The following is a 144,179-nucleotide window of genomic DNA, read 5'->3' on the forward strand; positions in this document are numbered from 1 at the left end:
GGAACATCTGGAATATCATGCATTTTTCTGCCTATGGACTACTATGCCTCCAGCATATGACACCACTATTATGGTGTCACAACTTATATTTAAGTCTTTTACCCATCTTGAGTTTATTTTTGTTTATAGTGTAAGTTGGTGATCAAGTTTCTTTTCTTTTTTTTTTGCAAATAGCTGTCCAGATCTCCTAACACCATTTGTTGAAGAGGCTATTTGTACCCCATTGTATGCTCCTACCTTTTGTCAAATATTAGTTGACCACAGAGACATGAGTTTATTTCTAGGCTCTCTCTTCTGTTCCATTGTTCTGTGTGTCTGTTCTATGTGTCTACTACCAGACTGTTTTGATTACAAGTGGCCTTGTAATGTACGTTGATATCATGTATTGTGATCCTTCCTACTTTGTTCTTTCTCAAAATTGCTGGGGCTATTTGGCGTTGTTTATGGTTTCATATAAATTTTTGAACTATTTGTTCTATCTCTGTGAAATATGTCATTGATATTTTAATAGGAATGCTCATTTTAAATAAAAGAATGTTTTCTACATTCCTTAGACTTACCATTGCTTTCTTGGTATAGATGTATTCATTAATCTTGATTATTTGCATCAGTTGATATTCATTATTGTATTACAATGATAGTAAATGGTAAGAAATAAAAAAAGAAAAGGACATGAGGCACAGTGGTGCTAATTAGAAAAACTGCCAGACAGCCATTAAAATCATAGTGAGTTCTCAGATTCTCAGAATTATTGCCATGGGCTTTGAAAAATATCATGATAACAATTATAACTGGACTTGGTCAGAAATTGTATTCTTGTAGGTTTCCTTTGTTAAAGGAAAGATGAATTTCCAAAGAACAAAGTAAAACAGGGATGATATGTGGTGTAAATTCTTTTGTTCTTAAAACTACTTTCAAATGGAATTGTTGGTGTTATCTTCACAAATTTCTTAAAATTTCAGTTTTAAAATTATGCGGTATCTCTGTCAATACTGTTTCTCTAACCAAACACCGTTGGGATTGAGTTGTTAGACATTCTTTAGAAAAAAGGACATTAATTATGTTAAAGCATTCCATGTCTGCCTTTTAAAACCCTTGACTTACCCAGTTCAGTTGTGGGATCAGATTCCAGTTCAGCGATACTTGGTTGCACAAGTAAAATGACTTCCTAAAACATTACTGTGCCTAGGAAAGACTGATAATAACAACCCATGCTTTCCAAAGTGGATGGATGAATGTGAGAATATGGGAAACAGGAAGAGCACTAAAGTTACTGATATTGATCATTTATATTGACGGCTCTAATTTACAACCATCATTTCTTTGGATACTTTAACCTGTTTGGCATAGTTCTTTCTTCCAAAAAATTACAGAAATATTGCCCATGGTTAAACTTAATAGGGTAGCTGGAATACACCAATTCGTATATTTTGCAACTTCATGGTTAATGAAAATTTCTACAGTTTCTTTCCCAACCACTCACTGGTATAAAATTAGGCTTTATTTTTTTTTACAGTTTTTTTAAAGATTTTATTTATTTATCTGTGGAGGGGAAGGGAAGGAGAGAGGGAGAGAAATATCAGTGTATGGTTGCCTCTCGTGTGTCCCCTGCTGGGAACTGGCCTGTAACCCAGGCATGTGCCCAGACTGGGAATCGAACTGCAATCCTTTGGTTTGCAGGCCTGTGCTCAATCCACTGAGCTACACCAGCCAGGGCTTAAAATTAGGCTTTAAGAAAAACAAAGCAAAAACCTGAGGGATCATATTTTGGTAAAAAGAAAACAATAACTGCTGCCTAATTCCCCAGTAGGGTGCCTCTTCTCCACTCCCAAACTCTGTGCTCTCATGAGGCTGCAGTGATCATCCTTGTGCACATCTCTTCATAAATCTCTGAGAGACTGTGGGGTCAGGGGTGGCTATGGTCCTTGTATATGCCACCAACCCCAACAGCCTGGCCATTGCTATGAATCTCTTCAGTCATGGGGCAGGCAGTTTTCCATAGACAATGTGGTAAAAAGTAAGAACAAAGTTTACAGCTCTCCATACTGTCCCTCCACTTCAGTCTCCAGACACGCCTGCCTGCATAACACCGCTGCCTCACTCACTCCTCATACCAATGCATGACAGTCCCCAGTCTCCTCAAGAGGGCTCTTGTTTCTGTGGTTTCTCTAGGATCCACGTAGAGAAAGGAAATCAGGAGCCATTAACAAAAATCAAGTATAATTCTTTGGAAATGGTATTTCTTTCCTTACCATGCCAATTTAGGAAGAAGCTCATAGCACACTCATAAAGTCTTGTTCCATCTGGCTCTTGAGATGGATAAGAACCACTATTATCATTTCTACCTGCCCTATGGAGCCTAAGGTCATAGGTGCTAATCATAGTTGTCGCTTGACATTTAGCATGGCTTAAATTTTGTTTTAAAATTATCAGCTGGATGAAATATTTCTTTAAATATCATGCCATAGTAATTTTATAGTTTATCACTTTTACAACCAGGTAAACTAAAAACTAAAAATTACAATCATTCATGGTTCTCTAGGAAAAACTGATGAACTTGGGGTACTGTCATAGTTTGGGCTGCTAAAAGAAAAACCTTAGACTGAATAACTTAAACAGTAAACATTTATTTCTCAGTCCTGGCAGCCAGAAGTCCAAGATCAGGGTGCCAGCAATGTTGGGTTCTTGGTAAAGGCCTTTGTTGATGTAAAAATTATTCAAACCTGTAGATAATTTTAGGAGTTTATCTGAGCCAAACTGATGGTATTGTTGGGAAGCAAGATCTCAAATGCTCCAGAGAATGACAGGTCTGAAGTTTATCTTCTGCATTTGGAATCAAGGAAGGAACACATGGAAGATTACATGAGAGAGGAAGAAAGCAAAGTACAGGATAGTTAACAAGATTATGTGCCCTTAAGGCCGGTTAGGCCTTCCAGGCCTCTGGAAAAGATGATTATTCCTGGCACACCAAAGGTGTGTTAATCTAGATGCATGAGAACAATGGACCGGGCTCACTTAGAAACCTTTTACTAAAAAAGGTTGGAGATGTGGGGGCCACGACTACCCACCCTGACTTGACCAGTTAGAAATTTATGATCAGATCACCCTGTGAGGTTACTTTGGTCAGATTTATTGTAGCACCCCCTTTTCATCCACACGCCCTACCTGGTTTACAGTCGGCCATCTTCTCATTGTATTCTCTCACGGCTGGGAGAGAAAGGGAGCAAGTTCTCTCCTGCCTGTTATGAGGGAACTAATCTCATTAATGAGGGCTCCAACCTCGTGACCACGCTACATCCCAAAGGCCCTATCACATTGAGGGTTAGGATAGCAACATAGGAATTTGGGAGAGATACAAGTATTCAGTTCATAACAGGCACTCAGGGATATCTAACAAGTATTACAGAACATCTCAAGTTGTTAAGATTTATTTATTGACAGGTATGTCATAAATATATGGATTATGAATATATGCATGTATATACACATTTGCATTATCTATTAAATAATATGTGTGTGCATGTGTGTGTACATGATCGTGTGCATGTGTGCCATACCTATATACATATGTGTGTGCATAATCGTGTGTGCATGTGTGTATTTCTATCTATCCATCTATCTAGTTTGGAAAGTATATTAATCCCCTAGGGCTGCCATAACATTACCATAAACTTGGTAGCTTAAAACAGAGACATTTATTCCCTCATGATTCTTGTGGCCAGAGTTCAAAATCAAGCAATGGGCAGGACCTCAGTCCCTACGGAGACTCTAGGGGAGAAATCTGTTCTGTGCCTTTTCGAGCTTCTGGTTAATAGTTACATCACTCCAATCTCTACCAGTTTTCACATTGCCTTCCCTGTATGTCCGTCTTCTCTTCTGTGTGTCTCTTATAAAGACACTTGTCATTGGATTTAGGGTCTACCCAGATAATCCAGGATAATCTCCTGTCTCAAGATTCTTAATTTATTACATAGCAAAGGCCATTTTTCCAAATAAGGCAATACTTATAGGCTCCAAAAACTAGGGCATGAAAACATCTTTTGGGAGCTACTGTTTGTTTAACCCACTTCAGAAAGCAAGATATTTCACCTTTAGTGATGCTTACCTGGAATTAATGTCTTTGCTGTGTTTTTTTAGCTTCATGTTATTGCCACAATAATATTGTACTACAGTATTATTCCTTTTATCTTGGACAATCAACAATGGGATACTAGAAACACAAAAAGATGTATTATACCAAATTAGGCCTTAATATACCATCCACAAGCGTTTCCAAATTACTTGTTCTTTTTTTATATCACTATGAAGAAGGTGAAGGCACTGTCAAACTACATGAAGAGCAAACACCATGTGGTGGAGTCATGGTTATTTGGCAAACACAGAGGGAAGTCTGGATTCTACACGCACATCTCCACAGGCAGAGTTCAGGCATCCAGGCTGCACAAAAGCAGGCTAACACGAAGGTCCTATGATGTCACACAGCCCACATATTGCCCTCTGTGGGTCTATAAACGTTTTAATTGGACTAAACTGTTGAAGACATCCCTTCCAAGTTTCATTCTGGCCTTACTCCATTTTCCAGTGCCAGGCCTACATAGCAATCTCTTTTCTTCTGAAAATGTGATATGTAACACTTTTACCTGGGATATGTTCAAACAAAGTTTTTTTTTAAATGAAGAGTGGAAAGGAACACTAGCGAGGCCAAACACTTGATGCACAATTTGTTTTGAGGACTTCATAAAACCTTTAAAATATGTTTCCATGTCAATCATTAGATTACAAATGAGACTAACAGTATTGTGTTGACTTTCTTTACTGGTTTCCAAGGTCTTAAATTAGAGTAACAATGATTCTATTGCAAAAAATGTGAGTCTTTCTTTCTCAGGATGAATTTTTACTTAGCCTGTGTGGGGCTATGATCAACAGAATACTTTGTTTCTCATTCATTACTTTCCTGTGGAGAATTCTGTTCCTCGGCCATAATGGGGGACAATTTGAGGATCATTTCAGAACACTGTGACTTTGTAGATCTCAGAGTGACTCTCAGATTTTGAAATGAGGATCTTAGAGGTGAGGGCCTCAGGATAGGATATGCCATTCTTCAATACTTCTTGGGCCCTGGTCAATAATGGACCAAATTTACTCGTTCACAAGTAGTAAGGAGGCATATATAAGTCTGTATGGGTGATAATAGTGACATATTCAATGCATCCATTTTTTAAGAGTTTTTTATTTTGAACAATTGTACCAATATCTAGTTGACTGGTAAAAATAGCACAATTTTACAACTGGGAAATATAGCACAATTCAGATTTTATGCCCCACCATTTTAATAAAATGCCAGTTGTATAACAATGTGCTTACAGTGTTTCTTATTTTCTAACATACATGGCCTGAGCTGGAAGGAGCCCTTCACAGTCTATGCCTGAGAAAATCGTGTTCTTTAATTTGAGTTTTCCTTTTAACAAAGTGCTAGAAATATTTCCATATTTCGCTTGTTCTTCTGCTTTTACCTTTTCCTTAGCTTGAGATGAATACTTGTTTTTTCATTATTAGATTTTGGTTCATGGTATAAATGATAATATTTATGAAGTTTTAAAACAAAAGAAATGTTCATTTTTTAATTTTCCCATACAAAAATTATTGTGGGAAATGGCACTGCATGGATGATACAAAACAAATTATTTTAATATGTTATTATGTATAATTAGATATTGTTTGGGGTATGTAGAAATAGGCACTAGTCAGAAAGAGGAGCAATTAGGCAACTTGAAAAACCATTCATGTCCACCTAAGTCGAAAAGCACTCACTTCATTCATAAGATGAATTTGGAATATCTTTACTAACAGAAAAATGTTAACATATTTTATTTAAAATCTGTAATGCCTAGCCAGTTATTAAATATGATAGAAGGTTTCTCTTAAATGTTGGATTACATTTCAGTTTGCCTTCCAGAAAGCCCAGTCTACATGATGGAGTAAATTGAAAGTTGCTCTGGACAATAGTGATAGTGCAGAGAGCTCAAAGCTGTAATAATAAATACACCTGATTGTTTTCATAGCTATTTTATTCTCTACCATTCAGTTCTCTAGGCTCTTCTTGATGTTGAATTTTTGCTGTTGTTCATATTAATTTTGCGTATTAATGCATAAGATGGTAATCATAAGAAAGATATCTTCTGAACACCATAGATGAACTGGAATTCCTCAATGACAGTTTTCTCTTGATCACTGTTGATGGGTTAAAAAGGAGAAATCACTTGAAAATTAGGTTAGCTGAAAATGTTTAAGTGGAGATTAAAAAAATGGAACATATATTTCTCACCCTTATAATTTAAAATAATTTACCATTTATATTAGGGTGATGTCCCATAAAAACAGAAACCAGGACTGCTTGGATTTTATTTAAGTAATGTTTCAAATATCATGCATATTTCTATGCTTAATAAATTTGAATCACATGTGAACAGTCTATTCTGGCCATCATACAGTCTTCTTAATAACACTTTATTTTTACCCAAACTACAACCAAAAATTAACTTGCTTATAATTTGTCTCAGCTCTATATTTCCTCCATTACCAACTTGCTCATTTCAAGATGCAGAATTCTAGAATCTTATTTTCCATCTCTACCATCTTTTAAGAAAGAGAAAGGAAACCATTTCTGGAATAGCCTAGGTCACCTTAAATGCATTGAATATGTCACTCACATTAACCACATCAATAAAGCACTCACTAGCAGTTTTTACTGATGACCCATAGAGCAGATATATTTCTGCTTTTATGGGCGTCTGAAGTGTGGTAAAGCCATCCCTCTGCAACTGCTGGGACTCTGAGACCCATGCTGTGTAGAGCATGTCACATCTGAATCTGTAAGTTGGTAGTTAAAGATGAAATGAAAATCTGTCCTAGATGATAAATCATTTTATACTGCAAATAATTTTATTAAATGTCTAAAAATTCTAAAAGCCTACGTCTAAAAGTTTTATAACTGATAACAGAGAAATTTATGATTCATTCAAGTCTATTTTATCAGAGAATTTTAGAGAGAAAAGGATTAGTCCCTTACTTCTTAATATGCACTCTAGGTTCCTTTTTAAAAAATAATTTTTATTTTTGATTATAGTTAACAGACAATATTATACAAGGTGAAGCAAAAGTAGGTTTACAGTTGTTGATATGGAAAATAATACAATAATTAATAATAATGCAAGAATGAACTCTGTGTTTTGCATACTCACAACTATAAACCTACTTTTGCCCCACCCTGTATTACAACCTAGTGATTAGACATTTATATGCTTTATGAAATGATCACCCCAGTAAGTCTAGTACCATCTGACACCATATAGGTATCACAGTATTACTGACTGTATTCCCTATGCTGTACCTTACATCCCCATGACTATTTTTCTAACTGGCAATTTGGGCATCTTAATCCCCTCTCTTTTTCCCCTTACCCACTAACCAAGTCCCATCTGGCAACCTTCAAAGTGTTCCCTGTATCTGTGAGTTTGTTTCTTTTTTGTTTGTTCATTTATTTTGTGTTTTAGATTCCACACACTGTATTAGTGAAATCATATGGTTTTTATCTTTCCTTGTCTGACTTATATCATTTAACATAACACTTTCTAGGTCCATTCATGTTGTTACAGATGGCAAGATTTCATTCTGTTCTATGGCTGAGTAATAGTCCATTGTATATATGTACCACCACTTTTTTATCCATTCGCTTGTCCATTGATGGGCGCTTATGTTGCCCATATGTTGGCTATTGTAAATAATGCTGCAGTGAACATAAGGATGCATATATATTTTCAGATCCAGTGTTTTGGATCTCTTTAGACAAATACATAGAAGTGGGATTACTGGGTCTTTGTCTCTTGTTGTAGCTTGTTGATTTCACCTCTGAATGATCTATCTATTGATGGCAATGGATGTTAAAGTCCCCTAATGATATTGTCGATCTCTCCCTTTACATTTGTCAATATTTGCTGTATAGATTTATGTTCTCCTACATTGAGTATAGAAATGTTTACCTCTTTTAAAGATTTTACTACTTTTAGAGTAGAGACTTCCGCCAAGATGGAGGCATAGGTGGAATGCGGTGCTTTCTTACACAACCAAGTTTAGAGACAACAAAATATTAGCAACAGAAAACACAGCCAGAACACAGAAAATTGAACTTTTTAGAAGTCTGATAACAACGAATTCTTCAGCCTGACCAGTAAGAGGGGCGAAACCAGCAGCTGATGGAGCAGGGTTGCACAAGAAAACTCGGTCAGACAGACTCAGGTGCAAGGATCCCAGGCGTGGGGTTGCAAAGGGCGGACCCAGTGAGCGACCCAGTGAGCAACCAGCGACCCAGCGAGGGCACAGGGCGGCGGGTTGACTGTGGTCGCACATTCCTGCGCAGATAGACCAGCGAGGGAATGGGCAGTAAGACGGGACCGAGCAGGCCCCAGCAGTGGGAGGCAACAGAGGGGGCTGCCATTTCCCCGCTCTGACCCCGCTCCCACATACAGCATCACAACCTAGCGACCTGGGCGGCCCTGCCCTGGTGAACAATTAAGGCTCCACTCCTCATACTTAACGGGCTTGAACAGACCAAAAATGGCTCCAGAAGATATCAAAGCCACAGAGCCCATAACTCTAAGTGATGAAGAAATAGCTAAACTTTCAGATGCACAGTTCAAAACACTGGTGATCAGGATGCTCACAGAACTGGTTGACTTCAGTCACAAATTAGAGGAACATATGAAGGTTAAACTAATTGAAATGAAGGGAATTGCACAGGAAACCAATAGTGATGAAAAAGAAACTGGGACTCAAATCAAGGGAGTGAGCCAGAAAGAAGGAAAAATGACCAAACAGAAAAATATGAAGAAACAAGAATTCAAAAAAATGAGGAGAGACTTAGGAACCTTCAGGACATCTTTAAATGCTCCAACATCCAAATTTTAGGGGTACCAGAAGGGGGAAAGGAACAGCCACCAGTGGAAAACTTATTTGAACAAATAATAAAGGAGAATTTCCCCAATCTGGCAAAGGAAATAGACTTCCAGGAAATCCAGGAAGCTCAGTGAGTCCCAAAGAAGTTGGACCCAAGAAGGAACACACCAAGGCACATCATCATTACATTAGCCAAGATTAAAATGAAGGAGAGAATCCTAGAAGCAGCAAGAAATAAGGGGACAGTCACCTACAAAGGAGTTCCCATCAGAATGTCAGCTGATTTCTCAAAAGAGACCTTACAGGCAAGAAGGGGCTGGAAAGAAGTATTCCAAGTCATGAAATCCAAAGACCTACAACCAAGATTACTCTACCAGCAAAACTTTCATTTAGAATGGAAGGACAGATAAAGTGCTTCTCAGATAAGATCAAATTCAAGGAGTTCATCATCACCAAGCCCTTATTATATGAAATGTTAAAGGGACTTACCTAAGAAAAAGAAGATAAAAAAGATGAACAGTGAAAGGACAGCAGACTCACAGTTATTAACAACCACACCTAAAACAAAAGCAAACTAAAAGGACAGCTAGATCAGGAGTGGAAACATAGAAATGAAGATCTCATGGAGGGTTAACAACAAGGGAGTGGGAGGAGGAGAAGGGGGTAGAAGGTACAGAGAATAAGTAGCATAGACAGTAGATAGAAAATAGATGGGGGGGGCAAGAATAGCATGGGAAATATAGAATCTAAAGAACATGAGACACTTGGTCATAAACTAAAGGGGGGGAATGGTGGGGGTGGGGGGGTGCAGGTAGAGGGAATGAAGGGGGGAATAGAACAACTGTAATGGCATAATCAATAAAATAAAAATTAAAAAAAAAGATTTTACTGCTTTTATTTCTAGAGAGAGGGGAAGGAAGGGAGAAAGAGAAAGAAGATGAGAAACACTGATATGCAAGACAAAGATCGATCGGTTGCCTCTCACACACCCCGAAATGGGGACCTGCTCCACCACCCAGGCATGTGCCCTGATGGTGAATCAAATTGGCAATGTTGTGGTTCACAGCCCGATTCTCAATCATCTGAGCCACACCAGCCAGGTCAACAATCATTAGTAAGGGTATGGAGAAATCGGAACTCTCATACATTGATTGTGGGAATGTGAAGTTTGAAATATACTTTGAGAAACAGTCAGGTGTTTCCTCAAAACATTAAAATAAAGTTACCCTATGATCCAGAAATTTTGTTCCTATGTATATACCCAACAGGTGTGGAAACATGTGACCACAAAAAATTTGTATGTGAATGTTTATAGCAGCAGCATCTATAATAGCCAAAAAGTAGAAACAACCTTAATGTTCATTAACTGACAAAATGCAGTTACACATATTATGTAATATTATTCAGCAGTAAAAGAAATGAAGTACTCATGCTTCTTACAACATGAACCTGGAAAACATTATGCCTAGTTAAAGTCAGATGTAAAGGATCACATATTGTACAATTACATTTATATGAAGTGTTGCACTGGTATTCTTTGTTTGGTTTGTTGGTAGGGGGTATTGTGGTCAGAGCTGGAATGCCCCCTCTCAGGAGGGATTTCTCTGACCACCAATCTAAAGCAATTATCCATTCCCTCTCTGAACATCATCAATTTTTTCAAATATTAAATTAATTTATTTTTAGAAAGAGGGGAAGGGAGGGAGAAAGAGAGAGAAATATCAATGTGTGGTTGCCTCTTGCACGCCCCCTACTGGGGACCCAGCCTGCAACCCAGGCATGTGCCCTAATTGAGAATTGAACTGGTGATCCTTTGGTTCACAGGCCAGCAATCAATCCACGGAGCCACACCAGCCAGGGCTGAACATTATCAATGTTAACATTCTGCATAAAACTAATTAAAATTTAACATTTATATGGATGTATGTATTTATATTTTATCATCCTAACCCCGAATATAATTCATACAAGCAAAGACCTGGTTTTGTTATTCATGGCTGCATCTCTACACCAAGAATGGTGCTGGGCACAAAGTTGACCACTTAATAAATAATATGTTGTTTACATAAGATATTTAGCATAAATCTATGGGAGAATCAAAGATAAAAATATTAAACTAACATTGTTAAACTAAACTAACATTAAATGTTAAACTAAACCAACATTTCTTGGATGTCAGTACTTTGAATGCACTATCTTGTTTGATCTTCATTTAAGCCCTGGGTAGTCAATAGTATTGTTTCCACTTTTAGAGAGGTTAACAGTTCACCTCTCAAAATAGTTGAGATTTTAGTCTATACCAGAGCAGGATTACAGCTGATGTTTTTCTTACCACAAGTGCAGTGCTTTTAATAATTAGGCAGTACCATTGCCAGCACACAGGCAAGTGCTGTTGAGTTGTGGGGTGTCAGGGATGCTTCAGGAAGGAGGGATATTAGTTACTGGGTTCTGAATTAGATCTTCTTCAGGTGGTGGGGTTACGTATCAACCACAAACAGGGAGAGAGGAGAGCACAGATCTTACAGAAAACAATGAGTGGTTTACACTGATAGGAGTCCAGAATGAGCTATATTCCCGGAAGAAGTTGAAGAGTGAGGTGATTATCATGATTAATTTGCTCTTTTTTGCATAAGTGATTAGGCCAGGCCTTCATAAAGTTTGTTTCTCTTTTCTGTCCAGATGCTAGCTAACTAAAGATCTTCATCAATGCCTAAAAATAATAATTTGGATGTCTCCTCAGGATTGCTCAATAATTCCATTACAGTTTTTGAGATTAAGAAACATAAATCTACTCATATAAAGTAGTGAAACTTTACAGGTTTTTTAAAAAGGTACATGACATAAACACCAACTTGGCTCCCATAGCTATTAGAAATGGACTGCTAAGTGAAGAGAAAAAATGGGCTAAATAAAGAACTGTTCATTTACTTTCTACTTTAAGAAACAAAATTGTAAGCATGTTTGTGGGAAATCATTCTGCATGACATGGACCCAGCTCCCACTGGGAGATGCACAGGACCCACACCCACGGATAGGTTCTCCCGTGGGGGATCAGGCCTGCTATGTACCTAGGCCGATTTGAGTCTTGCTTTTTGCTAAAAACTCCCTCACCTGGATTTGGGCAAACATTTACTGCAAAATAACTTCCTAAAATCCATGCTAAACCTTCCAGGGACGAGTGTAACCACTTTTGCCCTTTTCATTTCCAAATATCCTTCTTCTGTGATGTAATTACCGGCATCCTCTCCTTTGTTTCCTGTGAAAGGTAACCACCTAAAGCAACCTGTGCATAGTAAATGAGGACCATCATGTAATGTGTGGAGAAACCCAGTAAAGGCCAGTCTCAGCAGAGGTCTCGGCTTTTGCTCCCCTCGAGAGAAAAGCCATACTGTCCCTTTTTCCCCACTGGACTCGGTGGTCCGTGTGAATGTCTCATTTCATCCATAATGACACGGACACTGCGGGCCGGTGTCCGCATCACGTGTCAACACAGCTAAGAGAATTAGAGTGACTGCCTCAGAATTCAAGTGAAGAGAGAAAAATAAAAAACAAAATTCTATGATTTATCATATATTTAAGAGCTGAACCAAATTCTCTTGCTGAGTTTAAGGTTTACACAACATTTTTGACATTTTTATTTTTTTGGTTACAATATGGCCTATATATAAATTAGATTGCAATGGACTTAATTTTTCTTATTAAATGAAAGGTACTATTTCCTTCTATTAAGGCAAGCTACGCCAGTTTTGAAGAGAGATACCGGAGTACATCTACCACTTGTTAACTATGACAAAATTGCATAATATCTTTGATGTATGTATAGGACATTCATACCTAAGAGAAATCATTTTGGGTCTTGCCCATTCTTTCACATCAAAGTCATAGATGAGCTCTTTATACCTCTTTTACTTCAGGTCACTTTCCCCTCTAACCTGGACCACAGCAAGCGCTCTAATATTCAACCACACTCCGTAATTTCCTGCTTCTGTCACTGACATCCTGATACTTTTGCTGAGAGCCCCTAGAGCCCCTATCTTCAGCCATATGGCCTCCTGTCAACATCCTGTTTTTTCAGCCTCCTCTCAGATACCACTGGTTCAAGTAGATCCTTCTGAATGCTTCTACCAATAAGCAGCTATGTGACAGTATTGGATTGGATATGAGCCCTTCTTCATTTGACATCATTAAGAAATACACTACCTTTATAGCTCTTGTAAGATAGGTTTCCAAGACTTTTCCTTTCTTATGGTAGTTTCTCTTTTAAAAGTGTATTTCTATTTTAGATAATACTAGGGATTTGCTCATATGGCTCATATATATTTACATACTAGTTAACTTCCTCATTGTTTGGAATATCCCTGAAGGCAGGAGTAATGATAATAATTATAGAAGCTCATCATTTGCATTTTCTGTGTTATTCAAACATGTCTGTATGATGTAGTAAAATTATCCCTATTATGTAGCACTGTACTTAGATCAAAGTAGATGTTCAAATAATTCTATTTGTTGGAAAATGTATACTTTTTTAAAACATTTTTACTTGTTACTTTAGAGAGAGGGGTAGGGAGGGACAAAAAGAAGAAAAACATTGATGTGAGAGAGAAACATCAATTAGCTGCCCTCTATATGTGTCCCCACAGGGTTGGGGGACCAAACCTGCAACTCAGGAATGTGCCCTGATTGGGAATCAAACCAGTGAACTTCCAGCTTACAGGATGCCCGACCAACTGAGCCACTGGCCTGGGCAGAAAACCTATACTCTTATTGACATATTGGATATCATCTATGTGTTATTTATTAATAGAACATCCTTCATGACCATTCTTTGTTTCTCTAAATGGTACCTAAAGAAGGAGACTCCATTTGCACTTTAACTGAACATCTATTCAGTGCAAGATCATGTTCTTTGTGCTGCATGAAAAGCTTGGAGGACTGACACGGTGGCTTCAAGGATGTGACCATCAAATTGTAAGGATAAGGCAAAAGTACAGTGTAGAATAGACAATAAATAAAAATGGTAATTAGAAGCACACACAACATGTTGTGGGATTCAAAGTAAGATCTCAGATAAGATTAGAAGTTAAAGATTTTATGGAATAGGTGACCTATTAGACACTATGGTGGGAACTATGGTAGATATCCAGAATATCTTCATGGATATCCATTGTTCCCCTTCCTTCTTAGTCCAGAATCCTGAATTTTAGCTGAGCATATTGATAAATGGAATGGCAGACTACATTTCCCAGCTTCCCTAAAGCTAGGTGTAATCATATGACTAATCGCTAGCCAATGAGATATCAGCAGAAATGCTCCTGTGATTAATATGAATGTAGCTTAAAGTAGCTGGCCTGCAGGAAGGAGTCTCTTTTTAGCCTTCTGACTTTTGTCTGTCTTCTGGCCCCACTAAATTTATAGCTGGAGTTCCACAGACCGTCTTGGGTCACAGGTGATTTGAAATTGAAAACCTTGTGCTAGGCTAGCATAGTAGAAGGCTAGGAGTTGGGGTTTGGTGTGGAGGGGAGACAAGGTGACCTTCCTATCTCCTATCTCCAGGTTTATTTTGCATGAGAATAAAATAAACTCCTCATTTATTTTGGCCCCTATTAGCAGGTATGTGCCGGTCTATCCCTCTGAAACAGATCTTAATACTGCTAGCCCTAGAGTTTCACTGAAGGGAGGCAGAGAAGAAAGTCTAGCAAATGAGGTTCCATTTTAATTATATTCTCATTTTTATTATTTCTGTAAAGCTTTTGGTAATATTCCTTGTGGTCCTCTTTCTTTCCACCAACACTCCAGCATCAGGGGAGGTAGTTGGTATGGACTCTTGAGTCAAACTGCATGGTCAGGATCCCAGCTTGGTCTCTCATGAGCTGTGTGACTAAGCAATTTTTTAACCACTCTCAGTTTCCTCATTTACAAAGTATAAACACTGATAAAACCCAGTTCATAGGATTTTCTCGATTATTAATTAGTAAAGCACATAAGAGTGAATGTTGGAGAGAAATGAGCTATCACTTTCCAGAATAACTTGTTGAGTGTCAGTTGAATATTGAACTCTATACATCAGCGTGATAGTATATCATGAAATTTATTTCCCCCACAAAAAGGAAAAACAGACTGGCTCCCAATATCTTCAGATTAAAGATAACTCAGTTTTAGGAAGATCTGAAAATGAATAATGACAATATTAAAAATGTCTAATATTAATGAAATTTGTGCAAATGCCAAATTAAACTATCAGCTTTAAGAAATTTTTTGTAGTATGAAAAAAATGACAAAGCAATTTCTACATAGCTTCTATTGCCTGTTCATCTGTTTATACTGAGAGATACTTCCTCTACTGTCCACATGACAGCCCCCACCTCTTAGAACTATTGGAGGATATTACCAAATCATTAGAAAGTTGTGTTAGTTCTTTAGAAATTAAACACATTTCTTACAGAAATAATGTTATACATGTAGCCTAACTCATGATGTACCTATATAAAGCAGTAATAATACTCCCGACTCCAGCATTGTACTCCCAGCTCTCTCACAGGAAATTCACAGCGGATTCAAACTTAGGGTGTCAGGAACCATGTCACAATGCTGCAACCCTTCCCGATACTCTATCCTCACTCACTGGCGACAATTACTGGGAACCGGTAAAGAGTTTCAGCCATCTGGAGCTTGGGTAAAGGACAATAGGTAGAGAGCAAGGAAGGAGTCCTTGGAGGTCCTTGATTTTTCATCAACTACTAATTACATTTCTTATAAGACCCTGAAAGCAATCCACAAATTTCCAGTTCTGCTACTTTGACATGTCCCTTCTCTCCACAGTTTGTCTCTTCTTCTAGGCCATTACCATGAAAGACTAAAGTTATTCTCTAGTTTCCAGTCCTTTGGAGCAGTGATTTTCAAAAAAAAATTTAAATATTGTATTTATTTATCTTTAGAGGGGAAATGAAGGAGAGAGGGAACGAAATATCAGTGTATGGTCGCCTCTTATGCATCCCCTGCTGGGAACTGGCCTGCAACCCAGGCATGTGCCCTGACTGGGAATCGAACGATCCTCTGGTTCACAGGCCCCGCACACAATCCACTGAGCTACGCCAGCCAGGGCAGTTTTCAAAAATTTTTAAACTGTGACCCACAGTAATAAAAGCACTTTATGTCATAATTAAATAAATACATACATACACTTATATATAACTGAAACAAAAGTTTTATGGAAAAAAACTCATTATGTAATAATTCACATTGATGATTTTTATTTCATTCTCTTAAAAAATGTTACACAGCTCACTAAATTGATTTCACATTTAATGTACCGGTTATATTCTACTGTTTGAAGAACTGCTATTAAAAGGTTTTATTTTTTTAATATTGAATATCCTCATGACATTAAGATAGACAAAGATTCCTTTCTAAATTTATTTATTTATTTATTTTTAGAGAGAGGAGGAGGAAAAAAGAGAAGGAAAGAAACACTGATGTGTGAGAGATATATCAATCAGTTGCCTTTCACACACACCCCCAACTGACAACCCAGGCATGTACTCTGGCTGGGAATCGAACCCATGACCTTTCGGTTCACAGGCTGGCACTCAATCCACTGAGCCACACCAGCTGGGGCTTAAATTTTTTTAATAATTAAAAACAAAAAACAGTTTGGAACTAACAAATAAGAGAAAATTCACAAAATTTCAAGTCCTCTCAAAAATGTCACCATACTGAACATTTGGTTTACTTTGGCTATTTAGGTATTGAAGCTCCTTTCTATATTTGGAAAAATTTTCTACCTCATGATAACTTGGGCAGACAGGATTCAACTCCGACTACACAGTCTCCACTGTCCAAACACCCTCTTTCTCCACCCCATCTATACTCCAGATGAGCACAACTTTTCCAGACCCTTGGCCTGGACCAAGAATTCCTCTGGCAGCATAAATTACTACTGGCTAAAATCACCACAGTGCAACAGTCTGTGTACACTGTTTTGTGCCAAGTGGACCGAGGTGCCAGATGCAGCACCCAACAGCAGTGCCCGCACCCACGTGGTATTTGGAGGTTCAGTGTAGTCTCAGTTGTTGCACCCAGCCTCCTTGGATTCTTGGTTTGCCTGTATCTTGTTCTCCAGCCTTTCAGGCAATTCCCCTTTTGTTTCAATCTATATAGTGCAAACTAGCTTCTCTTGTTTGTAGTCAGTTGCAGTCAAGTTCCCTATGGTTTAATTAAGCATTTGGGGATTTTGTCTCTGCTTTATGAAAAAGAAGACTATCTTGGCAATTTCTTGCAAAAATGCATTAGAATTCCAGTGGAGAGAAGGATGGGGAACTCTGAGAGATGAAAGTTTGATTGGGAGGTGGAGAATATGGCTTGCTCATGAGACAGTAAGTAGAGGAAGAACCTATCTTGGAGTTTTCCCACTTTGCTTTGTCAAGTAAGTTTCTCATTACTTCCCTCTTGCAGTCTAAAAGTCTGGGGTGGGGGTGGGGGTACCGAAACCAAGATTCTGTGGGGAGAGGAGAGAGGCAGTCATCAGCAATGAAAAGGAAGGGAGCTCTAGTTGCAGCATTGGGAAATAAAAAGCAAGCCACTATCATCACTCCCTGAGATAGCCTTTGTTAACAAAAGAACGTCCAACCTAAGAAAAAGTTTTATGATAGCATATTTGAACCAAACTGATGACAACTGCCAGGAAGCAAAATCTCAATAAATTGAGAAATTCTCTGGCGAATGGCATTTTTGCAGTTTGTTTTATACATTAGAATCAAAGGAACAGAAGTAAGGAGGGTTTACATTAAACCCATTCATTGTAGATTAAGTGGGTGGGAGAAAGCAAAGCTATGAGAAATCTCTGAGATTGGATAAAAAGTAAAATGGAGAGATACATACTTCTTTTACATCTTTGGATACAGGATCATTAATAATATTCACAGCACTTAGAGAAAACAAGGTAACCTTGAAGGCTTCTGTGCTCTGGCCTGATGGATGTTCCCTTCAAATGTATGTTATCTTAAATGCAAAAAGACAATATATGGGTTTAGGTAAAGTAAAGATTGATCTTTGTCAAGGAAGCTACAGGTCTAGGACCTGAGTATCCACCATGACTCACTTTTAATCATGAAGCTTTATGTTCAGACCTTCCTTTGTGTTCATTTTTGGTCTCTGAGTTTGCAAGGCCTGCCCTGCAGGCCTCCCCTGACCTTGTCATGTTTAGTGTGTGGCCCCTTTGTTGTTGACACCTTTCACATGCAAAAGACCAGTCCTGGATATAGATAAGTAGAGGACATTAAATTGTACATTTTAAACATGTACTGTTATGATATATTATATTAATTGTATTATTCCTTGATAAAGTTGTTTAAAAGATATTCACAAAACCTCACTTAGTCACATAAAGAACACTTAAATTTGACTAATAATAATTTCTATTATTAGATACTAGAGAGTGAAAGAACATGCATACACATGAGCATACATATAAACTTGAGCTGATTCTGAGTTATTTACCTTGTTGTTGTTGTAGAACAAACTTTCCTCTATGCTCCCATTTCTTCTTACTTGTCTAATAATTAGATAGACGTGAGATGGATTAGCAAGAGAAAATAACCAAACTTAATAGATACGTATGAATGGGAACCACACATACACGAGAGAGTCAGAGATCCCATGTGCAGCAATAGAAAGGGAGCATGAGCATATGAGACATCCTGAGCCAGGGAGGAGGTGAGGTGCCCTGGGGACTTCAAAGTGTCATTGTGGGATGATAAGAAGAGCAGACTTTAGTAAATAGAAGTTTGCCCTGCCCTATAGATAGGTTAAAAGAAGTTCTTTCTGATAATCTCTTATAGAAAAGGCCTCTAATTTAAATTCTTCTAGGTAGTTCAGGAAAGGAGGGGTGAGGTGGAAGATTTTCTTGAGCTAGTGACTAAAGTTAGCTTTCACTTAAAACTGTCAGCATATCTCAGAGGCACATCTTAGGGTGACTCATTCTAGACCCCCACATCAAGAAGTTTAAACAAAAAGAGCCCATATACTACTGTGAATGCCTCAGTAGTACATGTTTCTGTATATGCTGTTGTTTAATCTCTATTTTTCATCCAGTGAGCAAACATGCTTTTTTATTTCAAAACCAAGCCTGCACAGAAGCCAAACGGTTCATGAGAGCACATTAGGTTGTTTACCTAAAAGCTGAAGAGGAGCTGCTGAAGCAAGTGGTATAGTAAATGAGTGGGTTAGCCTTAGCCTGCTGCTTTAAATAAATCATAATTCCTAGCAATAAATATAAAGAAGTAGTTTATATGTTCTAATTATTTTATTATATCTTCTATAACCCTCAAATTCATTTTCAGATAACTAAGAGGCTTTAAGGGAAAAAAATCCTCATTAGGATTTGTCAGTCCCTTTCTCATTCCAGCTCCCTTATGAATCTCCAGTAACTTGTAGGCTTACTCTTCCTTTCTCCTAGGGCAGTGTGAGGAAATATAGCAAACTTTGTGCCTAGTTCAAACTTTGTCGAACTATTTGAAAAGTTTCTGTTTTGCCAAATGAGGTAACTGCCTCCTCCTGAAACCAGAAAAGTTGGTGTTCATGCTGCCTGTCGCTACCAGAACCAGCAAGTAGGGACAAGGATTGATTGTTTGTAGGAGGTTTATTCAGATGCCAGCGATCTGAGAAGATGGTAGGTTATGTGCCCTCAAAAACCATCTTAACATTTAATTTCAAGCCAATATTTTCATAAGGAGAAGAAAGTAGGTAAAGGGTTTGGGGGAAAAGGTTAGTTGGGTAAGAGTCACAGTCAGAGGAGATTTTCCTAGTACTTTGTTATCTGTTGACCAACAATTCTTTGTCTGCATTCCCTCCCTGGAACACAATGGCTCAGATACCATCTCCATTGCTTGTAGGGGCACAAATGTTGAATTCCTTGTCAACCTCCTTTGAGTCATATAAGTCATGCATTCCAGTTTCTGGAATAATGGCTTTCCAAGTGCATTAATCACTTAAGCCTATCAGCTATAGCTAAGGCTCAAATCTTTAACTCTTGAGTTCCCTTATTACTCCTACATCTTCTCTTGCTCTGCCATCTGCACTTGACCCTGTGCTGTTTTATATTTAAAGATGAAATGAAAGGATTCTCAGCCCACATGCAAGAGAACTGTCACTGCTGGAACTGAGGCTTTATAGATTGAAACTTAAATTCCTGGCAGCTCACTGTTGGCCCGCTCATGCAGCTGGGTCTGCACCTTCCTTGCCTCCAGTGACAACAATGCCAAATTGATTGTTTTATACATATTCCAGTATTTGTCTGATGGCCTCTGGAAGGTACAAGGGCAAGCCTGAGGCATTGATACCAATACAATAAGATGAAGAACAAATAAACAAATAAATAAAATCCTTAAAATGTTAAAGAAATTCTCAATAGTTCAGCAAATTAACTATTAACTATTAACTTTTTGTGAATTAACTTTTGGTGAATTTGTCACTCGTGAAGTTGATCTTTGGCACACTGGTGACCTAAGGATCAATCAAGCATGGAAATCAGTGGTGGGTGACCAGCTGCAAAAGTTGAAAGACTGGGATAAGCCAACCTGTCCTCTTCTGGTGGGGAAACACAAGAGTGGTCCCAGCAGCAATACTTCCCTCCCATGTGGCCTGAGAGTCCTTCAAGTATCAGGTAACACTACTCATTCATCTTCTAGTAGGTGATTTTTGCTTAAAAGGGGCAGGCTGGGTCCCTTGATGTTCTGCTGACCAAACAGAGCTGAGAAGTATCCTTGAGGTGGGTGGGTCTAGAACCCTCCAATTCCACCTGATTCTGCAGCTGACCATTGAGGTGATGTGAGTACATGGTTATTATGCCATATAACACAATCTTTTACTCCTGGTAGTAAGGCTGGGGAAGAGAGAGTTGCAACAAGGCAGCATTCTATGGGCTAATAATTGGAGGAAATGGTAGAAGCCAGGGTTCAAAATTTAAAAGAAGGGAAAAGAACCCTCAGACATTTTCCTGGGGTATTAGCTTGGTCCCTGAGCATCAGTCAAGGAACCTGTCTTTTATTGGACAGTCCAAGAAGAATGATTTTGAAGAGGTGAGAGCTACAAGTTTACTTACACTTACCAAGGCTGCCTAGTATGTTGGGCTTGGAGGATCTACACTTTATTGGCTACAGTTTTCCATCTGATTTACCTACCTTGAACCCTTTTTTTTTGTCATGTAGCTTCTCTGAATTTGGACCTGTTATTGGAATAGCCATGATGACAGTGAATGACAGGGATAAAGCTGTTATAGTGAAGAATATGCAGTAATTCAATACCTGAAGGGAACTAGAGTATGCCAATTTTGTCCCAAAGAAATGAGTGCTGCTCTAGGTGATGCAGCACTGCAGGGACACTCAGCTTACAGTGTTCTCTGCATTGGCTGTTGGCATGGGAGTAGGTACTGAATAGAACTATATAAGCACCTGGAATTTTTTTAAAGGGCTCACCAAGAGAATAGGAATTAGAATTCTTTATTCTTATGTCATGTGATCGTGGAAGCCAGAGGACATAAAGACTGAGTGTGGAGATTTGAGAATGATTCATATAAAAGGGTTGAATTGGGCCATCTTGGCTAACAGGAGTGTGAAGACCAATATGCAGGTCCACTGAGGCCAGACTCCAGGGTACTTGGGCATCAGAAGCAGGTACAGAAATCTCTTTGGCTCATCTGGTAGACAGATGTATTCTTTACACTGTGGATGGTTTGTCAGGTGAGCATCACCAGATGACTCCGCAGCCCAGATTCTGTATGTTTAATACTGCTGGTGATCCACTAAACTAAGGCCCAGGTGGAGTGCGAGTAATGAACTTCTCCAGTGAGAAACAACGTAATTAATTAACATTCCCTTTAGAGCAGCAGTCCCCAACTTTTTTGGCACCAGGGACTCATTTCATGGAAGATGATTTTCCCACTATCTGGGGTCGGGGTTGAGGAGAGACAGGAGGTAGAGCTCAGGTGGTAGTGGGAGCTGTGTCCACAGACGGTGGGGAGACAGGTGGGGGACCCCTGCTTTAGAGACTCGTTAAGGATAGTCCTGAGTTGCAGAGAGTACCCCCTTGCTTAGGCTTTGATAGATTATTGATTATGTGGGCAGTCAGATCTAACTGCTTCTTCCCTACTCTAGGTAAGTCCTCTAGCCCACAGTTCTTCCAGCATGTTATTGCTTGAACTTATGTCCCTTCTACCCTGATCTTTAAAGAAGGATATCACATACCATGTTTGTTCTTGTTCTCAGTTTGTTGTACCAGAGCCACAGAATCTGGCATTAATCCTGGAAACCCATAGTTGTGATGGAGTAGCAGGTTTTCTCCATTTGTTTTAGGGCTCTTTTGGTAGCAAAAGGATGTATTTTCAAATCCGTAGTTCTAGTCGTGAAATTTCCACATTGAAAATGGTCCATATTAGGCCTTTTGGAATCTCTCCCTGGGTTCAAAAGCCAATTTCAAAGAGCTGACAAGTTTTTCCTGTTGGCATGTATCAGAAATTCCTTTCCTGTAAACTTTAATTTCCATTTGATACTATATTATGCAGTTCATGTATATCATTAATTAGATGAGCCAAAATTGTACGTGCCTCCTGTAGGAAATCAGAGCACACATTCATGTAATCACTTGGAGAACAATATCTTTTTGAAGTCTGTGGTCTGCATTTTGAGGCCTCTTTGCTCCCATATTTCTCATCTCTGAAAAGATCTGTTAATTTAGTTTAGCTTTTGCTTTAAATGTTTTTCTAATTTACTATATAATACAGGCTAAAATTTAGTACTGCACAATCATAAAACAGATGTAGATTTTGAATTATAATGTATGTAGTTTCATGTAAAATAAAGAAAATATACATTTAATAGGCATGAAACACTTTAATAATAGTGTTAGAACAGAACCATAACCTTTACAAAACATAACACAAATTACTGTGTACATATCTGTGGGAACATTATATGTAGTCCCTTGTATGTTTAATGTGGTGAAAATACTCTTATTAGAGACTTCTTGTGAGAGTATTTCCCAAATACTCTCATACAGGGAAGGTAGGCATGCCAATGAGCCAATGATATGGCTGCTATAGAGGGTAAATTGACAATATCCAGAAATATCACAGTTATAATTACCTTGTAACTCAGCAATTCTGAGTTACAGGATTCCTATTTTTAGGAAGTTATCCTAAAGTTACACTGGCAAGTGTATATGCCATGTACACAAACTCACTAATTGTAATACCATTTGTAATGGTAAAAGATTGAACACAAGCCTGTCAGTAGACCTGAGTTAAGTTATATCATACAATGAAATATGTGCAACCTGTAAAAAATTAGGATCTTTGCATAATGATAGATTGCGATCACTAACTAGGATATATTAGGTGAAAAAAGCAAGGTGCAGATTGGTGTACACAGCAAGTCACATTTCATCACCAATAGTGATGATTAGTGATCAGTAGTGAAGTTACTTGTCTAATGCACAACAAATAGATATTATGTTTATCTTGTGTGATATAATGTACAGTAGGTAATGTACATAAAGTATTCTTACCAAAAATGTTTAGCCTGAGTCTCACCACGTCTTCAGGTCTAACTATTTTATGTGAAATACAGGGGGGAAATGAACATGTTCATGGTGTTAAAGAGCAGAATTCAGCCAAGTAAATTTGAAGATCTCATTGTGTTTATTAAGCAGTTTATGAATGGGGCAGCATCCTAGCTAGCAACTAGAAGGGCACTTGGGTGAACTGTACAAAATGAAAACTTTTTATAGATGGAAAGAATGTGAAACTAAGAAGTTAAAAGTGCAGTATCTCAGGCAAGGACAGCTCCCATTGGGGGAAGGCAGGGAGTCCTATCAGGCAGGTTACTTTACTAGTGTTCATCAGAAAATTCCAGATTGGTTGGCTTAAAATTCCACTCCTGGGAGAGACTGTAACTGCAATTAGGCTAGTGGTTAAATTTTGATTTGGTGAAATAGCTTAACAAAAGTGACTCCATTTTTGCCTGCTGTTTCTTTTTTTTGTATAGTTTTTTATTTTATTGATTATGCCATTACATTTGTTCTATTTCCCCCCTTTCATTCCACTCCACCCTGCACACCCCTCCCCCCCATTCCCCTCCCTTTAGTTCATGAACACGTGTCTCAAGTTCTTTAGATTCTATATTTCCCCTACTGTTCTTACCCTCCCCCTGTCTATTTTCTTCCTACCATCTATGCTACTTATTCTCTGTACCTTCTCCCCCCTTCTCCTCCTCCCACTCCCCTGTTGCTAACCCTCCATGTGATCTTCATTTCTATGGTTCACTCCTGATCTAGCTGTCCTCTTAATTTGCTTTTGTTTTAGGTGTGCTTGTTAATAACTGTGAGTTTGCTGTCTGTTCACTGTTCATCTTTTTTATCTTCTTTTTCTTAGGTAAGTCCCTTTAACATTTCATATAATAAGGGCTTGGTGATGATGAACTCCTTGAATTTGATCTTATCTGAGAAGCACTTTATATGTCCTTCCATTCTAAATGAAAGCTTTGCTGGATAGAGCAATCTTGGTTGTACTAGACTTGGTTTACTTCTTTGGTTTTCATGACTTGGAATACTTCTTTCCAGCCCCTTCTTGCCTGTAACGTCTCTTTTGAGAAATCAGCTGACAGTCTGATGGCAAAGGCAATAGACTTCCAGGAAATCCAGGAAGCTCAGAGAGTCCCAAAGAAGTTGGACCCAAGAAGGAACATACCAAGGCACATCATAATTACACTAGCCAAGATTAAAATGAAGGAGAGAATCCTAGAAGCAGCAAGAGATAAGGGGACAGTTGCCTGCTGTTTCTTTTTTAACAAAGGAGAACTTAGGGGAGCAATCAGACCAGTGCAGAAGGCCTGTGATCTTTAACAAGGAAATGTCTTAGGAAAAAATAAAGAGGTCATAATAAGGATTAGTCTATATTAAAAGGTAACTTAGACTTTAAAATTTGACTTGATTCTGGTTTTTGACTAGCCAACTCCACAAGATATTTTGGGAGGAATTAAATATGGACAAAGTATCAGACGATATTAAAGAATTATTTTTAATTTTGCCAGATGTGATCATGATATGGTAATTAGGTAGGAAAATGTCCTTTTTTCAGATGCGTATGCAAAGATATTTAAGATAAAAATGTCATATTGTCTGTAATTAAAATACTTTAGGAAAAAAATAGTTGAAACCAATTGGCCAGAATGTTAGTTATGAAATCTAGGTGATGAGTGAAGGGTGTCACTTTTATTATTTATAACTTTATGTATGTTTGAAACTTTTCAGTTAATGAAACTAAACAACAAAACTGAAACAAAGAAATACCAATGGTCTTGACTTTCCTAGGGCCCCTGTCCCGCTCCTGAGGACTTGCATGGGGAAAAGCTGAAGCAGCTGCCTTAACTCTGAGAGTGGGAGCCACAGGTTGGTGTTAGCAGAGTTGAGTCAGCCCCAGACCTACCAACACTGGACTATCTGCCCACCAAGAGAGAAATAATTATCATAATGGAGCCATTGGGGAAAAAATTGAAGTGTTGTCCATTTGCATGCTGTATGCGACATACACTCCGAACCTCAGAAGCCCCACTCTCCTCTCTCAAACCTTTGAGACTAAATGTTAGACTTCACAGGACACGCACAAGTAGGGGCCTATGGAATAATTCACTGTGGTATTCGGAATATTGTTAATGCCTAATAAAATTTGCCAGTTTCTTTGATTTATGTCACTGATTATCAGATGACCTATTTCCATACAGGTGGCTTGTAAAATAGAAATGAAGCTGTCCTGAAAACTCAGAGTCAATGGTAAAACTTAACATAAACATCTTTTCCAAATAGTACATTTCACCAACAGTAAGGAAGGGGAACTTTCATAAACAGAAGTATCCGGAGATAAGAAAACTGTCTGTAAAACCATGAATAAAATATAGGTGTAAATGTCTTCTTGTCAGGATCCTGTTTGGCATAAAATTCTGGACATAGTTTGTCATCTGTGGCAAAAAATGATAGTTAAATATTTAATTTGTTTGAGAATTGTTCCTGAGACTATTATTATAGGTTCACTTATTTGGTGCTATAAAATTTTTATATTTCAAGAGCTGTTTGATGTGTATAAGACATGTAGTAATGTTAATGCCTCCCAGCCCTCTAACAGCAGCCTTCATCTTTAATGTTGAGTTTGCTTCATGGGTCCTTGTGAGGAATGATATTCTGGGCAATGATTATTCATTAATACAAACAGATTATAGGAAGAGTAAGCTTCCCATCAAAAACCAAGCTATAATCAGAGACTAAAATAGTGATTAAAACCTGAACACAACTCTGTTCCTGGATGGAATTGGAAAGTAGATGTGTCTTATATTCAGCATCTGACCCTCATGTTTAGAACTACCCACTCCCTCACACATCCACTCCATCCCTGTCCTCTTCCCCAAGCGCCAGCTGCCATCGGGTACTCAGAGCTTCTTGACCCATTGTACATACCTGTCATCATGTTTTGGTAGCAACATAGCATCATTTGGGTCCTTTCTCACCCAAACTTCCTTCTCACCCAAACTTCTCATAATCCAGAATGTTGCTGCCTTAGAGTTTTATCAGAATTCTTCTAGACACTAGTGTGTTTGTACAAAGTCAGAATTCTCAAGTTACAATGGTGAAACCCTGTGAGTGCAAGATGAGTCAGTATCCATCACATGATGTTATTTCCTTAGTCTCACTTTGATCTGTCCAGTAAACAATTCATCATCAGCAGAACTTGGGGTGCGGAGGGGGTTGGGAGTCTGTTAGAAAACTCTAGTCACAAATGGGAAAAAGGTAGATGAGAACATATTTGAATAAAACAATAAAAGAAAAATTATCTTTTTGCATTGTCACAATATTTTCAAATAATATTAAAGAAAAACATAAAATTTCTACATTTTCTAAAGGGAAAACCAAGAAATACTCCATTGTCCCCGATCAAACATAATGTTAACAAATGTCTAGACTATTTGCATGTCTTTACTTCTCTTTACTTTAGTTAAATGATAAATTTTCTCACTTGCAACTAGCTTAGTCTTTCCCCCACTTTGCAATAATTAAAATTAGAATTAATAATTGTATCCGTTTACTCAACTGTCTTTGGCACAATTTGAAAACAAAACAAAATTTCTGGAAAAAATAAAAGGAGTCACATGGATTGATAGGAATGCACAAATCCCAAGATTTTCATTGATTCCTTCTTTCATTGTAAGATTTCAGGCACAAAATTGGTATTGGTCAATATAAACTTTGGCAAAATATGCTTGTAGTTCTCCCAATAAGTCAAATTGTCTCATGCTGTCAAATATATTCTCAACTCACATCAGTAGTTGCTGAAAATTTAGTTCCAAACTTTGAAATGGTGTTAGCAAGTCCATGATAAGAAAAGTAAGTGGAACACAATGTGTTTCTCATGCAGTTAATTTTATTTTTTTTTTTTTTTTTATTTTTTTATTTTTTTTATTTAGTTACTTTTCAAGTACATTTTTTTTTCCCTTCCCCCCCCCCCGCCCGGTCTCCCCCCTCCCTCCCATTCCCCCCCCACCCCCAGTCCTCAAGTCTGTGTCTTTCATACTTGTTCCTCAAAATCCCTCCCCCTTTTTCCCCTCAAGTTCCCTTCCCTCTCCCCTCTGGTCGCTGCCCACTTGTTCTCTATTTCAGCGTCTTTGTTTTTATTCTATTTGCTTATTTGTTTTATTCTTTAGCTTCCTGTCAAAGGTGAGATCATATGGTATTTGTCCTTCAATGCCTGGCCTATTTCACTCAGCATAATGCTTTCCAGTTCCATCCATGTTGTTGCAAAAGGTAGTAGCTCCTTCTTTCTCTCTGCTGCATAAAATTCCATGGTGTATATGTACCACAATTTTTGGATCCATTCATTTACTGATGGGCACCTAGGTTGCTTCCAACTCTTGGCTATTGTAAATTGTGCTGCTATGAACATTGTGGTGCATAGGTTCTTTGAAATTGATGTTTTAGGATTCTTGGGGTATAATCCTAGCAGTGGAATTGCTGGGTCAAAAGGCAGGTCAATTTTTATTTTTCTGAGAAAATTCCATACTGTTTTCCATAATGGTTGTACCAGTCTACAATCCCACCAACAGTGAACTAAGGTCCCCTTTTCCCCCACACCCTCTCCAACATTTGTTGTTTGTTGCTTTGTCTATTATAGCCATCCTGACTGGTGTAAAGTGGTATCTCATTGTGGTTTTAATTTGCATCTCTCTGATAGCTAACGATATTGAGCATCTCTTCATGTGTCTCTGGATGTTCTGTATGTCCTCTTTAGAGAAGTGTCTGTTCAAGTCCTTTTCCCATTTTTTAATTGGGTTCGATGTCTTCCTAGAGTGGAGTCGTGTAAGTTCTTTGTATATTTTGGAGATTAAACCTTTGTCTGAGGTATCATTGGCAAATATGTTTTCCCATACAGTTGGTTGTCTTTTTAATTTAATACTGTTTTCTTTAGCCACGCAGAAGCTTTTTATTTTGATAAGATCCCATTTGTTTATTCTTTCCTTTATATTCCTTGCTCTAGGGCACATATCTGTAAAAATGTTGCTGCGTGGAATATCTGAGATTTTCTTGCCAATGTTCTCCTCTAGGACTTTAATGGTGTCATGGCTTATATTTAAGTCTTTTATCCACCTTGAATTTATTTTGGTGTATGGTGTAAGTTGGTGCTCAAGTTTCATTTTTTTGCACGTAGCTGTCCAGTTCTCCCAACACCATTTGCTGAAGAGGCTATCTTTACTCCATTTTATGTTACTGCCCCCTTTGTCGAATATTAATTGACTGTAGAGGGTTGGGTTGATTTCTGGGCTCTCTGTTCTGTTCCATTGGTCTATGCAGTTAATTTTATTTTATTAAAAGGTTTTATTTATTTACTTTTAGAGACAGGGGAAGGGAAGGAGAAAGAGAGGGGAAGGGAAGGAGAAAGAGAGGGAAAGAAACATCAGTGTGTGAGATATACACCAATCAGTTGCATCTCGCACTCCCCCAACCAGGGACCTGGCTTGCAACCCTGGCATGTGCCCTGACTGGGTATCGAACTAGTGACCTTTCGATTTGCAGGCTGGTGCTCAATCCACGGAGCCACACCAGCCAGGGTGAAGTAATTTTATTTATTTTGAAATATCTTCCTTTATTATAACGATATTCCCTTTCTTCTTCTTTTTAATGTTGAAATACATCCTCCCTTTATGAAACTGGTAACAGTAGATGGTAATTGTTTTCATGTTTGCATAATGTTTCTAATTTAACAAAATTAAAACATGGAAATCTTGTTTCGTTACTCATTTTATTCCAGTAGAGGAGGACAGAGTTTACTTGTATTGGAAAGCCAAAAGTCTGACACCAGCTGTTCCATATTCTGTTCTGTGCTTCATGTCTTCTAGTAGAGGAGTGAATCAGACTGTTGGTGGTGAAAACAGCACCAAGTGTTAGATGGGTAGGGTCAAACCACACCTTGGTTCAGCAACCTTAGTACTTGAGATCTGGTTAGGAAAGAATTCAGAACCAAGACTTAAACGACAGAGAAAGTTTATTTAGAAAGTCACAGAGGCAAAAGTGAGCAGTAGAAGAAATGGATTCATGAATCAAGTAATAAAGGCAAAAGAAGGGTCCTTGGAGCTCAGGAGAGAAGGTAAAGGTAGCACTGAGGGTGGGAGGAAGAAGGGGAAGGGAAAGGGAAAGGCTCCAGCATGCCCCCCAGGAGGGAGAGGCACTGGGTCCTCCATCCTAAGGGCTTTTAAGAATGGGGATTTCAGGGGAAGTCCTGGGGGAGGATATCAACAGAATATGCATCAGTTTCATAGGGGTGTTATTTCAGAGTTTTGGTCTCCACGGATTGGTCAGCACTAGGGGAGGGGGCCATTAGTCAATATAGCTGGTGCTGAGGTCAGCAGGGCTTCATGTGTCTGGTTTTGCTGCTTTTTCTGGGGTTTAGAGCGCAACTGAGGCCCAGGTGTATTTGATGTGGGTCAGAACCTCATTGTCTTGGGACTTAATGCTTAAGGGCTATTCTCTGGCTGCCATGTTCATTCATGGCATATCACTAGTCTACCATGTGATTTACAACTGGGTTCTAGCTGACCTCAGTTTTTCTGTTAAAGAAAAACTAGTCTACCATATGACTAGTGATATGCCAGGGGAGGAAAGGTCAGAGGAGGACCCAAACCCCGGGACCAGCAATATGCCAGAGGGGAACCTTGGCCCTGAGGGTGAGGTCCTTATTTTCCCCATTGCCAGGCCCCCAGGGGCTTTCCACCCTGGTGTCCTTCTGTACCTTGTCCTCTGTCCTTGCTCCGCTCCTGTCTAACTGCCCACCACAGGACTAGAACGGGGAGTAAAAAGGAGAGAATTTCAAATGTGCTTTTCAAGTTATAAACTGCTTTCCTGAGTTGTGAAATATTTGATACCGATACTCTTATTTTAACTAAAAAGATGTTTCTGAATTGAAAAGACCAGAGCTTCCGAGTAAATTTAGAAACTGTTTTCTTCATGTACACAAAAGGATTTTAAGAGCCTGTCTTACTTCTGGACTCTTCTCTGTGACTACAAATAATCATTTTAGATGTCTGTCTTCAGAGCTATTTTTTCTTTAAAAGAAAAACTGAGGTTAGCTAGAACCCAGTTGCAAGACATAGACAGAAAAGCAATTCTTAATCATTTCAGTGGGTACAATTAATTTTATATACTCCTTAAAACCAGAGAGCTGAGGTGGGTGTCTGCAAGGAAAAGAAAATAATTAAATGCCCTTCAAGTTTTTTTTTTATCTTCAGTAAAATTTCATCATTGCATAAGATTTTATTGTTATTCTTTGCAATTACCTCTTCCCTCTCCACTTCCTTCTTTCTCATTTAGAATCCTTAGTTTGAAGTCTGAGAATTTTTTTAATGACCTGTTAAAAATTATTTTTAAGGACAAAGAATAGTCAGTATTTTATACTTTTAAAAAAATATATGGATGTCGATATGGACTTAGGCTCCCACATCAATCAATCATTTTTGGAAATTTTGTGAAAAGCACTGGGCACTCTAAGCATTGAATTGCTATATAAATGTCCATGACAACCTAGTAATTTATGGTTTCAAAAATACTTTTTGTAGAACAAGCCAGTTTTATGGTGTTTAATGCACAAAGAATTCAAGAATCCAAACATTCTTTGACGGCCCAATTCATCTCTCTGCCTCTGTCTCTCTGCAGTTTCGTTTGGCCCCCTCTCCTCTCCAGACTCTAGTTGTAGGTCTCTCAATTCTTTATTGACTTAATTAAACGACCCAATTCCAGCCACCTGGTCCTCTCGGACCCTTTGCCACGTCCTCCAGCTTCCCCGCCAGAGGCCCTTCTGAGTCCTAAGGCAGTATAAGAGCCGAGGGAGGAGCCGGCGAGGGTAGCCCGAGCTGTGCAGCGACAAGCAGTAGGAGCAAGAGCAGGGGGTGGCCCGGAACCAGGAGGCGGGAGGTAGGCGGAGGACAACCCCACCGCAGTTGAAAGGAGAGATCAACCAGCCCCAAGGTCACCGGGAGGGGAGCTGCGGGCTGCGGCCGGGATTGGAGGCTGCTCCTTCCCGTGGGCAGCGGCGGCGGTCACCTGGGAGTAGGTGGCCGGCACCGGGTGCGGGTGCGTCCGAGAGGAGAGCCTGCCGCGCAGCGAGGGCGTCTCTCCGGGCGCCGGGATCCCACGGGCCTCGGGGCCAACGGCGGCAGTGTGGCCCCGAAACCCTCCCCGGATTCTGGCGCCTTAAGGCATTTGAAGGCTGTGGTTTCTCAGCCGTCGCCACCCCAGTTTCTGCTGGTTCCAATTGAGCCTCCAAGTTGCAGCCCCTGGAAGAACTACCCTGACCCTGGACGGACTTTTCCTGAGGCGGTGGTGGGTGGGTCTCCAGTAGGGCCACCGAGGCGAGGAGCCGGGAACTGACCCAACCCACCGGAGGACGTAGCTGGAAAGTGCCGCGGAGGAACCCACCGTCTGGCGAAGGCGCTGTGTCAAGGCCCCTTGAGGCTGCCTGCGTTGATTTCGCCAGAATCCTGCTCTCTCTTCGCAGCCACAAGGTGTCTCAAGTCTTATTCCTGGCATCCTCTCCTATGTTGCAAGCTTCTCTTTGAAAACTCCTAATTCTGTTTCACAGGTTCTCTCCCCCATACCCCAACTCCACCCCCAACGGCCAACTCCACCCCCAAAGGCTGGTATAAACTGCAGGTGCCAGTCCTGAACCCTGAGAACCTGCCTGGAAGAGAGGGACACTCACTCGGCAGGCTGGGACCAGAGGGGCATTCTGGCCCCGTGGCCCCCATGCTCCTGTTATGGATATCAGGTCTAGGGGCCGGAATAGTCTTACTGCACTTCGTGCAGAAACTCCTGTTCCCTTACTTCTGGAACGACTTCTGGTACCTGCTGAAGGTGTTACGCTGTGGAATTCGGCTGCAGCTGTACAGTCGGAAAGGGCAGCTTGTCACTGTCCTGGATAAATTTATGAGCTGCGCCAAGAAGCGGCCCCAGAAACCTTTCATCATCTATGAGGGAGACATCTACACCTATGAGGATGTGGACAAAAGGAGCAGCAAAGTGGCCTATGTTTTCCTGAACCATTCTACGCTGAAAAGGGGGGACACTGTGGCTCTGCTGATGAGCAATGAGCCTGACTTTGTCCACGTGTGGTTCGGTCTGGCCAAGCTGGGCTGTGTGGTGGCCTTCCTCAACTCCAACGTTCGCTCCAACTCCCTACTGCACTGCATCCGCAGCTGTGAGCCTAGGGCCCTCGTGGTGGGCGCAGGTAGAGTATGGGGTGTCCTCTGCCGCAGAATGTCAGCCCTGACCGTTCTCTAACCCCTCCAGTGTTTATGTTGTTGTTGTTGTTTGTTTCTTTGTTTTTGTTTTTCTGTTAGAACAATGCACATCTAATACTTTGGGTATGTGATGAAATTTGCATGCTACAAAATAATTTTACGATTCTATTACTCGTGGTTTAATACCCCCTTCACACTTTGATCACTTACTCTGTTGTAGATTAGTAAATATCAAGACAGTTTCAGAAAGTTATGAAATCTCCGCTTCTAACTGTTTGGAGAAGAGGACAATTGTACTGCTATTTATTATAGCCTCACTGATTGCAATAACACACGGACTTACTTAGAACTCAGTCAGTTCTAGATTTTCTCAGATCTGACAAAATTTATTGATGAGTAAGAAAGTTATCCTGATTTCATTGTGCAATACCACCTGCCTGCCTCTAATAGTAGCACTATCAAAGTTGACTAGATTCTCAAAAGAAACATTTTTCATTGGAAGTGCATGAATTCCGGTCCTCATATCTATTCTTATTTTGCACTGGTTGCAAATTAGGATTTGCCTAGCCAGGTCCAGCACCCACCTCGCAGCCAGTGAGATGTTTCTTGGTAGATTCTAGGCCTCTTTCACGCTCTTCTCTGCCCCCTTCTGTACATGATTATTTCTTTTTCTTCTCTTTTTAGACAAATGGCAAGCACAGTTTTTATTGTTTTGTTTTGTTTTAATGGAATTTATTGGGGTGACATTGGTTAATGAAATTATATAGGTTTCCAGTATACAATTCTATAATACATCATCTGTATATTGTCTTGTACGTTCACCACCCAGTCAGGTCGCCTTCCATCACCAAGGAAATTTCTTTCCTTTCAAAAAAGATTGCCTTCTTTTATATGACTGAGTAGTATTCCATCATGTAAATATACCACACACAGCTTTCTTTTATTCAGTAAGTTTTAACCTTTTCTCTCCCCTTGGAGTTAGGCTTTGGATACACATGTTGAGCCTGAGCTAAGGAGAAAAGTCTTTGGTTTAGTGCCTAATTATTAACAAAGAACCTAGGAAGATGGGTTGCATTACAAAGTATTGTAAACTAGAAGTATGAAAACAATGATACTTATTCTCTGAACTGTAGTAATAAGAAGGATAAATAAGTCACACTATTTTAATAACATGGTGAAACAATGTTTACCATTTGTGCAGGGACAAGTGATAATGGGAATGCAGTGGGGAAAAGTACCACAGTTCATCTTCGGACATACGCTGATGTTATTCCACTTCCCATAGTATTGCTTGTTCTAATCTAGATTGCGGTTCCTAGAGCAAATCTAAACTTTAAATTGTGTTACAAATTGATGAGCCATAAATTCCCTTTAGAAAGGCAAACTAAGAGGGCCACAGTACCCTTGAAAATTTAGTTTCTGGAGCCGAAATGTTAAGGCCAACCGAGAAACAGCCAGTCTCTGGAAGGCCTCTTAACATGAATAGACCTGGTTACTCTCAAACTAGAGTATGCAGACTTTACTGTTGACTGAGTTGTTGCTTAATTAGGACCAATTTGCCGTTTTACTTGTGCCTGCTTTTCCTTTGGTTGCAGTAATGAATTTCATTATTTTCTTGTTTTTGTTTTGAACACTAACAGTCTTTTTACATATAAAAGCCACTTGGGGATGCCAGAGTTTCTTCGTTTTTTAAATCCTCACCTGAGGATATGTTTGTTGATTTGAGGTTGGGCGGGGGGGACATCAGTGTGAGAAAGAAACATGGATTGGTTGCCTCCTGTGTACGCCCCAACTGGAGATCAAACCCACAATGTAGGCATATGCCCTGACTGGTTATCAAAACCACAACCCTCTCAGTTTATAGGATGATGCTCCAACCAGCTGAGCCACCAACCAGGGCAGATGCTGGAGTTTTAAGCCAGAACCATTTAGTTGCTCTGCTTAGTAAGAAGGTAGTTGGAGAAATCAACCTTAAATCTTACTAATAGTTCTTTTTTAGCATACCTCCAAAATATATTAATTATATAGGTTTTTAAAAGATGGGACAATTCTATTTTGATTAATTATTAGATTTTTTCTAAGACACAGCTTAGATAACTTTTCCGTATTTGAAGCTCTTACCCTGGAATACTGTGTTCTTGGCATTTTGAGTCTAATCAGTGAACAATATATACATAGTTTTTAGAATAAATTTCAGAGGTATTAGATTCTCATTGGATATTTCTAATAGAGATGTACAGTTAAATCATTATATCCCCCAGGAAAGTAAGTATATGGAGATGGAAAGACCAGTCAAGTGATTTAGACAGAAATTAATCAGATAGACTTGGGTTTTATTTATGGTCTGCCACGTCTTAGCTGTGTGATAGAAGATAAAATCAGCTAGATACCCTGGGCTCACTTTGCTTGGTTGTAAGATGGTGATAATACCATCCCCTTCACAATGTGATTCTGAAAATTAAATGGCATAGCTTTTGGAAAGTGGCTAGCTGAGTGCCTGGTATGTGTACTGACTAGATCCTCAGCGAATTGAAATAATTCAATTCACTGAATTGAATTATTATTATTATTATTACAGCCTCGGCCAAGGCTTTTGATTGGCATCTCACTAGGATTTTGCTGCTACAACCTTATTTCGTGTTAGCTATAAGAAAAATTAGCAAAATTTTACATTTCAGAAGTATTATAGAACCAATTTCAAAAAGGTTTTACAGACAGACCAGACAATGTCCATGGTGATAGGTGAAGTTTCGGTTGTGGCAGATGTCTAATGATTTCTGTCTCTAGGAGCAAGCCAAAGGAAAAGCTAAGCCACAGGGCAAATGTTATTTTTACTGTCACTTTTCTTAATAAAAATATCAGCAGTTGCCATTTACTCAAGGCCGACTGTGTAAAAGACACTCCCAGTGATTCTGAGAGGCAGATGCAGAGCTCTCCTTGGGAGAGTGAGAAGGAAAGAAAGTCACCTCGGTGACTAAGATGACACAACTCAGGAGGCTGCAGAGCAAAGACTCTGGTCTCGGGTGTAAGACCCTGCTGTGCTGGACAGGCCAGTTGTCTCTGGGGCTGTCGGTCCCCTTAGGACATAACTATGAAAACTGCATGCATTCCAGTTATGCAAACATAGCAAAGTAAAAGTTGCAAATATTAAGACATCAGGTTTTTAATACACAGATAACCAGAAAAAAATGAAAGTGTTTATACCATTAGTATTCCTTTCTCTCATGGTGCTTGCAAAGAAGTTTTATATCTGTGTAATTTGGTGCAGAAGACCTATCAGGTAGTGCCTTAAATTTCCCTGGGCAACTTCAGTGTTTGTTGAAAATTAAATATGCTTAGATTAAACCTATTCCTTTCCCCCAGTGTTTCAGCTCTGATTATTGTTGCCTTCTGTCAAGGTTGTCATCTGCCTCTATAATCTTTTCTCTTTACTGAGAACAAATAGGAAATGTTGCAATGATTGTATGTCATTTGAAAAAGTATATGCAATTACACCCTGGACATATTTATAGCAATAATAATAATCTCTTTAATTCTCAAAGTACTTTATAACTTTCAGTGTTTTCCACATATTGTCTTGTGATCCTCACCACAACCACAGCCCTGTTTTATAGACAAGGAAAGCATAGAGTGGGCACGCAGCCTCCTGTAGCTCATGCCTTTACGAGAGGCAGTGTGGGCATGGAGTCCAGATTTTCTGATGCTAAATCATAAAAGCATATTGGGTGCGTGTTTGTCTTTGTCCTCCTTTCTGCGCCTTTTTATTCCCTCATCTCCATCATCTCCCATCCACTCCTCTTCCTCACCATCCCCCTCATGCCTTTTCTATTCCTTCCCTCTATCCATCTACTGGCTCTCAGCACCTTTCACACCGCAGGTGTGCCGTGATTCACAGTGATGCAATGGGATGATAAACTTTTATAGCCAGTTCACGAATGGATATTCATGTGCCTTTGGGAATAACCTAGAGCTCAGATGCAAATAAGCTCTTTGAGGTGAGGAATTTTGTTTTATTCACTGAAACATTCTCAGAATTTAGCACAGAGGAGATGTTCAATAAATATTCATTGCCCAGATGATTGAATGACCTAACAAAAAACTATGAGGTACATATGGGCATTCAGTAACTTTATTTACTTATAAATTTTGGCTAATAAATTGACCCTCTGCTGTCTATTTGGTAACTGGTTTTGAGAGTAGGTATATCAGTGGAACTTCTTTGTTGTGTTATTGTGTATCAGAGTTGCCAAGTGCTAGACTCATGACACCCCACAGGTGCAGTGTTTTAGACACACTAAGCATCCACAAGCTTTCAGATTCTGTCAGCATACCACATATTAAATCATTGTAATTATAAATGTATAGCTAAAAATCACCTGGTTACCTTGAAGGCTTTAGATTCAATAGTATTTTGCATCTCAACATGTTTAGGAGGGCTTTGGATTTCTGTTCACAAGAAGTAAATATCCTGTGTCTGTTCGATGAACTTAAAATAATGCATGCGGCCTCGCCCTGTCGCTTTTCATGATCTGTTGCATTCAGAACGTGCAGGGAAAATGTTCCAGTTAACAAAGGAGCCATTGTAATTCTCCAAATGACTTTCAACCATAAAGCCATCTGCTTCTTAAAGACCAAAACTAAGAGTTTGAGAAAACATAAAGACCCTTTTGGTTTTATAAAAAGTAATAGGTATTCAGAGAGATAAAATAGTTTATGTGAACTTTTATTATTTTATCCATGTACTAGGAAACCTTGACAAAAATCTATTTTAATTTTCAGGGTATTTCTTTTACTTATATTTAGTAGAATGCCCTTTTCCCCCCCATTTTAGACTCAACTAGGTCAAGAATTGCCTCCATTCCAAAAGAACACAACTGATTTTCATAGAAGTTTAAGCAGCTTCGTGTCAAGAGAGCTTCCCTTGTGCATTTACTTTTCTAACTTTCACTGCTTTGTCATAGAAAAATAAAAACAGTACAGCAGACGCATCATGCCATCGTGGTCGCATTTGAGTAACGATTGTTAACTGGCAATAGATGTGTCGGAAACAACGTCAAATGAAGTGTTCTGCTTCTTGTTTTCTTGTACACTTTTGCCTATTTGTTCCCCAGAAGATGTGAGGACACCTGAAAGGGAAAAGACAAACCCACTTACAAACTTGTGCGCATCCATTCAGGGCAGTTAGTAAAACTGCTTCAGGGAAGAATGTGTAATCACAATTGAAAGACGTGCCTCTGCACACTTCCTAGGCTTATGATGATTGTTAATAAACTAATATTCATAAAATAGCTGACACATTATTTCTGATAAAATGAGTTTCTGGACTGATGTGAAGGATTAGTATCTACATCATGATATGAATTGCTTTAGGACATTGCTTAAGTACTTACACGTCAGTGTTCTTAGAAACCATAGCTCACCCATGCATTCTGTGAACAGCCTATAGAGTTGCTCTGGGTAGGAGGATGGTAGTTATAAGCATGTGGTGAGATCCGTAATTTCCATTTGATTCTACCTTGCAATAATGGAAAGCTAAAGTTGACCATTTGTAGTTGAATATCATATTAGTTCTATTAATGCACAAAAGTTTAAAGTTGAAATGTTTGCCAGTGTATCAAGAGGTTTTTAATACAGTGTGAACAACTCATTGAATTTATAGTCTCAGAAATTTGAATAAGATACATGTAGAGGTAAGAAATTAATTTGTCGAAAAAGTGCTAAAGGATTATAAGGAGAAACCTGTTTTTATGCTTGCGACCCCTCCTGACACAGTGCCTGACAATGCAAGAAACAGTTTGTATTTTCTGGAAGACCCTATTACTTTGAAAAGAGAGATTGAGCTTTCTCCTGCAATGTAGACTTTGTTAAAGGTCATAGAATATTCAGCTGTCTCATCTTCTTATGGTGGTTTACTTTTAACACCTGCACACACGCGATGGATCCCAAGGGCAGAGCTCAGTTCTGTGACCAGGCATCTCTCCATCTCTCACAGTGAGTATGCAAGTCACAGTCAGCCAGAGGATGACCCAAGGAGGCTACATATCCTCCTCTGGGGGCCCTCACCTTGCGGTTCTACCTATTTCGTTGGCAAGACACTTCACCGAAGAGTAAACCTTCATGAAACACAGCCAAGTTTCCTTCAAGTATTTGAACAAATGCTATTTGGGCGGGTGAGGGGGGAGGTTAGGGCTTAATGTTCAGAATTTACTTTCCAAATGACACTGAAACTTTTCTTCTTGTTACAAAAGATTGACAGTGATAAGTAAACAATGATTCTTTATCCCCTATATGATATGTTCAGTTTTTTGTCTCAATTCTTACTATTGTTACCCACATTTCCTTCCACTATTACAGAAATGTTTTGTTAGATAAAATTCTGCTTTAAAATTCTATAAGTCAATTTACTTTTAATGTATGAAGGAAATTAAGTTGTAACTCCTCTGATTCTTAGGAATCTATTCATTTCCCTTTTCCTGTAAAATTTCCCCTTCACTTTGTAAATGTTCACTGTTTCTTTAGACTCTACAATTCCAACAAAGATTTTGGGCCACGATGAATCATATTTTAACTTGATTTATGCTAATTTTGCCAATTTAGACACACATATCATTAAGAACATGTAAAAGTATATGCTGCTAATTTACAATTCCAGATGAGAGATTTGAAATTAAGGTAATGAAATGAGTCGGTTCAGAGACTTGTACTGACTCATGCAAAGTGCCACAGAGAGCAATTAAACAAAATTTACTGCTAAAAGTTAAAAGAGGAAGTCTAGATTATTTGCTTGTCTTGCTTTGTCATTTATTTATAACTTGTTCTTCCCCTAGCATTCCTCATAATATTTTTCACTTCTCCCTCTTACCAAAGCAATCTACATACAGCAGCTGGCTGTGTATGCTCAGTAGAACTATCATAGTTATTTTCTCTGGACTCGGGCAGTTTACTTTATTTGGATTTGTTATAGATATAAAAATTAATGTAAAAAAATCTCAAGTCCCAATCTGCCTGCCACCTACAAAATAAAAACTCTATCATTCTCTGTGTTCCCTTTGTTTTCTTGCAGGTTTTATTTGTGAACCGCCTTGTCCCATTTGACATATTTCTTTTGCTGCCTCTTTGTGATCAGCCTGGATTATAAATTTTGAGGAAGGAAATCATGAGTTTTTCTCCTGTGCCTTGTATTATAGTAGAACTAAACAGTGGCTGACATATAGCTTTTTATTTTTAATTATATTTTATTGATTATGCTATTACAGTTGTCCCAATTGTTCCCCCAGGCCTCCCTCCACCCAGCACCCCACTCCCACAGTCAATCCTCCCACCATTGTTCATGTCCATTGGTCATGTGTGTAAGTTCTCTGCTACTCCATTTCCTGTGCTGTCCTTTACAGCCCCATGGCTGTTCTGTAACTGCCTATTTGTACTTCTTAACCCCTCACCTCCTCACCCATTCCTCCACATCCCTCTCCCATCTGGCAACTGTCAAAACATTCTCTGTATCCATGATTCTGTCTCTGTTCTTGTTTGCTTAGTTTATTTTATAGACTCAGTTGTTGAGAGATGTGTGTGTATTGCCATTTTATTACTCACAAATTTTGATCTTTTTCTTTAAAAAGTCCATTTAACATTTTATATAATAATGGTTTGGTGATGATGGACTCTTTTAGTTTTTCCTTGTCTGGGAAACTCTTTATCTGCCCTTGATTCTAAATGATAGCTTTGCTGTCTAGAGCAATCTTGGCTGTAGGTCCTTGCTTTTCATGGCTTGGAATATTTCTTGCCAATCCCTTCTAGCCTGCAGTTTCTTTAGAGAAGTCAGCTGATAGTCTAATAGGAACTCCCCTGTAGGTAACTAATTTCTTTTCTCTTGCTTGCTTTTAAGATTGTCTCTTTATCTTTAACCCTTGGCATTTTAATTGTGAAGTGTCTTGGAGTGGGCCTCTTTGCATCCATCTTGTTTGGGACTCTTTATGCTGGACTTGCATGTCTATTTCTTTCACCAAATTAGAGAAGTTTTCTTTCATCATTTTTTCAACTAGATGTCCAGTTTCTTGCTGTTTCTTTTCTCCTTCTGGCATCCCTGTCATGTTGGACCTCTTGAAGTTGTCCCAGAAGCTGCTTACACTATCCTCATTTTTTGGATTCTTTTTTTCTTCTTGTTCTGATTAGTTATTTTTCATTTCCTTATGTTCCAAATCATTGATTTGATTTTCAGCTTCACCCATTCTACTGTTGTTTCCCTGTAAATTCTTTATTTCAATTAGTGTATCCTTCCTTTCTGACTGGGTCTTTTTTATTTTGCTGAGGTTGTCGCTAAGCTCCTTGAGCATCCTTATAACCAGTGTTTTGAACTCTGCATCAGAGAGCTTGCTTATCTCCATTTTGTTTAGTTATTTTTCTGGAGTTTTGATCTGTTCTTTCATTTGGGCCATGTTTCTTTGTCTCCTAATTTGGGCAGCCTCCCTGCATTTTTTTTCTATGTATTAGGTAGACCTGCTGTGACTCCCTATCTTGGTAGTGTGGCCTAATGAAGTAGGTGTCCTGTAGGGTCCAGTGGCACAGCCTCCACTAAACAGAGTACTTGAGGTGTGCCTTTCCTGTGGAATGGGTACACTCTCCTATTGTAGTTGAGCCTTGATTACTGCCGGCAGGTCAGTGGGAGGGATTTACCCAGATGAGTCAGCTGCAAGGGCTGTTGTGTCCATTGACCACCCATCTCCACCCTCCATGGAGGCACAGCTGTGAAGGTGCAGGGCAGTGGTGCCCCAAAGTGGCCTGTAGCTTCCCACTGCGTACACAGGCTCTGTGGTTTCCTGAGAAAGGTCAACACCCATCTTCGTTTTGCCACAGGCCACCCTGCCTGAACTGTACAACAATTTATGTTGGCTGCTACTTGTGCTGAGCTTGGAGATACCTAGGGGAAGCCAAGCTGTGAATCTAGGCTGATTGTATGCTGGGCCTGGGGCCACTTAGCAAAAGGTACAGGAGCTGGGGGCTCACTGAAGCTGGCTGTTGCTTATTTGAGAGGATTTAGGAAATTATGAAGCAAGACCCAAGATCAGCCATTCACATGGAACAGCAGCTTGGGTGGGCCCATAAATTAGGTGGGACAGAGTCTCTGGGGATCTCTAGGGTGGGGCAAACAGTGTTAGCCAGGGTGATGGAATCTCAGAAATGGCACCTGCATCTAACTCTGTGTGGTGGGAGGGTTCAGAAAAAGGACCGTGGCTGCTGCCAGACACTTCAGTTCCTCCCTGTTTGCCACTGATGCTTTTCAAGCTGCTACCCTGGTGCCAGAGGTCAGAGGGAATGAGTCTGTTGTAGTCTATGTGGGTTCTTTAATAGGAACTGCTTGGGAGTCTAAAAGTTTCTTCCACTGAGCGAATCTCTGTTCGCTTTTGCTGCCAGAAGTTATAGGGACTTCCTGGCAGTGGAACCCTGGGCTGGGGGGGCTTGGTGTGGAGCTGGGACTTCTTACTCCTAAGATATCCCTCCTGAGTTGTTACCTACCACACGGGGATGGGGCACTAGCCCCTCCTACCAGTCTGTATGAATGTGGTTTCTTTAATTCTGTAGTTGTCAAATTCAGCTCAATTTCTGACAGTTCTGAGTGACAGTTGTTCTACATTTTTGGTGTAATTTAGATGTGGTTGTGCAAGGAGGCGAGCATGTTTATCTATGCTGCCATCCTGACTGGAAGTCTCCAGATGGCTTTTTGAAATAACTGGATAGTGATTGACATTTCCAGAAAAAATTTTAATGCAGTGCCCTGAACTCAGCTTCAAAGCAGAACATCCCTTGTGATGATTTTTAAACTTTTGTTAAAACTTGAGAATAAATATAATTGCTTAGATGGAAAGGTCCATATTTACATGTTCTTGAACATTCTGACCAGGGTATATTTTATATTCAATAATATTTTTTATCATTGGTTTCTTTCATGAGGTCATGTATAAATTTTAGAGTTACACTTGGGTCATAATAACATCAACTTTACCATCCACCAACTTGTGACCTTGGTGTATTAGTTTCCTGGGGATGCTATATAGTCAAATGCCACAACTGGATAGCTTAAAACCACAGAAATTTGTTTCCTCACAGTTCTGGGGTTAGGAGTCCAAAAGGAAAGTGTCTGCAGGGCAGTGCTCCCCTCAAGAATCCAAGAAAGAATCTTTTCTTGTCTCTTCCTAGCTTCTGGTGGTTGCTGGTAATTGGGCATTTTTTTGTGTAACTGTAAAGGGCCACTGGCTTCTCTAAATCTCATTTACCTTTTGACTCTGCGGCGGTTTCTAGGTCATAGTGGTCTTGTGATTTCAGAGTGCTCAGGGGGTTCTCCCAAATGTATTACATTATTGTGGAACTAAACAGTGACAGACACGTTTGTTTGGCATAATGAGCTACTGAGTTGTACAATATTTCAAGGACAGCATTTAGTGCAGTGTCCTGAACTTAGATTTAAAGCAGAGTCTAAAAATTAGTTTTATTTGAAAATTGGGGAAAAAAATAGCCATTTGGATAATGGCCTACCCAAAATCCAATTTGAATAGGTCTATTTGCATTGATTAAATTAGGTGATGACTAGATTTCCCTTTTAGTCTGGTCCTGTTGAAATAGAATCATAACATGACTTAGATATTACTTACTCAACATGAAAATTAAATCAGCATTGTATTTAAATTTTATCTCTGTTCCAACAGGCCAGAGAAAGCACCAGATGAATGGTTTGAGATTTATGTTTTGTTTACTGACTGCTAATCCTTTGGTTTTCAGATTTACTTGAAGCCATAGAAGAAATCCTCCCCAACCTGCCAGAGGGTATCAGTGTTTGGGGAGTGACAGACTCTGTTCCCCGAGGCATAATTTCACTCACAGAAAAACTGACGACAGCATCTGACAAGCTAGTGCCAAGTAGCCACCATGTTGCCTCCAACCTCAAGTCTCCTTATCTTTATATTTTTACCTCTGGAACAACAGGTATGATTTCTTTTTTTCTTAAGATCTCAAAAGAAAGCAACAATGTTGGACAAATGTCTGCCAAGGGTAGTGACATTAAATTTAACTTGGTCTACCTTTAATTTGCCAAGCTATCAGGTCCACTTACTACTTGGCTATTGTCTTCCAGTTTGGCAGTACCAAGAGCGAAGCACAGCTGAAGCCTTGACCAGCTTCTTTGACAAGATCTTTGCTAGCGTCTCTGTTCCTTAGATTCCTGATACATAAAAAGAAGAGATTAGTTTAAATAGTTTCTAATTATCCTGCTGGATAATCCATCAGTCTACTTTAAAAGTTTTTTATATTCTTGTAGAAAATGTTAAATCCTAAACAGATTCCAGCTGTAGCAGAAGTTTGAAGACATGCTCTATTATTACCTTCTGACTTTCAGCATACATACTGAGTGGTCTTTTTCTTTCTGATATCTTATCCTATATGTGCAAACTGGTATTCTTTTTATTTTCCTTTGGGGATTTTTAGAATCTTTTAAGAGTTTTTATTAGTCTATAACATCATGATGACTTGTACTAGGACTGGTCTAAATCTTCTTTTTTTTTTGCTGGAAAATTTGTAGGCCTTTTTAGTCTAGAAACTCAGATCTTGCAAGTCTAGTTAATTGAAAAAAATTTTTAATGCTATTGTACGTTCTCTTCTTTTTCCTTTTTTATTTCTGTTCTTTCTCCCTGTTCACTTGTTTGTTTATTTGTTTGTCTTTGGAACTCTAACTTTTTGAAGATTGGCCATTCTGGATGGAGTTATTCATTTTGTATTTTTTCTATCCCATTTTTCTTCTCTTATCTTTCAATTGACTTTTTGAGATTTATCTTCTTTAATGCTTCTTGAATATTCCTCTTTCTATTACCTTTGTATTATTGACATTCTGTAGTCTCATTTCTCTTGGAATATTAATTATAATAATTTTTTGAAAATTTCTTCTCTCTATCTTGTCTTTATTTTCTTCAACATCCTTTTGTTTTAGGGTTCTATTGGTCTCTAACCTTTACCCCACAGGATTACCCAAATATCTATTGATTTTGGGCTGAAATTAATACTTAAAGTACAGACACCAGAACACAGACACACAAAACATACCGTATCCTGACTAGATGAGCCCAGTGTGTCCAAGTGGACCTGGGGGACTGACTGGTGTCATTGTCCAGGGCACTTTGTTGGGGGTTCATGACTGTCAGTGTCTGTCAGTTTTTGCTATTCTGAGCTATTCGGAGTCCTCAGATGAGAATCTGGAAGGGTAAACCTAGTCAAGGGCTAAAAAGGAGCTGCAGGAGAATGCAGACTTTCTCTTATTCTCCAACTGTCCAGTCTCTCTTTTTCCTGCTATTTCCAGAGTCGCTTTTAATAAAATCTCATAAAGAGATTTTAATAAGATCACCTTTAATAAGATCTCATAAACCTGAGATCTACCAGGGAAGAAGAAGCAATCTGGAGCTGTAGTTTACTTTTCTTTTTTATTCTTTTGCATTTTAAAGCAAATATCAAAAGTGTATGTTGAGCCCTGGCTGGTGTGACTCAGTGGATTGAGTGCTAGCCTGAGAACCAAAGGGTCGCCAATTCAGTTCCCTGTTAGGAATGGGAAATAACATGCCTGGGCTGCAGGCCAGGTCCCCAGAAGGGGACACGGAAGAAGCAACCCATGTGGATGTATCTCTTCCTCTTTTTCTCCCTTCCCTCTCTCTGAAAACAAATAAATAAAATCTTTTTAAAAAGCATATATTGATATTCTTACAAAATTAGTTTGTGAATGATTGTATTATACAGGAAAGAAATACAAATATCTTCTCATAGCCTAAAGTCCTGAGCATTATGAGATCTTGTTGAGAGAAGCACAGAGCAACATACGGAATTGGGCATCCAGACAATGCCATGCTTTATGGATATAAAGCTATCAAAGAGTGTAACAAAATCACATTGAGTTCAGTAAGGATTTAATTGACATTTTAATAAAACACATTTCTCTCTCTCTCTAACAGAAACTGATGTTTTGCAACTCAAAATCCAGAGCTGAATTGATTGTAATGCTAAAAATATGAGAATTTATAATATTATGCCCCCTGATATCATAAAAAGCACTTGATTTTCACCACCAAAAACATTACATTCATAATGAAGGAGGTGTTGGTGCAAGTTAGGAAGTGAGGCTTTGAAAAGTTACACAGTGGGAGTAGGGTCTGCTCATAGGCTCTCTCCGCAGGTTATAAGGGAACTCTTTGGATGATGTCGACTATTACCTAGCAACCCTTACTACTGCCAAGTCCTGTTTGCCCAGGATCACGAAAAGATTATATTCCAGGACCCAGGAACAAATTCAGAGCATCTCCGAATAAGAAAAGAATTGAGGTCAATTTTCATACCATTTATATCTTTTGACTAGGGAGGTTATATAATAACTTGATGAACAAGGGGTAAGAGTTACATAAACTCCCTTTTCTATGTCCTTGACGTAGTTGCTTCATAAACAGAACTTCTATGAAACTCCCTGTTTATAGTTCCATAACTATCTTTTCTCTATGAGGCACCTGCTGGTCAGCTTTCTGAGCCTCTGTGGGATTCTCTGAGGGAAATCACCTTTCTTCAAGGCTTCACCTTAGTGTTCAGCTTCTTGAATGGGTGGTGTCAGTCGTCCATCTGCTTTTCTAAATTTTGTTGCTGTCATCTCTAGTTCCATTCTTTTTATTTTCAGGGTCTACGGTGTATCCAGTCTGCTAGCTTCTAGTTCTGTAATTGCTGTTGGCCTTGGTTAGGTGGCCTCAAGCATGTCTAGTAATCCTAACACTTTTGTATCTTTATTTTCATATTGTTCATTCATTTTACTTTAAATTATTCAGTAGGCTATTTTATTTATTTCAGATGCATTTGAGTTGGTTCTAATTGTTGAACTGTCTGTGCACTGCATGTAATGAGCATTTTTAAGCTATTGTATATAAGTGGAAAGGGTATTTGAAGTGTAACTGTGCTATTATTTCAATAAAGACCTCTGACACCTAAAAAAAAAAAAAAGAGGAATGTCTAGGAAAGGCTAGACTTGATTTCTGTTATATATTACATATGTATTTTTTTTCTTTACTTCTAGGTCTACCAAAAGCAGCTGTGATTACTCAGCTGCAGGCTTTAAAGGGTTCCGTTGGACTGTGGGCTTTTGGTTGTACTACTGATGACATTATTTACATAACCCTTCCTCTGTATCATAGCGCAGGAGCTCTCCTGGGAATTGGTGGATGTATTGAGTTAGGTAAGCTTTTATTTTGTTTGTAAGTTTTCAAAATGCCTAATAATTAGAACTCATGTTTTTAAAGTTTTAAACTATACCAGTAGAATTCAGAATGATTGTGCATGTATTATATAATCATACCATTTAATAAATTGTACAATTTATTAAAAGTACACAATTTCATTACATATTCAGTATATTCCTATTTTCTAATTTTGATAAGTTTATTTTATTTTGTTTTTTATTGTATTTTTTCATTACCATTTAGTCTCCTTCCACCTCCCTTCCTTCCACAATCACCACACTGTTGTCCACGTCCATGAGTCCTTTTTCCTTTTTGCTCAATTGCTCCAGCCCCTGACCTCACCCCTGCCGTAGCAGTTATCCTGCTCGCTATCTATGAGTCTGTCTCTATTTTGCTTATTAGTTCAGTTTGTTCATTAGATTCCACATATAAATGAAATCATATGGTATTTGTCTTTCTCTGACTGGCCTAGCATAATATTACCCAGGTCCAGCCATGCTGTCACAAAGGGTAAAACTTTCTTCTTTTTATGGCCACGTAATATTCCACTGTGTAAATGTCCCATCGTTGTTTTATCCACTCATCTACTGATGGACATTTGGGCTGCCTCCATATCGTGGTGATTGTAAATAACACTGAAACAAACATAGGAGTGCTTATGTTCTTTCAAATTAGTGTTTTGGATTCCTTCTAATACATTCCCAGAGATGGGAATGCTGAGTCAAAAGGCAGATCCATTTTTAATTTTTTGAGGTATCTACATACTACTTTACACAGTGGCTGCACCAGTCTGTATTCCCATCAACAGTGCAAAAGGGTTCCCCTTTCTCCACCTCCTCACCAGAAATTGTTGTTGGTTCATTTACTGATGATAGCCATTCTGACAGGTGTAAGATGATCAGTAATGTTGAGTATCTTTTCATGTGTCTATTGGCCATCTGTAAGCCCTCTTTAGAGATGTGTCTCTTCAGGTCCTTTGCCCATTTTTTAATTGGGTTGTTTGGGGTTTTTTTGGTGATGAGTTTCCTAAGTTCTTTATAAACTTTGAATATTAACCCCTTATCATATATATTGGCAAATATGTTCTCAAATTTCGTGAATTCTCTTTTTATTTTGCTGATGTTTTCCTTTGCTGTGCAAACCTTTTTTAGTTTGATATAGTCCCATTTGTTTAATTTTTCTTTTGTTTCCCTTGCCTGGTGAATATATCATAAAATATTGCTACAGGCAATGTCCAAAGATTTTGCTGCCAATGTTTTCTTCTAGGATCTTTATGGTTTTAGGTATAACATTTAAAACTTTAATCTATTTTGAATTTATTTTTGTGTGTGGTGTAAGAAGTTGATCTAGTTTTATTTTCTGCACATATCTTCCAATTTTCCCAACATGATTTATTGAATAAACTATCTTTAGCCCATTGTATGAGCTCACTTCCTCTGTTGAATGTTAATGGACTATAAAGTTGTGGATTTATTTCTGGACTCTCTAGTCTGTTCCATTGATCTGTGTGTCTCTGTTTATACCAGAACCATGCTGTTTTCATTATTTTGGCCTTGTAGTATAGTTTGATGTTAAGTAGCATGATTCCCCCAACTTCGTTCTTCTTTCTCAGGATCGCTGTTGCTATGCGGGGCCTTTTGTGTGGTTCCATGTAAATTTTTGAAATATTTGTTCTAGTTCTATGATATGCATCATTGGTATCTTGATAGGAATTGCATTGAATCTATAGATTGCTTTGGGTAGTATGGATATTTTAATAATGTAAATTCTTCCAATCTATGAACATGGTAGGTGCTTCCACTTATTTGTACATTCTTCAGTTTCTTATAATTTTCCAAGTATAGTCTTTTATATCCTTGGATAGATTTATTTCTAGGCATTGAGTTCTTTTTGAAGCAATTGTAACTGGGATTGTTTTCTTAATCTCTCTTTCTGTTAGTTCATTATTGGTATATAAAAATGCAACTGATTTCCGGATATTAATTTTGTATCCTGCTACTTTGCTGAACTCATTTATTATTTTTAGAAGTTTCTTGGTGGGATCTTTGGGATTTTCTATGTACAACATCTGCAAATAATGATGGTTTTACTTTCTCCTTTCTAATTTGGATGCCTTTAATTTCTTCCTCTTGCCTGATTGCTATGGCTAGGACTTCCAGTACTACATTGAATAAGAGAAGTAAAAGTGGACATACCTGTCTTCCTCCCAATCTTAAGGGAAACACTTCTAGTTTTTGCCCACGAGTATGATGCTGGCAGTGGGTTTGTCATATATGGCCTTTATTATGTTTAGGTATATTTCCTCTATTTCTACTTCACTGGGAGTGTTTATTATAAAAGGTGCTGGATTTTATCAAAGGCTTTTTCTTCATCTATTGATATGCTCATGTGGTTTTTATACTTCATTTTGTTTATGTGATGAATCATATTTATTGATTTGTGAATGTTGTACCATCCTTACATTCCCAGCATAAATCCCAGTTGATCATGGTGTATGATGTTTTTGATGCATTGCTATATTTGGTTTGCTAATATATTGTTGAGATTTTTAGCATCTATGTTCATCAAGGATATTGACCTATAATTTTCTTTTTTTGTAGTGTCTTTATCTGATATTGGAATTAGGATAATGCTGGCCCTCATAAAATGAGCTTAGGGGCCTTACTTCTTGAATTTTTTTAAATAGAGAAAGAGAGGTATTAGTTCTTCTCAGAATGTTTGGTAAAATTCACCTGTGAAGCCATCTGGTTCAAAGCTTTTGTTTGTTGGGAGTCTTTTGATTACTGCTTGAATTTCACTAGGTGTATTCTGTTTATTCAGGTTCTCTGATTCTTCCTGATTTAGTTTTGGAAGACTGTATGTTTCTAGGAATTTATCCATTTCATCTTCAGGTTGTCCATTTTGTTGGCATATAGTTGTTCATAGTATTTTTTTATAATACTTTCTCTTTTTTTGGTGTCAGTCAGTATTTCTCTTCTTTCATTTCTGATTTTATTTATTTGGGTCCTCTCTTTTTTTCATGATGTGTCTGGTTAAAGGTTTGTCAATCTTTATCTTTGCAGAGAACCAGCTGTTGGATTCATTGATCTTTTGTATTTTTTTATACTCTATTTCATTTGTATCAGCTCTGATATTTATTACTTCCTTCCTTCTACTCACTTTGGGCTTTGTTTGTTGTTCTTATTTAGGTTCCTTTAAGTGTGAAGTTATATTATTTATTTGAGCTTTTTCTTAGTTTGAGATAGGTCTGTAATGCTATGAATTTCCCTCTTAGTATTGCTTCCTCAGTGTCCCACAGATTTTGGATTGTTGTGTCCTCATTTTCATTGGTTTCAAGGTCTCTTTTGTTTTCTTTCTTGATGTTGTTAACTCACTCATGTTTTAATAATATCTTATTTAGCTTCCAGGTCTTTGGGTGTTTTTTAGTTTTCGGCTTGTGATTGATTTCTAGTTTTATAGCATTGTGATCAGAGAAGATGCTTGGTATGATTTCAATCTTCTATAATTTATTAAGACTTCTTTTGTATCCTAACTGTGGTCTATCTAAGAAAATGTTCCATGTGCACTTGAAAAATATGTATATTTTGCTGCTCTGGGGTAAAATGCCCAGAAGATAACAATTAAATCCATTTAATCTAGTGTGTTATTTAAGGCTGCTATCTCTGTGTTGATTTTCTTCTGGAAAATCTACCCATTTAAGTCAACAGGGTGTTAAAATCTCCCACTATGACTGTATTTCTGTCAATCTCTCCCTTTATGTTCATCAAGATTTGCTTTACATATTCAAGTGCTCCTATGTTGGGTGTGTAAATGTTTATTAGGGTTATAGCCTCTTGTTGGATTGTTCCCTTTCTCATTATATAGTGTCCTTTTTTGTCTCTTACTATAGTCATGCTTTTAAAGTTCATTTTGTCAGATGTAAATATTGCTATCCAAGCCATTTTTTCCTTTCCATTTTCATAACATATCTTTTTACATCATTTTACTTTTGGTCTGTGTGTATCTTTTGATCTGAGGTCGGGTCTTAGAGGTAGCATATACATGAGTATTATTTTGTTATCCATTCAGCTACCCTCTGACTTTTGGTCGGAGCATTTAAGATGATGATTGATAGGTATGTAGTTAGTGCCATTAATTGTTAGAGTATTTTCCTGTGTTTTTTTTCCTTTCTCCTTTTCTTTTTCTTCCTGTTACAGCAAGCCCTGTAACATTTGTTTGTTCTCGTTTTGTGTTGACAAGCTCCTTTACTTTTTCTTGTCTGGGAAGCTCCTTTTTCTCCTTCAGTTTTAAATGATAGCCTTGCTGGGTAAAGAAGCCTTGTTTGTAGGTCCCTGCTTTTCATCTCCATGAGTATCTCATGCCATTCCCTTCCAGCCTGAAATGTTTCTATTGAGAAATTAGATGACAATCTAATTGTTGAAATTAGATTGTCCCTGCTTTTCTCTTGTGGCTTTTAGGAGTCTCTCCTTGTCTTTAAGCCTTGTTGTTTTAATTATGATATGTCTTGATGTGGGCCTCTTTGGGTCTGACTTGTTTGGGACTCTCTGAGCTTTCTGGACTTGTGTGTCTTTCCTTCACCAGGTTAGGAAGGTTTTCAGTCATTATTTCTTCAAATAAATTCTCGATCTCTTGCTCACTCTTTTCTCTTTCTGGTATTCCCATGATGTGGATGTTGTTACACTTCATGTTGTCTGAAATGTTTCTTAAGCTTTCCTCATTTTTAAAAATTCTTTTTTCACTTCTTTTTTAAAAATTTGTTTGCAAGAGGCCCTGGCTGGTGTAGCTCAGTGGATTGAGGCAGGCCTGTGAACCAGAGAATCTCAGTTTGATTCCCAGTCAGGGCACATGCCTGGGTTGCAGGCCAGTTCCCATCAGGGGACCCACGAGAGGCAACCATACATTGATATTTCTCTCCCTCTCTCCTTTCCTTCCCCTCTAAAGATAAATAAATAAAATCTTTTAAAATTTTTGCTTACAAGAATTAAATGTATCTTTTTAATAATATATTTTATTGATTATGCTATTCCAGTTGTCCCTATTTTTTCTTCTTGGAACCTTTCACCCAGTACCTTCATTCCCTCCATTACCCCTCCCTTAGTTTATATCCATGGGACATGCATGTAAGTTCTTTGGCCACTCCATTTCCTATACTGTTCTTACCATCCCCCTGTCTATTTTGTACCTACCAATTTATACTTTTTTAATTCCTGTACCTTTTCCCTTATTTTCTTCTTTCCCCCTCCTAGTTGATAACCCTCCAAATGATCTCCATATCTATGATTCTATTCCCATTCTGTGTGTCTGCTTAGTTTGTGTTTTAGATTTAGTTGTTAATAGTTGTTAATTTGTTGTCATTTTATTGTTCATAGTTTTGATCTTCTTTTTCTTAGATAAGTCCCTTTAACATTTCATATAATAAGGGGTTGGTGATGATGAACTTCTTTAACTTGACCTTACTTGGGAAGCACTTTATCTGCCCTTCCATTCTAAATGAAAGCTCTGCTGGGTAGAGCAATCTTGGATGTAGGTCTTTGGATTTCATGACTTGGAATACTTCTTTTCAGCCCCTTCTTGCCTATAAGGTTTCTTTTGAGAAATCAGCTGACAGTCTGATGGGAACTGCTTTCTAGATAATTGTTTGCCTTTTTTCTTGCTGCGTTTAAGATTCTCTCTTCATCTTTAGTTTTTGGCATTTTAATTATGATATGTCTTGGTATGGTCCTTTTTGGATCCAACTTGTTTGGGTTTTTCTGTGCTTCCTGGAGTTGTATGTCTATTTCCTTCACCAATTTAGGGAAGTTTTCTTTGATTATTTATTTAAATAAGTTTTCAATTTCTTGCTCTTTCTGTTAGCCTTCTGGCACCCCTATGTTATGGATATTGGTATATTTGGAGATGTCCCAGAGGCCTCTTATTCTGTCCTCATTTTTTGAAATTTTTTTTTCTTCTTGCTGTTCTAATTGAATGCATATTTCTTCTTTATGTTCCCTGGTGTTGGCTTGATCCTTGACTTCATTCCCTCCACTGTTGGTTCCCTGTAGGTTTTTCTTAATTTTACTTAATGCCAACTTCATTTCTGCCTGGGTCTTTCTTGGCTGTTGCAGTACCCAGTGATTTCTTTCAGCATCCTGATAACCAGTGTTTTGAACTCTAACTCTGATAGGTTGCATATCTCGATTTCATTTAGTTTTTTTTTGGTGGGGGGGAGTTTTATTCTGTTCTTTCATGTAATAATTTGGGCCATATTTCTTTGTCTCCTGATTTTGGCAGTCTCCCTGTGTTTGTTTTGTGTATTGCATAGAGCTGCTTTGACTCTCTGTTTTACTAATGTGACCTATTGTAGCAAAGGCACTTCTAAATTGTTAGGTGGCCTTAGGTAATCACCAGGGTGAGGTAACCCATTCATTCCACTACTTTGTGGCTTTGTGTCGGGGAGGGCTAAGAGAGGGGAAAATGATGATACCTGGCCTGTGGTGATCGCCTGGGAGGAAGCTGTCTTCTTGCATTTACCCTGTTGCCAGTCAGTTCACTTTCTCCCCTTCTCTCCATCTGCCACTTGTGTCCTTCCAGCTGTTGCCCTGGTGCTGAATCCTAGAGGGGGTAGGTTTTGCATAAATCCTGAGACCTTTGTGGGTTCTTTAAGAGGACTCTCCTGAGAAACCTGCAGTTTTTTCTGCTACCCCAAACCCCACTGGTTTTATAGCCAGGGGTTATGGGGACTTTTCTTCCTGGCACTGGAACCCTGGGCTAGGTGGTCTGTTCTTGGACTGGACTCACTTGCTCCCAATGTATCCCTCCCAATTTTTATCCACCACACAAGAATTCAGGACCACTTTTTCCACCACCTCTCTGTGACACTGCATCTCCACCTCTCTTACCCATTTGGATGGATGTAGCTCCTTTAAATCTTGGTTGTCAGACTTCCATACAGCTTGATTTTCTGACGAATCTGGGTGATATTTGTTTTGTAGTCTAGTTGTAATGCTTGCAGTAGTTGGGCTCAGAGGCTAAGTGTGTTTACCTCCCTCTCTATCTTGACCAGAAAGAAGTCTTTAATTCTTTTTTTCTTTTTGCTTCTCTGCTTGGGTGTTCTTTTCTACATTGTCTTCCAAGGCACTGATTAGATCCTCTGCTTCTTCTAACCTACTGTTTATTCCTTCCAGTTTATTATTTATTTCAAATACTGCATTCTTTACTTTTGACTGGTCCTTTTTTATGGTTCCTATGGGGTTTTTTTTTCATGCTGTTGAGTATAATCCTTACTCTAAACTCTCTGTCTGAATGAATTGCCTGCCTCCATTTCATCTAATTCTTCTTCTAGAGAATTATCTTATTTTTTTCATTTGGGGCCTGTTTCTTTGTCTTTCCATTTTGGCTGTTTCTTTGTATTTCTTTCTATGTATTAGGTTGATCTGCAAAGATTCTGGTGCAGACCTTGTCAGGTGCTGCTCGTTACTGGCCCTGTGCAATCTGTTTGGGACTATGAGTGATCTGCAGAGTGTGGCTCCCTCTGCTAGGCCTAGTAGTCTGAGCCAGAGGTTTTTCAGCTGTTAGGGCAGTGGCTGAAAGGATGCCACTGCCTGAATTGTATGGCTTGAAAATTTAGCTTTGTATTACACTGGTTTTGTTTTGACTTTTTCAAAATTTTCATGTGGTTGCTCCTCAGTGGAACCATGTGCATACACTCAGTGTATTCCTGAAGTTGAAAGAGCATTGCCCCGGTAATTTGTCCATGCGAATGGTGCTGGCTGTTAACTGGGCTTTCTTACCCATGTGGTCACTCCACCTTTGATAATCTACCCCCACCCCTTTAAATGGTGTGAGGAACCTTCCAAGAGAGTAAATGTGGAAACTACATAGCTCTTAAGGCTTATCAGTGGAAGTCACTTAAATCACGTCATCTGCATTCTGTTGATCAAAGCAAGTCACAAGCCAATCCAGCTTCAGTATTTGAAGGGTTGGGAAATAAACATCATGTCTTGAAGGGAGGAGCAGCAAATTCACATTGCAAAGGTAAGTGCATAATAAGCATTGCTGAGGCTACCTTCACAAACAGTATACCCCAAATACCCAATAAGTCTGGTGGTAGTGCTTGTAACACAGTAAATTCCCTTTATAAACATGCTGAGATTATGGGTCCATTACCAGCTGGTCCCAAAATAATATATGAAGAGAGATCATTTACTGTGTTTGATATGGGGTGGGGGGTGTCAAAAAATGGAATTGATATATAAAAATTTGTGTGTTTACTTTCATGTTTAAACTTCAGTTACGTTCAAAGTACTCTTTATTTGATGCAATGCACCTATAGAGCCATTTTTCCACTGTTCAAAACAGTTTTGAACTCGTCAATTTTGATGCCTTTTAGTGCTTCTGCTGTTTTTTGTTTCACCTCTTCCACATCAACAAAACATTTCCCTTTGAGGACTTTTTTCCCTGGGGACAAAAAGAATGTCTCTTGGAGTGAGATTGGGTGAATAGTGAGGATTGGAGACAGGGATCATGCTGATTTTGATCAAAAACTGCTGAACGCTCAGTGCATTGTGGACAGGTGCTCCTGTAAATCACCCATCATGAAATGAGCAAATGCATTGAATGAGTTTTCAAAAAATTCACTGAAGCCAAATGCAACCTCTCACACCAACACCAGGTGGTACAGTGATACAGATGGGCTCCTAAAACACTCACCTGATGGAGGAAGCCTGTACACAAGGAGTCCACCCTCCAGAAAATAATTCGGGGTTTTTTTAGTGCCCCTTCATATGTCTAAAATACTATAAAGTAATTTTATGGAGTAGCATATTTAGAACGTGGTTAACTTTCACAATAAGTAAAGACAAAGGTCAGTATGTTTTTTTCTTTCAGACATATTCATATGCTTATATCATTGCTAAAGTTAGGTTCTGCAGTGAACTAAATGCCTTACTCTCAACCTCAACATATGAACTGTAACATTAATGTTTTCAAATGAACTTGATATAAGTGGCCACTGATGGATTATAAAAGCCTAGAAAGTGATAAAGCGACAGAGCAGCATCATGTGTGTTTTATCTGAATTCTGCCCTTGAATTTTCTTACCTAGTGTTTCTTTTTGCCTTTTCCCATAGGAGCTACTTGTGTGTTAAAGAAGAAATTCTCAGCAAGCCAATTCTGGAATGACTGCAAAAAGTATAATGTGACTGTATTTCAATATATTGGGGAAATCTGTCGCTACCTTTGCAAACAACCTAAGGTAAGGGTAGTCATTCTCACAGAGAAAAAGTCATTCCAGAAAGGAAAAGTATTGAGAGAAAAAGTGGTTTTTATTTGTTTATACTCCATCTTCTTCCACAACATAGTTTAGCTGACTTAACACAGATAAAATGACTTACCGCAAGATAAAATGAATATAAAACAAGTCAGAGAAAATAAAAGGAGAACTATCCAGGAATGTACTAATAATGTGCTTTATAATGTGGCAGGAAAGACAGACCTGCAATCCAGTTCATGTTTGAACTGATTAAACTTTCTGCATACACAGCATAAATCTGATTATGAAGTTAGATGTATGCTGTTTACAGAAACCAATTATTCCAAGGTTGAATTAAATAATCTTAAATGAAAACTAACACTGATTATGCTTGTTTTTCTATTTTTACTTTTGAACAAGTGATTATATTAGAATATCTTTTTTGTTTGGGTTTGCTTTGATTTACATTTGTCTTCCCCCCTAAAGCACTCATTTCCACATAGTTTTATAAATTATCCTCTTTTTAAAGTAAACAGGCAAAGAGAGTTGCCTGAAATTTGTCTTTATTAGTTTGTTTGCTTTTTCACCTCAGATATTATTTTTCTTTCCCTGGTATCATTTGTATTTCCAGATGCCTATTTTTTAACTGTCTGATTTCTAAACATTTCTGAGGCTATAAAGAAGTGATTCAGTAATCAAATTAACACCAGCCCCTTGAAAAACGGTGATAGAAAATGCTTCCCTGTGTGGGCCAGGGCAGCAGAATCTGCTGGCCTACCGTTGGCCTCTGAGAAACACCTTTCCTAGACTAGGGCATCTCTCACTTGAGAGATGCCCTAGTGCACCAGCCTGCAGTGCCTACGGCGTCACAGATGAGATATGAGACAAATTCACACGGACTACCAAATCCTGTGGAGGAAAAGGGACTGCACGGCTACTCCCTCAAGGGGGAGCACCTCAGAATGGCCTGGCCACTCTCTCAAGGGGAGAGTATGCACCCTTGCCTAGACAGGTTTTATTGGGTTTAATTTGGCCAGAAATACAGGTACAGCTCATTAATCATTGTCAGGCAGTAAGGATTAAACAGTAGATAGCATATAAAGAACTATTATAAGTCAGGGTCTATCAGCTAAAAGGCTATAAAACTTTGAGAAACAAACTCATTTCCTGCTCAGACCTTTATCATTTAACTAAGAGCATTCTTAGCAAAGCAGGCTTCCCAGGATTTTACATATGCTTTCTCAGGCCTGATCATCTGGGCAGCCAGCCCTTTCCAGCACAGGGCTGCACCACCCTCTGTCATTGTTTCAGGCTTACGTCAGACAGAGGAGGCAGATAGCCAAGGAATTTTCGGAGACTTCTTGAGGACTCAGGGGAGTCAGGCTTTGTCAAAGCCAAGGGCCGAAGGTCCATCACCCCTTTTCTCCATAGCCCCCCAAGTCCTTCCCTGGGGCCTCCATGTGATCGTGCCTGTCTTAGGTGTTTCACCCCTTGGGGAATCTTACCTGTCATTGGCTAAACAATCAAGCACTGGGGGGCCAGTTATGGATGAAATAAAAGGAGCAGAGGCTGTGCTCCTGCCAGGGAGATAAGCTTTGTCTCCTTAGTGGCTTATGGTCCAAAGGTCACTCACTCACCCTTAGCCATGGGGGATTACAGCTCCTGAAACCAGGCAGGGTGGTTCTCAACACTCACTCATCACCTCTGCCATTATCACACCAGCTGAAGGCATAAGAGGGGGCTGGGGTATCTTCTCTGGTTGGCTAAAATAAGGAATCCTTATACCCACAGCACAGCTGAGACAAGACTGGAGGCATTTAAATAAAACTTTATTAAAGATATGGGGTTACACAGGGGAAAATAAACACAGAAAAAAATGTGAAACTGTATAATCTTACTTACAAATGCTTTTATTCACTTTAAGCCTAGAATTTACCATGGAGAAACCTCCTGTCTCACTCCTGACCTACTTTGTGGCAGAAGCAATCCTTCTTCCCATTTGGTCAGGAGTGCTTCAAATGCTGATAGGTTTCCTAGACCCATGCCTAAAATAGAAAGTCCCAGGGAAATGTTTTAGGTTATTTTTACCTTTATTCTCTTCAGAAAGGTTTTACCAATATCAGGGTTGTGATCTCACCTGAAGAGTTCCAAAGGAAGAATTTTCTCTTCTAGTTTTCACTGTATTTTTTGGTGATATGATATCCTAACTAACTTAATTTAAGGAATTAATGTCCTTCAGCGAGATGAAAGCCATCTTCAGTAAAGGACATAGTGAGCACTGTCTAATGAACTTCATGACCTTTCTGAACTGTTCCCCCAGCCATTCCTATTTCTTCTCATCCTTTAACAGAAACATTAGCTTTTGTGAAGTTGTTTACTCAGTAAATATTTATTGAATGGTTGAATACATGCAATTATTTTCTTCCTAAAATTTCACCATCTTAAATAATACTGCAATTAGTATCTTCATGCGCTATGGCTAATATATGGGTCACAGAAGCGAAGGTTGTCAATGGACGTGAGTTTCAAGGTGGTTTTTATGCAGTGTTTCTAGGTTGCTTTTCATAGTGGTTGACGTGATTTAGTGTGTCAAAAATATAGAAATATGCCTATTGTACTATCTTTCATTGGTACTGGCTGGCATTAAAAATAGGTCTTCCAATTGTGCTAGAGAACTAGATGCTCCTTGAAGCTTCGTCAAAGTCCTTGAGGGAAGAACAGGGAAAAGAGGCCAGTCATTGTGGCTCACCCTTTCAAATAGGGTGGATGAAACCCAGTTTGCCTGGGCTTCTTAATAATATTTTGTTTTAACAAGGAATGCCTTGGGGTTTTTTTTTAAAGAATGGGGAAAGATTATTTAACTTTATTTTAATTTTATAGAATGCAATAAGCATATTTTTATTTTCTTTATTAAGATTACTGGCTAGGTGGGATAGTGTTCTAGCTATATTTGCCATTTAAAATCTCTTCTGAGTTTTTTACTCATTTAACTCTGGCACATAATGTTTTATCTCATCCATTTGAGGTATTATTTTATATAAGAAAGGTATTAATAGTTTGTCATGTTTCCTACAAATCTTTTTCCAAGGTGTTTTCCTTTCACTTTTTTATGAAATGAAATATCCTTTTTACCTCTTTGAATTTGTAATGCACAACTAACTTTTGGAGCAATTAGATAATTTGCGAAAGCTGAGAATGAATTAAAAAAGAGTTCCTGATTGCTTTTAGTTAATTAAGTATTTTAATCCTTAGCTACAGTTTTTTTAATACAAGACAGTATTTGTAAAATAACCTCTAAGGCAAATTGAGGAAGAGTGAAAGAAATATAGCTTGGCCCAAAGGAAAACTGAATCATTTTTCTGAGCAAAGATGCATTGTATTACCTAATCCCCTTTGTTGATCTCACACAGAGAGGGTACAAGCAGTTCTTGGCATTAAAGATTAGGAAAAGGAGAGTCATTCTGTTATGACATCCTCTCCCTTCAAGATCTTACTTTTTGCTGTCCAATATTCATCCCTTTCAATGAACTTCTGCAGGGGAGGAGTTCTGTGGGCTGTGCAATCAGAACAGCAGTGGATTCAGGTAGGGCCAGGGGGTGAACAAGTGACATAGTCCACACTCTCAAAGAATGAAAATCGAATGTCTCATAGCTATGACTTGAAACTCTATAAACGTTTACTTAAAATAAATAAGTTAAAGAAAGCAAAAAAAAACCCCACATATTTTCTAAATATATCCAGATCTGTTGTCAATCTCAGAGTAAGAAATGTATTACTAAGATTTATCTGCAAGCAGACTCACAGTCTGAATTGAGCGTTTATATGTAGTTGCGTAAAAACACCTCAGGATTGCCTTTCCCTGGTGGAAAGTGTTTATCCAGCCCCCACCAAATCCTGACTTTTTTTCTTGTTTTCAAAGCTCCGGTTGCAAAAGTTCCTTTGGCATAAACATTGGATGTGCCTCAAACTGCTGGCAGCAGCACTATCCTTTTTAAAAAGCCAAGGTACTGGCTTTTCTTCGTCACAGGGCAATGGGGTAATTATTCTCTTTCCCTGAGACTAGGAGAGGAGCTCATCCCAACTTCTCAGTCTTTCGGGTTTTTTACATCACTGAATCAATACCATACAATTTCCATTTGGATCTAGTTTTACATTTTCTTAATATCAATGCTGCTTTTAATATTGATAGATGAGGAATATGGTGGAATTCTAGACAGCAGTGATCACCTGGGGGAGCTCCTGCTGTACATAGTATATTGTATTTAACTGTGCCTAAGGCATTCACCAGGGAGCCATACCTAAGGATATATCTAGAGATAGGGTCATATATGTCACTCACTCCTTCATTCAAGTAATGTTGTAGGTTTGAGTGTATGGGGAGCACACAAGAGAAGATCCCTTTTCTCATGGAATTGACACTCTCACTTGGGAGAAAGAAAATAAACCAGCAAAAACATGAAGATAAGCAATTACAGATGATGACAAGTATTGTGAGAAATAAAACAAGTTGAGGAGATAGAGAATGATAAGTGATGGGAGTGGGACATTGCTAATTAGATTGAGTGATCAGGGAAGAGGTGAGTGAAATGGTGACTTGTGAGATGAGGAACTGATAGGACAAGTGGGAACCAGACATGGAGAAGCTGGGGGATTGTACTTGCAACAGAACAGTCGGAAAATTAAGAAGCCACACAGCAAGGAGAGTGTGGCTGAGCCTTCCATGGACCAGATCTTACAGGGCTTGGTAGACCATAGAGAGAAATCTTTATTTGACTTCAATCAGCGCATTTGTGAAAAGATAAAAGCAAATTAGAAAAATCTATACCAATTTGAGATCTATTTTGAAGGAAAGATAACAAAAGGACATGTTAGTTCAGGGATAGGGAGTGAAGGAATGGATAAAATCAAGCATGGATCTCAGAATTTTGGTTCAAACATCTAGGTAGATTTTGAATCATTTGAAGAGATAAGGAAAGTTGAGATTTAAGGAATGAAATTAAATTTCTTTTGGACCTGTTAAGTTTGGTATGTTAATTGGACACCCAAGTGAAGAAGTAAAATCAGCAGCTGGATGTATAAATCTGGAGCCCAAAGAGTACAGAGGACATGGTCTAATTAACAAAATGATGCATAGGTGTGATGGCCTACTTTTAAAGTTAATATCATACTTTATCATTTAACCTATATATTTTGTCCATACCTTTTCATGTGGAACACCTACATTTTGGCATTCTAAATGCATAGCTCATACTTTTTAATATACATATTTTAATATACATGTTTTCTGTAAATTATATCCCTTCCCTTTATTCTGTTTTCTTAAAAGCTAAGAAATTCACTGGGAGCCAGAAAGTATCCTTCTGACTTCATATACTTTCATTAAGGTGTATTAAAACTTTGACAAAATTGATTATAATCAACTCCCTTTATGAAAAGAGAGACATTTTAAAGCACCTGAATATTTGACATTTATTAAATATTACTTGTTAAAAACCATACAAATTGTACAGTATTTTCATTAGTAAAGTTTACACAGTCTATTAGTGAACCCCTAATTGTTTGCTGCGTTTCATGGCACTGTGAGATTTTTCATAAGATTTTATTTTGAAATGACAGCTTTACTTTACTTTTTCTAAAAAAGACCACCATTTCTTTCAAGATTTGAGAGTTTTCCTTGTCATATTTAGATAAAATGTGAGAATAAGGAAGATGTTAAAAGTAACAGAAAATAAAATTTCAGTAATGTTGACTTGACCTAGCTCTCTTGACCTTGTTTCTTTGTTTTACCAGTTATATTTTAATTTTTTATATTTTTCCTCTTTATTTAATTTATTGGGGTGGCACTGGTTAACTGAATTATACAGGTATCAGGTGCACAGTTCCATAACACATCATCTGTACATTGTGTTGTGTGTTCACCATCCCAAGTAAAGTCTCCTTCCATCCCCACTTATCTTCCCTGTAGTCTGCTCCACCTCCTCCCACCCACCTCTCTGTGGCAACCAGCACACAGTTGTCCGTGTCCATGAATTTTTTTCTTTTTTTCATTTTCGTTCAATCCCTCCACCTACCAGCCTCCCAGCCTCCCAACCTCCCCTGGCCAGCTGTCAACCTGCTTTGTATGAGTCTGTCTCATTTTTTCTTTATTTCAGTCTGTTCATTAGATTCCATATATGAGTGAAGTCATATGGTACTTGTCTTTCTTCAACTGGCTTATTTAATTTAGCATAATGCTCTCCAGGTACATCCATGCTATCTCAAAGGGTAAGATTTATTTCTTTTTTATGGCCAAATAGTACTCCATTGGGTAAATGTACCACAGCATTTTTATCCACTCATTTACTGATTGACACTCAGGTTGCTTTTAATTCTTGGCCATTGTAAATAATGCTCCAGTACATACAGGGGTGCATATATTCTTTTGAATTAGTGTTTTGGGTTTCTTTGGATAAATTCCCAGAAGTGAAATCTCTAGGTCATAAGGAAGTTCCATTTTTTAATTTTTGAGGTAACTTCATACTGCTTTCACAGTGGCTGCACCAATTTGCATTCCCACCAACAGTGCATGAAGATTCCCTTTTCTCCACATCCTTGCCAGTACTTGTTGTTTGTTGACTTACTGATGAAAGCTATTCTGACAAGTGTGAGGTGATGGCAGATTAAGGTTTTAATTTGCATTTCTCTGATGATTAATGACATTGAGCAAATTTTCATAGGTCCGTTGGCTAGCTGTATGTCCTCTTTGGAGAAGTGTCTATTCAGGTCCTTTGCCCACTTTTCAATTGGATTGGGTTCAGTGTGTGTGTGTGTGTGTGTGTGTGTGTGTGTGTGTGTTGAGTTTTATAAGTTTTTTTATAAATTTTGGATATTAACCCTTTATCAGATAAATGATTGGTAAATATGTTATTCCATTCAGTGGATTGTCTTAATTTTGATGATGGTTTCTTCTGCTTTGCAAAGATTTTAGTTAAAGTAGTCCAATTCTTTTGTTTCCTTTCCCAGGGAAATATATCAGGAAAAAAATATATATTGCTATAAAAAATGTCTGAGTTTTTACTGCCTAGTTTTTCTTGTAGGATTTTATGGTTTTAAATCTAACATTTAAGTCTTTATCTATTTTGAGTTTATTCTTGTGTACAGTCTAAGAAGGTGGTCTAGTTTCATTTTTCTGCATGTGTCTGTCCAATTTTCCCAACACCATTTATTGAATTAACTATCCTTACCTCATTGTATGTTCTTGCCTCCTTTGTCAAATTAATTGACTATAAAGGCATGTGTATATTTCTGGGCTCTCTATTCTATTCCAATGATCTCTATGTCTTTTTTTTTTTTCCCAGAATCATGCTGTTTTGATTACTATGGCCTTGTACTATAGTTTGATATCAGATGGCATGATTCCTTCAACTTAGTTTTTCATTGTTATTCAGGGTCTTTTGTGGTTCCATATAAATTTTTGGAATAATTGTCCTAGTTCTGTGAAATGCACCATCAGTATCTTGATAGGAACTGCATTGAATCTATAGATTCCTTTGGGTGGTATAGGCATTTTAATGATGTTAATCCTTCCTATCCATGAACATGGTATATGTTTCCACTTATTTGTATATTCTTCAGTGTCCTATAATTGTCTGAGTGCAGGTCTTTTATATGCTTAGTTCAATTTATTCCTCGGTATTTTATTCTTTTTGAAGCAGTTGTGAATGGAATTGTGTACTTAGTTTCTTTTTCTGATAGTTCATTATTGGTGTATAAAATGCAGCTGATATCTGGATATTTATTTTGTATCCTGCTACTTTACTGAATTCATTTATTAATTCTACTAGCTTTTTTGTGAAGTCTTAAGGGTTCTATAAATACAGTATCACATCATCTGCAAATAATGACCGTTTTCCTTCTTCCTTTATAGTTTGGTAGCCTTTTATTTCTTCTTCTTGTCTGATTGCTATAGCTAGGATTGCCAGTACTATGTTGAATAGGAGTGATGAAAGCAGACAGCCCTATTTTACTCCTGATTTTAAGGGTAACACTTATAATTTTGCCCATGCAGTATGATATTAGCTGTGGGTTTGTCATATATAGCCTTTATTATGTTTTGGTATTATGTTGTGGTATGTTCCTTTTATTACCACTTTGCTAACAGTTTTTATCATATATGAGTGCTGGACTTTGTCAAATGCTTTCTCAGGATCTGTTGGTATGATCATGTGTTTTTCGTCTTTCACTTGGTTTATGTGATGTATTACATTTATTGATTTGCAAATGTTATACCATCCTTGCGTATCTGGGATAAATCTTACTTGATTGTGGTGTATGATTTATTTAATGTATTGCTGGGTCTGGATTGCCAATATTTTGTTGAGGATTTAGGCATCTATGTTCATCAGTGATATTGGCCTGTAATTATTTTTCTTTGTTGTATCTTTAATTGGTTTTGGGATTAGGGTAATACTGGCCTCATAAAAAGCATTTGGGAGTCTTCCTTCTTCTTGAATTTTTTGGAATAGTTTGAGAAGGATAGGTGTTAGTTCTTTGAATGTTTGGTAAACTTTGCCTGTGAGGCCAGCTAGGCCAAGGTTTTTGTGTGCTAGGTTTTTGATTACTGTTTCAATTTCACTGGTTGTTATCAGTCTGTTCAGGCTCTCTGCTTCTTCTTGATTCAGTTTTGTGAGATTGTATGCTTTCAGAAATTTATCCACTTCACCCAAGTTTCTTGGCATATAGTGGCTCATTATAATTTCTTACAATCCTTTGTATTTCTGTGGTATTGGTTGTTACTTCTCTCTCATTTCTGATTTTATTTATTTGGGTCTTCTCTATTTTTTTTCTTGATGAGTCTGATTAAAGGTTTGTCAATTTCATCTTTTGAAAGAACTAGCTCCTGGAGCCATTGATATTTTACATTTTAAAAATATTTGTAGTCTATGTCATTTAATTCTGCTCTGATTTTGATTATTTCCTTTCTTCTACTCACTCTGGGCTTTGTTTGGTGTTCCTCTAGTTCTTTTAGATGTAGGGTTAGATATTTTTACTTGAGATTTTCTTCCATCAGTAGGCCTTTATTGCTATGAACTTACCTCTCAAGGCTGCCTTCATTGTGTCCCGTAGGTTTTGGGTTGTTGTATGTTCATTTTATTTGTACCCAGATACTTTTTTATTTCTTTCTTGATCTCATCATTGACCCATGCATTATTTAATAACATGTTATTTAGTCTCCATGTATGTCAATGTTTTTGAGTTTTTTCCTTGAGATTGGTTTGTAGGTTCAAGCCACTGTGATCTGAGAAGATGCTTGATATGATTTCAATTTTCTTGAATTTGTTAAGGCTTGTTTTGTGTCTTACCATGTGTTTTATCTTTTAAAATGATCCATGTGAATTTGAAAAAAATGTATACTTTGCTTCTTTGGGGCAAAATGTTCTGTAAATATAAATTAAGTCCATTTGATCTAGAATGTTGTTCTATGCTCCAATATTCTTGTTGATTTTTTGGAAGATCTATCAGTTGTTAACAGTGAAGTGTTAAATCTTCTATGACTGTACTGCTGTCAATCTCCTTCTTTAAGTCCTCCAAGATTTTTCGTATGTATTTATTTGCTCCTGTGTTGGGTACATATATGTTTATAAGGGATATATCCTCTTGTTGTACCACTCCCTTAGGTATTATGTAGTGATTGTCTTTGTCTCTTATTGTGGCTTTTGAGTCTATCTTGTCTGATATGAGTATTGCCACACCAGCTATTTTTTCATGTCCATTTGCTTGGAATATTTCATCCAACCCTTCACTTTCAGCCTGTGTGGATCTTTTGTTTTGAAGTGGGTTTCTTGTAGACAGCATATATGCAGATCATGTTTTGTTATCTACTCAGCTTTCCTATGCCTTTTGATTGGTGCATTTAATCCATTTACACTTAAGGCTGTTATTGATAGGTACTTGTTCATTGCCACTTTTTCCCTTCATACCTATGTTCCTCTCTCTTACTCTCTCTCTTTCTCTATCTCTCCTTCTTCTTCTTGAAGCAGTCCCTTTAACATATCTTGCAGTGCAGGCTTGGTGGAGATGCACACGTTTAGCCTTCTTTTGTCTAAGAAGCTCTTTATTTCACCTTCCATTTTAAATGAGACCATTGCTGGAGAGAGTAGTCTTGGTTGCAAGTATTTACTTTTTTTTTTAAGATTTTATTTCTTTGTCTTTAGAGTGTAAGGGAAGGAGAGAGGGAGAGAAATATCAATGTATGGTTGCCTTTTGTGCATCCCCTGCTGGGAACTGGCCTGCAACCCAGGCATATGCCCTGACTGGAATTGAACTGCGAACCTTTTGTTTGCAGGCCCACATTCAATCCACTGAGCTACACCAGCCAGGGCAGTATTTACTTTTTATTACTTGGAATATTTAATGCCAGTTCCTTCTGGCCTGTAGTGTTTCTGTTGAGAAATCAGCTGATAGCCTTATCAGGCTCCCTTGTATGTTAATAGCTATTTCTTACTTGCTGTCTTTAAGATTCTGTTTTGGTATTTAAATTTTGCCATTTTAATTATGATGTGTCTTGGAGTGGGTCTCTTTGGATCCATCTCATAAAAATCCTAGTGGAAAGCATAGGAAAATTTCAGACATATCACATAGTAGTATTTTGCCAATATATCTCCTAGGGCAAGGGAAATAAAGGAAAAAATAAACAAATTGGACTACATCAAATTTAAAAGCTTCTACATGACTAAAGAAACCATCAAAATAAAAAGGGAACCAACTATGTGGGAGAACATATTTGACAATGATATATTAGACAAGGGTTTAATCTCCAAAATATATAAAGAACTCATATGATGACTAAACACCAGGAAGACAAACAATTCAGTCAAAAAATGGGCCAAGGACCTGAATAGACACTTCTCCAAGGAAGATACACGATGGCCCATAGACATATGAAAAAATACTCAACATCACTAGCCATCACTAGAGATGCAGATTAAAACCACAGTGAGTTATCACCTTACACGTCAGAATAGCTATCATTAATAAATCAACAAACAAGAAGTGCTGATAAGGATGTGGACAAAAAGGAGCCCTAGTGCACTATTGGTGGGAATACAGACTAGTGCAGCCACTGTGGAAGACAGTATGGAATTTCCTCAAAAAATTAAAAATGGAACTGCCATACAACCCAGCAATTCTACTGCTAGGAATATACCCTAAGAACCCTAAAACAGAAATTCAAAATATCTTATACACTCTATGTTTATAGCAGCACTATTTACAATAGCTAAGTTTTTGAAACTGCCCAAGTGCTCATCAGTAAATGAGTAAATTAAAAAACTGTGGTACATTTACATGGTGGAATACTATGCATCACACAGGAAGAAGTCTGACCTTTTGGGACAGCATGGATAGGACTAGAGACTCTTAAACTAAGTGAAATAAACCAGTCAGTGAAAAGCAAATACCATATGACCTCACTTATACCTGGAATATAATGAACAAAATAAACTAATGAGAAAGATAGAACCAAAGACATGGAAACATGGAACAGATTGATAGCTGTAGGAGGGGAGGAGGGAGTGGGGGAATGGTGGAAGGAAGGGGAAGGTACTAGTCAAAGAATATGTATTTATGACTCATGGACATGGACAACAGAGAGGGGATTGACTGTGGGAAAAAGGGGTAGGCTGGGTGGAGGGGGAGAAAAGGGAAGAAATTGGGACCACTGTAATAGAATAAACAATTAGATAGATGATAGATAGATAGATAGATAGATAGATAGATAGATAGATAGATCTACAAATGGAAAGAAAATAAAGTCTATTTTTTCAGATACAGTATTGCTACCCTAGCTTTTTTATCATTTCCATTTGCATGAAATATCTTTTCTTATCCCTTTACTTTTAGTCTGTACGTATCTTTTGTTCTGAGGTGGGTCTCTTGTAGACACCTTATATATGGATTTGGTTTCTTATCCATTCAGCTACCCTGTGTCTTATGACAAGTACTTAAGCCCTTTATATTTAAATTTGAATATTGATAGGTATGTGTTTTTTGAGATTTTATTCTTTTAACTAACCTCTGTTGTCCTCCTCCTTTTTCTCCTTTCCCTTCACCTCCTTCTTCTCTTTCTCCTCCTCCTCCTTCTCCTTCTTCAGAAGGTCTTTTAACCATTCTTGTAATACTGGTTTAGTGGTAACAAACTCTTTTAGTTTTTTCTTGTCTGGGAAGCTCTCTATTTCTCTTTCAATCTTAAATGATAGCCTTGCTGGGTGAAGCAGTCTTGATTATAGATCATTGCTTTTCATCACTTTAAATATTTCATGCCAGTCTCTTCTGGCCTGAAATGTTTCCGTTAAGAAATCAGCTGACAGTCTTATGGGAACTCCCTTGTAGGTAACTAATGGTCTTTCTTTTGTAGCTTTTAAGATTATCTCTTTGTAAGGAACTAGTATAAAGGACACATGGACAATAACAAGGTGAGGGTGGAGACAGGAGGGAGGTGGGGAGGATTGGGGGGTGGGCTGGGATGGGGTAAAGGGCAGAAAACTGTATTTGAACAATTAAAATTTAAAAAAAGATTATCTCTTTGTCTTTAACCTTTATCATTTTAATTATGATGTGTCTTCGTATGGGTCTCTTTCGGGTCATCTTGTTTAGGACATCTTTTCTTCCTGGGTTTGCATGTCTTTTTCCTTCACCAAGTCAGGGAAGTGTTCAGTCATTATTTCTTCACATAGGTTCTTGATTCCTTGCTTTCTCTCTTCTTTTTACAGTATCCCTATGATGCAGGTGTTGTTACACTCAATGTTGTCCCAAAGGTCCCTTAAACTATCCTACTTTTTTAAAATTATTTTTTCCTTTTTGCTGCTTTGATTGGGTGTTTTTTTCTACTTTGTCTCCCAAATCACTGATTCAATCCTCTGCTTCATCCAATCTGTTTATTCCTTCCAGTGTATTCTTCATTTTTAATATAATAGTCTTCATTTCTGACTCATCCTTTTTTATGATTTATATGTCTTTTTTATGCTGTTAAGCATCCTTATATCCATTACTTTGAACTTTCTATCTGATAAATTGCTTTCCTCCATTTTATTTAGCTCTTTTTTTGGAGATTTCTCCTGTTTTTTCATCTGGGGCTTGATTCTTTGCCTCTCCATTTTGGCTGCCTTTGTGTTTGTTTCTATGTATTAAACAGATCTTCTCTGACTCCCAGTCTTTGTGTAGTGGCCTTATGTAGCAGGTGTCCTGTGTGGTCCAGTAGTACAGTCTCTTTGATCACCTGAGCCAGATGCTCCAGGATTGTCTCTTGTGTGGGTTATGTGGGGCCCTCTTTGTAACTGAGTCTTCATTGCTATGTCCCTTTTCTGTGTGGGACCCATCCTTAGGCTGACTTACTGTCAGGCTCAATCCCAATCATGATATGCAAGCTGCTATGCCAACCACAAAACAGAATTTGTCTCAGTAGTGTTTGGTGCCTGACAAGATCTGTCTTTGGATATGCTGCTGTAAAGCTTAATGGATCCTGCTCTGATGTTTTCTGAAACTGGTCTTAGGGCGTGTTGATTCTGGGCATTTTGAGAGGGGCTGTGGTGCAGCCCAATATAAGATGCTTCCTGTGACTGGCCCTCAGCAACCTTTTTGGAGCTACAAGCAATTCACAGTTTTTGGCTGCCTCTGCTGGGCTTAGGAATGCATGGGAAGGACCAAACTGTGCACCATGGCTAGCTCTTACCACACTAGGCCCAGGGGCAGGCTTGCAAAAGTCCCAAGGCACTCCAAAAGCTTACTCCACCTGCCTTTGCCTGCTGGCTGCCTGATAGGCTGAGTTACTGAAAGAGCCTCTGGTTATACTCCACTTGCATGGTTCACAGTGAGTCACCAGGTGGGGATGAGTAGTGTTCATCAGGTCTGTACAGGTTCAAACTTGGTGCCAGTGCTGGGTCTGAGGTCACTCATCAAATTTTTGTTGGTATGCCAAGTCTGGCTGCCACCTGCTGAGTGCTTGCACACTTCTGTTGGGGCGGCATTTCAGGGAATTGTCAGGGTGAGGCCAGCAGAGTTTATTAGGTCCAAACAGTCTAAGATCTGGCCATGTGAAGAGAGAGCTCTGCTCCAGTCAGGCATTCAAGGGAAAAATGGCCTGTTTTCTAGAGCCTCACAGCTCAGTATGTCCCAGATATCATTGTGAGGAGATGGAGCTTGGGAGAGTGGGGCTGTCAGGAGCCAGAAGGATGGGGTTAGTGGATCTCCCATGAAGGGGAGATGCCAGTCAGGCTTTGTGGAATGCAGAGGTGTGGCCCTTTCTCCAGAGCCACACTACTCAGTCTGTCCCAGATTTTGCCCTCACCCAGCAGGGTGGAGCTACTAGGAGCCTGGTGGGCCTCTGGAGCCAGAACCTGGAGAGTGGCTCTAACCAAAGCCCAGATGGTGGTTCTAGTGGATCTCCTGTGAGGGGGAAATGCCAGTCATGGGAAAATAGGGGAATGGCCCCCATCCCGAAGTCACACAACCCAGTCATTGACACTCCCTGAATCTGCCCAGACCTCTGCTCTCTAGCCAAGGCAGCTGACTCCTCAGCAAGGCATAGCTTGGAGAAGTGCTGTAAGAGAAAATCCAAAAGGTGGGGCTCTTGCTTTCCGCCAAGCTTGTGCAGCACAGAGGGGAGTGCTCCACCCAAGAAAGATGGCATCTGCAGTATGGGAGAAAGACTCAGCATAGGGATTCTGGCGGTTGTCCCTTCAGGTCTCTCTCCCCAGAGCCACAAATCCCAGACTCTCCTTACACAACACTAGTCCACTCTGCTCTCCCTCCAACAGAGCCTAGGTGAGTGGCTGCAAATAAAATTTTGTATATTGACCCTTTAAGAGGGTCCCTGTGTCTCCAGCAGACTCCTGTGTCTCCATGAAGTACAGAAACCCCACTACTTCTCACAACCAGATGTTACATGGGTACCTCTTCCCAGCTCTGGTGCTCTGGGCTGGGGAGCTTAGCTTGGGGCTTAGACCCCACACTTATTGGGGGGAACCCCTCCCAGCAGTTGAGATATTCCTCCAGGTGCCTGCCAAGGTCCTCAGCTGCTGTCCATGGAAGCAGGGACAGCCCCTTTTGCATCTCCACCCTTCCTGCCAGTCTCAATGTGGCTGCTTCTGCAAATCCTTAGTTATAAGGCGTCTCTTTAGCTAGTCTTTAATTGGTTATTCAGAATGACTGTTCTATAATTTAGTTGTAATTCCAGTTTGGTCCTGGGAGGAGGTGAATGTACCTTCTACCTACTCTGCCACCATCTCGGATCTATCTTACCAGTTATGTTTTACATGAATCTAAAGATAACAATACATTGACATTAACTTGTCCCTGGTTCAGTGCATTACCATTTATTCTTTTTTTTTTCCTATTGAAAATGGATATATAGAAAACATTTGTTCTTTTATGTCTTCATTTTCTTAGTTTTTACATAACTTCGGGTGTTTTATAATCATGTTTCCCCCATTCCACATCTTGTAAAAGACATAGCTACCAAAGCATTAATCTTTGAAAACTTCTCTCATTGCTTAGTAATCTCTAATGAGTGCCACTTTTAGATTAATATAAACTTTGCTATTTATTAAGATGTGCTGATTTAGTTTCATTACTATTTTCTTTGCAACGCTCAAAACAATCAATTCATCTCCAAGACATAGTTGTTTTAAGTTATATACACATTTTTATTGTTTCTTTTCTCCAAATATTTGAAACATACTGTTATATGGTTGAGAAAAATCACATCTCTTTTAAATCTCAGTATTCCTTAAGTAAATCAAAGATGTGCTTAATATTTTTATACTAGATATGAAAGCATTTAGAAAAGTTGGCAAAGTACCACCTTTTTTTTCCTGTTCGCAAGCTACAAATGTAGAAATATAAGAGACTAAGGTAAGAAGTAGCTATTAGCAATGTAAATGCTAATAGAATTAGAAGGGAATTAATAAATATTTTGGGAGGTTTTAGAGCTGTGTATATTTTAAAGACTTTTAGTTAGTGCTAATTTTAATACATAAGGATTCATAGTTCATGGTTAAGTTACATATAAAATAGACGTGTCTTTTTATGTCGACCTGCTTATACAATCTGTGCTGTCATTTCCACTGAAAATACACATATACCTCATTTATTATTTCCTGATAAATGTAGCTTTATATAATCTTTATGTAGGAAGTCATCAGATAGTCATTGGCTGTAGACACAGGCTCAATTTCAAACTCTTTGTTGTCTGCCTTTCTGTTCATCATTTTTCCCTTTGAGCCGTGGTTCTTGTCTTTGTATAAAGTAGGTAACAATACCTACTTCTCCTAATTTGGCCCTTGATTCTCCCAATCCAGTCACAAGATATATGTGAAAAAAAAACGGAATGTCCAAGAGAAATCGAAGGGTGTTATTTTTAGATAAAATATAGTAATGTTTTCCATGAATGTCATTATAAATTAGAATAATTTTTGTGGGTGTTGAAAAATAATTGGTCTTGACTACTAAAAAAAATCATACAACACTGATTGCAAAAGTCAATTTAAATAGTCATGATAATTTAAAAATAAAACTTTAATATTAAAATATTAACAATTTAGTGATATACTTGTCACAAATGAAAACACTAGATATCAGAATATAAAATCAGAAACCCTGAAACTATTATGCCAATTTCTTCTTGGGTTAATATACTTTTGTTACTATAAATGTGGTATGTTAGGATTTCCTACATTCCAAATTTATTTAACATTTTAAAATTTACATTCAAGATTATTTATATTATCATTCATTTACTGTGTTTTACATTTCCTACTTCTGTAGTAATTTGTACTTCTCCTTGCTATGGATATACAAAGTCAAAGTCACAAATGATCACTATTTGCTCTGCCGTGAGGACTTACCAGCAAATACAATTATCTTCAGCAAATGATTAATGACTATAATTTTCCAATAGACCATTTTGTTCCCAATGGAAAAAAAATTTGCAGCAATTAATTTAGATTTTAAAAGATCAAGAATCTAATTCCAGCTTTTCCATTAATTCACTAGTTGACATCAGGCAAGTCATTTATTTCTTTGTCCTTGGAATTGAAGAGCTTAAAATGCAAGCCTAAATTCTATGTCTTTCAAGCTCTGTGATCTTGAGCAGATTATCTTGCTTTTCTAAGCAACCCTGATCTCAGTTTTTTCATCCATAAAATGAGTGCAGTAACAATTGCATCCAAAGTTGATATAAGGATTAATGAGCTGACATAAGTTTAGAAATTCACATGGAGACGGATGGACCAGGGAGCAGTAGAGGCTCCCTGGAAAAGGAGATGGCCTTCTCCCAAGAGGCCTCACAAGATGGTTTTCATCTCGGCGAATGCACAAAAATTGAAGATCTCATTTTCATCCCGACAGGTTCACAACCCCATTTAATCAGTTCATGCCTTTATATTACACTTACATACATCAGGCTCCAAAATGCCAGTTTATAGCTTTAAATTATTGCCATTGCTGAATCTTCCTCAATATTCCCGATCTCTAAATGTTAGAGTGCCCAGGACTCACAGTCAAACTTTTTCTTTTTTTTTCTCTTCCTTCTTTCCCTGAACATGTTCCTGGCTGCAGGTACTGTCTACAACTGAAGTCTCAAATATATATCTCCAGCTCTGTCTTCTCCCTTGATTTTAAGTTTTATATGTCTAGATTCCTACTTGATATCTTTGCTTAGAAATCTAATTGACATCTTATGTCAAAAGTAGCCGAAGCCTAACTTTTTACCACCTCCTTCATCAAAATGCACCACTCCTTGCCATCTTGGCCTTTGCAGTTAATAACAACTCAATCCTTTCAGTCACAAAAACATTGGAATCTACCTTGAAACTTTTTCTCATTCCTCCTGTCTAATCCATGAGTAAATCTAGCAGATTGTACCTTCAAATATGTCCACAGTCAAACCTCAGTTTACCACCTACCTGCTGCTCTCATCTAAGTCAGCACTACTTCCTGCCTCAAATATTAGCTATCACCTCTTCTTAACCCCACTTTTGCCCTCTTAAATTCTTCTCTGGAATAGCAGTTAATATGATTCTAATAAAATATAAGTCAGATTATGTTAGTTTACTACTCAGATTCCTCTGATGATGGAAGAAAATCCAAATTCCCTGAGCATCAACCCCAAAGCTCTAAGGGATCTGCTCCCCTGTGGGGGCCTCCCGGGACCCTGCACCCCTGCCCCACACCCATTCTGCTCCTTGCTCACTCCACTGCAGCCTCCCCAACCTCCTTGCTTTTCCTTCCTTGCACCAGGGCTTTCAGTTTCCCCCCCATTGAATGTTCCCCCCAGATATTTTGATGGCTCAGTTCCTAACCCAGTCACTTGGCCCCCTAGGAAGGGCCTGTTCTGGTCACAATCCCTATTGATGTCTTGTATGGTCACCTTACTAACTCAGACCCTGCAGCAAATTTTGTTATGTCGATGCCACATGTGCACCAGGAAAATATGAACAGGTTTATTACTCATATAATGGGGCTTTTGGGGGTAAGCAGGGCAGGGTCCTAAGCACGTCAGAACATGGCCTGAAAAAGCAGTGAAAGACTGGTTCAGGTTTTATTGTGATAGGCAGGCAGTGCTGAGGTAAGGAGTCTGCACGCAGAACTGCTTGTGAGCTTTGAACTTCTTGTTGGTGCCAAAGGAAGGAGCACTAGGCTTTCTGATTGGCTTGCCAGATATGGGGCAGAAGAGGAAGGGACACTTGGTGGGGCTTGAAGGTCATTAGTTGTTAAACGTCAAGAATGGAGTCCAATTCTTTATTACAATGTTATCTCCTTCTCTTCTTTCACTGCTTTGTTTTTCTCGTCTAACTTATTAGCGTATTACATACTACTCTTTCATTACCCCACACATACTACAAGTTCTAGGAGAGTGAGGAGTTAATGTTTTTATCTATAGTTGTATCTACAGTACCTACAATGGTGTCTGACACATAGTAGGTGCTCAGTGGAAATTTGTAGAATTATTTTTTTAAAAATCAAGTAATAAATGTAACAAGCCCAATTGCTGAGAACTTATGTGCTCCCGTCCAGCCCAATTTCCCCTAGTCCTCGGCATGCAAGGGAAGCTCAGTTATAATCAGAAAGTCAGAGTTCCTGGGAATGACACTGCCCAAAGAGGGAGTTTAGGTAACTCAAAGATTTGCGTCATTGCATGGAGGGTGTCAGACCATTGCTGTGTCCAGCTCACAGCAGAAATGATCTTGCTAATGGGCACCTGCACTTTTTAGAACATTTCATTAATGAATCATGGTAGTTGCGGCTCAGGTGACCCTTTACCTGGGTTTTCTGGTAATGACAACCTCCCTTTATGTCTATACAGCCTTTTTTAGGTTAGAGTGAGTGTTGCACACTGTTGGAGCTTGTCTTTCTTTCCAAGGTAATGTCGAAATGTCTCTGGCCTGAAGCACTGTTTTCCTTCCACATTCAGTTCTCCCAAGTGCTGCCGGAATGGAAAACACCTATTCAGAAAAGCTGCTCTGCAATCCCTATTGCCGTAATATCTAGAAAATGAGTTAGAAATAAGCCCACAATGTGTTGTTTGTTTTTTTTTTCTGTAACAGTTTAGATCACAGATCATAGATTTCCAATTATTACTTATGCCTTAAAATGGTTTGTGAACTGATGGCTATCATCTCTGAAACCACGGCCTGCCTAGACCCAGGCTGAGAGGCAACATGACAGAGAATTTTAGGGGACAGCTGGAGCCCCTACTGTCCTAGCCTAGCAGGCTTCACATTTTATGGGCTCTCCCATCCTCTCTCAAAAGAGGCCCCCACCCTCTCCCACTACCATTCCTTTCCTGCTATAGTATAACAAAGTCCGCTATTTTATGCCTGGGTTTGTTTGCCCTAGGATTATCTGCTGTCCTGTTTGTACTGAGCGTTATTCTGTACCTGTTCCGTAATACTACTTGGCTCGCTGCCATGTGCTTTCAGTGTATGTCAGTGTCTGTGAGGGAAGCACACTGCTGGAGTGTGTAGTCATTGTGGGGGGTAGGTGGGTGTGACACACGTGTGGTTCTCGGGGAGCGTGAAGAATTACATGGCATCAAGATGGAAGAATTACAATCCCTAACATGTGTTGTTATATATTTTAGACGATCCTTTGAGGCATTAAGCAGCTAGTTTTCCTGGATTGAATAAATGATGCCCCTTTGTTTGCACTATGAATTTATGTTTTTTTCTATTTGTCTATTAACAAACAGCACATTCTTTGTTGACTAGGAAATCAAGGTTGATACAAAATTATCTGTGTTTAAATAGAACTTCCCATTTCACTTTTCATAAGCATATAAAGAGGCCTTTCAGCCTGGGTGTGTTATAGATTCTCTGAGTAAGCTTAAGCACCTGTTCTAGAAGAAAGAGACTTTGTTAGAGGCCTGCTATCTCCCGCTACTGAGTAAATAAATCTGTGACCCTGTAGGAAGGAACTATAGCTCAATCACTGCCTCACATTAATAGTGGGCCAACAGGCAGCACCGTTGGAAACACAGGTCCCAAAGAAGGTTTTGAGGAAAAAGGAGGTTGAAGTCAATGTGACTCTTTCATGGGCATGGTCTCATCAGTTTGATGCATGGCACTGAAAGCCAGAAGGAAACCGGTTTGCTAAACATCCAAGATTTGGGGCAGTATGAAAAGCTCTGATCCATTCAGTGAATTATCTTTTAAATTCCAAATGGGATTTTAAATGGCTGAAGATAAAATGAGCACTTTCTGCATATCGTAAAATGGCTTGCTCTATATGTAGGTGGGAGTGTGTCAATATTTAAACACTAACTACTGAATTAGAAACTTAAGTTCTTATTGCTTCCCATTAATGAAATCATGGGGAAAGTCTTGGAAAAATAGAGTATGGGCTCTTAAGGGTTTTTTTTTAACTGGTTTTTCTCACTGTTTCCTTTCTTTCCCTCCTTTCTTCCCCTTCCATCCTCCCTGCCTTCCATTCTTGAACCTGTCTTCTCTCCCTTTCTTTCTTCCTTTTACAAATGGGTTGTGGGGATCTCTTATGCACCAGGCATTGTCCTAGGCAATTAGTGCAGCAGATAGAATAGGCAACATTCCCTGCCCACATAGCACTTATCATTTTCATGTGTTCAAATTCTCTCTCTGCTTATTTGGTATGTGACCTTGGACCTGAACTTTATTACTTCAATGTGCAAAATGAGGATAATGCATCTTATTTTATAGAGTATTGTGGTGATTTAAATGAGATAATACCTGGACATGGAACTCAAACATATTTATCCCCTTTGTTTCTCCTGATTTGGCTGCAAATATGTTTCTTGTCCCTGTTCTGCACTCTGGACATCTGTACTCACTCTCTTGGCCTCTCTTTCTCTACATCAGTTTCTGTTTGTACATCTTTCTCTTGCGTTTGTATGTATATCTTTCTGTTCTGTTCTGTGTGTGGCTCTCTCTCTTTTTCGAGTATGTCTCTCTGTGTCCAGGTTTGTTAGGGGGTTTTCTTTTGCTTCTCTGTGAGAGAGAGAGTGTGTGTGTGCACACGTGTGTGCGCATAAGCCCCCGCATGAAAGAGAAAGAGAGCATCTCTCTGCGAGCCTGTGTATCTCACTCCAAGTGTGCATATGTCACTGCACATGTCACTCTGTGTCTGGGTTTCTATGGAGCATCTCTGTTGTACTCTTTGTTTATATTCTCTGTCTCTCTCTCCTCTTGCTCTTTATGTCTCTATATTTTGCTTTCTTTCTCTGTGGGTCTTTTTTCACTTTCTTTGGCTTTCGCTCTGTCTTTCCTGCTTTCAGTCTCTGTCTCATCGCACTCTCTCTGGCTCTGTCCACCTCTTTGTCTCTGTCTCTCTCTGCCACACTTGTCTTTCTCTTGTGTGTATATACATGCAGATGTTACATGTTTGTTCATTTAATTAGTTGTATTCATATTTATGCATGCATGCTCCCCTCATTCTATTCCCAGCGTAGTTTAGATATCCAGTGATATGTAGGTACTGACCTCATAGCTCAGGAAGGATTAAAAGGAATAGGAATTTGTTCTAAGGAGGCTTCAGGGGGTTGATGAACAAAGAAGGGGATTTTTAAAGCTACAGGTAGGTGTTATGAAGACTTGGTTCTGTTTTACATGAAACACTGCTTGTTTTACAGCAATTTCAAAATGGACACATGTAAATCCAAAAATAATTAGCAAACCTCAGACCGTTCTCTCAATTTCTATGTTTTCCAGGATCATTTTTAAGGCTCTTTTTACCAATTCTGATTATCATTTCCTGCCTCACCTCGGTCATTCTGCTGACTCTCCTTTTCCATTTTCCTGAGCGTAATCTGGATTCTTCCCTTTATCATCTTTTATCTGGACCACTTCAGCCACTATCCTTGACCCTGCCATCCTCCCAGTCCATCGTGCCAGGTGGAGCCAAGCTCATGGTGTTTTTACATCAGGCTCTGCTGGATGCCCTCCCTCCCTTGGCTTCCCATCACCTTCCAGGGTCACGAGAGAGCTTCACAGCATCACTAGGTGGGGAGTTGTTTTTTTAAAGACTTAGCTGACCAAAATCTCGTCCACCTACCAATATGCTCAATGTGCCCAAGAATCTCTTCCCCTCTTTTACAAATAAAACCAATGCCCAGTTATTTCCGATGAGATAAAGCCCATTTTGAGAACCATAAAATGGACATACCTGGGAATCTGGATGAGAAAGCTTTGAACCAATATTTGCAGCACCAGTGTGTTGTTCAATGAACCAAATGGTGTTTGACTTGTGTCAGTAATGAACTTGTTGCTGCCCTGGCTGGTGTAGCTTAGTGGATTGAGCGTGGGCTTGGAACCAGAGGATTGCCAGTTCAATTCCCAGTCAGGGCACATGCCTGGGTTCTGGGCCAGGCCCCAGTGTGGGGAGTGTGAGGAGCAACCACACATTGATAGTTCTTTCTTCCTCTTTCTCTTTCTCTTCCTCTCTCTCTAAAAAGAAATAAATAAAATCTTTAAAAAAAAAGAACTTGTTGCTTTTTTACTTTATTTATAATTTAGACAGGAGTCAGCAAGCTTTTTCTGTAAAGCATCAAATTAGTAAATTTTGGGGGTTTTGTGGGTCATTATGTTTCTGTCACAACTACTTACATCTGCCTCTGTGTTGCAAAAGAAATAGACAATTCATATAAATCAGTATGTTTTATGTGTTCTGATAAAACTTTATTTATAAAAACAGGACATAGTCTAGATTTGGCCCCTGTAGGCTGTAGTTTGCTCACCCTTGATTTAGACTTATGATAACATTGTATTGTATATATCTTTCAGGTAAAATTTCCATTCCTTTGCAAACTTGTTTTTTAAAAACTTCTGGGGTTTTTTCCTATTTCTCTCTTCATATATGTATATACAGATGAGTGAATGAGAGTTTTTGTGTGTGTGTTTGCCAAAAATAACAGTATTTTTTGGGCTTGCTATAGGGCTTCACATAATTTTTATATTATTGTTATTTATATATTACTTTTATTTATACATTTTTATTTTTGTCTTTATATATTATTTTTATTTATATATATTACCTGGATATAATTTGAATCAAAGCAAACAAAAATCTGAATAATGTCGATGACAACTTTAGATAATTATCTTGATAAACTGTAAAATAATTTATATCATGTCAGTTATGTCCTTTATATTTTACTCTTTCAGTAGTGCTTATATTTAGGTTCTCAGTTATCTTTTAAAGGAAGATTTTAGAGAATTGTTTAAAAGTATTTTGTTTATAGATGCTTACTAAATCAGCTTAAAGGTATTCATAAAATTTTAGACATTAATTGGAGAATTTTTATTTGCAAGTCTTTGTATAAGTATTGTTGAATGAATTTAAAATTAAACTTTTATGAAGTCTAAATTGGAAATAAATTAGATAAATCATTATATGAAATATAAAATGTTACCCCTTTCTCACAAGTTTAATCCTAGAAGAAAATAATGGTTAAATGTAAAATCTACTGACTTTTTTTGGCTATGGGTTGAGAAAGATTTTTAATCATAAATTAAGAAATAGGAACAGGAGAAGAGAATAATATATTTAATTATAAGAATAAACACACCAAATAAAAATATTAAAGGTAAAATTAAAAGGAAATGAATAATGCCATTAAAATAAAATATTAATCTTATTTATCATATGACATTCAGCCTGTCTAAAATCACAGAAAAACAAATTGAATCTAGAAATGAATACACCACATTTTCTTATCAAATCAATGATGTTTTTTTTGGGGGGGGTATTGTTGTTCAAGTACAGTTGTCTCCATTTTTCCCCCACCCTTCCCCCCAGCCCAGCCATCCCCACCTCCCACTCTCCATCCTCTGGAAGTCTTTAGTTCTAGTGCATTGAGGAGGCATTATGTAAATAGGATGTTCTTTTTACACAACAATTTGATAGCAAAATCATAAAAATATTTACAACTATTAGCTTCTCCCAGGAATCTGTCTATCCTAATGAGATGCCAAGATTTATAAACAAGACATTCACTTACTTATAAGGGTGCACATTTATAAACAGTGTGGTTACCCAAAAATAAGTGATAATAAATTGTGATATCATTACATGAAAATCATATAATCATGTTTATAAAGGATAAGAGCTGATAATTTAGAATAATGCTCAGAATGTAATATATATTAATAAAGTAGAATAGTATTTAGCTCTATACGTAGTATGGTTATAACGTTTTATCTGGATATATAAAAATAATAATGTTGCTATGGTAGAATTACAGCTTTTATTTATTTTTTTGTACTTTCCAACTTTTCTATCATATGCATACTTTTTGACATAAAAGGAGATATAAACTCTGTTTTTCCCACAACACTAAGTAATGGACCGGTTAACCTTTTCTCATAAGACTTACAGCATGATCTTCCAGATTTTCTTTTAAATGAGGGAAAAATAGAATAAAAATAACTGGAGAGTTAAATAAATGAATTTTATATTTCTTGACAAAAAGCCCTATCTTAGTTTTGAGAATCTAATTTTCTGTACCAATTAAATTGTTTTTAATGAATGTATATTCTTAGTAAGTTTGTGTAGTTATAGCCCACAGATTAAAGTTTGTGGAATTTGATTCATAAGCCACCTTTTTCCCCCTCAGAAACTATGCTATTCTTATTGAAACTGCATTAAAACTGGACATTTGGGGAATTTTTTTTACCTTTTTTTCTTTTTGATATTCTTGTTTATTCTATTACGGTGGTCCCCATTTTTCCCCCTTTGCCCTCCTCCATCCTGGCCCATCACCCCCTCCCACAGTCCATCCCCACACCGTTACCCATGTCCATGGGTCATTCATATATGTTCTTTGACTACTCCCTTACTCTCTTTTGACCATTCTCCCCTCCCCCTTCCCTCTGGGAGCTGTGTCTGTTCCGTTTCCATGTCTCTGGTTCTGTTTTGCTCATTAGTTTGCTCATTAGATTTCTTTTTACTGGTTTTCAGAGTATGCCAACATATTTTATAAATAATTACTCTTGCTAAAACTTATCTCTGACCTGAACAGCATCCAAGAGTTAGGCCATATTAAATAGTGTTTACTGTTCAAGCAGATGAATCCTAAGATTTGCCAGCACTAGTGTTTTATATAGGAAAATAGCAGCGCAAAGGTCCAAGAACTAGTTCCTGCCAGGTAGGCGGCATTTGACAAGCCCAAAGGTGTGAACCAGGACAGACAGCTCAGAGTTATATTTAGTGGTTGAAAAGAATCCTCTGACTTGGAAGGAGCTGTGCTTATGCGAGTGAGTTTTTTTCTCTGTCCATAAAATATTTATCTTAACCCCCTGTGTGGGCCTAAGCCTAAAACAAGTCAGAATGTTATTTCCAATGTGCCCACAGTCTAGCTGTCGCTTATTTTATTTTTTAATTTGATTTTTGTGTTTTATCAAATTAGTTTTTAACAATTTTTAAAAAGTCTAATAATACTGTCAAGATAAACAGTACCCTCCTGCTATCAATACATTGTCTCTGCAGCGAACACAGAGGTGCATTGTCTTTTCAAATTAGTGTTTTCATTTTCTCAGATAAATAACCAGAAGTATATTTTGGAGATCAGACCCTTGTCTGAGATATCAATGGCAAGTATATTTTCCCATACAGTTGGTTCACTTTTCATTTTGCTGATGTTTTCTTTAGCCATGTAGAAGCTTTTTATTTTGATGAAGTGCCATTTGTTTATTCTTTCCTTTATGTACCTTGCTCTAGGGGACATATTGCTGAAAATATTGCTGCATGGATTATCTGAGATGTTCCTGCCTATGTTCTGCTCTAGGACTAGTATGGTGTCGCAACTTATATTTAAGTCCTTTATCCACCTTGAGTTTACTTTTGTGTATGGTATAAGTTGGTGATCGATTTTGTTTTTTTGCATGTAGCCATCCAGGTCTCCCAGCACCATTTGTTGAAGAGGCTATTTTTTACTCCATTTTATGCTCCTGCCCCCTTTTCAAATATTAATCGACCATAGAGACTTGGGTTTATTTCTAGGCTCTCTCTCTTCTGTTCCACTGATCTACATGTCAGTTCTTGTGCCAGTACCAAGCTGTTTTGATTTACAGTGGCCTTGTAATACAGTTTGATATCAGGTATTGTGATCCCTCTTACTTTGTTCTTCTTTCTCAGAATTGCTGCAGCTATTCAGGGTTGTTTATGATTCCATATAAATTTTTTAAACATTTGTTGTATATCTGTGAAATATGTCATTGGTATTTTAATAGGATCTATAATATAGGATCTATATTTCATTGAATCTATAAATTGCTTTGGGTAATATGGACATCTTGATTATTTTAATTCTTCCAATCCATGGACACAGTATATGCTTCCATTTATTTGTTTCTTCCTTAATTTCTTTCTTTAGTGTTATATAGTTTTCTGAGTACAGGTCTTTTACCTTCTTGGTTAGGTTTGTTCTTAGGTACTTTATTTTCTTGTTGCTGTAGCAAATGGGATTTTTTTTCCCAACTTCTGTTTCTGATATTTCATTGTTAATGTACAAAAATGCCTTTAGTTTCTGAATATTGACTTTGTATCCTGCTGTTTTGCCAAATTCACTTATTAGTTTGAGTAGTTTTTTGGTGGAGCCTATAGGGTTTTCTATGTATACTATCATGTCATCTGCAAACAATGACAGTTTTACTTCCTCCTTTCCAATTTGGATGCCTTTTACTTTTTTTTCTTACCTGATCACTCTGTCTAGGACTTCCAATACTATGTTGAATAGAAGTGGTAAAAGAGGACACCATTGTCTTGTTCCTGATCTTAGTAGGGAAGCTTTTAGTTTTTGCCCATTGAGTATGATGTTGGCTGTAGTATTCTCAGATATGGCCTTTATTATGTTGAGGTGTGCTCCCTCTATTCCCACTTTGCTAAGTGTTTCTCTCCAAAGTATATAAATACCTCACATGACTCCACTCCAGGAAGACAAACAATCCAATTAAAAAGTGGGCAAAGGATCTGAACAGACTCTTTTCCAAGGAGGACATACAGAGGGCACAGAGACATATGAAAGAATGCTCAGCATCACGAGCCATCAGAGAGATGCACACTGGTCAGAATGGCCATCATAAACAAATCAACAAATAGCAAGTGATGATAAGGATGTGGAGAAAAGGAAGCCCTAGTGCATTGTTGGTGGGAATGCAGACTGGTGCAGCCACTGTGGAAAATAGTATGGAATTTCCTCAGAAAGACAAAAATGGAACTGGCTTTTGACCCAGCAATTCCCTTGCTTGGATTATATCCTAAGAATCCTGAAACACCAATTCCAAAGAACCTATGCACCAGAATGTTCACAGCAGCACAATTTACAATAGCCGAGTACTAGAAGAAACCTAAGTACCCATAAGTAAATGAATGGATCAAAAAACTATGGTACCTTTACAGAATGGAATTCTATGCAACAGAAAGAAAGAAGGAACTCCTGCCCTTTGAGACAGCATGGATGGATCCGGAGAGCATTATGCTAAGTGAAGTAAGCTAGGCAGTGAAAGACAAATACTGTATGATCTCACCTATAAGTGGAACCTAATCAACAAAGCAAACAAGCAAGCAAAATATAACCAGAGACATGAAATAACAAACTAACAATAACCAGAGGGAAGGTGGCAAGAGGTAAAGTAGGGAAAGAAGGGGGAGGGGTCCTCAAAGAACATGTATAAAGAATCCATGGACAGCCCCTGGCTGGTGTAGCTCAGTGGATTGAGCACGGGCCTGTGAAGCAAAGGGTCACTGGTTCGATTCCCACTCAGGGTACATGCCTGGGTTGCAGGCCAGTTCCCAGCAGGGGACTCAGGAGAGGCAACCATACATTGATATTTCCCTCTCTCCTTCCCCTCTAAAGAGAAATAAATAAAGTCTAAAAAAAAAAAAAAAGAACCCATGGGAAAACCAAAGTGGGGTAGGAATGAGGGTGGGAGGTGAGGGTCATTGGAGTGGGGGAGAGCAGTCAGGAGAAACTGAGAAAACTGTGCTTGAACAACAATTTTAAAAAGTGGAAAAAAATAACCAGAAGTAGAATGTCAGGATCATTCGGTAGTTCTATATTTAATTTTTTGACAAAACTCCACACTGTTTTCCATCGGGACTGCAATTCACTGTGGAGACCCTACTGGCAGTGCACAGGGGCTCCATCCTCGTGGAACATCCTAGAGAGGTTAACACTTGTTATTTCTTGTCATTTTGGTAGTAGTCATGCTAACAGGTGGGGGGTTGTGATTTTTTTTATCATTGTTTCATTCGTATTAATTAACATAGTGCTTATTGAATCCAGGGTAAAATATAGATCTAGCTTTTCTTTTAATTCCAAATATAATCTAGAAGTAAAAAATTAATGGAACATTGCACATTGGAAAATATAATAGTTACAAGTAATAGTCATAATATTTGCAAGCCAAATGTTACACTGGGTTTTTGGTGGGGTCGTTTGTTTGCTTGTTTTAGAGATAGGAAAGGAGAGAGAAAGACATCTGTGGGTGGTTACCTCTCATGTGGCCCCCACTGGGCACCTGGCCTGCAACCCAAGCATGTGCCCTGACTGGGAATCAAACCTGTGACCCTTTGGTTCACAGCCTGTGCTCAATCCACTGAGCTATGCCAGCCAGGTTACAGTGTTTGAATGACCTCATTTTATTGCTTACTATATGCTAGGCACTGGGCTTATTGTATACTTCAGTATAAAAGTAAGATAGATGTGACTAACAGTTTTTGGAGGACAATAAACTGAGAATTGCAATATTATTCAACCTCTTGTTCAAAGTTACATAGATAATTATAAAGCTAACAATATGAACTCAAGTGCATTTTATAATATTTTAAAGTAATGTTTTTTCCCTGAAATGCACTTTCTTCCATACCTTATCTCTACCAAAATAATGTTTCAATAAGCTGGAGTTTGGGAAGAGCTTTCCCCACATATGGGAAAATGAAAGCTGTGTTACTCTGGGCCACTTTGGTTTCATTAGCTAGTGGACACAGTTCTGTACGAGTTACATGATTTCTCTTTTTTTTTTACTTTCTTTTCATTATTGCACTTAGGCAACTTCTAGATAGTCACCATTTAAGTAATAGTAATGAATTGGGAACTAGAATTTAATAAATTACAGGTAAAATATTTTCTTTTGACAGAGAGAAGGAGAAAAGGATCATCAGGTGCGTTTGGCAGTTGGAAATGGTGTGCGGAGTGATGTATGGAAAGAATTTGTAGACAGATTCGGAAATATTAAGATGTGTGAGTTTTATGGAGCAACCGAAGGGAACATTTGTTTTATGAATCACACTGGGCAAATTGGAGCAGTCGGGAGAACAAATTTCTTTTACAAAGTAAGTACCATTTTCTTCTTTACAAAAGAAATACTTTGAGACCTGCCAGCCTGTTTTCTAGCTTTGTGCTTGTACCTTATGGTAAATATCATCACATGTTTTTTTTTTAGTTGAGAACCTCTAAATAAAGTAGTGGCCTCTAGGTGAACTGTATTCTATAGGTTATGAAAACTTCAACCTCCCATATTTTCTTTCTATCATATGGGGATAATGATACCTAATTATTTTGTTTAGTTTTTGAATTTAATGATATAAGTATGAAAAGCAAGCACAGATCCTGATATATATTAATTTGACTCCATTTTCTTTGAGTATTTTTAAAGTATTATTTTTAAATTTTTAAAAAAGGTTTTATTTATTTATCTTTAGAGGGTAAGAGAAGGAGAGAGGGAGAGAAATATCAATGTATGGTTGCCTCTAATGTGTCCCCTGCTGGGAACTGGCTCACACACAACCCAGGCATGTGCCCTGACTGGGAATCAAACTGCGATACTCTGGTAACAGGCCCACACTCAATCCACTGAGATACACCAGCCAGGGCTTCTTTGAGTATTTTTAATCCCTTATTTCTATTTACTTTTCTTCTTTATGTCATTCAAAAATTATGTTTAAGCTTCTAATACATGGTTTATTTAAAAACTATATCAAGATACCACTAAAATCTTAAAAACAGCCGAAAAAAATCACCTTCTTAAGAAAGACTTATAGCTGCATTCTCAATAGCAACCATGGAAGACAAAAGATAGTAGACAGATATCTTCAACGTACTTTGGAGAAAATAATAGTCAAATAGAATAAGTACTCGACAATATTTTTAAAGAATAAAATTGGAAATAAAGAAGATTTCTCACAATTTATATAACCTTCAGGGAAAATAAAATCAGAATTATAGTAGTGTTACAACCAGGTGGACAGTCATTCAGAGCAGGGGTGGGAGTGTCTCAGCCAAGGTGGCAGCAGAGCGAAATTCTTACGCTGAGCCTGCATAAAGCCCTTCCCCACTGCCTCTCCGACACCAGGGGAATATGCACCGTAGAAGTCAAAACGGTGGCAGGGGAGGCTCTGGACCCAAGAGGCCTGTCAGTCTAACCTGGGGAAGGACAGGATTGGTTGGGAGGTGGACCTATCTGAAGCACATGAAAATTTGGGAAGTTGATTGGTCATTTTTAAGAAAGTACTGGGTCTATCCCACACCCAAGCTAATATAGGCCCTGGGGAACAAAGAAACTCTCTCCTGTTCATGGTTCACTACTTGGATGGTGCCCTTGCCTGTTCTCTCCATGGGCCATGTGGCCTTGGAGGTAGAATCAACATGACCGTCTGTCTATCTGTCTGTCTGTCTATCTATCTATCTATCTATTTATCTATCTCTCGTAAACCGGGCGATGCATTTGCTGGTACGGGAATACACGATCTTGTGGCCCTAGCAGCCTCATGGCCCATGGACTCCAGGATGGAGCCTGAAAAGGACAGCAGCCAGGAACAAGTTAAGCTACCTAGATGTCCACTGAGCAACCACCTGCAGGCTCATTTTAAAGGACTTTAAAATGAAGCAGAAACTCTGGACACTGGCTTTTGTTTTGGTTGTGCTGAGGACAACTGGACTTGTCTTGGTCTTGCAGAAGAGATGGACTTTGAGACAGAGACTCCACCATTCTCCCAGATTATGCCCCATCTAAATAAAACCTTTTTTCTTTCTTACCAAATACTGCCACGTGAGTCTGCCTTTTGTGGCAGCAGGCAGATGAAACCATCTTTTTTATTTGGTAACAGAAAGATACATATACATCTCTTTTAATATTTGATAGAACAAAGAAAAACTTCAATGATATATGACATTTGAATAATATTATAAACAAACTACCTGAATTAATGGACACAAATAGGATACCACATCTGAAAGCTACAGCATATTCATTCTTTTCAAGCACTTATGAAAATTCACAAAGATTATTAGGCTACTTAGGGAATTGTAGCAAATTTCAAAAGATTGAATTTATATGGATTGTGTTCTTTGACAACAGTTTAATTAAGGTAAAATAAAAGTTTTAAATGATAGGTAGATCATCTCCTATATGATTGCAAATAAAACATCTCTAAATTTTCATGAGTCAACAAGAAAACCAAACTTAGGAAACAGTTTGAGCTGAATTATAATGAAAATGTTACATTTCAAAATGTGTAAACTGAGATAAGAGCAGCTGAAAATTTGTGGGCTAGATATCAATTTCTATAAGTTAATTTAAAAAACTCAACCCTGGCTGGTTTGGCTCAGTGGACTGAGTGCCAGCCTGTGGACCAAAGGGCCGCTGGTTCAATTCCTAGTCAGGGCACATGCCTGGGTTGCAGGCCAGGTGCCCAGTAGGGGGCATGTAGAAGCAACCCACACACTGATGTTTCTCTCCTTCTCTTTCTCCCTCCCTTCCCCTCTCTAAAAATAAATAAATAAAATCTTTTTTTTTTTTAGTCAAAGAAATAAAATGAAGGAAATAATAAAAAGCAAAAAATTTTTAAGTAGTAAGGAAACATTTCATGTCAAAAAAGATAAAAATATGCTGTAAACTGAAACTAATTCAAAATAATATTGAATTTATACAGTAATTTAAAAATAAAAAGAGATATAAAATATAACTTTTAAAAAGTAAAAAAGTAAATTTGAAGCTGCTGTAAATTGCTCTAATGATTTGCATTCTGAACAAAAGTAATTTGGGGAAAGTAAGTGATTAGATTATTGAGTTTTACATTCCTTACAGTTAATTTTCTCAATTCACTGAACTGATTCCATTAAAAACTGGTGTTTATATTAAAAGCTCCTTTAATGAAACTGTATCATTCCAGAGTAATCATCCCACAGGAGTATAATAAAGAATATTTGTATTTTTATCAGTCTTGACTTTAATGTTCTGATATCTTAAATTCCCTGTCAGATTATAATGATGGCAATAATGCAGGAACTCCTGATGTCTCCTATTTATTTAGAAAATTTCTGATTTTCATATTATTTTAGTTGTATTTCAATTTGGAAATGAAAAAAGTACCTAATACAAATTTTGTCTTTTATCATTTCATTCACGTACTGCTTTTGTTCCATAGCAGGCGATCAGAAAAAAATTGGGCCAATAACTGTTCCATAATTGTATGGGGAGATGTGATAAGTATGTCTCTCAAGAATTTAACCCTCACAGAGGTTTACACTTACTGTCTCAGAAGGGAATCAGGCTCTAAACAGAGATAGGATTTAATAAGTGAAGGGAAAAGATAAGGCAGCAACAGAGGTCCTGTGACCCAAATGTCCTTCTTGTGTGCTGTACTCATTTATCTAAATGCATGAGACTGTAAGGCTGTGTGTCCCATATATGCTCCCAAAGCAAACAATATAACACATTTGGTGACAACTCATTTGAGAAAACAAACTCAAGTAAAAGTTATGGACTTGCCTTCTTTTCTACACCTAGAGGTAGCATTTGAGAAAAGGCGCAAACGTGAAATCCCCAGGGGAAATAAAACTTGCAAAGTGGGCGGAAGGTAAGTCTAAATAAAAAGCAGCTGAAAAAAATATGGATGCACATCAAAATAATAAGTCCTCCAACATGGCCAGGAAATATTTAGAAAAACAATTTCCTATAGGTTAAAAAATTGCATTAATACGTCTCCTATTTATTTAGAAAATTTCTGATTTTCAAATTATTTGTTGTTTTTTCAATTTGGAAATGAAAAAAGTACCTAATCCAACTCCTTTAAAAACAAGAGCTCAAAGAAGACAAAAGTACAAGGAAAACCTGAATCAACAAAAGGAGTTGGGAAGTATGTCTGCTCAGCTCTGAAAAATAAATTCATAAAAGGAAAACATGGAAGTATTACAGTGATGATCATCACTAAAGGACTTAAGCAAGACTGTAAACATCATCAGGGAGCAAGATGGATGGGACTGAGGGGTCACACAAACAAAAGAATATGCATATAATATAAAATTAATTTGAAATCAAACACAGTGTTCCAACATATGCTTAATTGGTGTTCTTGCAGGAGGAAAAACAACAAGTCATTTAAAACCTAACAGAAGAAGACTTCCTTAAACTAAAGATTTGAGTATTTAGCAAAAGAGCACATTGTATTCCAGAGTAGGAGGGTAGGGTGAAATATGGTACAGAATGATCATCAGAAAAATATACCCCGGTGAAATTATTGAACATAAAGAACCATAAGGAAATGCTGAGGCTGAAAAAAACAAAGGATAGGCTGAAAATATGTCTGTACATACACATCAAGGGCATATTAACGTGTGGCACCTAGTTTTTTGTGTGTATTATAAGAGCCATTTTTTATAATCTTGTGGGACCTCTTGAAAGCAGGAAAAAATATAGAAATCCCTCTGGCTGAGACTTAATGCTCTGATCCTGACTACTTCTAGAAGATGCTGTGATATATGTAAGTTTCATTTGTATTATAAAATCACCCAATTTCTGACCATCGAGTCGCCTGTATCTGATAACGGGCACACTGAACAGTGATTTAGTGCAGAAAGAATATCAGCCACATATGTGGCTGCCAAATTAATTGAAAACAAATAACCCTAAAGTTGATAATGGCCAGTTGGTGGGCAAATTTTTCAAAATACAAAGCATGTTAAAACAGCAGAGAAAAGGTTGAATAAGGAACAGGGCTCTGTTTTTCTTTGGCCAACATGATAAATGCAGTTCCGGGACTTCTGGAATCTTTCTTTTTACCAGTCATTAGGCAAGTGGCCAATATCCTGTTATCCCAATTACAGACAAAGACCAACAAGATGCAGTCTTGCATTTTAATAAAGATTCTTTATGTCTGGAATAACAATATATTTTGCTTTGCAACCTCTTTCCTTGGACCTCATCTTAGAATAATACTAATTTCTACCTCATAGAGTGTCTTGACAATTAAATACTGCTCTTAAATTCTTAGCACAGTGGCATACTCTAAGTGCCCAATCAATATTAGTTGCTCCCTTTTAGATTTTAATTCAAATAATGAATTGTGATTGTAGCTGTATGCTGATTTTATTGAGATTAAAAACCAGAGATATTTGGGTTTAGTCTTTTATAATAAATAATTCCATTACATTTATCTCATCAATTTTATTCATCTTTTCCCACTTATTTGTTCTATATTTGTTCATTTCTCATGTCCTCTTGGCCCTTCTCCTATTTATTTGTCCTTTTTTACTATTTTTTTCTCATTTCGTTTTATCACCTCCATTTCAGTTTACTATTTTCTAATTTAGCTTAATTAATAAGATTGCTTACTTAATTGATCAGGAAAAGCTCGATGTAAAATGAGGGGGGGTGGATTGAATCCATCCGTCCTCTTTCCCAGGGTCAGATGTTAGTGACTCTGTGACTCTGCCCGACATGGCAATAATGGACATTTCAGGAACAGGGCAGCTGGCCGTATTTGGCAACAAAGAGAGATGTCCAACAAGCTTGGTACCCAGCATGATCAGGATGGTCCAACAAACCTGCCACCTCTCACCACAATAGTGCGCAGAAGTACCGAGTGTTAGATTAGGGACATTAGGTCAAAGCCCCGTGGGAAAGGTCACAATGTCAGATAACAAGTGCTTTTTAGGCATCTGATCCCTTTTCAAGAGATTGTAAGTTAAAAATAGGCAATAAAATCCCTGCATTCCCATAGTTCACATTTTAGTTCTATCAAAACTTTCCATTTCAAAGTATGTTTCAAATGAATTCAAAAGGAGAAGGCGAGAAGTGGTCCTCTTCCCTCTAGTTAATAGGAAATGTAGTCAAGCTCAAGGCTTGCTTGTATTCACTCATTCAGCATTAAAATTAGTAATGTTTTGTCAAAGAATGTGCAACATAAAAGAAATGAAAGTAAATGCTAGTACATGAGTGCTGTTAATTAATACCTTCAGTTTTGATGTCTCAATATTTAGTTATTTCATCAGCAAAGGCTCTTTCTTTTAATAAATCACATTCTAATTCATTTCAATTAAGCATAAAATCTACCAGTAGATGTCACTGCACAAATGACTAAATCGTGTTTTCATTCGATTTTTTTTTTTGCAGGTTTTTTTCAATTTTGACTTGATAAAGTATGATTTTCAGAAAGATGAACCCATTCGGAATGAACAGGGCTGGTGCAGCCGTGTGACAAAAGGTAACACTGCGTGAAGATGCCACCTCAGGCATGGTTTCTGAATTTCCTTTTAAATTACTTACTAAATTCAGAAAAGAAAGTGGGTATTTCTAACATGTAATATGACTTACTTGGAAGTTCAATGTAGGCAGAATGATTTAATTAGTAGATCTTAGGGGCACTCAAAGTCTCTCAGATCATAAATTATTAAAATTTAAAAGTGATTACTGTTGGGCTCTTATTTTTCTTAATCCACCACTTTTGGTTTGTGACAGTGGCATAATGTGCCATGTCCTATATCACCAAAACACAACATAAAAGCGAATGACTTAATTTAACATTGTAGGTGTAGTGGGAAGTCAGGCAGATGTGAATTTAAATCTGGGCTTGCGCACACAGAAACTGTACTGCTGTGAGAAAGTCACCCAAGCTGTCCAAGTCTCATTTTCTTCGTATGTAGAGTAGAGGTGACATACTTATTTCATGAGATTTACATGAGAAGATGCAGGGTGTCCAGCCCGTGGCCGGTGGGCCGCATGTGGCCCAGGAAGGCTATGAATGCAGCCCAACACAAAATCGTAAATTTACTTAAAACCTTTGTTTTGCTCATCAGCTTTCATCAGCATTTGTGTATTTATGTGTGGCCCAAGACTGCTCTTCATCCACTGGCCCAGAGGTGCCAGAAGATTGGACACCCCTGGTAGGCAAAGTCCTGCAGAAGGCCTGGTGTGTTGCTTGGCCACCCCCCCACCCACTCTCTCTGCCCTTTCACTCTTCTTCCTCCCTTAAGGTAGACTTTCTTATAACTTTTGGTTAGAAATTTTAATGACAGCAAGTGCTCCAATTAACTTGCCACTACATATAATTATTCTAGAAAACTAAATGTATAGCTGTGCACTTAGAATGGTTTGGTGCTCCAGTCCGAATAAATCTGGCCACAATTACTTTTTTTGTGCCTCAAAATGTTTAAACTACATTTCAGAGATGATATCCTTCTAATCTTTACTTCAGCTGTGGAGATCAAGGTTGCAAACCTGGTTTTTGTTTTGTTTTGTTTTTCCTGACAGCTGAAACACTGGAAAAAATATAAACCTTTCCTATCAAAAAACAGACTTCCCAGTCTTCTGCATCTCAAGCCTAAGGGCATTTATCAAATATCTTTCCTTAATTGAACTTTATAGGTAGTATTCAAGAGAAAAGCCATTTCTAAAGGGATTACAAAGAATTTCATTTAAACACACTTTGTTAATTTGTTTTGTTTTGTTTTGTTTTACAATTACAATAATATCTGATTTTGGAACTTGAATCCCAGAACTGCTTCTTTCTACCTTGCTGTTCTCATTATGGATTACTAAATATTTTATTTTTCCATTAAAGCATTGTGTCTTGCATAAATTATGCCTATAAAGGATAGATGCGAAAACACTCTGACCTTTTAAGCATTTGTAATAATTGATTTCTCAGGAAGAAACTGTCACTTGTGTCCTGAAAAAGAAAGACAACCTAAAGTTTAAGGGAAATGTGAGGCTTGGAAATGCTGAATTGTAGTGTGTACGGATTGATGGAACATGCAGTGGAGGGGACGCTTTGGAGTCAGGTGGACCTGGTCAAAGAAAAATTCCATCCCCAACAAATGGCTGCTATATGCCACAAGGAAAATACATTTCTTTTATTTCCTCAATATTTTTAGCTATAAAATAAAGATTTTATAAGGGCCCTCCCTGTCTTACAGGTTTGGGATAAGACTCAGGTTGGATACATATAGAAAGTGCTCAGAATAGTGATTGGTACCCAAAAAGTGCTCAATATGTGTAATGAAGATGAGGATAATGATGGGGATGTCGACAATGACCATGAGGAGGAGCAGTCTCTGCCGCAGCAGCGCAGGCTTGTTCTGACCTCCACTCCAGTGAGTGCTCTTGGAGCCAGAATGTCCAGAAGGTGTGGAAGTAGTTTTGAGTTGAAAAGAGAGTTTTAAAAAAACAAACAAACAAACTGGAATTCAGTCCATTTCACTCATCAAGAGGATGATGACTCTCTTCACAAAGGGCGAAGCAAATCAGCAATGGCCTTGAAATCTTATGGGGCAGTGATTGCCGCTCTCTCCCTTGTCTTCTACCCTTTTCCTAGAAGTAGTTGTTCACCTTGCAAATTGCTGTCCAAAATCTTGATTCATTTGAATAAATGTGATTGAAAAATTTTTTTGATAATATGTCTAAAAGTAAAACTAATAAATTTCAAGTCTCGTCTCTTGCCCATTGAGAATTTCCAGGCTACCATACTAGAGGAAGAAAACATTTTCCTAAATTTCCAATAACATTAATTAGACTAGAGATAGTATTATACAAAAACCTTGTTGCAAAATCATTAAGACTTGAATTTGAGTACAACATACATTCCTTTATATCTGCTGGACTTAGGTAAATGACTTTATTCTTTGGAGCCCTTCTTCCTTCCCTGTGATACAGGGATTTTAATTATCAATTTCAAAGGATTTCTGTGAAGAATAAACAAGATGGCAGTTGCAGAGGGCATATGGGGCTTGCTACCTAGTAAGTGCCCAATGAATAAGGCTACTATCATAACCTTCTTAAAATTATTGCCATGGTGTTTTTTATATCATTGCCATTATTATCAGTGGTAAAATCTACATAATCCAAAAGAAAGGTAGCCATTGTTCTACCCACCCAGGATGTATGTACCTTTTTTCACATTCAGTTTCCTTTTTGTTAGTTTTTCCAAAGTTACTTGCATTTTTGACAGTCCACGAAACGATGTGTTTGTTTGCTCTAAGCACCCAGAGCAAATTATGTCAAATATAATAAAAATAAGTTCAGAGGAAAGGAAGATAGGCAACACCAGTTGTGTCTGTCAGATATAAATTAGGTACATGCCTGCTGTGTATAATAATCCTTTTAATCAAATCACTGAAGAATGCCTTTTTCTCACAGGAGAACCTGGACTTCTCATTTCTCAAGTGAATGAAAACAATCCCTTCTTTGGTTATGCTGGGAATAAGAAGCACACAAAAAAGAAATTGTTATGTAATGTTTTTAAGAAGGGAGATGTTTACTTTAACACAGGAGATTTAATGGTCCAAGATCAGGAGGATTTCCTTTACTTTTGGGACCGTCTTGGAGACACCTTCAGGTATGAGACATCGTCAGTCACACTGCCTGTTCAGTGACTGGGAACCCTGCTCACAGCAAGGCTCTAAGGAAACATTTCAGACCTGTGCTCTTTACCTTCAGGGCAGACACAGCCTTTTATCTCAATCATGTGTCCCCATTTAAAAAAACCATTAACTGTTTCTAGGTTGAACATAAATTGAATTTTTATGTCAATTTTTATAATTATTTTAATGACTCCATTTGGTTCAATTAATAAGCTTCCTTTTTTTAGAACATCAAACAAGTAGATGGACATGGAGTCTAAATGGTAGGGTTAAAACAAAACGAGGCTGGTGTAGCTCAGTGGATTAAGAGCCAGCTTGTGAACCAAAGGATTGTGGTTCGATTCCCAGTCAGGGCACATGCCTGGGTTGCAGGCCAGGTCCCCAGCATGGGGCGTGCAAGAGGCAATCACACATTGATGTTTCTCTCCCTCTCTTTCTCCTTCCCTTCCCCTCTCTCTAAATAATAAATAAATAAACTCTAAAAAAAAGAAAAAGAAAGTAATTTCAACTAAAAAATTGATTTTGTTGATTTCATCGACTTATCAACAAAGCACATCTTTAAACAGTGCCTTTTGGCCCTGTCTGGTGTGGCTTGGTTGGGTGCTGTCCTGCAAAGCAAAAGGTTGCCAGTTCCTGGTCAGGTACCAGGGCACGTACTAGAAGCAACCAATCATTGTTTATGTCTCACACCAATGTTTCCCTCCTTTCTCCCTCCCTCCCCATCTCCCTAAAAAATAAATAAATAAAAATAATAACATAATAAATCATTTATCTAAAAATGCCTTTTGTTTTGAAAACTGCCATCATTTTGGTTGCTTGGTGCTTGCCCAGAGCCAAATTCTCCAAACATAGGTGTGCTAAATGGAACTTCTTTTTCATTTAGATGGAAAGGGGAAAACATTGCAACCACGGAGGTTGCTGATGTTATTGGAATGTTGGATTTCATAGAAGAAGCAAATGTCTATGGTGTGGCTGTGCCAGGTATGAATATATTTCAGGTTTTAGAAGAATTCTCAGAAAATGTACAAACTTTTCTTTAGTTTGCAATCATCTCACTAATTCAACATTTTGGTTTTTATATATCCAATAATTATCTTCATCTTGTCATGATAAATAATGCCCTACAGAGGAAAAGTACCCATTGAATTTTGTAATGATTTTTTAAATTTTAGTGTGGGTCGATTTTTTTCCCCCATTGAAATTTAACGTGTGTGTGTGTTTTTAAGTAAAGTTTAAAAACTCTGGTCAGTGACTCACTGTTTGACCATAGTTACAGCTTTTCAATAATCTCATTTTTCTTTTCTTTTTTTTTTGGGGGGGGAGCATTAAAAGTTTACTGCCATGGAGAGACATACACAGTGAAAGAAGCTTATCCTGAACAAAGCCAAGCAAAGAAATCACATTAACAGGGGTGAAGATACAGTTGCTTATCTTATCTGCTTCCTTTTTAAACTATATTTTATTGATTATGCTATTACAGTTTCCCCAATTTTTTCCCCTTTATCTCCCCTCTGCCCTGTACCCCCCAACCCTTCAGCATTCCCCTTAGTTCATGTTCATAGCTTGTACATATAAGTTCTTTAACTTCTCTGTTGCCTATACCATTCTCAACCTCTCCCCGTCTATTTTGTGCCTGCCAATTATGCTTCTTATTCCCTGTATCTTTCTCCTGCCATTCTTCTCCTTCCCCGCCATGTAATGTCTATTTCTCTGATTCTGTTCCTGTTCTAGTTGTTTGCTTAGTATTTGTTTTTGTTGTTTTGGGTTTTTTAGGTTCACTTGTTGATAGTTCTCAGTTTGTTGTCATTTTATTGTTCATAGTTTTTGATCTTCTTCAATTTTCCTTTAACATTTAACATTTCATATAATAATGAAATTATTATATTTTAACATTTATAATAATTATTAATAATATTATTATTAATATTATTGATATTGATTAATAATTAATTGATCATTAATTAATAATTAATTAACATTTAACATTTCATATAATAATGGCTTGGTGATGGTTGAACTCCTTTAACTCGACCTTATCTGGGAAGCACTTGATCTGCCCTTTCATTCTAAATGAAAGCTTTGCTGGATAAGGTAATCTTGGATGTAGATCCTTGCTTTTCATGACTTAGAATACTTCTTTCCATCCCCTTCTTGCCTGCAAGGTTTCTTTTGAGAAATCAGCTGATAGCCATATGGGCACTCCTTTGTAGGTAACTATCTCCTTTCTTCTTGCTGCTTTAAGATTCTCTATCTTTAATCTTGAGTAACTTAATGATGATGTGCCTTGGTGTGTTCCTCTTTGGGTCCAACTTCTTTGGGACTCTCTGGGCTTCCTGGACTTCCTGGAAATCTATTTCCTCCACCAGATTGGGGAAGTTTTCCTTCATTATTTGTTCAAATAAGTTTTCAACTTCTTGTTCTTGTTCTTCTTCTGGCACCCCTGTGATTGGATATTGGAACATTTAAAGTTGTCCCAGAGGCTCCTAAGCCTCTCTTCATTTTTTTGAATTCTTGTCTCTTCCTTCTGTTCCAGTAGATGTTTATTTCTTCCTTTTGTTCCAAATCATTGATTCAAGTCCTGGTTTCCTCCCTGTCACTGTTGGTTCTTTGAATATTTTGCTTTATTTCGCTTTGCATAGCCTTCATTTGTTCTTTCATTTTGCGACCAAGCTCAGTTTGTGAGCATCTTGATTACCAGGGCTTTAAATTCTCTGTCAGATAGGTTGGCTGTCTCCTCATTGCTTAGCTCTCTTTCTGGAGTTTTGCTCTGTTCTTTCGTCTGGGCCATATTTCTTTGTCTCTGTGCAGCTGTTACATTATAAGGAGGCGGGGTCTTAGGTATTCACCAGGGTGGGGCAACCTTCTTTGCTGTAGTTTATCGCTGTCAGTCTGGTTGGTCTGGCTGACTGTTTCTTTAATCCCTTGGTTCTTGGGAGTTCCATGCAGTTTGATTTTCTGACACTTCTGGTTGTTTATCAATTTTAGATTGGTTGTTAACCTCCTTTTGGTTGTTGGAGGAAGCGAAAGGTTTCTACCTACATCTCCATCTCGGCCGGAACTTTATCGGCTCCCTTCACAATGCCCATTTTTGTTTGAGTGATATTATTTTTCTCTTTGTGACTAGAGTTTACATGTGGCCACACTAAACAGAAATGTGTTCTAGTTTAAAAATTTAATAACACTAATTTGTAGTTAAGTTTAATTTTTTAAAAATTACTTATTTAAAAGTTGTTTGGCCTCGTTTATTTTTATGAACATGCAGGGTTATATTATGATGGTAGAAATGGTAAATAAAAGTGACTGACATGAAATCACAAGATTCCTCTCCACTTTCTTTTTTTTTTTTAACTAATGACAATATTTTCCAGCTAATGTTTGTAGGTGCTTGAGGACATGGGGGTAGGGATGAGCACGTGCACGGGGGAGCAGAGGAGGCGGGCGTTTCCTCTGACAGCCGCCGCTGGGTGCTGCAGAAGTGCTGGAGAAGTGCAGAAGTGCGGGAGGCTCCGGTCCCTGGGAAGGACCACGGGCGGCCTAACAGGCAGCAAGTGATCTGCGGGTTTAGTTATGAAAATACCTAAACTGGTCTGTGGTTTCTGACCTTAAAACTATACCCTTTATTTTTTACATGGGTGCTTATTATGGACATTTCTCTGGAATATATTTGTCTTTAAATAAATTTTTCTCTTCATATTTTATATTAATGGTGGTAAGAGGCAAATCATGGGTCGTTTATGGTGTTTTCCATTCCACCTGTTTTATTTTTGTGGTGTAGGCAGTTAGGGACAGACTCTGCCCTTCCCTGTTCCCAAATTATTTCGAGAGAGTTAATTATACGCTCAGGGAAGGACCCACTCCTACCCTCCCATTGCATCGTCTTTACTGCAGTAGTTTAGTGTCTCCCTTTTTAGCAATTGGTATACAATTGACAGTATTATTTTCAAAATTCACCTGGTACTCGTAAAATAAACTGTATTTCAAACTTTTTTTTCAGATTGTGAAGGGAAAGCAGGAATGGCCTCTATTATTTTAAAACCAAATAAATCTCTAGACTTGGAAAGAGCTTATGAACAAGTTGTAACATTTCTACCAGCTTATGCCTGCCCACAGTTTTTAAGAATTCAGGTAATTTTGCTGTCTGAATTTTAAGAAGTAAGGTAATTTTATTTAGCCATAAAATTTAAAACCAAGAATCCTTTGGAGATAGATTAATTAAAAAATAATATTTTATCCTTTAGCTAATATGTGCATTTTATTTATATTAGATAAATTTTATTTATATTAGAGAATTTCAAGAGCAATGAAAAGTCTGGGGATGCTAATTTATGCCATATTTGAAACCTAATTATAGAAGGTGGAGCATGATAAAATGCTAAGAGGTCTTTGTCCTAATTTCCACAAATGACTGAAATTGTATGGTATTTATCTTTCTCTAACTGTTCTATTTCACTTAGCATAATATTCTCTATGTCCATCCATGCTGTTGCAAAGGGTTAAATTTTATTCTTCTTCATGGCCAAATAGTATTCCATTATTTAAATATACCATCAAAGTACTATTTATAGTAGTAAAAATGCTTATGTTCTAAAATCAATAATAAGAGGGAGGTTACTTAAAATATTATAATTAGATGACATGACACCATTAAAAAGTGCTGTTTTGATGAAAATTATCTAACCTGGAGAGATTTACCTGGCATACTATGTTTTTTAAGGCAGAACATCAAACTGTATAAATATAGTGAACTTCTACTTTTTTTTTTAAAAAGAGAAAAAAAATATGTGTTTCATTTAGCATAACCCCGTCTAGGTCCATCTATGTTGTTGCAAATGGTAAAATTTCATTCTTTTTTATGTCTGAGTAATATTCCATTGTACGTATGTACCACCACTTTCTTATCCACTCAACTATTGATGGGCACTTGGATTGCTTCCATTTCTTGGCTGCTGTAAATAGCACTGCAGTGAACATCAGAGAAATAAGTCAGACAGAGAAAAACAAATACAACATGATTTCACTTATATGTGGACTTTAAAGAGCAAAAGAAGCAAACAAACAGTAAAAACAGATTCATAGATACAGAGATCAGACTGATGGTTGCAAGAGGGGAGGGGTGTTAGGAAGTGTACTAAAAAAGGTGAAGGGGTTAAGAAATACAAGTTAATAATTACAAAATAGCCACAGGGAAGCACAGTACTGTATAGGGAATATAATCAGTAATACTGTGATAACTATGTATGATGATAGGTGGGTACTTGAAATATCGGGGCCCAGCCTTGTAAAGTATCTGATTGTATAACCACTGTACTGTACCCTGAAACTAGTGCAAAATAATGTTGAATGTAAACTGTAATTGAGAAATAAAAATAAAAAAAATTTAAATATGTGTTTCTACACAGTCACCTCTAATTCTGTGGTGACATTGTTGGGTAGAAGAGGGGTGAGAATGGATGGGATCAGGGAAGGAGTTTCAAAGAGAAATTGACTCTAAAAGGCTTAGTCTAAAAGGATAAATCAAAATGACCAAGTTACTCATAGACCTTTACACGGAGCAATACATGTCATCTGTTTTAAAACAAGGTTGAGTCTCAGTGCTTGAAACTGCCACAGAGAGTCCACTGTCATCTCCTTTAAACCCCTTAAAGCAGAGACTCTTCAACTTTCTAGATTGGTGGCATCTTTAGTGTCTCAGTAATTACTTTATGATACTCTTTCAACCAAAACAAATACCTAAACACTCATTTATTCAGTAGTTAGTGCAAAACAAATTAGTAAGTACAGATCTAACAAAGTACTTGCCATTTGAAAAAATAATGCATATATATTGAAAGAAACATGCTTTTATTTCATTTTCAAATAACCACAATTGCTAAAGATGTGTACATTGAGTATTACACAACTCTTCAAGCCTTGGAATCGGACTGACTGAACAAGGTCAGCCTACCTCCGTGTTCACACTGATTTGGGGCTGGATTTGCTTTTTACTGTAGCTCTCCTGAAACTGTTTCACAAAAATATGACATCGTTGATAAGAATGTAACACAAAGTAATACTAAGCTAGTAGTTTGCCAGTGGTGACTGACAGATGTCACTGGGTTTATTTGGAAATTTAAAATATTCTGTGAAGAACCTGGAAATTCACTGAGGTTCCACAATGCACCTCAGTGCATAGCTTGGAAACTCAAGCTTTAGATCATTCTTTCCTCCTTCCAGTTCATAAAATGTTCTTCCTGATGGAATAGATTGCTGTCTTTTACATTTTTTATATTGTTGGTGTCAAATGGCATTCTTTGTACATCATTTTGTATTGACATTGAATTGAAGAGTTAATGTTTCTTTGGCATATTTGTAATCAGTTGTAATCAGTTGTTGACTATGTTCATAATTTTTATTGTTGAATCAAGTTCACAGGTAAATCAAGCTAAAGATTTAAATATTTCAGACGGCATATTTTATTCCTAGTGTTAAATTACTAGTAGTGCATAGAAACGGCCTCTGGGTATGAAAATGTTATAACTCAATATTACAGTCTATGTTGTTAAATGTGTTAACTTATGTATTGTAATAATATTAAATCATTTCACTAATCTTGGTCATTGCTTTGTAGGAAAAGATGGAAGTGACAGGGACATTCAAACCAAAGAAGTTTCAGTTGGTGCAAGAAGGATTTAGTCCATTGAAAATTTCTGATCCACTTTACTTCATGGACAACTCGAAAAAAGCTTATGTTCCATTGACCAAAGAACTGTATGATCAAATCATACTAGGTGAGGTCAGACTCTAAGGTTTGGTCAATCTGTGGCATTTCCATATGCTTTCTCAGGAGAGGCGAGAGGAGGGTACGTGGCTCTCAGTGCAAGACGAGGAAAGGAACTGACATTCACTAAGCATGTGCTGTATTTCCTCACTGTGCAACTGCTTTTCTTTAATTAAGAACTTTAATTTGTTTTAATACAAACTCTAGTGTATTATTCTTTTTACCTATTTGGGGATTCAGTGCATAACTAAAAATTTGCCTTAATCAAAACTTTTAAATAATAAATAAATGGGTAATTTTTAGATATTTAATAAGAATGTACTTTTTAATACTTAAAATTTCTAGTTTTGAATACATGGTTAAATTTTACTCAAATGTTTAATTTTTATGTGCCCTGTCCTGTTATTCAATAAAATCATCTTCATTAATAATGTGTTTTGAGGTTCTGTTCTGATTTTTTTTGGTCTTTTTTTTATTGATTATGCCATTACAATTGTTTTTTTTTTAATTTATTTATTTTTTTGAATTGATTATGCTGTTACAGTTGTTCTATTCCCCCCTTCATTCCCCTCCACCCTGCCCCCCCAACCCCACCACCACCCCCCTTTAGTTTATGTCCATGTGTCTCAAGTCCTTTAGGTTCTATATTTCCCAAACTATTCTCGCCCCCCCCATCTATTTTCTATCTACTGTCCACGCCACTTGTTTTCTGTACCTTCTCCCCCCATCTCCTCCTCCCACTCCCCTGTTGCTAACCCTCCTTGAGATCTTCATTTCTATGTTTCCACTCCTGATCTAGCTGTCCTTTTAGTTTGCTTTTGTTTTAGGTGTGGTTGTTAATAACTGTGAGTTTGTTGTCCTTTCACTGTTCATGTTTCTTTAACTTCTTTTTCTTAGATAAGTCCCTTTAACATTTCATATAATAAGGGCTTGGTGATGATGAACTCCTTGAATTTGGTCTTATCTGAGAAGCACCTTATCTGTCCTTCCGTTCTAAATGAAAGTTTTGCTGGGTAGAGCAATCTTGGTTGTAGGTCTTTAGATTTCATGACTTGGAATATTTCTTTCCAGCCCCTTCTTGCCTGTAAGGTCTCTTTTGAGAAATCTGCTGACAGCCTGATGGGGACTCCTTTGTAGGTGATTGTCCCCTTAGCTCTTGCTGCTTCCAGGATTCTTTCCTTCATTTTAATTTTGGCTAATGTAATTATGATATGCCTTGGTGTGTTTCTTCTTGAGTCCAACTTTTTTGGTACTCTCTGGGCTTCTTGGATTTCTTGGAAGTCCGTTTCCTTTGCCAGATTGGGGAAATTTTCTTTTATTATTTGTTCAAATAGTTTTTCCACTGGTGGTTGTGACTTTCCCCCTTCTGGTACCCCTATAATTCGGATATTGGAGCGTTTAAAGATGTCCTGGAGGTTCCTAAGACTCTCCTCATTTCTTTGAATTTTTGCTCCTTGACTCTTTTCTGTTTGGCCATTATTTGCTTTCTTCTGGTCCACTGCATTGATTTGAGTCCCAGTTTCCTTTTCATCTCTATGGGTTTCCTGGGGAATTCCATTCATTTCCCTTAATTTAGCCTTCATATGTTTCTCTAATTTGTGGCTATAATCCACCAGATCTGTGAGGAAGGTGATGACCAGTGTTTTAAACTGTGCGTCTGAGAGTTTTGCTATTTCTTCATCATTTAGATTTATCTCTGGGGCTTTGAGTTCTGCCTGCGACATTTTTGGTCTGTTCTGGCCCTTTAAGTGGGAAAAGCGGCGCCTTGGAGTCCCAGGTCGCTGGGTTGTGACGCTGTATGTGGGGGCGTGGTCAGAGCAGGGAAATGGCGCGCCGCCAGTCCAACCGCTCACTCCCTCACTCGCGCGCAACCAGGCAACCACAGTCAACTCGCTGCCACCGCCTCCCCACTGTGTCCTCTGTAGTCGCTCACCCGGTGGGCTGCTCGGTGGCTCACTAGGTCCAATCCTGGGTTTGGAACCCGCGCGACTGGATTCGCGCGTCTGGATTCCGCGCCCGGGTCCGACCGAGCCCTCCTTTGTAAGTCCTCACCCGACGCCGGTTTCGCCCCTTACCGGTCGGGCCGAAGAATTTGTTGTTAGCGGACTTCCGAAAAGTTCAGTTTTCCGTGTTCTGGTTGTGTTTTCTGATGCTAATATTTAGTTGTCCCTAAACTTGGTTGTGTGAGGAGGCACGGCACATCCAGCTAAACCTCCATCTCCTTTTCCCCTACAATTGTTCTATTACCCCCCTTCATTCCCTTCCACCCTACCCCCCCCGTCACCACCATTACCCCCCCTTTAGTTTATGACCATGTGTCTCAAGTTCTTTAGATTCTATATTTCCCATACTATTCTTGCCCCCCATCTATTTTCTATCTACTGCCTATGCTACTTATTCTCTGTACCTTCTCCCCTTCTCCTCCTCCCACTCCCCTGTTGCTAACCCTCCTTGAGATCTTCATTTCTATGTTTCCACTCCTGATCTAGCTGTCCTTTTAGTTTGCTTTTGTTTTAGGTGCAATTGTTAATAACTGTGAGTTTGCTGTCCTTTCACTGTTCATGTTTTTTTAACTTCTTTTTCTTAGGTAAGTCCCTTTAACATTTCATATAATAAGGGCTTGGTGATGATGAACTCCTTGAATTTGGTCTTATCCGAGAAGCACTTTATCTGTCCTTCCATTCTAAATGAAAGTTTTGCTGGATAGAGCAATCTTGGTTGTAGGTCTTTGGATTTCGTGACTTGGAATACTTCTTTCCAGCCCCTTCTTGCCTGTAAGGTCTCTTTTGAGAAATCAGCTGACAGTCTGATGGGAACTCCTTTGTAGGTTATTATCCCCTTAGCTCTTGCTGCTTCTAGGATTCTCTCCTTCATTTTAATCTTGGCTAATGTAATGATGATGTGCCTTGGTGTGTTCCTTCTTGGGTCCAACTTCTTTGGGACTCTCTGAGCTTCCTGGATTTCCTGGAAGTCTATTTCCTTTGCCAGATTGGGAAAATTCTCGTTTATTATTTGTTCAAATAAGTTTTCCACTAATGGCTGTTCCTTTCCCCCTTCTGGTACCCCTATAATTCATATGTTGGAGTGTTTAAAGATGTCCTGGAGGTTCCTAAGACTCTCCTCATTTTTTTGAATTCTTGCTTCTTCACTGTTTTCTGTTTGGCCATTATTTGCTTTCTTCTGGTCCACTCCATTGATTTGAGTCCCAGTTTCCTTTTCATCGCTATTGGTTTCCTGTGCAATTCCATTCATTTTAATTAGTTTCGCCTTCATATGTTTGTCTAATTTGTGGCTATAATCAACCAGTTCTGTGAGGATCCTGATGACCAGTGTTTTAAACTGTGCGTCTGAGAGTTTTGCTATTTCTTCATCACTTCGATTTATAGGCTCTGGGGCTTTGAGTTCTTCTTGAGCCATTTTTGGTCTGTTTGTGTCCTTTAAGTGTGAGGAGTGGAGCCTTGGACTCCCGGGTCGCTGGGTTGTGACGCTGTATGTGGGGGCGTGGTCAGAGCCGGGAAATGGCGGCACCCTCTGCTGTTTCGCTGCTGGGTGAGGAGCAGAGCCTTAGGTGGTTCACCATGGCCGGACCACTCGGAGTGGCTGGGTTATGACACTGTAAGTGGAGGCGGGGTCAGAGCGGGGAAATGGCGGCGCACTCCCCTGCCGCTTGCCAGGTGGACCAGCTGGGTCCCAGTCTAATCGCCCACTCCCTCGCTTGTCTATCTGCGCACGAATGCGCGACCACAGTCAACCCACAGCCCTGCTCCCTCGCTGTTACCCCGCAGTCGCTGGGTCTCTCACTAGGTCCAACCCAGCACCTGGATTCCGCGCGCCTGAATCCGTCTGACCAAGTTTTTCTGTGCTACCCAGCTCCGCCAGCTGCTGGTTTCGCCCCTTAACGGTCAGGCTGAAGAATTTGTTGTTAACAGACTTCTGAAAAGTTCAATTTTCTGTGTTCTGGCTGTGTTTTCTGTTGCTAATATTTAGTTGTCTCTAAACTTGGTTGTGTGAGAAAGCAAGGCGTCTCCACCTATGCCTCCATCTTGGCGGAAGTCGCCTGTTCTGATATTTTTTATTGTAAATGTCCAGTCAAAGGAAACTGACTAAATGCATGCACTCCTGTCTCCCATATCTTAAACACACATTAAAATGGTAGAAGAAAATATAAAACTGTGAAACTACATAGAAGGAAAACAGGTAAGCCCAAAGGATTCCGGAATTTTTCAAGACATAAATGGGATCAAATTCACAGTAAAATTCAGTAGAGCTATAGAAACCACTTATAATACATGGAAAGAAGAAACTAGGATATAACAGGATTTAACACCAAGATCAGAGGCAGGAAGGGCTTTGAGCGGGACAGGGCCGTGAGTGGCTGACTGGGACCACAGTACAAGGTATTATAATGAGCACGTTGTACAAATCTCAGTCTGGAAGCACCAGCCACACAAATGACTCTCTTAACAATGCTCTCTTCCATGGGAGGGGATTATTTTATTTATTATTTATTCATTAGCAAATATATATCACACATCTGAGAAGTAGCTGCAGAGGCCCAAGTACAGGAAAGAATTTGAAGTGTTGGATGAACAGAACAGAGGCTTTTACTCCCTGTGGCTTGAGCACAGCAAAGGCAGAGGAGAAAACTTTGCTAGAGATGAACCTGTAGGCAAAGTGTTTGGATTTGATTTCAAATGCAGTGAGAAATGATGGAAATAGTTGAATCATGGAAAAGACACTATTAGAAAGATGATACTAACTGCTATGTGGGAATCAGATTGGGAAATGAGGAAAATAAACTAGTTAGAACTACATGTTTTGGTGAGTTTTATGGTTCGGTCAACTTTGGAAGGCTGTGGTGCGCAGTTTGGGCAAGCACTAGTGTAGGTGTGAGTGTATTTCATATATGTGATTAAGTTTACAATCAGCTAATATTAAGAGATGTGGGTGTGCCTCATCCAATCAGGTAAAGACCTTAAGGATAAACTCACGTTTCCTAGAGAAAGAATTCTGCCTCCAGAGTGTAATGCAGAAATCCTGCTTCAGTTTCCAGCCTGCTGACCTGCCGTAGAGATTTCTGACTTGCCAGCCCTTATGATTGTATGAGTCTGTTGTAGACCACTCTGCCTGGTTCTAGGAATTGTTATCTCCGCCCCTTGTGGCTAAGGGTGAGGGACGACCTTTGGAATTCGAGCGACAGGAGACAAAGCTTGTTTCTGGTAGCAAACATTGTCTCAGTTTCCTCTCCCTGCCCCCAAAGCTTGGTTGGAAGTCAATGTGGGTAAGACCCCTCACAGCTGGGGGCAACCTAAGCCAGACTCCATCACTTGGGAGGCCTTCATGGAAGGACTGGGCGGGGGGGGGGGCTGCAACAAAGAGCAATGGACTCTCGCCAACTCCCCCACCCCCTGGCTTTGTCAAAGCCCAAGTCCCCATGTTCTCTGGGAGAAGTGCTTCCTGGCTCTAATCCCCTTAAGCCTGAATACCTGTTGGGGAGAGGTACAGTGTATCCTGGGGAAAAATCTGGCATCACAAAGACTTCCTGATAAACCTGTGAAATCTGCTCTGCTAAGAATGCTTTCAGTCATATGTTAAGGGTTCCAGCAGGAAACCCTAAAACTCTGTTCCTGACAGACTCTGACTTACACTAAACCCTCAGATTTCTTTGAATTGTTATCTACTGTTTGATCCTTGCCACCCTGTATTCCTGTGTATTACAACCCAATAAAAGCCCTTGGAGGAGGGAGCTCAATGCCTTTTCCCCTGAGAAACTGGCCCCTGCTCACAGCCTTTTTCCTCTGGGAAAATGGCCACTTCTCCTCCCCAAGCAGATCACATCATGTCTCAGTCACGATTGCTCTCATCTGTGGTGGCTGGGGGGACTTGCAAGGAAAGTCGCCCCCACATGAGTCAATACCTTTAAAGATAGATACATGATATATATCTAGATATAAATTCATATCTAATTGATTCTGTTTCTTTGGAGAACTCTGATACACTATTATTATGGTGCAGGCAAGAGATAAAATCAGAGTGGTGATACAGGTAAAGTGTACAGATTCAAGATATGTCTCTGTGTAATTGGCTAGATTCAATGACAGATTGAATAAAGAGTTAAAGGGAAAGGGAGTGAATTACCTCCTAGGTTTCCGATTAAACTAGGTGAATAGTGCTTTATTTACTGGAATGAAGGTAACTAGAAAACAAGTATTTGGGTGGTGAGAATAGTGGGAATTAGTTCTGTTTTGTCCAAGTTACCATTGAGATATCCACAGATGGTCAAGTGTACACATGAAATTTTGAATATGTGATTCAGTGGGCAGTTTGAGTTAGAGGTAAAATTTGGGGATTGCCACATAAATATAACACTTACTGTTAAGAAGTTTGAGGGGACCTCCTAGTAGCAGAATGAAAGATGACCCCTGTCCAACCCAGAGAGCCTAGGACCAATGTATGAGGAAAACTGCAGTCAGAGTTTGGGTAGAAGTGGAAACATGGGGAGATCAGAGAAGTAGGAGGTAAATGAGCACTAGAGTGTCACAGACCTATCAAGGGAATAGCCACTGGTGTAGAATGCTACTGATTGATCTACAACGATAAGGCTAGAAAGAGTTACATGGGTTTGTCAGCAAGAGTAGTTTTTGATTGGTGGGAGGCAGCAAGAGAGATGCAGGTATGTTGAAGAGTGAATGAGATAAGTGAGGAAGTGGGAGTGAACTTCTTATGAAATTTTGGATTAAACAGGAACAGAGAAATAAAGGCCTTGAGGGGTATGTGGAGTCAAGAGAATGTAAATATTTTATTTATATTTTAAGTAAACCATCTTGATTGAAATAAAGCATTATTTAAATGAGACAAGATGAGGCGATCCACTGATGATTCTTGGTTGCATCCTGCCGCCCACCCTTGATAAGCACTTTTTATTTTATTCATTTCTTATGAAAACTTTCACTGTTTCTTTATGAAGATATGGTAGATGTGAATACATATTCTTATTTCTGTGCCCATTTTAAGCATATAAAAGGCTATTCTGTGCCTGAAGTTTTCTATTGAATAATGAATATGGAAGACCTTTCCACATTAGTGTATGGAGAGAGAGAGACTTTCTCATTTTTTATAGTAGTTTTTGATGTATCCATCACACTTTAAGCAGCCACCTATTAAAGTGCTCTTGGATTGTTTCCAAAATTGTGCTACTACAGATAGTGCCCCCACACCAATGGCCCTGTAAACATTCCTCCTGTGAATGTCCAGGTGCATCTGTTGAGTAAGTTTCTGAGAATGAGTTGGCTGGCCCATGTTTTTATAATGTAGATAGGTATTGCTAAACTGACTTCTGTGGGGTTAAAAACTTTTACATTCCTACCAGCAATGTATAGGGCCTGTTTCCCTATTCCCTTGCCAACCGTTGTGAAACTTTTGAATTTTGCCAATCTGATAAGTGAAAAATAGAAGTTCAGTGTACTTTCAGTATGTGTTTTATTAGGAATAAACTTGGACATTTTTATACACTTGAATTATTTTCTCTGAACTGTTTGTGCTTGTTACCATTGTCTATTTTTTCTGTTGCTTACCTTTTCTAAGAGATCCTTCTTTAAGAGATTATCCCTTATCTGTGATGTGAGTTGAGATATCCTCTCCTCTGCTTTTTCGTGTATTTGTAGGTTTTTCTCGCAAGGAGGATTTTTTCTTTTCTCTCTCTTACCTCTTCCTCACCTCTCCATCTCCTTTCTCTGTCTCTTCCTTCCCTCTTCTTTCCTTTTCTTTTTCCCCCCTTCCTTCCCTCCTTTATGTAATCAAATAGTTTTTTTTATCTTCCCTCTTTGGTTTTATGAATTTTGAGTTAAGCTGGAAAGGCTTTAGCCTCTTTGTATCATAAAGAAATTGGTTTATATTTTCTTTCAGTGTTTTTATGGGGTTTTTTTACATTAAAATATTTCATGTATCTAGAGGTTATTCTCACATGTAGTGTGTGGTGTTAATTTAACTGTCTTTTCTGGGCGGTAATCTTGTTAACTGAAGACTATTTATTTAAAATTTAATATTTGTCCTATTGATGTTACTTTTATTGTGTTCTAAATTTTTACCTTTGTTTTAACCTTCTGATCATTTTCCATTGGTGTATCTGTCTAATTATGAACCAGTAACACTGCTTTAATTGCTGAGGGTTTATGGTATGTTTTAACCTCATGGCTCTTCCTTTTTCAAAGATATCTTAGATATTTTCTGCCTGTTTATTTTTCCACACAAATTTTAAAATCACCATACCTAGTTCTAGGAAAGGGAAGTATTTTTAAGTATGGAAAATAACAAAGCATATTTACATGCTAAGGAAAATAATCTAGTAAAAAGGAGAGGTTAAATGCAAAAAAAAAAAAAGAAAAGAGAATAACTGGGAATTATTCTTAAGAGGGGGAGAGAACATGAGTTCCAGACATAAATAATAAGAATGGCTTTTGACTGTTAATGGGACATTCATCCCATGGCAAGAAAAATGAAGATAATTGGCATATACGCCTGCTTGGTTTGAGTGCTGTGAAAAGGATGGAGTTCCCATCTGATGACTTGCTTCTTCTCAAGTAAGTATGAGGAGAGCCAGCAGCTGAAAGTAGTGGGGTGGGTAAGGAACAGAAGATTAGAAAAGCATGGAAAAGTTATGATGTAGTGGAGAAAAACTGAGATGTCAATTGGAGATTGGTGTTGGCAGATGACATGAACTGGAAAGAGAAGAAAGCTGTAAGCCCCCTGTAGTCTGCAGAGGTTGAGGTGGAGGCAACAAGACATGAGGGTGTTAAATCAAGATCACAGGACGACAAAGCATAACAGAGAAGGGACCATGAGGTACAGGAGCACAACCTCTTCACCACTGTATAAACCACTTGGGGTATGTGAGAGTTTACAGCCTCCACTTCAGTGGGCCAAAGAGAAAATGTTTCCCTCTAGGGAGAGCCAGGTCTCCAGTGGGGCCAAATATTGGAAGGATGGGTTTGATAAGACATTGAAGGGTTATAAGGAATTTGGTATTCACGTATCTGGGTTCCTAGAGGTCCCAGAGGAAAAAGTCTGGGCAGCAGGAACAGTGAAAGAATGAGAATAAAAAACCCGAATATAATACACAGCTAGAGTTCAAAATCCTGGGAGAGTTGTTAAAAATGCAAGTTCCCAGGTCTTATATCCAGAGTTTCTGACTCAGTAGGCTGGGTAGCACCTCAGAATCTGAATATTAAAAACTGCACTAATGATTGTTATGCATTCTGACCTAGAGAACCCTTTGTCTCTAGTTGGAGGCTGGAGACTAAGGTAATAACAATTTCCTACAGTAATTTGATGGGGAGAAGGAGCCATTCACACCTTCAACCCTTTCATCTCGCTGTTGAAATGTGACAGAGTACACAGATGGTAATCATACAGCTATGCTTCTGTCTCTGGAAGGATTCCAGTCAAATAGCGTACATAGATTACATGTCAGTTAGGGACTTCCAGGCAAGGCAGCAGTGTAGGCAGGCATGGCCTGCCTCTTCGCATAACCACATCAAAATTACAACTAAAATATAGAACAACCATCACTCAGAACCTAGTTGAATGGAAGTTTGAAAACTACAGAATTAAAGAAACCACATCCATCCAGACTGGTAGGAGGGGTACAGACACAGAATGGGCTGGCCCCACACCCACACATAGTGGATAAAAATTTGAGAGGGGTGTCTCAGGAATGAGGAGTCCCAGTCCTACACAAGGCCTTCCAACCCAGGGTTCCAGTGCCAGGAAGGTAAGACCCCACAACTCTGGCTGCAAAAACCAGCAGGGATTGAGTCAGTGGGAGAAACTTTTAGAGCCCAAAGCAGCTCCTCTTAAAGAACCCACACATGGACTCACCTACTCAGACTCACTCCCTCTGAGCTCCAGCACCAGGGCAGCAACTTGAAGGGCCCCAGTGGTGGGCAGAAGGAGCCTGAAGTGTCTGGCATCAGAGCAAGCAGAGGCCATTGTCCCTTTTCTGAGCCCTTCCTCCACAGATCCACAGAACCAGCAGGCTGGCGCCATTTCAGAGATTTCATCAGTTTGGCTAACATTATTTGACCTGCCATGGAGGTCCCTAGACTTCATCCTACTCAACTTACAGGCCCACCCAAGCTGCGTTTCCACAGGAATGGCTGATCTTGGCTCATGTTACACAACTTCCTGAATCCTCTCAAACAAGCAGCAGCTGGCCTCAGGGAGCCCCAGGCCTGGCACTAGTAGCAGCCAGCCCAGATTCACAGCTTGGCTTTGCCTGAGAATCTCCAAGCCCACTACCAGTAGCAGCCTTCTCATACTGCTTTAAAGCTCAGGCAGGGTGTCCTGGGCAAAACGCAGGTCAGGGCTGATCTTGGCCTGCACCCTCTGGGAAACCCCAAGGCCAGCACACCCAGTGGACAGCTAGCTACAAAGCACATTGAAGCATCACCACCCCAACTCTACACAGCTGATCCTCCACAGTGGGTGAAGGTTTGAGGTAAGTTGTCACAGCCCATCCTTGCAGCTGATTGGCCTGGGTAAATGCCTCCCATAGACCTGCCAACACCAACAAAGGCTCAATTACAAAAGAAGGGTATACTCAGCCCTCATGGGTGATAGAATAGGCTGTGCCACTGAACCCGACAGAACACCTACTACTAAGTAACAGAGTGAAAGCACCTGTACTTAATACATAGAAGCAAACACAGAGAGGCTGCCAAAATGAGGAGACAAAGAAACATGGCCCAGATGAAAGGACAGGTCAAACTCCATGAAAAGAACCAAACAAAATGGAGATAAGCAATCTATCAGATGCAGAATTCAAAACACCTATTATAAGGATGCTCAAGGAACTTAGTGAGGACCTCAATGGCATAAAAAAGATCCAGTCAGAAATGAAGGATACACTAATTGAAATAAGGAACAATTTATAGGGAAGCAACAGTAAAGTAAATGAAGCCAAGAAACAAATCAATGATTTGGAACATAAGAAAACAAACAAACAAAAAAAACCAACCCAACAAATCAGAGCAAAAGAATCCAAAAAAACAAGGATAGTATAAGTAGCCTGTGGGACAACTTTTAGCAATCCAACATCCACATAATAGGGGTGCTAGAAGGAGAAAAGAAAGACAAAGAAACTGTAAATCTATTTGAAAAAATAATGAAAGAAAATTCCCTAATTTGGTGAAGGAAATAAACATGCAAGTCCAGGAAGCACAGGGAATCCCAAACAAGAGGGATGCAATGAGGCACACTCCAAGACATTTCATAATTAAAATGCCCTCCAAGATACTTCAAGATTAAAGATAAGAGGTGTGGGGATGTAGGTGTGTTGACACCGTTCAAGGCCAGGCAGGTCCATGATATTTGTGCAGATGGAAAATATTCACGGAGTGGTTAGAATGCCTGGAACACCTTTATTCATGGGTGGGCTGCAAGCTGCATGTCTATCTGCATGTCTCATGTCATGGCCCTTGCTCCCCAGCATGGCTGGCACCCATCGTGGCACCTGTCCCCTTGTGTATCTCTCATCATCACCACCTCCAGCAGGGAGTCCCTACCTGTTTAAGTGCTAGAGAGGAACAAAGCCAGAAAACTGCCAGAACATTATATAACATAATTCTGCACGTGTGAGCTCTCATCATGTTATGGGAACAGTTTATCTGACCCAGTCTCAAAGCTGTGAGAACACTGGTTATCAGGTACCTCCAAGGCTACAGGAAGACTGCTCCGCTTAGTTACCCAGACACCTGGGTGAGGAAGCCAGACTGCCTCCACTTACCCTACAGTGGGGAATGGGTGAAGAGGTGAGGGGATTAAGAAGTACAAATAGGCAGTTACAGAATAGCCATGGGGATTGTAAAATGCAGTATAGGAAATGGAGTAGCCAAAGAACTTACACATAGGACCCATGGACGTGAACAAGGGTGGGGAGATTGCCTGACAGAGTCAGGGGTGTGGGTGGAGGGGAGCAAAGGGAGAAAAATTAGGACAACTGTAATAGCATAATCAATAAAATATAATTTTTAAAAGTCTATAACTGGTCCATTATTTATGACCTACATTAAAATAATTTCCAATCCTATTTAAATCCAAAAAGAGGACATATTTGAAGATATTATGACCTAATTGTGTGCTATATGAAAACATGAAAAGACATTTAGATTAAATGGAGTTTTGTAATAATAGTTTTCTAGCAAAAACACAAGTATTACTTTAGTAACAATATGAAAATATCAACTTAAGAAAAAGAGAGGCAAAGGAAACTCCCACTCATACTCTTTGGTACCATCTGATGTTTACAACTGAAACTCTTCAGTAAAAAGGGGAGAGGATGATGAGGACAAGTTCTCTGCTTCGCTTGTTTGTTTTACTTTTTCCCTGAGGTAAAATGTTGCAGCGCCCTGTTACTGGAAGAGAACAGGCTGTAAAAATGGGAGTGAATTCTTCTCTTCCCCGGCACATTTTATTCTTCATGGCATTTTTAAAACTCTAAAAGTTAACTTATGTCAAAAGAATTACGATAAATAAAAGTGTGCATACTTTTCAAAACTGTCTAATTAACTAACTCTTTTTCTCTCTCTCACCTGAGAGAGTTTCTATTCTCGCCTGAATTTAACTCTTTAATGCTCTTCCCTCTCAAGTAGAGCCATTTTCACTGCACAACTCATCCAATTCCAAGAACCCTGCATAATTAAGAGCTTCCCCTCCAAATATGTATTCTTATAGTTGTCCTTTTCCTCATCCCTACGAATCTGAAACTAATACTCTGCATTGTATCCGCCTCTTAGTTATCCCAGTAACCACCCTTGCCTTCCCCCCTCACCACCCTCTCAACTAGCTAGGGCAAGAGGCATTCATGATCTCAAAGGTAGCCTGCTAATTATTGCAGAACACAGAACAAAGAAGTCAGTACTTAGCTTCTGGGCCTCAGAAATGTATGTTGCTAAGTTAGTCAGAACCACTGTTTATTCTTTCTGAAAATAATATTCAAGTTTTCCAGAGCGGAAGGAAAGTGTAGGGGGTAGATACAAAAGGGTTAATGTTGGTATGATTCCCAGGCTAATGCCTGAGACCAAATACCAGAGAGAGAAGAACAATAGAAACCTTTAATAGAAACCTTATGGGGGGGGTCTGAATACCAGTTCAAGTAAATCCAGCTTGGGGGAGGGGCAGCAAGACCTAAAGGACCCCTTTCCCAACATGGTGTGTGGGTAGGAATTGCCTGTTGCATGTCTAGGCAAAAAGAGTCTGAGATAGCCTGAGAGAATGCTTCCCAGCAGGGCTTGGGAGCACAGCCAAGTATTTTCCCAAGCCTTTTGGAGGGTTGCCGTAATAATGAAAGAACTGGACCAAAAAGCTTTGGCATTGGAGAGGACAGGCACTCGGCTGCACTGGTGTGCCACTGGTCTGGTCTGCAGACCAGAGGCACTAATGGGATGATGGACAAGTCAGCGGATGCCAGCATGAAGTGATGAAAATGCACCTCGGTTTGTGATCTGACACATTCACCAGCCACCACTGTTATTTGCCCACCTTCTGCAATGCTTCCTTTGCTGTAGGAGAGAAATGAATTACTTGTTTGTCATAAAACGTTTAACACAAATAGCATCTGCCTACATATGTATCAATTCAGGATTTTAATAACATGCATGCATGTGAAATATACTGATGAAATAGGGATTTGAGTCTGTGGAGAAGGTTGAGATAATTTAGAGTATTATCTACATAATTTGTTTAAAAATGTTTTATAATACCTCCTTCATTACTCTTATTGCAGTTTAAAATGGCAATATATTAAAAGTTTAGTTAAAAATAATAGTAGAATGTAAATTCTATAAATGATTAAAGTTCATGAGAAATGTTCCAGAGGAATATAAGCAAAATTAAAAGAAAAACAATTTTCAAATGTTGCAGATGGTGATCTTTGAGAGAAGCTTGTTTAAAACCTTAATGTGCATGACCTAGACCTAGAAGATAATAAATAATTTTAAATGACATTTTTGCTAACAAATCTATGTGATCAGATACAGTAATTCATAAAAAGCCTGCTGTACAAAGATTTTATTGAGTTTAAAGGTTAGGCCTTTTTCTATAACCACAATCATTTTTTTTATTCAGGTTATATGAACATAATTGTTTTTTTAAATGAGGACATAGTAAGAGTACAAAGTGAAAAGTATCTTGTTGGAAACCGCTCTGCCTGGTTTCAGGAGTTGTAACTACCCCCCCATGGCTAAGGCTGAGTGAGCAACCTCCGGAATGTGAGCCACTAAGGAGACAAAGCTTGTCGCCGGCTCCCAATGCATGGTGGGATAGCCAAAGACAGGTAAGACCCCTCAGAGGGGGGGCAATCTAAGCCAGACACAATCACTTGGGAGGCCAGCATGGAAGGACTTGGGGGGCTGCAATAAAGAGGGAGTGATGGACCCTCTCCCCCTGGCTATTCTGACATAGCCTGAGTCTCCATGTCCTCTGGGAGAAGCACTTCCTGGCTCTAATCCACTTAAGCCTGAAAACCTGTGATGGGGAGGGGGTGCAGTCCCTTGTCTTGCTAGAGCAGGATCAGGGGTAATCAGGCATAAGAAAGAATTCCTAAAAGTCCTGTGAAGCCTGCTTTACTAAGAGTGCTTTCATTCATATGTTCAAGGCCCAAGCAGGAAATGAGTATGTCTCCCAAAATTTCTGCAAAACTCTCTTCCTGACAGATACTGACTCAGACTAAGCCCTCAGGTTTTTTTTAAATGTTATCTACTATTGATCCTTACCTGTATTCCTGTGTATTACAACCCAATAAAAGCTCCTGGAGGAAGGGGCTCCTGGCCTGTCTCCTCTGAGAGATTAGCCACCTCTCCTCCCCCAGCAGATAATGTCTTGGTAGTGTTACTTTGATCCGTGGCAGGCGGGGGGGGGGGGGACTTGCGGGCAAAATCGTCCCCACTGTATCTCCATTATCTAGCACAGTACCCGGCACATAGATGCTTTAAAAACAATCTGTTTTGAAATGAATGAATGTTATCTTATTTTCTAAATATTATACTACTATTAATTCAGCTTAAAATTGCATTATCTTAAAAATTCATATTGAACATGGAGTCAACTAATCATAGCACTTTACTTTTGACAATATTTCTGTGAAATCATGTCTTTCTATTGATTTTAAGGCAAACTAATTTGTTCTTTTTCTATCTTTTTTCAGTTGGCCCCAAATTATAGGATCATTTGACCATGTTTCCATAGCGTGTGATTTTTACGTTAGAGGACTGGAAGCAGCATTATTATCATGTGGGTATATATATCTAATTTTAGAAGCTTTTTACAATTCATGGAGTGACTGTTAGAGTCCTACCAAATATTACCAGTAAGTTTAAGGTGCTTAACTGACAGCCACAGTTATTATTAATTTTTTGACTGCTGTCAAATTTAATGATAATCAACCAAAAGCTAGTGTTAAGCGTTAGAGAAATAATAACAATAAAAGTGGATGTTGTGGTAGACGGATTAATGTCTCTCATGCACACCCTGTCTGTGTCCTAGTTCCCAGAACCTGTGACTATGTTCGCTTAAATACAGTAGAGAATTTACCAATATATTATCACTATGTAAGTTAAAGGTACTGAGATGGGAAGGTCATCCTAGATTATCTGGGTGGACCCACAGAAAGAACAGGAGCCCTCATAAAGGGAAAGAGGAAGGCAGGAGACTCAGAACGAAAGCCAGAGTCACAAAAAGGGAAGCAGAGAGATGTGAAGAAGTTAGGATGCTGGCTTTGAGGACCAAGGCAGGTGCTGCCAGCCAAAGAAGGCAGAGGCCTCTAGATGCTGGAAAAGTCAAGAAAACAGATTCTCTCCTGAGCCTCCAAGAGCAATGCAGCTCTGCTGACACTGATCTTAGAGTTTCTGCCCCCAGAGCTATGAGAGATAGTGGTCCTTTGTCACAACAGCTAAAACTAATATAGATGCCAAGTTCTGGGACAAAAATTGAGGTAAAGTCAGAGACTATATCAGGTCAATAGGAATCCATCCCATCCCGATTCTGAAATCCCCTGGGAAGTCACCCTTCAGATGGTAAGTAACATGGTGAACTGCTCTCTCAGCAGGAAAGGAGCAACCTGAAGCACTCAGCCAAGAAGCTCTGGATTTGGAGAGCATAGATCCCTTGGGAGATCTCTAACTGCTCCCCCAACAAATTACAAGCATTTTCCTGGGAAAAGGGCCCATAGCTTTCCTCAATTTTTCAAAGTAAGTCCAGGACCTAAAAAATTTAAGAACTACTAAGAACGATGGTTTATTGTGTAGGTGATTCTATTAAGTAATCTGTAAAATTGCCAACTGCCATTAAAATCGTAGTTGTATGAGGATATGAAAGAAATGATGCTTCAGTGACTGCAAATGAGTTATTTGTGGCCTGCTCAGGGGTCCAAGTTGGTCACACATCACAAACCGGGGATGCCGGCTTGTACACTGGTTCATTGGGCTCCTATAGACATTGTGCTGGTAACCAGTGGACTTTTGAGTTTTCCATCAGACACCTTGGTAGCTATGTAACTTAGTATGTTCTCACTTAATTCTCAAAAGAACCCCCTGGGTATCAGAAAGTCTCTTGAAGCACACCATTAAGCAGAAGTAATCTGGGGTTTCAATGCAGGCCTGAATTTCCATTGATTCTGGGAAGCAGTACGGTGGGGGAAGAAAGAATCAGGGCTTCTCGGGTACCATGTAAGCAAGAGGGTGTTTTGAGCAACTGTAGCAAGGCAGTGGTTCTCTGGTGTGGTTCTGGGCCAGCAACTTCAGCATCACCTGTGAACTTGAGAGAAATGCCATTCTCCAACTCCACTTTAGACCTGCTGAACAAACTTGGGGGGCAATTCATGTTTGAACAAGCCCTCCGGGAGTTTCTAATGCCAAAGTTGGAGACCCACTGAGCTAAAGTATAAAATCCAATCTGCCAACAGAGAATTTGGAGTTTATTTTTGTATTCAAGAAACAATATTCAAAATACAAGTTAGTTTTCCAGGACAGGGAGGGAGATGGGGAGGAAAAAGAAGAAAAGCAAAGCAAATTAACAGGAAAAAGAGAAATGAATCTGACTTTTTTTTTGTTTTTTCCTTTGCTCTCTTTTTAAAAAATGCTAATAGAATCTTTCCTGCTTACATGCGACTGCAAATAACTTCTTTCTAGGTCACTGACTTTTCTCCGAGGAGCCACCAGGAGACCGTGAGGATGTTTCCAGGGGTTTAGGAGCCTCACAGGCATTTTTCCTGTGATTAGATTTTTATCTTCAGGCCAAGAGTTCAGCCTTAGCTAATTTCCTGTAGTCTGAATAGCTAAGCTTATAATATCAAGTTCAAATTAGATTAAAGCAAAATGCATTGGCTACAAGTGGCCCAGGGCAAACACCAGTGGACACGGCAATCTGATTTAAAATTGTTTTTAGCTCTCCTAACTTGACACATGCACGTAACTCCAGCAGGACCTTTCTTAGTTTTAGTGTTCAACCAAATGTGGCTAAATCTAGGATCACCCTGTGACAAACACTAAACAGGAAATGATGCTGTGGCAAGAGGTATAAACCAGGCAAATTAGGATGTGGGATTGCTATTTAAATCCCAAATATAAATAGACAAGATTACCAGGTACAATGAGGGGTAGTGTGAATGCTTCAAAACCCTTTCTGCAGCTGTTATTTTGCATCATATTTTTAGTTAGATTTTGCTCTTTGTCTTCTGCCATCTCAAATACTCACCTTATCCTGACCACAGGCATGTCTTTGAAGTACAAGGGTAGACTGGCTGAAGAGAATATAACCTTTGTGGAATCAGCAACTCCTTTCCAGTCTATAGTCGTCATTCAAACTTAGTCTACCACAGGAGATTCTTTTAAAATCTTCTTGTTGGATTTGTCTGCAATACAATTTCTTATTTGAGTCTTCATTAAGTGGGTGACTATTACAAATCACCTTATTTTTCTTAATTATAACATTTGTATTAAAATCAACTTCCACTGAGTTTTTAGAGTGCAACTAATCAATATTTCTTGCAGAGTTCAGGCCTGACCATAAATCATCTGTACAGCTAAACTTCTACAAACACCTGCACATCTGTATCTTCATTAATGCAACTTTGCCTACCCTCAGGTGTTAAAAATGCCGTTTTATGTCCAACCACCTCCCATTATTTTCCATCAAAACGTCTCTTTCTCATTTGGTATTTCCTCCTCAATTATACAAATTTTCTCCTGTATTTATCCTACCAGTCTTCTGGGTCTTCCTTGGCCTCTAAGTTTACTACTTCTAGTGGCAAAAAAAAACAACCAGAAAAACAAAACCAAAAAACCTTTCCTCAACTTGCATCCTTTTAAAGCTACCACTTCATCTTACAACAGCCCAGATTCTCATCAGTCTGCTATGTCCTTGTTATTTCACTTCCTTTGCATCTTAACTCAGTTCAATCTTATTTTTGATGCCAACATAGTGTCAAAATTGCTCTCTAAAAGTCCTTAATGATCAACATATTGTTCAATCCAATGGCTTTTCAGTGTTTCCTGTTCAGATTCACAAGTTTTATTTGACACCTTTGAGAATTTATTTCTTCTTTAAACTCTCAGATCTCTTGACTTGTAGGATATTTTATTTTCTCTGGGTTCTCTTCTATTTACCTCAAAGTCCTTTGCCCCTCTTTTTCAACTCATTTATTGATTGTTGATGTATCTCAGGATTTCAACCTACTGTATTTCTTCTGACCGCAGTGAACCACACTGCTACCCATCCACACAGTGACTCAGGTCGGAAATTTCTTGAATATCTCCCTGCACTGATTACCCTTCCCCATGCCCTTTTCTAGCTTGCTAATTCATCTTCATTATTCAAGTCATCAGAGACTTGGTCTTTACCAGGAAAATTTTTCTTACTCCATCAGCACTTTCTGAATAGAACTGCATTGAGCAAAGCTTGAAGTATTAAAATAAAATAACTGAGTCCATCTTTTGCCAACTGACTACCCATTTCCCATTCACATGAAGAAAAGCAGCCAAAAGCCTTTGAGTTATCTGAAACTAACTCCCACTAAGTTCTGGTAGCTGTCTCTCGCAACCTGGTAGCGGGCCATACCATTGGCCTGGTTTTCATTATTAAGAATAGCCAAGCACAGATCTGTGAGACTGAGAAGAGAGAACTCGTCCCACGAGCCCCCAGCTCAGCGTGATGTGCATACTACAAGAGCTGTCGGCCATTCCAGCACAGCTTCAGAGAGCCATAGCAGGCCCTGGCGAAACTGAGAAGTGAGCCTTGTCCTCTGTGCGGGTCTCCCTTTGTTTCTGCCCTCCTTTCAGCCTCATGGTCCTTCTATTTCTCCATGTCTTCCCGTTATAGACATGTGGAATCCACTTGCTCCTTATCCCTGAGATCATATTTATCATCACCATATTTTTCTTTAGAGTCGGCTAAGCTTAAAGGAAGTTGAGGTTAAATACACTTCTGTAAAACTTATGCTCATTTAAATATTGATGGAACTGGGCACCGGGGCAACGTATACAATAAATCCATTAAATCCTTGTCTATAAATAATAAATATAATGTTAATGATTAACTTCAGAGATTCTCTGACTTTTAATGTGATTTGTATGCAGTTTTTATTGAAACCCTTATGGTTAATAAATTTAAAAAGTAAAGAAACTATTTTAACTAGGTTAGAAGGTAAAATGATAGCCCCTATGCATGTAAAAAATAATAATGGGGAAATTACTAGTCATTGAGTCCCCTCTTCCCACTGAGAATGACTCGAAAACCTGAATAAAATATGTTATAAAAGACTTATTTGAAGTGATCTGGACCCTAACAAAGCAATAAAGAATTATTGAATTAGAAGACAGAAATGCAGAAAATTGAGTGTTGACAGAAATACAGAGAAACGAGTATTCCCCGGGGACTGGTCTGGCCCCGAAGTGGCGGCGGGGAGGCTGAGCCACACAGCAGAGAGAGTGCGGGGCAGTGGGGACAAAGGTTGCACTAGGGGCCCACCAGGGGTAGGCACCCTCGGAAGCCCACAGTGCGTTAGGGCTCAGAAAATTGTATTTTAAGAATTAGGGTAAACTGGGAACGATCAGCTCTTCCAGGGACAGCAGAGTAGCATGAAGTCATCTGAGGGGTCTGGAAAACTCCCAGTCCTAGCACTCAGCACTTTACATTGACTGTGACTAGTAGCAATAGTGTTTGGGTTAAAACCTGTAGTCTTGCTACTTGCTATCTGTATATTCTGCCTGTTTGTTGTTCTTTTTTCTACCTTTGTGATTTCTTTAACCATCTTTCCCTTTATTTGCCTCTAACTTAAATTGTATCTTGATTGTGATTCCAGTTTCTTGAATCAATGGATAAAAGTCTCATCAGTCTTGGGAAATTCTTCAATGTTGTCTCTTCGGATATTTCTTTTGTCTACTTTTTCCCCTTCTGTGGCTTCAATTAAATATGTGTTAGACATTCTAGAAAAATACAATTTATTTAACCTGAAACAGGACAAAATGGTAAATTTGAATATTCTTCTGTTAAATTAATCCAACTTGTAATTAAAGATTTATTATACAGCTAAAATAATTAAGATGTTATCATAGTGTCACGAAGGTGAAAAATAGAACAAAGAAGAGATTAGGCAAGACAGAAACATACCTGTGTAGTATATTTTGTTGAGGAAAAAAGTAGCACAGGAGAGTGGTAGGGAAATAGCATTGATTTCAAAACATTATGTTCTGGAAATTGGATACCTTTGTGGGAAAACAATGAAACTTGTTTCAACATCATGCTACAAACAAAAATTAATTACACATTGATTATCAATATAAATATGAAAACAAAAACAAAGTTTTTAGAAGATGAGAGAACATGAACTCAGGGTATGAAAAATTTAAAAAAGAACTAAAACACTAGCTATAAAGAAAATTAATATTTCTAATTTAGATTAAGACCCATGTTTTTCTAAACTCATGACAGAGTATAAGAAAACATTTTTGTCTGTGTGTACCCAGACACACACAGAGTACTCACTTCTTATTGAAAGAATACCTAACATTAAACAAATGTCTAGAATAGCAAAAATGTATAACCCTACATTAGTAAAGTAAACTTTTTACCTTTGCATTTCATCTTCTATATACATAAATATTTATATGGTAATCATAATGTACATTCAATTTTGAATTAATATAAATTTTATTTTAACATAAATATATTTTGATTTTCTACATTATATTTTTTAAATCTTCCTAGGTATAAATAAGGTATTTATGCATAATAATAAAAGTTGGGTCTAATATACATTAATATATTAAAGAGAAAGAACTTTTACTGGTATAAAAAAAGTATGGCATAAGTGAAAACCCATGAAAAATACTCAAAAAAATTACTTTTTACCGCTCCTATGTCTTAGTTTTTATTATGAAAAATTAAAAAGATTAAAGCAAGTCAAGTATAAGAAAGGCTTTCCAATTGAAGAGTTTGTGATAAACTTAGAGAAATTAAAATTCCTCTGAGCTGAAGCCTTTATGTTTAAATTAAATTTCAATGATGTAGTTCACAAAACTAGAACAAATATTTCAAAAATGTATGTGGAACCACGGAAGGCCCCACACACCAACAGAGTCTCCTGAGAAAAAAGAATGAAGTTGGAGGAATCATGCTACCTAACATCAAGCTATACTACAAGGCCATAGTAATCAAAACAGCCTAGTACTGGCATAAATACAGACACATAGATCAATGGGACAGAATAGAGAACCCAGAAATAAACTCACAACTTAATGGTCAATTAATATTCGACAAAGGAAGCAAGTACACACAATGGGCTTTATTCAATGATAATTTATTCAGTAAAAGGTGCTGGGAAAAACCGGACAGATATGTGCGGAAAAATGAAACTAGACCACCTTCTTACACCACACACAAGAACAAATGCAAAATGGATTAAAGACTTAAACATTAGACTTGAAACCATAACAAATCCTAGAAGATAACTTCCGACACTGCTCCTGGCAATGTTTTATCAGATGTATCTCCCCAGGCAAGGGAAACAAAAGAAAAAAATAAACAAATGGTACTACATCAAACTAAAGAGTTTTTGCCCAGCAAAGGAAAACATGGACAAAATGAAAAGACAACCAACTGAACGAGAGAACAGATTTGCCAATATATCTGATAAGGGGTTAATACCCAAAATTTATTTAAAAACTGATATAACTCAACACCAAGAAAACAAATGATCCAGTTAAAAAATGGGCAAACGACCTGTATAAACACTTCTCCAAAGAGGACATACAGATAGCCAATAGACATATGAAAAGATGCTCAATGTCACTAATCATCAGAGAAATGCAAATAAAACCACAATGAGATATCACCTCACACCTGCCAGAATGGCTATCACCAATAGATCAACAAACAAGTGCTGGCGAGGGTGTGGAGAAAGAGAACCCTTTGCACAGTTGGTGGGAATTCAGACTGGTGCAGGCTGCAGCCACTGTGGAAAGCAGTATGGAAATAGCTCAAAAAATTAAAAATTGATCTGTCTTTTGACCTAGCAATCCCACTTCTGGGAATATATCCAGAGAAACCTGAAGCACTAATTCAAAAGAACATAAGTACCCCTATGTTCATTGCAGCATTATTTACAATCACCAAGATATGGAAGCAGCCCAAGTGTCCCTCAGTAGATGAGTGGTTAAAACAACTATGAGGCATTTACACAGTGGAATACTACTCGGCCATAAAAAAGAAGAAATTTTTACCCTTTGTGACAACACAGATGGACCTGGAGAACATTATGCTAAGTGAAATAAGCCAATCAGAGAAAGTCAAATACCATATGATTTCACTCATATGTGGAATCTAATGAACAAATTGAACTAACAAGAAAAACATGAAACAAACTCATAGATGGATAGTAGGATGACAGCTATGGGGGGAGATAGAGGAATGGAGCAAAAAGGAAAAAAGACTTATGGACATGGACAATACAGTGGTAATTACAGAGACAAGAGAGGTATAAAGAAGTTAAATGGTAATGGGAAAAATACAATTAAAAAATTAATTAATTAATTAAATTTACCCCCTTTTATTTAGAACATAGAGGAGTTAGTCCATAATTACAAAATAATAAAAACATATGATTATAGGCTCTGGTTGGTGTAGTTCAGTGGATTGAGCATGGACTGCAAACCAAATGGTCACCATTTCAATTCCCAGTCAGGGCACATGCCTGGGTTGCAGGCCAGGTCCCTACTTGGGGGTACATGAGAGGTAATTGATATTTCTCTTCCTCCTTCCCCTCCCCTTCTCTAAAATATAAATAAATAAAATCTTAAAAATAATAAATGAAATGTTTAAAAAATCAAAGTATGTAATTATAAATTACAAAAAATATTTTTAACTACAAGATGACAATTTCATTAATAAATTTAACATTCCAGAGGAACATTATCATAAAACCCATACCATTCCAGCTGGAACTTGATTCTTGTGTGAAACTCACCATGGTATACTAATGTAATTAATCTTAATAAAATATTTAGCCTCACTTGCATTAGATATAACAATTAAATATAAAGATCAGGGGAACTAGATTCCATATTCTGCCATTTAGTAGGTTTGTGACCTTGGATACACTTAACTTCTCTGTGTTGAAATATCCTCTATTATGTAAATGCACTTACATAACAAAGGTTACACATTTTATTTCTATTACATTTTAGATATTTGTATACATGATTTATGTGTGCATGCATGCCCAGAAATGTGTAAATACTTAAATGATAAGACATTCCTCAGTTGTTTTGTCAAATTTTACATTTATTGTTTGCCATCCACATAAACTTTATCTCAGCAATAATACTTTATGCAGCAAAAGAAGGGTCTCTAGTGTAGAAGAGGTAGTTTGACTTTAATAATAAATGGTCACTGATAATGAATTAGTTGTCAGACACTGTTAGGTGCTGCTTTCTTAATGCAAGAACATATGAACAATTCTATTTTTCTATTTTTTATAAATTTGGGAGAGAGAGAGAGACTTGTTGTTTCCCTTATTTATGAGCTCACTGGTTGGTTGTTGTATGTGCCCAGACCAGGGATGAAACCCTCAACCTTGGCATATCGGGACGATGCTCTGACCAACTGAACACCTGGGCAGGGCTACATATTTCTATTTTTAACTGACTTTAATAATTACCATCGAGATGAGTGCCAACATTAACACTCACATGAATCATCAGATGATGTGGTTAAAAAGCAGACTCGGATTCTGTAAGGTTGAGGACCCAAGATTCTGCATGTTTAACCAATTCCCAGGCGATACGCCTACTGCTGGTGCACAGGTCACGCCTTGACTGGAACGGTGAGTCTCCTGGGCTGACCTCTGTTTAAAAGTTCCCCAGGCTTTTTCCTTTTCAGTTGCTTATTCTCTTTGGTGTTTGGCATTCTGTATTTCTTCCCAGGTTATCTCACTATGTCCTGGTATTTTTCTTCTTGGAGTAGAATCTACATATTAAAAGATACCCCTACACTCTTTTCATTTATAATTTATTTTTCAGCCAGTTGTGCTCAGTCACTAATAACAGTTGTGATAGGAAAGTCTTCCATTCTTATAAAAATTTTTCCCTTTCTTTTTATAGATTTACCCTCTGTAAGGGGAACACTCACTTGGGACCAAACAAACTAGATGCCAGAAGCACAGATACTGGACTTCAGTCCAAATGAGCTCAGGGGCTGCAGACAGCACTGGCAGGAAGCAAATGAGGTACAGAAGAGCAATGCACTTACTCAAGGACCTGGAGTTTAAATTTAGCCATTTCACAGGGGAAATTTATTTGGCAGGCCTAGAAACTGACAGAAATGCCTGAAATAAAAGTGAACTGTATCATATTCTAGTGCCCATCTATCTTTATATATGCTACATAGGGGGTTAACATCATCCTATTAATTTGACATTTGGCAAAGTACTGAGTAGTGGAAGCTCCTTGGGTCCATCTGTTCCAGGCATCATCCAGGCCTAGTTCAGGGTGAATGAAATGGCAGGCAGCCTCCTATCTTGCTCGTTGGTACGATTCACGGAAAAAATCACTGCACCCACAATTTTCATACATTCTTCCCTTCCCGAATTAACCTTCTACTGTTTCCAGCATTATCAGGGTTACTGTTTCTATTACACTAATGTTTGGTGCAAGCACGTGTGTGTGCTGGCTGTTACTAATTTGTCTTTTTAGTTGCTAGTTCTCCATTCCAAAAATAGCCGCATCCAACTTTGACCTAGAGACTGATGAATAATAACACAGAGGTCTAAGATACTGAGCGTGGTGCCATGACTGAGTGGAAGTCTTGGGTTGTCTTCTTCAGAGTAGTGGTACATGTATTCTGTTTGTGGAGCAGAGAATGAAACAATTGACCTAACACTGGAACACCAGAATGGGTGGCCTTTAGTAGTCACTGTGTTGTTTGCCACGTACTTCCAGTTTACTCCTTTCCAGGCACACCACGGGAGGTTATGTTGGTTCCTGTGAAGATACAGGTGCCCATGGGGTATGCTGTGGACAACCAGGTGTGATCAGAAATGATGGGTGTCCGTTTGGGAAGAAGCTCTGATGATCACAGAAGCCTCAACCTCCTGAGTAACTACAGCAGGCAGCGCCCTCTCTGACCCATGCTGAACATGTACTGTAAGCAGGAAAAAATTGTATTGGGTTAAGCCATTATTTTTAGGGTTTATTTGTTATATAGCATAACCTAGCATGTATTCTGACTAATGTAGACTTTAATTTGTGCAGTCTCTGTCCTCCTAGTCTTTTCTGACTCTTTCCTTCTTTTCCTCTCATCTCTCCCCTATCTTGCACAAGCTCTCTCTGGTGCTTGCTCCAGTCTGTGCCTCCTAATTAGTGATGGGCAAGTCTTTTTCAGAGTCCCTGAATGCCTAATACATAAGTAGCCACCAATGACTACTCTTAAGGTCAACCATGGCAGATGCCATACTACTCAAATAGAATTCATACTAACAATATAAATTATCTCTGTATCATCTGGAAATGACTCACATTGGCTAATGACTGGCCTTCCAACTACTGGCCATATGTTTTGTTGTAAATACTATTAACTGATGGACTGCAGCCATTGTCTAAATTAGCAGACATTTAAGCCTGGATGAGCAGCGCAAAAATCCTTGACAGCTGGCAGCACATTTAGGTTCGGCTGTCTTCCGCTGCAGGGGAGGGGGACTGTAAGAGGTTCAGTGACCTCTCTTTCTTCAATTTGGGTAGAATTTACCTTTGTGCCCAGAAATCCCTTTAGTAAACCACGTGTATTAATCACAATAAAAACAACTTGAAAATCATTATAATTTCCCACCACAGTTACTGAATAGTAATTTGATTTTTAAGTTTCTTTGTTAGACAATATATCAGACCATGAAATATACAATGACATTTGGGATGCCTTGTCTTAAGATGAATTTAGTTTTGAGAATATATATATAGAACCCTGCAAATCAATAAGTATAAGATAAACACAAATGGCAAAGAATTAAAATAATAATTTCGCGTTAAGATGAAATCTAAATGTCCCACAAAAATCTGAAAAGTGTTTAACCCCCTAATTAATCCATGAAAGGAAAATTAAAATCACAGAGAGATATCAATAAACACTGTAAGACTTGCAAAAGAGAAAGTCTGTGAAAAAAATGGGCAAAAGGGGATAGAAAATTGAATTACATATATTTCTAGTAGAATATAAGCTAAATAAGAGACCAACCTTGCAAATTTAATAAACCTCAGTTTAATTTTTCTTCTGACAATATACTCTAGACACTGCCTCCTTAGGAGTTTGAAAAGTCTGATGCCATAGATGTTCAGTCTACAAAGCCCTTTCCTGGGACACAGGGGTTGCAGAAGAAACTTATACTAGGCTGGGGTATTGGCAATACAGTCCAGCAAGCTGGTCTAGGATGGTTTGTCTTAAAAATTAAGAAATAAGGTGTGTCTAGCTTTTTTTACTGCCTATTGCCAACTCAACATGGTGTCCCTTTGATGGATCAGTTAAAAGTCCATTCATTCAGCAAATACCTAAACTGCATAGCATTTGTACAGCATGCTTTTCTCAAATTACTCTGAAAGCCCTCACTGAAAGGGGTTGTATACGTATGAGATGATAAAGCACTCGATGGAACAAGGAGTCCTGCCAAAGATGAGAAAGTGGGGAAATTCCGTAACCTAGAAGTGCTGCCTTCAAAGTGAAACCTCTTTTCATTTGACTTCTGTCTTGGCACATTTAGTCTGGGAAATTCTTCTATATGATTTCTTTTTGTATTTACTTACAATGGCAGCTAGTTTTTAAGGTCACAAACCTCTTGGGTTCAAATCCAGATATTGCCACTTAGAGATTATATGATTTTGGATAAGTTGTGTGAACTCTCTGCCTCAGTTTCTTCATTAATAAATGGGGAATAATAACAATATTTGTCTTCATAGTTGTGTGATTAAGTTAGTTACCTGTGTAAAATACTGGAATAGGCCAAATCATGGCTCCCAAAGATACTGGCCTTGATCCCCAAAATGTGTGAATGTTACCTTATATGACAAAAAGTATCTTTGCAGGTGTGATTAAGTTAAAGGTCTTGAGATGGGGAAATTATCCAGCTGGACCCTAAATGCAATTATATGTGTTCATATGAGAGTGAGCCGGAGGGAGGTCTGACCGCAGACAGACACAGAAGAAGGTGGTCGCATGGTACGCAGATGGAGGTGGAGGCTGGAACGACGTGGCCACAAGCCAAGGAATGCCAACGGCCACTAGAAGCTGGCAGAGGCACAGAACAGAGTCTCTCTCTAGAGTCTCTGGAGGGAGCGTGTCCCTGCCGACATGCTTATTTCAGCCCAATGACACTGATTTCACGTTTCTGGCCTCTGGAACTGTGAGAGAATAAGTTTCTATTGTTTTAAGTCACCAAGTTTGTGGTAATTTGATACAAAGGCACAGGACAGTAGCACATACACTCAGATCCATGCCTGTAAAATACTAAGCATCATAAAAGTGTTTTTAATTAGTATTCTAAGGAAATAACAAGAAGTTCACACTCTGAAATACTGAGGACCGGAGAGCTCAAGAACTATTGATTGTGTACTTTCAGGGCAGTTGCTTGTGCCTGCATCCAGAAGGAGGTTCCAGATAGACGCTTATTCTGACGAGGGACACGAACAGAACATACTGACTGGCAGTCTGCCTTCCTTCAGCAGACCTTTCAATCAAATGCAGCAAGGGAGAAGGGACCCCTGTAGCAGCAGCCACACTCCAAAGCCTTCCCTTATTGGTTAATTAAGAGTACGTCCTATTCATATTCTAGCCAGCAAAGTCACCTGGAAGGGTCTGTGTGGTGTATTTCAAAGCTTTGAAAATGGCGGCACTGAACAGTATATGGAGCTAAAATCTGCTTCCCAAAGAATGATAAGAAGCTCCTGCAAGAGCAGGTGGTCTACTGCAGTGGTTAAAAGCCTGCCGAGTCAGATAAACCAACCCCCTGCTGAGTCCCTACTCTACAGTTACAGGTTGCATGACTCCAAGCAGCCCTGTTTCACCTCTCTGGGCCTCAGTTTCCTTGGTCCACTGTGGGGAAGAGGGCAGGAGTGGCAGAGGAGGGAGAAAACCTTGCAAGGTTTTTGTAGAATTAATTTGTAGAATTAAATAAATTCTACAAACTTATTTAATTTGTAGAATCAAATTAAATAAAACATGTGAAGTGTGTTATTCTGGGACCTGATGAAAAGTAAATATTCAATAAACAGTATCTGAAAAAGGTGAGACCAAAGCACTAATTTATTCAAAGACATGAAGGATTAAGTAGACAATTGATTTTAAATAAAGCTAAGGGCAAGGAAAAAGTTTGTGCACAAAAGTCCCATTAGGTTTTTTAATTTCTTTTGGTCCCAAATATTGTGGTTTTTTTTACTCTATAAAGCTTAAAAATCCAGTAGCACAATGTTTGGGGGTATCCTATTTGGAGGTTTTCCTGAAAAGAAAAGTAAGATAGCATACCTTTTAAATCAACATAAATTGGAGAGAAATGCTGCCTGTAAAAGTAGAGGCTGGCATCAAAGCAACATAAATTATAGAAATCCTCCTTTTGCCAAGCTTCAGCTCCAGGAAGGAAGTTATGAGAAATCACTTAAACTCTTCATCGCTAGACTTTAAAATTTAATGGAGATGAAAGAATTGACAACATAAAGTGGCCACAGAGGCCTTGCAGAAAAGCCAGACATATCACCTGAGTGGAGTAAGCGCAAAGCTTCCCCAACTGCTCCAGTTGAGATGCCATTCTGTTGACACACATCCCAAGGTGAAGAGCAGAGCAGTGGAGCAGAAACTGGGGCCACTGCCCTCTGCTGCCTTCACTAAGCACCGCTGAGATGGAAGGCTGTTTGGCTACCCCAGTGATAGTTTATAGCCCTTGTTCTTTGTGGGCCACCACAAGTCATCCCCTCCTTCTTCCTTGGGACCAAAATAGCACCTACTCTGAAGTGGATGGGTGGGCATGTGACCCAGTTCTGGACAATGAGGTGCCAGGTGGCATCCTCAGGGGGGTTGTGGAAAAAATATTTTTTTCTTCAACAATGGCAAGGAAGCAGAACAAATGCCTCTCCCCTGTGCTGTCCTTGCTCCCAGCCGCTGAATACAGTTGTGTGATGCTTGGAATTACAGGGCCTACCTCAGGGTCATGAGAGAAATAGAAAGACAGCAACCTTAACCTATGACTGTTGAGTTCTTGTCCCCTCTGCAGCCACTACCCTCTTCTGGGCTTCTAGTGACAAGCAAACGTAAACTATTTGTCAGGCATTCTGTTGCTTGAAAATAGAAGTATCTGTAATTGACACAGTAGATACAAATAAATTCAGATTGTCAAATATTTAGCTTCAGGGACCTTGGAACACACTAAAATGTAACTATAGGTGGCTCTCCATATCCATGGGTTCCATATTTATTAATTCAAAGAACTGTGAATCAAAAATACTTGAAAAACTGCTATTTGTTGCTTATTTGTACTAGATAGTTAGGCCTACACTGGTAGTTGCATGTTTTTCCTTGTCATTATTCCCTAAACAATACAGAATAACAACAATTTGTATAACATTTACATTGTACATAGTACTGTCAGTAATCTAGAGATGATTTGAAGTATACAAGAAGATATGCATAGGTTATATGCAAATACTGCACATTTGGTATGTGGGACTTGAGCTTCCATGTAGTGTGGTGTCTGCCGAGGTCCTGACACCAATCCCCGGGGACACTGACAGATAACTGTGTCACAGTGTCTGTAAGGAGCGAGAGGGAGATGGCTTCAGATCATTCAAACAGAGAATTAAAAAGAAATGTTAAGGAGAAGGATAAACCAAATTTAGTCACTCATTGGTTTGTTCAAGTATTTTTGGGATTTATATCATCTGACAGGCACTGTGCTTTGGGGACTAAGTTGAGGTAGACGAAGCCTCTGCTGTCACGTACATAGATCATAAATAAACATGGAAAAGATGAAGACTGAAGAGCAAGATAAACTTTGGGGACAAAGACAGTTCTGGGTTTGGGAAATAGTTTACAGCTTTGCTCTTTCCTTCCAACTCCAGCAGTCCCTTTACTGAAAAATGAAGCAGATTCAGCATCCGACAGATGTTTCCTGATGAGATGCATGGAAACTCTGAAATGCAGAAATATAATAAGTTATAAATACCTTTCATCTACAAAAGATGGTCATGGCAAGGTGAACGTACTAAAATAGAAATCGGTTCTGACAGTATGTTTTTTTGAAAAGAAAATAATTAAAGATAGGAATACCACACTAGACCAAAATTATGACTGCCTTTTATATAGTAATATATATATAGTAATGTGTAACATACATAATATATAGCAAGAATTAAAGGTAATAGACATTTAAGAATGGTATACGGTTATATAAATACAATATAAAAAGAAAATAAAATCAGACAACCCCCTCATTTTCTTATTCTAAAGTTATCAATCTGCCCGTATGTTTAGCCGTACCTTTCATTCTCAACAGAACTAGTGTTCCCGGTCCTACAAGAAGCCCAAACTCCCTCTGTGCTCTGGATTCCAACCTCTTCAAAGCCTGTACTCCTTCAGTTAGCCTCTCCCCACTGCCCCATAAATCTGTCCCTTTATTCTGGTTATTCTCACCAGTGTGGAACAATAATCTAACATTTCCAGCATTTTCTATCCTTAAAAAAATTAAAACCTCATCTCTCTTAAAAAATTGACTGAGTAGTTTCTCACTACCAATTTTCTCTTTAATCTCAATAAGAAAACAGGTTTTATCCCATCCATTCCCTTGGAACTGCCCTTATCAAAGTCACCAAGAGCCTTTATGTCACCTTATTCTCTTTGCTCATTCTCATTGTACTTGACCTCAGCAGTATTTGACATAGCTGGGCATTCTTTCTTTCTATGAGGTTGAACTATATAAAATTTCTAGGTCTGTAGGTTGAAAGTGACTGAGGCAATTACATTTGGCTCAATACAATAGTAATATTTTACTAACTTCCATGATATCAGTGTCCAGGGTTTCATTCCTGCTTCAGTATCTATTTCCTGATCAGTCTTATCCCTACCTTCGACATCTTTGTTTGACTCTGTCACACGCTCTATTTCCTGCCCTTGCTGTAGTCTCCCTGCAGGTGATCTTATTTGTTCCTATGGTTTAACTAGCTTCTTTGTGCTGATGTCTCATATTTACATCATGGGTTTCCTCTCCTATGAGGTCCAGATACATATATGCAACCACCTACTCACCATCTACTTTTTTTTTTAAAAGATTTATCTTTAGAGGGGAAGGAAAGGAGAGAGGGAGAGAAATATCAATGTATGGTTGCCTTTTGTGTGTCCCCTGCTGGGAACTGGCCTGCAGGGAACCAGCCTGCAACCCAGGAATGTGCCCTGACTGGGAATCGAACCGCGATTGCCTTGTTTGCAGGCCCGCGCTCAATCCACTGAGCTACACCAGCCAGGGCCTAGACAATTTATTTAAAAGATCCTGCGTCCTACCACTCCCAGCTGTGCTCTCTGAGGTTTTCTTCTCAGCCTTTTCACTGACAAGGATTATCTCATTCATTTATTTGTTTACGTGTTTATTGTCTACAGATCCCTGGTAGATTGTGAGCTCTGTGAGTTCAAGGAGCACTATAAAAGCATTATCTTTCTTGTTCACCACAGAACTCTTAATGTATATTATTTGTTGATCAAATGACTAGATGAAAACTTTGAACAATCACTTTTATATTAATGTGAGTCTGAATCACATTATGGGTGATAGTCACAGCTGGATGTGCCGGCAATCAACCATAAGGTCTTTGGTGATGTAATAAAGTAATAGTAAATCCTATCTATATGTCTCTATTAGGTAATCTTCTGGTCCTAAAATTTATCTGGTAGCTCCTCAAATCACTTGATTTTACCACATTCCATCTGTGTATAAAATAATATCTCAACACCCTTCCTTTCCTTTGCAGAAAGCTGTCAGAATTCTCCATGGTGAAGACTAAAAAATTATTTCCATAACTGACTTTTTTTGCTTTCCTTATCACAAAGTTTCAAAAAGCATAAATGAAGTCAAAATGTCTTGTGTGGAGCCTGCTGAGAAATCCAGTAATCCTCTAATAGCTATCTCAGTATTAATCTACAATGTAAATGAAGCATTCACTGAAAAAATTACCTTTGACTCAGTGAGTATACCTCTGTTTTCTCAGTATGGTAAGCTCGAAGATATAGTCAGTATAATAACCCTTCACCAAATATTTGTAGAGATACTAGTATGTGCTGGGAAGTGTTCTGGGGTTTGTGATAATTTCACTAATCATTTCTTCTGCAATTGCAGTCTGATATTTAGATTATCCAGTGTGGTTTTTATTCCAGATATTGTATTTTTCCATTTTAAAATTTATATGTGTTTACTTTTTGTAATTTTCATCTCTCTGCTGATATTCTTCATCTGTTCGTTCTTATGACCACGCTTTATGTTCTTACATATACTTACAACAGCTGCTATAAAGTTATTTTTTTAATTCCAACATCTGGATTTTCTTGAGGTCTATATGTACTGGAGAATTTTAAACAGAAAAATGGTATACTCTGAAATATGTGTGTGTGTGTTTAAAGTACTACTCTGGTTGCCATGTGGTAAGTGACTCTTAAGGGTATGAATATCAAAGAATGGGCACCATTTATGAAAATAACATTATAGTCAGATGAGGGATGATGACTGTTTGGTTTTGGGTGGCAGGCAGCACTCCTGCAGAGGACAGGGTTCTGACAGCTGGGTCTTATAGATTGGAAGGAACACTTTTCATAATTACTCCACCCAGAATAGATACCTTTTGTAATCAGTCAGCCTACGGGAACTACTTTTCTCTTATTAGCGCAGATTTGCACATCTGTATACATAAGACTTTGCAATGGAGTAATATCTGCAAAAATACCATTTTGGGTCTGATGGGTTCAGACAACAAAGTTTAATGAGAAGCCAAAAAAAAAAAAAAAAACCCCAGCATTTTCAGTAGCTTATGTACTAGTGGCAATAAAGGCCAAAGGATAGTCTTAGCATTACTTCAAAGCAGCGGTTCTCAACTGGGAACAAATTTATATTTGGCATTACCTGGAAATGGTTTGTGACTGACAAGATCAGTGAGGAATGGGGTGCTACTGGCATCTAGTGGATAGAAGCCAGGGATGCTGTGAAACATTCTACAAATACCCAGACGGGCCCCCATGAAAAAGTAGTGTTTATTCCAAATATCTACAACGCCTGTTGAGAAACCAAGCCTTAAAAATTATTAATTTATAAGATCAGGAAGCCCTTAATATCTAAAATAATTTTATGTTCAGACTCATGAGTCTATCTTCCCATGACCTGATATTAAGGAAACTTGGTTCATAGTGTAGGCTTGTCTAATTCCAGTAAATTATAGTACCTTACAGCGTTAATAAGGCAAAGACTTGTTTCATCTGAAGGTGATCGCTTTAACTTGCTTAAAAACAAGTCCTCGGCTTAAATATACAGTCCTGATTTTTACTCTTAAACCACTTTCTATTTTGCAGTTTCCATATCAAGTTCTCTCAGAAAGTGTAAATTCATTACTAGAGATAATGCTCCATGGAACTGGGGGAAAAAACCCAAACACGTGAAATTCTGAGCGTTCAGTGCCCCCAAGTTAGCATTTTAAACTCTGCTGCTCCTACGGCATCAGCCTGGCCCCCTGCTTTGAGGATTACTGCTGCCATCTTCGCGAAGGGCTGCAAACCTCCGCACCAGGCCAACAGGTAACGCAGCAGGTTCAGACTAGACGCCAAGTGGCCCCAAGCACAACTCTGAACTCTCAGAACACACCACTCATTCGAACGTGGGCGGAGCGGGATGTAAAGGGCGCCCCAAAGCCCCGCGGCCGCGCTGCAGCGGGGGGTTGGAGGGGGCGGTCCGGGCGGCTGGCGCAGGCGCTGGCCTCCCCGCGCACCCCAAACCCAGCGCCCAACCTCCGCGGCCGGGAGGAGCGCGCGCCAGCTGCGGCCGCCAGGGCCCGCCCCTTCGCCTTCCCCAGCGGGCGGACGGGCGGGCGGCGCGGGGAGGCGGGGCGCGGCGGCCGCGGAGCCGGCAGAAGCTCGGGGGAACATGGCGGCGGAGGAGGCGGCGGTCCCGGCGCTCTCCAGCGGCTGCGGCGGCGTAGGCGCGGGGGCCCCGTCGGGCTCCGTCCCTGTGCTCTTCTGCTTCTCGGTCTTCGCGCGGCCCTCGTCCGTGCCCCACGGCGCCGGCTACGAGCTGCTCATCCAGAAGTTCCTCAGCCTGTACGGCGACCAGCTCGACATGCACCGCAAATTCGTGGTGCAGCTCTTCGCTGAGGAGTGGGGCCAGTACGTGGACCTGCCCAAGGGTTTCGCGGTGAGCGAGCGCTGCAAGGTGCGCCTTGTGCCGCTGCAGATACAGGTAGGTCCAGAGAGAGGGCCGCGCGCCCCGCCGCCCCTCCGAGTCCCCGTGCGTCCCTGTCTCCGCCGCGCTCCTCAGGTGCCCCGCGCCGCGCGGACCGGGCCCTGAGCTCCTAGCAGGCTTTGGAAGGGTGGCTCGCACTGGCCAGCGGCGGGGACGGCCCAGAGAACGTGTCCGTCCAAAGGTGACGGTCACCAGCTGTCCTCGGACCAGGCGGGGGCGGGGACCTCCCACCTGGTGGCGGCGCGCGCGAACGCCCCCACGTGTGTGGTCCACAGCCGCCCGCCTCCGCTTTGTGTGCCCGGAGCAAGTCCATCCTCCTGCGTAACCAAAGGGCTGTGCAATAGAGGCTGTGTTTTTATTAGGGGTGATGCAGAAGTAGGGTGGGGGAAGAGGTTATTGGACAGTGTTGGCCTTAGGGTTTGTTCCCTGGAGTTGTGTTCACCACTTGATGGAACCCAAAACTTAGGGAGTCAGACCCTTTCCCCCTCCTCTTCCCAGTTTCTTGACTTGAAGCCTCCCCTAACCTAAAGTAAAATAACCATTTGCTTAAGCTCTTCCTAATAACTGTCAACCGACTCATTTAAAAAGCCATTTGACTCCAGAACTGCAATGCCCTCTTAATATTAACTTTCGCTCGACCAGGATTTCTTGGTCGTGCTGGCTGAGAAAGTTACTGTACCTGAGTATTTTTTATGGCTTTTTAATACTTTTTTAAAAGCCATAGTCTAATAAAAGACTATGGCTGTTTAATAGTCTTTTTTGTTTGTTTGTTTGTTTACCTTCAGAAAATTCACTGGAGGATTTACCTTTTTGAAAAGAAAAAACATAAGGTATTGGTAGTACACCAACATTTTCCTCTAGTGGAGAAACTGGTAAGCCATTTCTCTGGAAGACCAAACTGAAATTGGGATTCAAGGTTTGAAGTATTGTTTTCTCAGGATCACGCTCCAGTTGGTTATTTTTCAGTTACAGCCAGCTATGAAATTGGTCGTGTTTCCTATCATCCCAGCACTCATACCAGAAGCATCCAAAGCAGGTACTTTAACCTGTATAACGTTCCCGTGCTCAGAGGACAAAGGCTTTAAGGGTCCATTTTCTACTCCTGCAGAACCTAGAGGAAGGCAGGTGGTCTCCGACGCCCAGCTATCCCGTGGAGAATTTGGAGGATTGTGGTTCGTAGGCGTTTACTAATCCCCGTTCATGTCTTCAGGAGTTTACATGGTGGTTAGAAAAACAGTCACTGGGGTGTCTGATCACTGTGTTGAACCCCTGAAACTAACATAACAGTCTATGTCACAACTATAATTGAAAAATAAATTTAAAATAAAAATTAAACTATAATTTTTTTAAAAAAGAGTTTTCATGCCCGCCACCTCTCTGCAGCCTTCCTTGTCAGTCTATTTAGATTACTGCTGCGAAAATACCTAAGAAGTTGGATGCACCTTTGAAAAATCCATTAATAAAGGCGAGAATCCAAATACTGACTGAGGAGGGCTGGAGCCGTTCTGAGGATGCAGACTGTTTTGTGATGATTTCAGTGATTTCCTGTGGTGGTTGGGAGGGAGGGTGGGCTGTTACCTAATAAGATGGGATACCAAACTAGTGCACCCTGCCCCACTGCCATCCACAGTTCCCCCCCCAGATAGAATTTTTTTATTTTGAAAAATTCAAGGCCTGGGTCTGACAACTTTTTAATTAAACATCCTCATATGTGTATACTTGAAGTGTCTTGTACATTATCAAAAGGCATTATATAATTCAGGTCACTTGTGGATCTTGAAATATTTTGCTTGGTATAGGAGTAATATAATTTTTTATGGTTATGTTTAAAATAATAACAACACTATTTTTTATCCTTTAAAAAATCGTTTTCACTAAATAGCCCAAGAATTCTTAAGTATCTGCTACATAATACTTTCTATATTTTTAAATATTGAACATTTTATATTACCTTCTTTTAGTAATCATAATATTTTGACTTCTTCAGCCAGGTGCCTTGAAAATAGAGAATGTGGAGGGATACACATACATACATAAATGCACACACACACTTCCCACATATACGAAGGGAGACCAGAAACCCCCAGGATTTATTTATTAAAAAGTGGTGTATTTATTCTTACATGTTTAAACTGCAGTCCCCTTCAAAGTCCTCTCCGTTTGATGCAGTACACCTACCGGATGTTTTTTCCGCTGCTTAAAACAGTTTTTGAACTCATCGATTTTGATGCCTTTTGATACTTGTGCCATTTTTTGTTTCACTTATTCCATGTTGGTCAAATGTTTTCTTTTGAGGACTTTTTTCATCGGGGGAAACAAAAGTCACTCTGGTGAGATCCGGTGAATAGGGAGGGAGGAGCAAGGGAGTTATGCCATTTTTGGTCAAAAACTCCTGAACACTCAGCCCCTTGTGGGCAGGTGAAGTTGTAAATCACCCATCGTGAAATGGGCATTGAAAGAGTCTCCAGAATAATCACTGAAGCCAAATACAGCCTCTCAGAACAACACCTGCTGGTACACCAATACAGATGGGTTCTTAGAACTCTCACCTAGTAGGGGAAGCCTGTACTACAAGGGGTCTGCCCTCCAGAAGATAATTCCAGGGTTTTGGGGGGTCCCACTTCATATTCATATACTTGATACTTATTTCTATCTATATGAGAAGATACAGATACACACACTCTCTCAGAAGAAAAGTGAAGCTATTTCTTTTCATGGCCATTTTACATACTTGTTTAGAACACAGCTGTATAATCCTAGGGACATGGACCATTTATGGCTAGATGAGATCATATTCATTCCACAAACATCTGAGTGGCGGCTATAACTGCCTGGCAGGTGAATGCCGACATGAATAAGAGCCAAAGCTCCTTACCGCATCTAACTCTTTATTTTTCAGAAGAGCAGAACATACAGGGAACTGCTCAAGGCTCCACGGTAATGGTGGAGATAGCAAAGCATGCTAAGGTTCTTCCTTACAGCCAACCGTAGAATTCTGAAAATATCAAGGAGAATGAAAAATAAGCCACACACTGAAGCTTGTAGTATCATTTGTTTTGATGATGTTTGTTGTTCTTTGGAATAGATGGTCTGTCACTTAGACTCAGGGTGGCCATACTACTGGGATCCTAGGCCCCTTCTCCCAGACGCAGGGACAGAGTCTAGGTTTAGCCACATGTAGGCTGGTGCTTAAATAACATGACTTATTTTTCTCCAAACGTAGGCCTCAGAGCCTCTGTGGCCCTGGCTCACATAGTGTGTGTTCTAAAATGGATTCTCCATTTACATAGGGGTCTGAGTTTGCTCTCCTGTTTGTTCTGACTGCCATTGCTAGTGACCTTGTAAAACAGTGGTTGCTTGTTGCCCCACTGTGCACCCCTGTTTGGTTAGCAGTTGTAGGCAGACTTGAAGACCCCTATTGCCAATAGTAGGCTGTAGTAACTTCTTAATGTCATCTTTTCTAAAATATTCTGTTACAGGCTGCTGAGGAGAGCTCTTGTTTCAAGCACAGTTTATGTGTCTTTAGCTTCGTCAGAATGCTTGAAGTCCAAGGAATTTTGAGACCTGGGGGAAGAAATGTAAATGAGAGGATTATGCAGTAGGAATTTGGGTCATTTTTATGACTTACAAGTTTAGATTTTCCAAAAGGCAGTTCCCATGTTTTAACTAATAGAAACATTCATCTCTGGACACTCCTGTAAATTTGGTGTCATTCCACCTCCAGTGTTTTCCAGCTTGTCACCAGGGAAGGCGGAGCCCCAGTAGAAGAGTGGAAGAAATGGCCCTGGTGTAGACGACAGTGAGAGGGTTTGGCCTCCGCACGTAGAGGGGAAGGCTCTGGCAGCTCCGTGTGGGCAGAGATAAGAGCTTCCCTGGGAAGGTTATCTTGACCTTTTCCTGAGGTGGTTAATTGGGAAGGGATTCAGCTCCAGCTTTCACTGTTTTGGAAGTTTATTACCACTGTTATTATTTTAGACACAGGCATAGACATTTTATAGCTAGAAGAGATCCCAGAGTTCCTGGTGGGAAGGGAGCGAAGGCAGGGTTTGTAAAGAAGAGGAAAAGGAATCTGCTTCCCCTGGGCGTGCTAGTTTGATGGTGTGATTTTGATTAAGGAACATTTATCATGGGAGTATGTTGGAGGAGCACAGAGAAGTATTCTTTTGCAGCCTAAATTAAAAAGCCCCAAACCTGTTTTGCCAGGAACAGATCATGTAATGGTAAGTCTTTTGGTGACATTTGGAAATCTACTCCGTGAATCATTTTCTTAATTCTGCAGGCTGTGTTAACACGTTAGGCAATATTTGTGGCTCTGTGTGTGTGTATTTCTTAAGGGATCTTGGTAATAAATGGTACTTTTAACCTCATCTCAGAAAAAGTTTCTTTAACGTATTGAACTTCAGAGTATAGTGTGTGTTTCCTACATGAGATGTGTCACAATAGCCCAGTACATGTATGGATGGACTACACTCAGCTCATTTAACCCTTGCAATAGCTGCATGAGGTAGAGATTCTTTTTCTTGCATTGTTACAGATTAATAAACTGCGGTTTGGAGATCACAATGGGTTTGCCTAATTTCACGTCATTGAAATGAGTGAAGTGGAGATTTGGACTCAGATTCCGGTGTCCACAGCGTGTGTGTGCTGTGCAGGGAGCCTTGTCACCCAGGGCAGTCACATCACACAGACCTCTGTTTTCAGTGAGCTCATAGGGGAGCAAGGTCTTACTGTAGCTGGTGAGCAGATTTCCTTGGAAACGCTTCTGAGGGAAATAATGATGCCCTATGTCCTCCTCTGGACCCTAAGTAGATTATGCCTATTTTGTGACTAAAGACTGCCAAAATTTTGAAAACATCACATTTACAATTCCAAACCATGATCATTCCTAAAGATACAAATTTTACTCACTGTGGTAGTTCACAGCAGGGCTGCTGTAACAAAGTACCACAAATGTAGTGGCTTATGCAACAGAAGTGTGCTTTCTCGCAGTTCTGCAGGCTAGAGATCGGGGTTGGTTTTTTTGAGGGCTGTGAAGATGGTCCCCTGCCTGTCTCCCGGCTTTTGGTGATTTGTTGGCACTCTTTGGCATTGCTTGGCTTACAAACATGTCACTCTGATCTCTGCCTTCTGGTCACAAGTCCTCTCAATCCAAATTTGCCCTTTTTTATAAGGATGCCAGTCATGTTAGACTAGGCACCTACCCTAATCCATGTTAACGACCAGTAATTACATTTTCAATGACTCTGTTTTGAAATAAAGGCACTTTCTGAAGTACTGGGGGTTAGGAATTCAATGTATGAATTTCGGGGGACTCAATTCAACATTGTGGCATTCGCCGTGTATTACTTCTATGGAGAGAAGAGACCTGGTGCACAGTTCATCACTAAGCAGGGCCAGTCACCCTGTATGTGCCTGTCCTGAATAACGACGGGGGATGGAGCAAGGAGGGGACAGACTCCTTGGTGGGGGGGGTAGAAGCCATTGTTAGAAAATGGAGCTCAGACTATAGTGTGGTGATTGGAGGCGGGAGTAGGGTGTGGAGGTGGAAGAGGGCATAAGGGGGGATGGAAAAAATAGAGTAAAAAATGTCAAAAGTACAAACAAAAACGATCTAAGCAACTGGGAATGTTAACACTAAAGATCTGGCGGCATCAAGAAAGAAAAAGCAAGAAAAGAAAACTGAACACACGTGGTCGTGAGGGAGGATGAATGCTGCCATGATAATGGTAATGGTGGCACGTGGGATGGAGAGGCTGTTGGATATGAATGTGAAGGTCACACCCCAGCTGTGACAGTTCTTAAGAAAGTGGACAAAACATTTATACTAGGAATTGATCTCTTAAACTCTTGCTTAAGGAAGCCAGTGGCTATGATCAGCTCTTTGTATTTAACTATGTGTATTGAAGTATATATTATTTATGTATGTATATGTTGTAGGGATATGTGTAGATATACAGAGGTGTATGAAGCTGTGTAGATATACATGCCTGTTTTTTTAGATGTGATTCTTCATGCTTCCTGAGTGTGCATTTATCTGTAATGCTGCACTTCTGCTTGTGAATGCTTTCGGTCAAGTCCACTTTTGTTTTGCTGTCTCGTGGCTGCAGGATATAAATGTTTGGCTATAAGCAGCATTTGTAGTTGTCTATAAGGTTTTAAGAGAAATTCATGAGTCAGAGAAGTCCCTGAACTATAGTCAGGTTTAACAAAACCCTAAAGCTATAAAAGCTTTAACAAAAGCTTTTGGGATTCATGTGGATTTGGGGTGGATGGATAGTTGGTTGGTCATGGTTAAAGTTTTTCAGGCTTGGTTTTGTTTATTTGTTTATTTGTTTGTAGCCTCAAAGCCTCTTTCTTGGCTTGTAAGGTATGGAGTTTATCCGTAAAGTACCATCTCTTTCCCTAACTACTAAAAAGGCCTGGGGAGACCTTTTTTAAAAAGCCAAACTTTTTACTTTAGAATAGTGTTAGATTTACAGCAAATATAGCACAGAGTTCCTCTATACCTGTGTCTACTGTGGCTCCCCCCCATCACCGTGGCATATTTGTCCCAACTGAGGGACCGATATTAGTGCATTAACTGAACTCCACACTTTGTTCTCATTTCACTAGCTTCTCCCTGTCACCCTTTTTCTGTTCCAGGATCCCATCCAGGATACTAATTACATTTCGTTGTCATGTCTCCTTAGTCTTCTCTGGGCTCTTGACAGTTTCCCAGACTTTCATTGTCTTTGATGACCTTGACACCTTGGAGGAGTTTCGGTCAGATAATTTGGTAGACTGTACCTCAGTTTTGGTCTATCTTATTTTTTTTTCCCTCATGCTTAGACTGGCTGGAGTTGTGGGTTTTGAGAAGAGGACTACGAAGGTCGTTCCCACATTATATCAAGACCACATACTAGCAACATGACATCACTGATTACCTTCCTGTTCATCTGGTTAGGGCGTGTTTGCCGGGTTTCTCCACTGCCCGGTTACTCTCTTCCCTCTGTGCTGTACTCTGAGGAAAGAAACTAAGTGCAGGTCACATTCAAGGCA

The 144,179-nt window shown here is 38.8% G+C and overlaps 2 protein-coding genes across 3 annotated transcripts in view; both read left to right on the top strand.

Moving 5' to 3' along the window:
• Positions 1-31,462: 31,462 nt before the first annotated feature.
• SLC27A6 (solute carrier family 27 member 6) lies at positions 31,463-102,541 on the top strand. Of its 2 annotated transcripts, XM_037138203.2 has the most exons (11): positions 31,463-32,758; positions 43,542-43,745; positions 46,852-47,010; positions 56,122-56,246; positions 85,884-86,078; positions 92,138-92,228; positions 92,821-92,907; positions 95,159-95,357; positions 96,266-96,363; positions 99,377-99,507; positions 101,990-102,541. In XM_037138203.2, the coding sequence occupies exons 1-11, from the start codon at positions 32,278-32,280 to the stop codon at positions 102,164-102,166; spliced, it is 1,947 nt and encodes a 648-aa protein (XP_036994098.2). In that variant the 5' UTR covers positions 31,463-32,277; the 3' UTR covers positions 102,167-102,541. The 2 variants fall into 2 exon arrangements, with proteins under 2 accessions (XP_036994098.2, XP_036994099.2); XM_037138204.2 differs by lacking the exon at positions 92,821-92,907 and having other exon boundaries at positions 31,467-32,758; positions 101,990-102,539.
• A 34,249-nt stretch (positions 102,542-136,790) lies between these two features.
• ISOC1 (isochorismatase domain containing 1) overlaps positions 136,791-144,179 on the top strand; it is an 18,960-nt gene continuing 11,571 nt past the window's right edge. Inside the window, exon 1 of the mRNA XM_037138202.2 lies at positions 136,791-137,138. Coding sequence (XP_036994097.2) covers positions 136,827-137,138 — 312 coding nt within the window. The 5' untranslated portion in view covers positions 136,791-136,826. The remainder of the gene's footprint in view (positions 137,139-144,179) is intronic.

Source organism: Artibeus jamaicensis, unplaced genomic scaffold, assembly GCF_021234435.1.
Source record: "Artibeus jamaicensis isolate MK-2021 breed Jamaican fruit bat unplaced genomic scaffold, CSHL_Jam_final contig_402, whole genome shotgun sequence".
In the NCBI taxonomy this organism is placed as follows: domain Eukaryota; kingdom Metazoa; phylum Chordata; class Mammalia; order Chiroptera; family Phyllostomidae; genus Artibeus; species Artibeus jamaicensis.

Excerpts from the sequence above, each read along its gene's own strand:
- SLC27A6 (XM_037138203.2), top strand. The coding sequence starts at position 32,278 with ATGCTCCTGTTATGGATATCAGGTCTAGGGGCCGGAATAGTCTTACTG. Across the intron at positions 96,364-99,376 it reads CTATGGTGTGGCTGTGCCAG|ATTGTGAAGGGAAAGCAGGA; the intron begins GTATGAATATAT and ends CTTTTTTTTCAG. Across the intron at positions 99,508-101,989 it reads CACAGTTTTTAAGAATTCAG|GAAAAGATGGAAGTGACAGG; the intron begins GTAATTTTGCTG and ends ATTGCTTTGTAG.